The sequence below is a fragment of the Lynx canadensis genome, chromosome A1 (genome assembly GCF_007474595.2).
Source record: "Lynx canadensis isolate LIC74 chromosome A1, mLynCan4.pri.v2, whole genome shotgun sequence".
NCBI lineage: Eukaryota > Metazoa > Chordata > Mammalia > Carnivora > Felidae > Lynx > Lynx canadensis.
In genome coordinates this window covers 6,473,804-6,617,982 of record NC_044303.2, presented here as the reverse complement: position 1 = coordinate 6,617,982, position 144,179 = coordinate 6,473,804, and the positions used below count along the sequence as shown (strand labels likewise).

Sequence of the window (144,179 nt, the reverse complement as noted above, 5' to 3'; positions counted from 1 at the left end):
TGCCTTGGAATGCCCGATGGTCTTGGTTCCAAACAAGTTGGGTGAGAAAGTACCAAAGGTTTTGACGCTGTGCTCTACGTAGGGAGAACCCAAGTTGACCACCACTCCAAGGGCATTAGGGAAGCCTGATGGGCCTCAGAGCACAAGGGAGCGGATTAGAAAGAAACGGAGGTACTTCTGTGAGCGTGGTGGTTCCTTGGGGGGTGGGGCGGGGTACTGGGCTCAGAAGCACAATATTGGCCGTAGATCCCTTCACGGTGGCCACACGGTTGGCCAGGACGTTCCAGGAGGCAGTTTCTAGGGGACAATGGCCTGGGCTAACACTGTCCTCCTCTTGTCTGAAAAGTGTAGAGCAGCACATCCTGCAAAGGCAGGAATTATTCCTCTGCAGGAAACTGGTGAGCTGAGCAGCACAGGACGTGGGCAGTGTGGTTTCCTTTTGTCGTGTGGCCGCCAGAGGCCCCCCCAGACCTGCCTCGCTTGGCCCCAGGCCCCAGGAGTGAGCAGAGTCTGTGGATGGGCTGAGCGTGCCCCACCTCGGCCCCGTGGCCCCTGCTTTTTATGGTCAAGTCCGTGGAGGAGGCTGGGCCCGGGCTTGGGGCTGGGGTGGGGGTGTCGAACAAGGCAAAGGAGGCAACTTTTATTATCTGGGGAATTGTTTCCGAAACACTATCAACTCAGATTATTGGCCACAAATTTTCACCTGAAATCAGAGAGTAATAGGCTTTTACGGTGCAGTAAAAAGCGTATTAACTAGTTCTGGGGTGTCTCACCTCCCATTTATGCTAGTGTTTTATCAATATGGCCATAACTTGACACTTCTGGATAGAGGACAATTGTAAAGTGTCCATAGATCCCGTAAACCGCACTGAAGAGAGATTAGTATTACCACTAAGTTTAAACCCCAGTAAAAGATAATTAAATTGATGGATGTGGCTGTAAATCTCCCTTTTATCAAGTGCTCGCTCTCGTGCGGGCGGTCTCAAGCCTTATTATTTTACAGCATCATTAATGCCCTGGCAGAATCAGCGCCCCAAGTGGATGCTGCTATCTGCTGAGTGAGGAGACGGTACGACATCTCAAATGTACCCCCTGAATCTCTGCGGGCCGTCCCCTCCCTTCCCTTCTCGACTGCCAGTGCGCAGCTGTGACGCAAGTCCCAACCCAGGAGCAGGTGCGAGGGAACAGGGCCTTCCCTCCAGCCCATTGCCCGATCTGGCCCGCCAGCTCTTTAGTGGGGAGCCCTGGGTGTTTTGAAACCGTTTCTGGTGCTCTTGAATGCCACGCTGTCCAAGAAGCTCCTACGGGGCCTCTGCTTTCTGCCGAGACTGTCTTGCGGGACCAAAGAAGGTTGCTCCTAAGGACAATAAAACCAACAAACTGTGAATCGGTGGAGGCAGCTGAAAGACGCATACACTCCTCATAGGTGCCTCGCTGAAAGGGAGGGTCCCTGGACGTAGCCTGTATGTGAGAGGCTCAGTCCCAGCAAAGAGTTTCCCTTCACAGAACGAGGCAGGAGAAGTCTTTTCTGCCTTTGACAAGGGTGGGGGCGGCATGAGGGCTGAGCTCAGCGGGTTGGTGTTGGGGCAGCACGGCCACGGGGCCGACCCTCTCTGAGGATGCGCCTCTGGGGCTGTCGGGCTAAGGAATAAGTAGAGGAACAGGGCCCTTCCCACACGTCCGCCGGCTAATGAGTCTCAGTCAACGACAAATCCTATGAGAGCCAAGGCCTGGGCCGAGCCTGCGGGCCTGGGATCCACTCTGGGCCGGGCCGGAGCTCCCCAACGTAGAGTCCGTGAGTCTGCCAGAAGCCGGCTCGGCCTCCATCGGGTCCCTTCCCTCTGGGGCCACTGGGATGAAGTGACATCTGCTTCTTGTCACCAGCCCATCTCCCTTCCAAGGCATTGCTGGCACCCGGATGTGTGACCATGGCCAAGAGGAACAGCTAGCGGCAGGGGGGGGCTCTGTGACTCTGGCCTTGCCCTGGCCTGCCTCGGCTCTGGCTGCTACCCTCAGGGGTCCAGGTGCCACCCAGAGTCAGGTGGTGGCCCCTTTAGGCATTAGTCCTTCCGGACCTCCCGGAGGCCCAAGGTGCCTAAAGAAGGGACAAACTCAGATGTTTCCAATGCCTTTTGAACCAGTACCCCATTATGTAGGGAACAGAGACCCGGGGGGCCAATACTCCTCTGCGTACCCGCCCCTGACCTTGGCAGTGACCCTGAATCGAGGCTGCGGGTAACTGGGCCCAGGGCCCTCTGACCGCCTTGCCTGACAAGGCCAAGTTCTCGGGCCCCTGGGCGAGCCTCGATCTTTGGCTGGCCTTGACTGCAGAAACGGGAACACGAACAAGGAAATAGTCCCACAGAAGAGTCATCTGGGAGAGACTGGATTTGCCCGCAGCAGATAAACACGATTTTTTTTTCCTTTTTATGGCCTAAAGCTAAGCGATATGTACCTTGGTTGGAATTAGCAGGCTGAAAGTTCAAGAGATAAGCAGCTTCTCTTGGCGTGAGTGTTCAGCAGGCCCAGCAGCGGGGTCTTGTTTTGGGAGGCCTCACCTTTTGAACTCGGGGCCTGACTCCCCTTTGCTGTTTCATAATCTCCAGTGGCTGCGAGACAGGCCAGACCCCGTCAGCATGTCACAACACTGGCGTGATTTTGTCCCCGAGTTCAAGGGCAGGCCGGGCCACTCCAGAGGGTGGCACTGAGTATTGAGGGTCCTGTTGTGTGCCGGGCCCCAAGCCTCTAGAGGCTTCCTCGGGTCCAAGGCCTTCCTGCTGGGAGCTCTGAGCCCGAAGCGGAACTTAACAGCAAGCTCGTAAATCCTGCCTGTGTTTATGGTGCTTCCGGAGAAAAGTGGTCTCAGTATGGACGAAGTCATTTTGAACACTTGGAATTCCTTGGTGTGCTTGTTAAAATGCTGTTTCCTGGGGCCGCTCCCCAAGGGCCGCCTTGCAGAGACCTGTGTCCACTCAGCTTGGGGAACTTGACCCTGGAGTGTGAAAAGCAGGAACCATATGCGCAGAAGTGAAGGCTGATGTGGGCAAGATAGCTTTATGTCTGTCAACAAACAGGTGGTTGTACTTGACAAAGGAAGGGTGGGTCAGGGGCTAATGAATGAACCCAGAGCTGTGCTCCCCTGCTTCGGATAGTCGAGTGTTTTGCTCTGACAAGCTGTGTCATATGTGTGTGCTATGAGTGTGTAGAAATAGACACACAGCGTGAAGTACGTACTGATCAAAGCACAGAGGTCCTGGGCCAGGAGGAAGCACGGAGATCACCAGTCTGGGAACCCAGGTGAGGCCTGGAGAAAAAAGGCTCTGGTGCCATGAGCACAAAAAAGGCTGTTCTCGAACGGTTCTAACAAAAATTATTTCTCTGGTTCAGAGTCTACTCATTTACCACTGCATTCTGTAGGTGCTTATTCAGTGCTTCTGCGCCAAGGATATAACTGAGCAAGACCCTGCCCTTGGCCTTTCTAGCGCTCCCAGGAGAGTGAGGAGACGGCCAGGAGACAGCTGAGTAGAGGGACACACAGTAGGCCATCCTCTATTCTCCAGTCCTGCTGTGCGTGTGTGTGTGTGTGTGTGTGTGTGTGTGTGTATGTATGCGGCACGGACACACGGACCCATCAGACTTGCTCCCAAACCTGAACTCCCTGCCTCTTGCCCTTGACAAAGTATGACTTTTAAGAATTGAGCTTTTGACAAACATTTTTTTTTTTTTTTTTGCCTCTCACAGGATATTTTCCAGTTAAATGAATATGTGCGCCCTTTGGGGAGGGTGTGGAGGGAGGGGAGAAAGAAAGAACCGAGAGAACAACAACAAAAAAGGAGAACAATGACGGCCAGGAACAGACGGGCCCCTCGGGTGCTGTGACCCAAGCCAAGCTCTCCCAGGTGGGGGCTGGAGTTGACTCGGAGAATGCTCTCCACGCTTAAGCTAATAAACTGACTATCTTGAAGAGTAAACACCATCCTGTTTTGCCAACTATTAGATTTTTACCACTCACCAATAAAGTGAGCGCATTATTCATTTCAAATAATACGCCACTCATTGTTTCCTAAAGATTAGCAACTAAAAGGGATGTCAACAATTTTCACTCTTTAAATGAAGCATTATAGGCTTTTATAGCACAGTATAAAGATATCGGAGGGAAAGGCTGCAATTGCAAGGCTGATTTTCCCTTTATCTATCGATACAGCCCCAATTTGACACTTGGGAGCCCGGGAAGCTTGTAAAGATCCCGCAGACCCCATAAAGCTGGTGACACTTGGATTAATCTTACAGCTCGCTTTGGGCACAGTAAAGTGATAATTTAATTAACTAATGGGGCTGTAAGCACGAGGGTTTATCTAATGAGCTCCCTTCTCCTTTGCCTCCTGGTAATTCCAGCGCTGGGTGTTTACATATTAGCAATAGCCTGGGCCCAGACGTACCCGGAGCGTCTTGTACAGACGTCCCCGGCCCGCCCCCCACCCAGCCCCGACGGCTTCCGTTCGCGGTGTTTCTGCGGAGCCGTGACACCGTTGCTGCTCCCGGATAAAAACTCAAGCTTATCAGAGCTAATTTTGAATAGCTTCATAGTTTCTCCAAGGTGCATATTCATGCATGATACAAATGCATATGTTAAGAATATAGATTCCCGCTCGTGTAGCGTGTCTGTGCGGATACACGCCTGCGCGGGTGCGAGTGGATAGGGGTGTGCGTTTATGCGCGTGTGTGCGTGCCGGTGGATCTGGGAGGGAACTTTGAACTCTGCCCATCAGCCTCAACTCCGACCTGGTTCATGTGGCAGGGAGACTTGCCAGGAGGCGAGAGTCCCAGCAGAGACCCCTGGGAGGCTCCCGGGGTAGCCCCTGTCACTCTTGAATTATTAGGCACTTCTTTCTGGTCTGTCCCCTCCTCCCACCGTTCTGCACGCCCCATCGGCTGCTCTGCGGCGAAGCTCACCTCCTGCGGAAGGATTCCTCGCACAGCGCTGCATTCCTTGGGGCCTCGCTCTACTCTGGGGTAATTGCAATCCCAGCCGAGAAACGTCACCCTGACCCCAGGGCTAACCTCTCTTCTTCAGGGCCCCAGGAGGCCACTAGGCTTGGCGGCGTCAGTTTATGGCTCCGGGACCTAGAGACCAAGAGGGTGAGCTCCATGGGAGGCCTGTGTCCCCCTGGGGCATAGGACGGCTCGCACCATCCCGCAGGGACGTGGAAACTCCCAGGTCCAGGCTGCCGAGCCACCCTTTAGACGGCACCTGCTGGTTTTCATCCACAGTAGGCCTTGCAGAGGGGAAGACGAGGCCTGGCGAACGGGCTCATTTCCAGATTTCAGTCCTAAGGGAAGCTTGCACCACCTGTGGTCTCAAGGCCACTATCCAAATTTTGGTGACTCCTTGTGTTTGCCCTGAGCGCCTGTCAGCCTCGGACTCCTAGCTGCCTAGCAATGGGGAGGCCAGGGGAGTCCGAACCCGAGTCGCCAGCGGAGGACGGAGAGGAGTCGTTTGGAGAAGAGTCTAGCCACTCCGAGAGGCTGTCCCTGGCTGTCCCTTCTCTGCTTCACTCTGGCAAGGACCATCCGATCTGAGGACTTTCCAAAGCATCAGAATCCCTAGGGGAGCTTTTACCCTGATGCCTGAGTTCCACCCCAGAAGTGTGGATTTCTCTTGTTTTTGGTAATTTCTTTTTTTTTTTTAAAACATGTTTCTTGAAAATGTGTAAGCGTTAGCTTTTAAAACCTTGTGGTGAAACACAGACAACGTAAAATTTACATTTTAACCGTTTTTACGCGTACACTTCTATGGCATTACGTACATTCACACGGTTGGGGATCATCCCCACCGTCCATCCATCTCCTGAATTCTTCTGACCTTGCAAAGCTGGATCTCCGTCTCCGTTGAGTTCCAATTCCTCGTTCTCCTGTTTCCCGGGCCTCGGGAAACCACCCTTCTACCTTCTGTCTCTGTGAACTTGACCACTCCAGGTACCTTGTAAGAGTGGAATCACACAGGGGCGCCTGGGTGGCTCCGTCGGTTAAGCGTCCGACTTTGGCTCAGGGCATGATCTCACGGTTCACGAGTTCGAGCCCCGCGCCGGGCTCTGTGCCGACAGCTCGGAGCCTGGAACCTGCTTCGGATGCTGTGTCTCCCTTTCTCTCTGCCCCTCCCCGCTCCTGCTCTGTCTCTGTCTCTCAAAAGTAAATAAACATGAAAAAGTTAAAAAAAAGTGGAATCACCCAGTATTTGTGCTTTTCTGCCTGGCTTATTTCACCTAGCGTCACGTCTTCAAGGTTCATCTGCGTAGCACGTGTCAAAATATGCTTCCATTTTAAGGCTGAATCATACTGCCGTATGCTTATATCCCGTTTGTTGATCCGTTTATCTGTTGATAGACATTTGGGTGTTTCCATCTTTTGGCTGCTATGGATAAGGTTGCAACGATGCATACTCGTAAACATTTCCCAGGAGGTTTAGTGAACATCCAGAGTGGAGAACTACCGAGTAAATGTCCGTTATTTGTTGACCACATGTTATCTGTTAGACACCACTGTTCCGAGTCCCCACTTATCCCCCACGACAACTCAGTGAGGCGGGAGACCCTCTCTTTCCTACAGACGAGAAAATTAAGCATCTGGAGGCGAAGACCACTCAGGTAGGAGGTGGTGGGGCTGCAATTCAAGTCCTGATCTTCTGGTCCCCAGAGCTCCTGCCTTTCACCACGTTGCTGTTTAGCTCTTGGCTAAATGAGCTCATTGAGGGGTCCTTCTTCTTCAGGAAGACAAAGTGCCAAGGGACAGGCGGGTCGTTCCAGGTTGCGTGGGGTCAATACCATCTAAAAACAACTATCAGAATGAAATCTGGGTTTTATTCTTGAGGGGAACTTGATTTCACAAGTCCCTCCCCCCCCCTTTTTTTAAATAAGGTGGTTTAATAAAGAAAAGCATTTAATTTTAAGTAATCATAGTTCTTTCCCTCTTAACTGATAGTTTAATAGTTAAACTCATTTAGTTTCAAGGGGTGATTGGGTGACTCAGTCGGTTAAGCGGCCAACTTCAGCTCAGGTTGTGTTCTCGAGGTTCTTGGGTTCGAGCCCCGCGTCGGGCTCCGTGCTGACAGCTCAGAGCCTGGAGCCTGCTTCGGATTCTGTGTGTCCCTCTCTGTCTGTCCCTGTCCCGTTCCCGCTCTGCCTCTCTCTCAAAAGTAAATAGACATTAAAAAAGACCCTCCTTTATTCTAATAATACTCAGGCTTATGTGTTTTCAGAGGGGCCAAAAACTAGACTCCATTCCGCGTGTATCTCCCGTACTTAGGGAAGAGCCTAGAGCAGGGCCGTGCGTTAGAATCAGAGTATAACAATGCTGCCATCTTGTGGGCAATTACAATGTGGCTGTTCACACCTACAGCAACTTCACTCTCAAGTGAGTGAGAGTAAAGAATTTCTGTGCCCAGGATTGTCTAGATCCATTTCTAGTCAAGGGGGTGGCGGTGGTGTGTGGAAAAAGTCATGCTCTGTCAAAAGTAATTCATGCTGTTGAGGACCGAAGTCAGAATCATACCCTCCAGTGACAGGGGCAATGGCACGATGGCAGATTCCAGTCCTTGTTCCCTTTGCCACTCGCAGACTCTACTGCCCAGGAGGGAGGAAGGCTAACTCCCCAGGAACCAGGCTTCCACCCCACCACGCAGACGAGGAGGACAAATCTGCGGGTGGAATGCCCACCCCAATTGTCTTTAGTTTGAGAAGGTCTAGAATGGGCAAGAACTACCCGGCCCCCCTCCCTCCCCTCCTCCTTTTCTTCGTAACTACTTTATTGACATACAATTCATATACCACACAATCCACATACTTCAAGCGTACAAACCAGTGGCTTCTCGCATATTCGCAGAGTTGGGCAGCCCACCGCCATGGTTTCATCATCCCAAACAGAAACACCATACGTACCCTTTAGCCATTACTCCCCCCCCACCCCCCCAACCCCTATCCGTCTCTCTGAGGCCCTGCCAACCACTAACTGGCTTTCTTTTTCTTTTTTGTACTAAAAAACCACGGTTGCCTACAAATTACATTTATCTTTTTTTTAAAATGAGATCTCAATGGACATACAACATTTTCTTAGTTGTAAGTGACGGGTGTGGAGACCCTTGCTTTTTTCCTGATCTTACAGGAAAAGCTTTCAACCTTTCACTGCTGAGTGTGGTGTGAACTGTGGGCTTGTTATATATGGGCTTTATGGTGCTTGCTGAGGCCTTTATTATGAAAGGATGTTGTATTTTGTCAAATGCTTTTTCTGCACCTATGGAGACGATCACGTGATTTTCAACTTCATTCTATTATGTGGTCTATCATATTTATTTCTTTCCATCTCAGGGATAAATCCCACCTGATCACGATGAGTGATTCTTCTAACGCGTTGTTGAATTTGGCGTGCGAATGTATTGTCGGGAATGTTTGCATTTTCATTCATCAGGGATGTTGGTCTGTATGTTTCTTTTCTTGTAGTGTTCTTATGTGGCTCTGATATCAGAGTAATGCTGGCCTTAGAAAATGAGTTTGGGAGTACTCCCTCTTCTTCAATGTTGTCAAAGAATGTGAGAAGGATTGATGTTAATTCTTCTTTAAATATTTGGTAGAATTCACCAGTGAAACCTTCTGGTCCTGAACTTTTCTAGGCTAGGAGATTTTGATCACTCATTCAACCTGCTTACTTGTTATTAGTGTCTTCAGATTTTCTATTTCTTCATGATTCAGTCTTCGTAGGTTGTATGTTTCCAGGAATTTATCCATTTCTTCTAGGCTATTCAATTTATTGGCATATAATTGCTCACAGTAGTCTCTTATGATCCTATGTATTTCTGTGCCATCAGTTGTAATGTTTCTCCTTTTGTAATTTCTGATTCATTTACTTGAGTCTTCCTTTTTTTCCTGTCAGTCTAACCGAAAGTGTGTCAATTTTGTGTATCCTTTCAAAAAACAAGCTATTAGTTTCATTGATGGTCTATTGTTTTTTCCATTCTCTATTTCTTGTATTTCTCCTTTGAATTTTGTTATTTCTTTCCTTTTGGTAACTTTGGGCTTAGCTTGTTCTTTTTCTAGTTCTTTGAGGTATAAAGTTAGGTTCTTCATTTGAGACCTTACTTTGTTCTTAATTTATGCATTCATTACTGTAACTTCCTTTTTTTAAAATTTTTTTTAACGTTTATTTATTTTTGAGACAGAGAGAGACAGAGCATGAACGGGGGAGGGTCAGAGAGAGAGGGAGACACAGAATCGGAAGCAGGCTCCAGGCTCCGAGCCGTCAGCCCAGAGCCCGACGCGGGGCTCGCACTCACGGACCGCGAGATCGTGACCTGAGCCGAAGTTGACTGCTTAACAGACTGAGCCACCCAGGCGCCCCTAACTTCTTTTTTTTAATTAAAAAAAATTTTTTTTAACTTTTGAGAGAGAGACAGAGAAAGACACAGTGCTAGCGAGGGAGATGCAGAATCGGAAGCAGGCTCGAGGGTCTGAGCTGTCAGCACAGAGCCTGACACAGGGCTTGAACTCGTGAACCATGAGATCACGACTTGAGCCGAAGTCAGATGCTCAACCGACTGAGCCACCCAGGAGCCCCACTTGCTATAAACTTCTAAGAACTGCTTTTGCAGCAACCCATATATTTTGGTGTGTTATGTTTTTATTTTTATTTGTTTTGTGATTTAAAAATTTTTTGAATGTTTATTTATTCTTGAGGGAGAGAGAGACAGAGTGTGAGTGAGGGAGTGGCAGACACACACACACACACACACACACACACACACACACAGAATCTGAACCAAGCTTCAGGCTCTGACCTGCCAGCACAGAGCCCGATGCGGGGCTCGAACTCACAAACCGCGAGGTCATGACCTGAACCAAAGTTGGATGCTTAACCGACCGAGCCACCCAGGCGCCCCTGTTTTGTGATTTTTCAATTTCTCTTTTGATTTCTTCAACTTACTGTTCAGGACTGCGTTGTTTAGTTTCTACCAGTTTCTAAATTTTCCGGTTTTGCTCTCGCTGTTGATTTCTGGTTTCATTCTATTACGTTCAGGAAAGATATTTGTATGATTTCGGTTTTCTTCAATTTGCTAAGACTTGTTTTGTGGCTGGAGGATGTTCCGTGTGTACTTGAGAAGAATGTGTATCCTCCCGCTGTTGGATGAAATGATATATACATGTGTGTTAGGTCCCTTTGGTCTAAAGTATGGCTCCAGCCCAATGTTTCCTTGTTTATTTTCTGTCTGGATGAGGTATCCATTGCTGAAAGCGGGGTATTGCAGTCCTCTGCCACTTTGTTGCTTCTGTTCCTCCCTTCAGATCTGTTAGCATTTGCTCAACACATTTAGGCACCCTGACTTTGGCTTGCATATATTTACAACTGTTATATCTTCTTGATGAGTTGACCCCTTTATCATTATGCGATGATCTGCGTTTTCCCTCGTTACCATTTTGGCTTACACTCTATTTAGTCCGACATAACTATGGCTATCCCTGCATTCTTGTGGTTTCTACTTGCATGGAATATCTTTTTCTATCCCTTCGTGTTGAGAGTGTGTTTGTCCCTAAAGCTGAAGTGAGTCTTCTAGGCAGCGAATAGGTGGGTCTTTTTTTTTTTTTTTTTTTTTAATCCATCCAGACACTTTGTGCCTTTTGATCAGAGAATTCGATCCATTTACATTTAGAGTAATTATTGACAAGTAAGGACTTATTAACGTCGTTTTTTTAAATGGCTTTCTGGCTCTTTTGTAGTTCCATTGTTCCTTTTTCCCCCCTTGCTGCCCACCTCTGGGAATTGGTAATTTTCCTTATGCTCCAATTCCCTTCTCTTTATCCTCTGAAACGTTGCTATAGCTGTTTGCTTTGTGGTTACCACGAGCCTCACCCAAAACATCTTATAGATAGAACAGTCCGTTTTAAGCTGATAGCAGCTCAATTTCAACCACATACAAAAACTCTACCCCTTTACTCCCTCTACTTTCTGTTTTTGATGTCGCAATTTACTTCTTTTTATATCTGTATGTACTGTACCTTTACTTTTAAAGTAAAAGTGTTGTATATTTTCATATGTTTTTATGCGACTAATTAGTGTCTTTTCGTTTGATTTCGAAAAGCTCCTTTCACCATTTCTTGTCAGCCTAGTCTAGTGGTGCTGAACTCCCTCAGCTTTTGTCTGGGAAAGTGTTTATTTCTCCTTCATTTCCGAAGGATAATTTTGCCAGATGGAGTATTCTTGGCTGACATATTTTTTTCTTTTGGCACGTTGAATATATCATTCCGATTTCTTCTGGCCTGGAAGGTTTCTACTGAGAAATCTAATTGCCTAATGAGGCAATTTTTTTGGAGGTTAAAATCCTTTTTCTCCCCCCCCCCCCCCCGCTTTCATTCTTTTTTTTCTTGTTCTCTCACCGGGTTATTTCAAAGTTCCTATCCCCTGCCTCGCTGATCGTATCTTCTATTTGGCCCGTTCTGATATTAATGCTCTCTGTGGCATTTTTCATTTCATCCATTCAGTTTTTCAGCTCCACAATTTCTGGTTGGCTCTTTTTTTATGATTTCTATCTCTTTGCTAAAACTTCTCCTTTTCTTCGTGTACGGTGTCCCCGATGTTGTTGAATTGTCTTTCTCTGTCTCCTTGTAGTTCATCGAGCTTCCTCAGAACAACTATCTTGAATTTCTTACCGGGTGAAGCACACGTCTCCATGTCTTTGGGTCTGGCCTCTGCAGGATGATCTTTTGGTGATGCCCTGTTTCCTGGATTCCCAGGTTCTTTGGGGTTTGGCATCGTTATTTTTGCATTTCAAGTAGCAGTCCCCTCCTCCAATCTTTACTAAGGGCCTTCAGGTGGGAGATACTTTTCATTGCTCCTTTTGATGTCTGGAGCCTTTTCTGACCTCGTCTGGGTACACCTGTTCCATGCCACTCGTTCCCTCTTGTGGCTGAATTCTCCAGCTCGTGTGTCTTCTCTGCGTCTTACAACACCCCGGGCTGGCTACTGACAAACCTCTTTTTTCTTTGTTTTCCAGAAGGTGGCGCTACAGCTCAAGATCGTAGTTTTCTTCTTTGCTCGTAGGTTCTGGCTTGTTTCCTGGGTGCCCTCCTGGTCTGCTCCAGCTCACTCTCCCTGCCGCCCTCCCGAGGGCCCACGAACAGCTGGCTACAGAGTGGGAGGGGTGGGTGTGGGGATGCCCACGGGCCAGTTGGGGGGATCCTCGGGCCAGTGAGGTGTTTTTCAGCCGCTCACGGGTGGGCTTTCCGCTGGAATCCAAAATGCAGTGGGCAGGAACTGTGTTCCTCTAGAGCCCTCCGATCTTTGTATCTGGCTCTTTCCCAGTCTCTTCCCTACCTCTTACCCACCCCCCACCCCCCACCCCCGTCTCGGAGCTTCCACGTTAATACTTTGGGAAAGACACGGGTTTCTCCTGCACAGCCGGGAAACTGGATTCTCACTCACACTCTCCCCTTTTCCCCACCGGAGAGATCCCTGCTGTCCTGTAGCTCTAGCAAATTTCCTCTTACCTATTCCAGTGGGTCCAGATGTGTTTTCCTCTTTCTTTGCACAGTGGAGTGCTGGAAGGCATCTTCTGTGAACCCTGGACTTCTACAGAGGATCTCTTGTCCATGGGTGCCTGCCCCAGGCAGCGTTCTCCAATCCCTCCCAGCCTGCGGCCGAGAGGGGCTGAAGCAGTTTACAGGCAACTGCCAGTTCCACAGCCTGTACTCTTCGTCTGCCTGTGACCTGACTCACATGTGGGGGAGACCCTTCCTGGGACCCTTGGTATGTGGTGCTAGGTCCCCCAAAGTCCCCCAGAGGCACTTTTGTTCGTGGACGGATGCTGAATTTTAGGTGTTGAAGTGGGGACAAAAGGGAGGGACGTCCTATGCCACCGTGACGCTGACTTCTCCAATTTTGCCCCTTATATTTGGCGTCTTGACCCCTTCGGGGTTATTTTTGGTGTGTTCGGTGTGCGGTAAAGGTCCGACTTCATTCTTTTGCACGTGGATGTCTAGTTGTCCCAGCCCCGTTTGTCGAAAAGACGCTTCTTTCCCACATTGAATCGTTTTGTACCCTTGATGAAAATCAACTGACTATAATTGTGAGGATTTATTTCTGGACTATCAATCCTTTTCCACTGATGTATATATCTTTCCAATGCCAATACCACACCAACTTAATTACTGCAGGTTTGTAGTAAGTTTGTTTATTTATTTATTTATTTATTTATTTAACTTGTAATGTTTTTATTTATTTTTGAGACAGACAGAGCATGTGAGCAGGGGAGGGGCAGAGAGAGAGGGAGACACAGAATCTGAAGCAGGATCCGGGCTCTGAGCTGTCAGCACAGAGCCCGACGCGGGGCTCGAACTTACGGATCGCGAGATCGTGACCTGAGCCGAAGTCGGACGCTTAGCTGACTGAGCCACCCAGGCGCCCCTTGTAGTAAGTTTTGAAATAGGAAAGTGTGAGTTCTACTACCTTGTTCTTCTTTTTCAAGTGTTTTTTTTTTTTTTTTCTCTTCTGGGTTTCTTGAATTTCCATATACATTTTAGGATCAGCGTATCAGTTTCTCCAAAGAAGCCAGCTGAGATTTTGATGGTGATTTTATTGAATCTGTAGATCACTTTAGGGAGTTAATGCCCTTTTAACAATATTAGGTCTTCTAATCCATGAATGTGGAATGTTTTCCCAGGTATATATATCTTAATTGTTTTCCAATAATGTTTCATAGTTTTTACAATGTAAGTCTTGCACTATTTTGGTTAAATTTATTGCTTATTCGCCTTGCTGGCCTTGCTGAATTCATTTATTAGTTTTAGTAGATTTTAGCTGACACTGTGTGGTTTTCTATACAAAAGACATGTCATTTGTGCCCAGAGAGTTTTAGTTCTTCCTCTCCAATCTACATTGCCTTCGTTGTCTTGCCCAAATGCCTGGCTAGAACCTTCAGCACCCTGTTGAGTAGAAATGGGATAATAATCTTTCTTGAGGCCTACCTGTGGTCCCATGCTGTTGAGTAGAAATGGGACAATAATCTTTCTTGAGGCCTACCTGTGGCCCCATCCAACTCTATGTTGCCTGCTGATATGTGGCATCTTTGGGAATTGAGTGGATCGGAACAGGATCAAGGACTGGCCAACGGTCAAATGGCCAAAGCTTTTCCTTATGTGGTGTATATCAATCTTTTAAAAAAATGTTTATTTATTTTTGAGAGACAGAGAGAAAGACAGAGCACGAGCTGGGGAGAGGCAGAGAGAGAGAGGAAGACACAGAATCCGAAGCAGGCTCCAGGCTCTGAGAGGTCAGCACAGAGCCCGACGCGGGGTTCGAAGTCACAAACCACGAGCTCGTGACCTGAGCTGAAGTTGGATGCTTAACTGACTAAGCCGCCCAGGGGCCCCTAATGAAACTTTTAATCAACAGTCTGAGTATGACAGAAACAGTTATTAATACACCTACCTGTATCACTATCCTGAATTCCTTCATTTTGACCAAAAATATTCTCCGTGAAATGTCGTCAAATATCTTCCTGAAAACCACAAACATTATGTCTGCATTTATTCACATCGACCAGCCCAGTGACTTGATAGGCTCTCAGGAAATTCTCTCTCACACACACACACACACACACACACACACACACCCCACATACTCTTCCCTTCTGCCTTCTCCAGTCCCCCAAAGCTGGGTCAGTTTCAGCAGAAGGTCTGTTCATTCTAGTTTCCAAATTAATCAGAATATAGAACGCACCGTATTTGGTGCGAATGTTGAGGTTCTTCAAGATCATTAACATGTCAGGCCGCTGAAAGATGGGAACTCATCAGTCTTGTTCATTTCTGTACTCCAGACCCCAAAGAGGGTTTGCCACACCGATGGTACTCATTATATATAGTCAACCTTTGGACAACACAGAAGTTAAGGATGCGGACCCCTGGGGTGCCTGGCTGGCTCAGTCGGTGAAGTGCCTGATTCGGTTTCGGCTCAGGTCATGATTTCACAGTTTTGTGAGTTCGAGCCCCACGTCCGGTTCCATGCTAACAGTACGGAGCCTGCTTGGGATTCTCTCTCTCTCCCCCTCTCTCTCTGCCCCTCCTCTGCTCAATCTCTCTCTCTCTCTCAAAATAATAAATTAATTAAAAAAAAAGGGATGCTGACCCCCATTCAGTCAAAAATCTGTGTATAAGTTTTGACTCCCCCCCAACATAACTACTAGGAGCCTACTGTTGACTGGAAGCCTTACCAACAGCATAAACCGTCGATTAATACGTATTTTGTATGTTATGTGTATTATATTCTTACAATAAAGCAAGCTAGAGAAAAGAAAATGCTATGAAGAAAATCATTAAGACGGGAAAATACATTGACAGTACGATACTGTATTTATCAAAAAAAAAAAAAAAATCCACACAGAAGTCGATCCATGCAGTTCAAACCCGTGTCGTTCAAGGGTCATCTGTTGCTGAGGGAGTGAGCGAAAGGGGCTTTTTGGACACAGGGAGGGATGGTTAGTGGGAGGATCATGGGCTGGAGCAGTGGCAGGTAGAAATGGAACCAGATGGACTCCGGAGTGGAGCTTGGCGGGAGAAGGAAGAGGGGCAGGGACCACGTCAACCCGCTTCAGCATTACGGTTTCCCCGCTTGGTGGTACCCATAGTAGGTAATAATAAATACCATTTTCATAAGATAGTGAACGTAAGAAACAGAGCCGAGAGCAGAGAGGCTAAAAGAATAACAAAGCAGGGGTGTGCTCAAAAGATGAAAGAGACAAGAACACCTGCAACCACAAGGGGTTCCCATCACAACTCAAAAACCGAAACAAAAAACCAAAATGGTCTCTAGGACCCACCTACGTAGCTTAGATTTTGCAGGGAGAGTGCCCTGCGATGATCCGGCTACGGGCGCGACTCACATTTGCTCCTCCTGGTCATGCGATTTTCCCTTTATCGCTGCTTCTTTCCTACCCTAGTCAGCTGGGCTGAACAGCATCTCTTTTCTCTTTTTTCTTAAAGACCATGGCTCCCAGGGTCCCTGATTCTTGGTGCCACTGCTCTGGGCCTCCCTCCAGCATGGTGCAGATTCTTCCGAGCCTTCCACGCAGATGATGCACCAAGACTGAAGGTCATACAGACAGTGCTGAGAATGAGGGACACCAGAGTTCAACACCCTCAAAAGACCGACGGTCCAACAGCAAGGCTGCCCCTCCCCCCGCCGCTGTCTTGCCAAGGGGTCAAGAAGGATGGAGACCGAAGTCGGGGCGGGGGGGGGGGGTTGCAAATCTGGGACCTTTGCTCATGAAAGCCGTTCCCACTCTCGTGGAGCTTGGGGTGGAGTAAAGGTGGGGGTAGGTTCGGAGTGAATAGGAAACGAGGAAAGAGGGGAAACGCTTGCACACAAGGCCATTTGATGAGAATGAGGAGTGCGGCCGATGGTTCAGGAACGGCGCTCACAGGGTGGATTCTCGATCGGCGGGGCGGCTGTGGGGGTCTAGGGAGACCAGTGTCTGGATGGGCTGGTGCCACGGTGAAGTGCGGGGCTGAGGTGTCTCCACGGGATTCTGGGCTGCTGGGTCTGACCACACCATTGGCGGCTCCTGCCTTCTAGTCTCTTGGCATCTCGTGTGCAGGCGGTCAGTGTCCAGAGGGCGTTGCAGGCTCCACGAAGGAGAGGGAGCTACTTCCCTGCCTCTGGCGACGTGGCCTTCCTCCGCAACTCAAAGGGTCTGCTCGGTGACCCCCCCCCCCCCAAATCTGCTATGGCTCAAACGTCGCAGAAGTTTATTTCCGCCTCCAGACTGGTTTATTCCAGCGGGAGGACGCGCCCTCCTGCAAGCTGTGATTCAGGGTCGCAGGAGCCTCCTGTCAGGTGGCTTCTCATTTTTCTGCACCAGGGATTTGTACTCCTGTGTGTCAGCCGGCCGGTCCACACGAAGGTTTGACGGGCCCGGCCGAGTGGGTGCCTCAGTCCCGCCCCCACGACCACATCTAACCGGGAAGGAGCCCGGGAGATCACGTCGTCACGCGGCGACGAGACGACATGGTTCTGATGGTCACCTGGTGGCAGTTCGTGCCGTGGGACGACAGGGAACGACGGAGCGAACGAAACCCCAGCCGGGACCGTTGTCACAGAGCGTGTTAGCGCTTCTTACAGCCCGTGCCTTGTCGCCTTAGGACGGGAAACCTGCCTGGAAACAGGACGGCGTTTGTCAGATGGCCGTCAGCTCTCAGCGCCGGCCCGTTACTGGCAGAAGCAGCCGCAGAGGAAGAAGGCAGAAGCTGTCGTCTAACTCCTGAGCCACTGCCCTCAGGCAGCTCAGGGTCCAGGGGCACCCTGCTCAAAAGAGCAGGACGCGGCAGGGTGAGCAGGCTTAGCCACAGCAGGAGGGGGCCCAGGGACAGCTGTTTCAGATGAGACTTACGTGGTGTCAACCCGGGGCCTGCTGAAGGCTCACCTGGTGGCCCTATGTGTCATACTGAAGGTTGTGGCCATTCTCTTTGGGGAGCTGCCTGGGGGGGGGCGGTTCTTCTAAAGGGGGTCTGGTGGGGCCTGGTGTGGCAGGTGCACAGGCCCGGACAAAGAACCCAGAGGGAGCCTGCTTGGTTGCTAAGTGACCCCTCCTAAAACCAGAGGCAGAAGTGGCTGTGACCGGAACCCCACCACCCCGCACACCCCGGTGCCCCCCTGCACCGCTGACCCCCAGCCCCACATTCCTGCACGTCCACAGCCTCTCTGACTGGCTTTCTCCCAGTCCCTCTCGGCCTTTCTCTGAGCAGTGGGGAGGCCAGGGTCACGGTCCTTGTGCTCAGACAGACCGGCACTGCCGTGGGGAGTGAGCACCCCCAGCAACTGGGCCCGGCCACCCTGCTCCAGGCTGGTGCTCGGGAACGGCCTCATCCTTCCGGAACTTCACCTCCAATCCGCAGTGCCCCCGGCCCGGAACCCAGAAGCTTCTCTCTACCGATAAACTTATTATACCTCTGCCCCTGTGCCCCTGACCTGATCGTCACCTTTGGGCTTCAGGGTCCATCCTGGCCCGTTGTGTAATACGAGGCACCAGGGTGGAGACATAGGCGCCCGGCACCAACAGCCAGCAGACCGCTCACTGCCCCTGGCTGCGTTCCTGCCCTGTCGCAACATCTTAGGCCGCCGTTCTCATCGGCAGGCGACCGGCAGTTGCCTGGGCTTTGTTTTCCGCGACGTCCCAACTTTATCACGTCCCAGCTTTATCAGGTTTCAGGCCAAAGAAGGGGATATTTTACAATTTTTAAGGGATGATGGCAGGAGCAAATAATGACAACAATGGCTACCATATGTCGAGTGTTCCCTTTGTTTTAGATGTTTATTTTTTGGTCTCTGAAATGACCCTTTATTTTTTTATTTTTATTTTTTCAACGTTTATTTATTTATTTATTTTTTTTGGGACAGAGAGAGACAGGGGCAGAGAGAGAGGGAGACACAGAATCGGAAGCAGGCTCCAGGCTCCGAGCCATCAGCCCAGAGCCCGACGCGGGGCTCGAACTCACGGACCGCGAGATCGTGACCCGGCTGAAGTCGGACGCTTAACCGACTGCGCCACCCAGGCGCCCCTGAAATGACCCTTTAAAGTGGCTCTTCGGCTTTTTCTCATTTTCTGGAATCAGCACCTGCAGCTCGAAGGCCGGCCCGCAGGGAAACAAGGCCTCGAGGCTGGTCCGAGCGCCCGCCTTCCCAGCCACACAGTTCGGCTCCCCTTTGCTGGCGGATGCGCTCCGCCGACTCCTCCCTGCCCGACAGCCACGGCTGGGGTTTCCCTCTCGAGGCGCCCCGGAGACCTGGGGTCTGGGGCTGGGGGCTCTCGGGAGGGCTGGGGATTTCGGGAGAGGAGGGTCCTGCGCAGCCCTCCCCCCATCCTTCCTTCTGGTTCGTGGCGCACTACCGCCCCCTGCTGGCAGTTTTCTTTCTTCTCTCTCGGGTCGCTTAAGCAAAATATCTTCCCATTTATTATAATAGCTGTCATATCGCAATGGCAACTTGCTCAGGAAGATGTGACTAACCTCCCTCATAGTTGTTGCTTTGTTTGAATCGCCCTTGCTGGCATTCATATTGTCCACGATGTGTTATAATCATCATGATCATCAGGGCCCCTGTCTCCGGCCCACCTCTTCCTCATGACCACGCCGTCCCCCACCCTTCCCTCTCCCAGTCACCTGTGCACCTCCGATGGGGAGTGCCCCTGTCCCCACCAAGTCCTGCAGTCCTCCATCAAGACTTCCCTGAAGACGGGGCAGGACCCAGGGGTGATGTTCTTTCAAGACCTAGGCCCCACAGACGCATCTGGAAGAATCCCTAAGGTGCCAACCACGAGGAACCTCGATCATTCTACGTCTTTTGGGTGTGTGTGAATTTCCAAGACATGGCCTTTTGGGCAGAACGACTGGATGAAGGACCCCCTCCCTCCAGGTGGGATACGGACTCTCGCCAAGGAGACTGGCATGGAATCTGGCATGGGTCCAATGTCAGCCCTCACATTTTCCCTCGGCTGGGTGCCGCTGTGCAGTGCACTGACCGCACAACTGTATGTGTCGACCCCGAAAGCTGCTGCTGCTCCAAGGCCCTGACGTGGAAAAATATTTGACATTTGTATCCCCCAGTGGTTACTGCCCTGGCTAGAAGGCCCTGAGGACTCGATATCATAACAGAGGCTCCTTTTGTTAAGGTTCACCGTGTGTTAAAGTCTGATTGATGCTTGCTTTAGCTCGTTTAACTCCGGGCCTCTGCAGCCGGCCCTTGCCCCCACTTGCAGGGCTCATGCTTCTTGTTGTGCCCGCTCAGACTGGGCCCCTGAGATTTCTCTGTATTTCCTCTCTGAAGCAGGTGGAATCTGTCTTGAAGGACAGGGAAGCTGTCCCCCCCGTGCCCATTGCGTCGTTTGACTCTCAACTCAGACTTGCCTTGTCTTTTTCTTTTTTTCCCCGCAGCCCTGGCCGCCAGGGCAGGACAATGAACCCTGTTTACTGACCTTTCACCGCGAACCTGATGCAGGAATTCATTCACGCTTCACACCGATCCTTTGAGGGAGCGATTGTCAGCCGCCTTTTGTACCCGCACAAATTGAAGCGGGGGGAAAGCTTCCAGCTCCCCCAGGCCCCCCAGCCAGAGCCCGGCCCCGGGAACCCTGACCCCAGGGGCTGGTTCACCCCTGCTGCACCCGGCCATGGCCTCATCATCTGCCGGCAGGGAAGTTTTCAGGACGGACCTTTCCTTTCTTTGGAGGTCCTTCGAGTAGGAAGTACGAGGGTGAGGAGAAGAAGAGTCAGCTAAAAGGGACACAGCGTGCACTCGGCCAGGGTGACCCGGACACAGGTGCCCGCTGCGCCACCCCGACCACGTGGCTTGGGGCAAGTGACTGAGCTTCTCCCTGCCTCGGCACGTTCGTCTGTAAAGTGGGATTGATGATGAATGGTACCTCGGTGATACGGCACTGGCACTGTCGTGAGGAGTGAGCAAATCCGGGTCAGGTGCTGACGCAGGGTCCAGCCCATATCGAAGGCCTGCTAAGCGGCTAATTGCCCCTCTTGTGACCATTATTACGGACGTAACCCTCCCCGCGGATGTCACCTCATGGCCTGTCAGCGCCTATGAGGGTATCTTGTGCCCTCTGGTGTCTTTGGTATGATGCCTGGCCTGCCAGTCTATGGGGACGAAGACCTTGCCCTGGGTCAATGACAAAGGTGTCCTTGCCCCCATGTGTGTAAAGAATGTAATTTCATTATGAAACCCCCGTAGGTCCCCGAATGCCCGCTGTCCACTCCGCAGTGCTGTGGCCTTTCTCCTCAACGTGGTGTTCCCCTGGATCGTTGTGCAAGACGGTGGTCCCCAAGAGGCCGGCAGGCCACCCGTGGTTCTTGAAAAAGAGCCCCCACCCCCCCGCACCCCCAAACCACACAGCTCACCGCCAACTCTGGAAGGTGATATCCTTGAGTATTCCTGCCGACTTCTGTGGCTCCAGTCACGCAGATTCTTGTGCTCATCCTCAGATTGACTTTCTAGGTGTGCAAAACGGCTTGGTGCTGATCTCGCTGCGTTTCAGGGAGGAGAGAAGCGGAGAACTTTCCCGCGGCGCCGTCATCTCGGCCCCTCCCCCTTGAGTGGTCCTTCAATACATTCGGTTTCCACTCTGGGCTCGGGCGCCGAGGAGGCAGCAGTTACCACAATCCACCACTAGAGGGTGCCCCACAGCCACCTCTTAATGTCGCCCAACCCCCTCCTTCGCCGCAGAACCCCTCTTCCACGCTGGAGACCAAGGTTTCAAGACCTTTCTCCCCGGAAAGTAAACGCACACGAGGATGGGACCTACCGTCCTGTTCTAGCTGTGCACATTTAAAAAAAAAATTTTTTTTTTCAACGTTTATTTATTTTTTTGGGGACAGAGAGAGACAGAGCATGAACGGGGGAGGGGCAGAGAGAGAGGGAGACACAGAATCGGAAACAGGCTCCGGGCTCTGAGCCATCAGCCCAGAGCCCGACGCGGGGCTCGAACTCAACGGACCGCGAGATCGCGACCTGGCTGAAGTCGGACGCTTAACCGACTGCGCCACCCAGGCGCCCCTGTGCACATTTTAAAAGCCTGCAAGTCTGTGGTCTCCTTTTCATTTCACTTCTTAATTGTTCATATCCTTGCTGTACTCTGCCCTCCAGGGAAGGCTTGGAAAAATGGGTTTGGGAAACAGTTATTAATAACCAATAATTAATAACCGCGTGCCAGGTAGTGGAATAAAGACTTTTTATTCACTACCGCAGCCCCGTGAGGGGCAGATGCCGTTAGGCTCTTTTCCTTTGTGATTCCTGAACTCAATTTTTTTTTTTTTTTTTTATGAAGGAAAACTTTATAATGAAACATTTTTTTTCTTTAGGAAAAATTGTAAATATGCAGATACTTGGACTTTTCAATGTGGCATTTTCCCAAGTAAACATCCTGAGGAGGCAGTGTGAAAAGCCATGGGATAAATGACCACTCATTACCCAATAACGAATTAGAAGTTTTATTTAGTGACCAACAGCGTTCTTTCCAGGCATATGGTGGAAACACGGGAACGGCAAGGGTGATGTTAGATTTCTTAGATTACTGTTATTCTAGCCACACTTTCCAGGGCTCTTCATTCTTCCTTGCATTTCCATGCTTCCACTGGAGATTATTATTTTTTCTGTCTAAAGAATAGTCTTTAGCCTGTGTATGCCAGAAACCAATTTTCTCAGGTTTTGATGTCTGGAACTATTTTGAGGTTACCTTAATTTTTTTTAAGGTGGTTTTTTTTCTGTTGTTGTTTTTTAATTTTAAGTAATCTCTATACCCAACGTGGGGCTCGAACTCACACGCTTCTTTTTAAGCCTTGTGGTTTACTGCTAAAACTCACCGTCTTAGCGTTTAATTCCTTGCGCATTTAATCATGATTATGTAAAGATGCGCATTTGAAGCCTCCACCATGCGCCTGGATCTCCTGTGGGTCGGTTTCTGTGGTCTGGTTGTGGAGGTCAAGGCCATGGCTGTTGTCTGTCTCAGACTGATATGTTATCCCCCCAGCCCAGAGCGCCAACAGGCCTTTCTGCCTGTGCAATCTCAAGTCTCTTAGGCCGCCACTAATTTCTTCTAATATTATACTCGGATGGTTTCCGATTGGTTTATATTTCCAAAACTTGTTGTTATTTCAATTTAAAGTATCTTTGCCAGGGGCGCCTGGGTGGCTCAGTCGGTTGGGCGTCCGACTTAAGGCCTAGGTCATGATCTCTCCGGTCCCAAGTTCGAGCCCCACGTCAGGCTCTGTGCTGACAGCTCGGAGCCTGGAGCCTGTTTCAGATTCTGCGTCTCCCTCTCTCTCTCTCTGCTCCTCCCCCACTCACACTCCACCTCTCTCTCTCTCTCAAAAATAAATAAACGTTGAAGTATCTTTGCCAAGGGCCAAATGGAAGGACAGGGCAGCTAAAGGGTTTTGCCTAATTTCACACGGCAGTCGGTGACTCAAGTGGGCATTGGTTAATTTTTCTTCAGCTCAGTATGTCAAAGCCCATCCTATGTTTGGAGAACAGGAGTCAGGGCCTGGGCTCTTCTCTCTGTACAAACACATGACCTACTCTTGGTCGGTTCCCACCAGGACTTTGCATCTAGAGTGAGTGAGGCAGAGGTGTAGGGGACCCCGCAGACTTCATCCGAGCGCTGGTGACGGAGGTGGTCGCACTGATTCTGATCCAACAGCAGGAGCCATGGCATCCCTGCCAGGTTTGTCCCTGTGCATGATTCCGGCGGTCCTGGTAGTCACCTGACCTGGCCCTTTGGTTCCCTTTCAATTCTGTGAGTTATCTGACACCCTTTCAATCCATCCCTGTTCTGCGTAGGCTAACCAGAGTGGGTTTTTATTGTTTGCAACCGTGGGTCCTGGTCGTGACTAATTCGGCGGCCAAGCAGTTGAGAACCTGAGGGGGCCAGGGGGCTGCTCCTTCCTCTGCTGCAGACTCAGCTGAGAGACGGCTGTGTTTCAGACCCAGAAACCTGGCGTGATTCGGGCTCCTGCCCAGGGAGGCTACAGCGGATGCTGAACAGGGCTTCAGGGTACTCACTGAATTGTGTGCAATTTTCCTGAAAAAGTAAAATAATAATTTAGGCCCTTTAACAGGCTTGCAAGGACTCATTAGGGAGAGAACAATGAGAAACAAATTAGGGAGAGAACAATGCATGGAATACGGTTGACACGGACGGAGGCTGGGCCTGTGCCCCGACCTGGCTTGGCCGGCCCGGTGGACTGAGCCTGGCCTGGGCAACCGGTGGACGAAGCCGTGGAGTCCCCCTCGTCCAGGCTTCCCCTCCTGGGAAGCTTCTCTGGGTCTTTTCCAACTCCTTTGTGGAGATCAGTGTTCTCGGGGCAGCCAGGTTCCGGCAGCTTCTCTAGCCGGGGACCTGGCTCAGCTCCTGATCCTGAACCTGACCCTCAGCCGCCCTGCACCTGTCTGGCTAAACTCAGTCCCCATTGCTGGGAGGATTGAGGACTGCGATATTCATCGCCGATGTCTCTGTTCTGCCTCTCCATCCGGGCTGTGAGTTCCGGGAGCTCAGGGCCAATTCTTACATCTCTTCGTACACCGTGCACACGGTGGGTTTTAATCAATGTTCTTTGGCAATGGTGTGATCGGCTTCCTCCTTCTCCTCTTTGCTGACGCTTGCTTCCAAATTGCCATGCTTGGGGCGCCTGGGTGGCGCAGTCGGTTGAGCGTCCGACTTCAGCTCAGGTCACGATCTCGCGGTCCGTGAGTTCGAGCCCCGCGTCGGGCTCTGGGCTGATGGCTCGGAGCCTGGAGCCTGCTTCCGATTCTGCGTCTCCCTCTCTCTCTGTCCCTCCCCCGTTCATGCTCTGTCTCTCTCTGTCTCAAAAATAAATAAACGTTAAAACAAACAAACAAACAAAAAACAAATTGCCATGCTACTGGGCAGGTAGATTCAACTGGAAGAGTACATGTGAGGCCAGAATGTTGCTTCCCATCGGAAGTTCTGAGGTTGGGGATGGCAGGGAGAGGAGGGCTTCGCAGGTGGATGGGTACGTCTTGTCTTTCTTCTTTCTATCTGGCCGGTTCCTGGCTTCACGCTGCTGCATGCACATCGGTTGCTATCTCCTTGATGGTCTGCACGTTGATGGTATACCTTGAAGATTCTGGCATATGCCCCACGTACTCCAGAAGCAAGCTGGGGGCGTTCTCCCGCCTGCGCCCCGGTATTCACATAAGCCTGGGCTTCTCCTCCAGCTTTTCCATGCCTGTACCTTTAAGGCCAGGGGAGAGTGCATGGAAGCCAACATTAGTCTTCCAACAGGTTCCCCACCTTCACTCTTTCCCAAGGTTGCTATTTAAAGCATAAACCGGATCAAACAGCCCCACTGTTGAAAGCTTTTCCAAGGCTTCCTGTCATCCTGGTGCTCTTTGCCACGGGTTTTTATAGAAGCCTGTAGAGGCTGGCTTCTTTCTACCTCTCTGTTGCCATTTTGCACCTTTTACCTCCTTGCTCACGACTCTCCGGCCACGCTGGCCTCCTTTCTACTTTTTGAACTCTTCAAACCTCAGGCCCTTTGCACTTGCTGTTTTCTATGCCTGGAACACCACCCACAGGTCATCTTACATCTTGTTGCTTTGTGTCGTCATTCAGCTCCCGGTTCAAATGTCGCCTCTTCCCTGACTGTTTGTCTAATTCTGCCCTCCCTTCTTCTGGTCACTGTCTATACTTTGCTCAATTTTATTTTCTTTACAACACTTACCTTTCCCTAAATGTATCTTATTCACTTATTTACACACCTAGAACCATGCCTGGTGCCTAGTTATTCACTGATAAAATTTTATTCGATAGACGAATCAGGGAAAAGACTAGTGGGAGATGTTTTTAATGTCCGTAGCCACATTTTAAAAATTTAACATGAAATCGTCAGCCCACTTGAGAACATTTATGTTCGTTTACTCTAAAACTATACTTTAAATTACCTATGGAGTGAAAATGCTTGGTGTATGGCAAATTGAGAAAATTAATTATTCAACAAATGAACAAATTCACTATTGAATGAATAAATGAATGAATGAGAAGTTGATGCTCCAGAGAAGTGCACCATTTTAATATTGTGGCATCTTGCATCTCCTGGCACGATGCTGGGTACACAGACCCAAGAAGAACACAATCTTGGGAACTCGAAGGGAACACGATGCTCGGTTAGTTTCTCTCCTCCTTATGGAGAGAGAAGAATTTTCTGAGTCACAGAATGCTTCCCAAAGCCAACGGAAGCAAGACTTTCCGATTGTTGCCTCCTTGGGATTTCACACCTCTCTAGGAGTTCAGATAACTGAGGGCTAGGTTCATGATCATTACCATCAGCAACCCAGACCTCCCAGAGAACAGAAGGAACAAAATTTCCGCCCCTGGAAGAGCATTCACGGCAACCCCTCCCTCCCTAGGTGAGCAAATCTGAAGGAGGCCTCCTTCATGGTCTGTGCCCCAGTGAGTTTTCTAGCCAAATTTCCATCTCCTGCACTGCATCGGCTGCCTTTTGGATTACTTTCAAGAAAATAACACCTTCCAGGCTGATTGACCCCTTGCACCCGCATCCTTTGGGCGGTCCTTCCTCCTAGGCGTATGTTCAAGAAACCTCTCCATGCAGATTATTGGCATAATGTTAAATAGAATCAGACAAGAGAAATGTTGGGGAAAAAAATCAGTTTGTGTCCTTAATCAACTGGAAATGCCTCTTATCTTTTTAGTTAGATGCAGTCTTTCTCAATTTGCAACTTCTCATTTATAGATTTTTATAGCTTTTCGGAGACAATTTTCTATGGGTTTTTTGCATTTAAAAAATGTTTACTTATTATTTTGGGAGAGAGAGAGAGAGCGAGCGCGCACAAGCCGGAGAGGGACGGGGGGAGGGAGGGTAGAGAATCCCAGGAAGGCTCTGCATTGTCAGTGCAGAGCCTGAAGTGGGGCTCTATCTCACGAACCTGTGAGATCATGACCTGAGCCAAAACCAAGGGTCAGATAGATGCTCAACCGAGCCACCCAGGTGTCCCAGTCTTTTGCATTTTTGTGTGTCTTATTAGCAGAGGCAATGATGGTCTTTGTTCTGGATGAGTTTTCAAGGAGGTTTATATAGCAAACAACTTTGAAAGGTAGAAAAAGTTGGGGGAGGCACAAAGCAGATTATTTTCCTGACCAGTCTCTATCCAGGGAAGAGTTTGGGCAGGTTTGTCAGGAACCTCTTGTAGGATTGAGGGTTTCCTAACTAACAGGGCTCCTGAGCTGTGACAAAGACCCACTGTGAATTCACCACCCACTGGACTGCTCCACAGTGCCCTATGAACTTGAGGGTGTGTGCAGGGGAACATGCTATTGATGTGCCATGACTAATAAAGTTCTTTGTCTCTGACCCAGGAGTCTCATGTCTTCTACCCACATCCATAGAACCGCGACAGCTAATTTAACAGGAAAGCAAGGTAAAATCTCAGACCCTTCTTGACACGCCTCTGGTCTATATGCTGTAGCTTAACTGCGAGTATATATTGCTAGTCTACATTACACATACAACCGCACTGAATTTCAAGTAAACACGTCTTGTCTCCTCAAGGGCAAGCAGGTCGCACTCTCCAAATTATCTGATAAATATGGCGTATGTGGTAAAAGTGCCCTGTATCTCCTTGCTGTCATTTCATCCTTTGGATGGTCTGAAGTTGGGTATTTGCCTCTGCTACGTCCACAAAGGCCACCACCGAATGTTGACTCTATGGTGGTGGTGGTGGTGGGTCTCCCAGTTATTGGGGGTCTCCACATTTAACCTTAGTCCATTTCCCCCGCTACCTGGTGCCATTCCCCACCACCCAGTGAGCCAGACAGCTTGCCAGGTGGATGGCAGGAGGGGACTGTGAATAAGAACAGACCCAGATGATGAATGGAATGGGAGCCTTAGGGCAAAAGTCAACGAGGGAAATACCGCCGACAGGATGGGCTGGGAGGAAACATCAAACCCCAGCTTCAGACAAAGGGCTGATGTCCAGACGTCCAGGAGGTCACTCTGCTTGGGAGACAGAAACTCATTACCCTGGGTATCAAGAATACCAAGAATAGGAGACCTGGGATCTAGGCCAACCCTGGATCCATTCCAGGCTGTCCCTCGGCAGGAGACATAGGGCTACAGTGAAACAGAAATGAACCAACATGAGAAAACACCAAACCCACCTCTGAATCGGGATTTGGCCACTTCTCATTCCTCTTTTCATTGTGTTATACTCTATGGTGCTATAGAGTATAAGAGGCAATAATCATGATTTTATACAAACAAAACAAAGCACAGTAACTGCTACCAAGTGTAACTCTTGCAAACAGAGAGAGCCAAGCTGGCAGAGGGATGGGCCTCGAGTCTAGAGCCAGAGGTTACTGAGTGTGGGTCTGGGCTCTGCCACCTGTGAACAGAGGGGACTCATTTCCTCACTTCTTAAAAGGGGCATGAGACCACGACCCTGGTCATCGTGTGTGTGAGAGCTCTCAGGCAACTGGGGTGCAGAAGTGGGCGTATTGCAGAAGGTTCAGATGAGGTGGAGGGAGGGGAAAGTTACCCTTCAAGGGGGCTACTGAGGACACTAATGAAGTCCCCTTCTAAAATTGCTTCCCCCAGAATGAGATCCCACACTTCCTGGCTCTCAGTCATAGCAATATTAATAGTAAAAGCCCTGATTTAATAGGTGCGTATGATAAGCCAGATGTTTCACACGTATGTGTTGTTACTTCCAATCTTGAATCATCATGACCTTTGTAATATTTACAACAACTCTGAACTATTCTTATACTTCAAATCAAGAAACTGTTTCTTGACAAACCTGCCATGCATGGCCAAGGTCATAAATAGAGAGCTTAGAGCTGGGAGTTACACCCCGAGAATGTCTGGCTGTGAAGACGGCTGGAGAGGGAGACGCCACCGTCCTGGGGCAGTCCTGCCGCTGTCCAGAGTGGCCCTCAGTAGAAGAACGCAGTTCTCTCCTTGGCAGCCATACACCTCAAATTGGTACCACGGTTCGCTAGAGTGAGAAGTCCTTTTCCATATGTTGTCTATTTAACCCTCACATCCATCCTGCTGGCTGGTTTTATTATTTGCACAGGAAGTAGTGTGGCTCCCAAAGGACTGTGGCAGCAGCAGAGTCTACAAGGAGATGCAGAGGGCACCCGAGAAGCTTTGCCGGGACAGGGGATGAGGGGGAGACCGTGACGTGGCCAGTCACATTGGTGGGGTTATGGATGCTGGGGGGTGGAGAAAGTACCCCAGGGAGGACTGGTCTTTGAGGACAGAACGACAGCATAGTTTTGCCAGATATGTTCTGTAGGCTAGGTCTGGTCTGGCCCTGCCCCTCTCCCCCAGCTTGGACCTGGCAGAAGTGTGAAGCATGGAAGCCCGTTGCTTGGACCCCTTGACAGAGCAGGTGGAAGGTCCAGGCTCCAAGTAGACTGGAGGATAACCTGAGGGCCCAAGACATGGTTCTAGAATAGGACCCCAGCAGAACCAACCTCTGACATAATCTTGTTCATTCTTCAGGGGGCTCTAGACCTGCCCTCAGTCCACAGAAGGGCTCAGAAGATACCCAAGGCTATCCTGGAGGCAGGGCAGCCTCATCCACGGACTCTCAGAGTCTAAGAGCTATGCATTATTATTCTCACCTTACAGACCAGGAGCCTGGGTTTACAGAGGCTATCTTGCCTCTCTCTTCCCTTGCCCACAGTGCCATCAATGCTTGGCCAGGAAGGTGAACTGATGTAAGTGGTTAAGAGAGAGGAGTACATGTTTCTGACGTGATAGGCGTCCAAGTCTGACTCTAATGGGGGATCCGTGTGGCTTGGTTGAGTCAGGGCAGAAGCCAAGGCTGAGTGAGAGAGGGAAGGCATCCCTAGGAAACAAACTGGCAGCCTGGGAGAACAGAACAGGCAGATCATAGCAAGGAGCCAAATGGTGCAACTTTACTGACGGTAGAGGGTCTGGAAGTGTGCACAGAGTCAACGCCGGTCTTTCCTGGAGTGAGAGAGCCCGGGGGATGGATGGCGTCATGGGAAAGTGCATTCCCCCAGATGTGAAGAATGCAGAGGCAGGGCCATTGGCCCAACTGTGGATGGGCTGGGAGCCTATGAGAAATGGGTTCAAAGTTCCCTCAGAGCTGTGGTTTCGGCTTTGCCCACTGGAATTGCCTGAGCAGCTTTAAACATACTGGTACTTGGATCTTACCCCACAGAGATTCAGATGCGATGGGTCTGGGTTGTGAGTCACCTAATACACTTCTTTAGTATGATGCGATTTGCATCCATCAGCCTTTGTCATGACACATCCTTAGTAAATGGGGGACAGTTGGATGCCAGGGCTTAAGATTGTGGGACCAGGCTTCAGCTTCGTAGGAACAGTTCTAAACTTACGTGCAAAGAAAGTTTGTTTGAAATGCAAAGTTCCCATCTCTGGGCCTAAAGACTTGAAGGCACTAATGTTTCTAGATGGATCCTGGAAAAGGCGTGTCTGACAAACCAACAAACTCCCCAGGTGATTAGGTGACAAATATGATCTGTGGCCCCACATTGAGAAATACTGATTTAGGGAGAGGGGATGAAGGCTGGTGTACTTGGTTTTCTTAAGAACACTCTCAGGCACCCTATCAGCATCCTGGGTGAAGAGAATTTACAGTTTAATGGAAGCTTGAGGGAGGAAAATCAATTCCAGTGCACCAATCTCAATGTTTGTCTAGAGCGAGTGCCGAGGATGTCCCAAAAGGTTTGTCCTCATATATCACAAAACCGCAGGCACCTCCATGCATAGCTTCAGCCCATCAAGAAGCATTTTACACTCCACAGGCCAAGGCAGCCCCATATCTGGAACGCTGTCAGAAATGCTGAGAGCGTGCCAGAGCCTTCCACCTGAGGTTGGGGGCATAGAGCAGCTGGAATCCTGGCTCACCTTTGCTTGGGCCCCTCGTGGTCTGAGAGGGAAGCTCCAAAGATGGAAGGTTGCCTAGGGGTTCTACCTGAGGGACGTCGTATAGGTGGGATACTCCATGAATACTCCCTCGTCACAACCAGGGTTTCCCAGCTGATTAAAATAGTAGGGATGTGTTCAGGTGCCCTCCCGGACAATAGAAGAATAGGCCCACGCTAAACAAAAGCAGAGGCAGATCTGCTTCAGGGAGGAGTCATCTTGTTTTGAGTTAAGAATTAGCATTTCGTTTCCTTGTTTCACTGGGCGATCATTAACCACCCTAACTATGGGGAGAGAGCACATTATCACACATGGTCCTGGGCAAAAGAATGCTGGGCAAAGGGGGAGGGACACAGAAGAACGATAAGGGGATCCAGGAGGGGGGCTAGGTAGCCAACCCCACTCAAAGTCTTGGATGTGGTTCCTCTTGGCACCTTACTTTCCCCTCATTAAGAGGAGTCATGCTGGCTGTCCCTGCACCATCGGAGGTTAAATAGATCATGTTGTCCACCAACCAACCATTCTGGCTGCAAAGAATGGAGATCAGAAGACCTTTGCTGATGCCACAACCCTTGTTGAAGGATCGAAAGACCATGACGAAGCAACAAAATCTCCTCATGAGCCAACCATGGCTCTCAAGAGGACTGGAGGTATGTTGCAGTGAAGCAGTGTTAAGAAGACATTCAAGAACTGAATGAAGGCTCAAGACGTTGGCCGAGGCACAGCAGGGGTCAGACAGAGGCTGGCAGCAAAAGAACAAAGAACTTCATATATCACCGGAGAAACATCAGTAGGCTTTGGGACTTACAAGGAGCAAGTACTGAGAGCAATACTTGTTCAGGTGTTCAGGTTGCTAATGGCTAGTCGAAAGGATGACCTTGGTATAATAAGGAAATTTAACGAGCATCATTCTAAGATATTACGAGCCCAGGCTGACCAGGTAACGGAAATAGCAGCCGTAATGAGGAAAGCCATTGAGATTGGTGACCATCAGGGTGGCAGGAAGTCAACATAAATAGGAAACCAAGGATTTAAGAGAAATCCTTCAAGGGGCGCCCAGGTGGCTCAGTCGGTTAAGCGGCCGACTTCGGTTCGGGTCCTGATCTCACAGTTCGTGAGTTCCAGCCCCGCATCGGGCTCTGTGCTGATAGCTCACAGCCTGGAACCTGCTTCGGGTTCTGTGTCTCCCTCTCTCTCTGTTCCTCTCCTGCTTGCGCGCGCACTCTCTCTCAAAAATAAAGACTAAAAAAAAAATTTTAAGAGAAATCCTTCAAACTCAAGATTCACGTTTTAGCCTCCTAAAAGATGATGCATAAGAAAGTAGACTCTTTGTTAAGTGTCAGTCTATGTCAATTCTTGTCTGAGCCTGAGAAGAGCTGGACGTATCTGTGATTAATGGAACGGATTGGAATGGATTAATGGAATTAATGGATTCATGGATGGAATAATAATGACTGATAAGAAATCACCCTCTGAATCACTTATTACTTTTAGATTATGTATAATACGCTGGCAAATGGCATTTTTAAAGGGTTGCATATGCATATATGTATGTATGCATATGCATAGTAAATAAACTTATTCTCATTAAAATATAATTAAAAAAATTTTTTAATGTTTATTTAGTTTTGAGAGAGGAAGAGAGACAAAGCACAAGTGGGGAGGGGGCAGAGAGAGAGGGAGACACAGAATGAGAAGCCGGCTTCAGGCTCTGCACTGACAGCAGAGAGCCCGATGCAGGGCTCGAACTCACGAATTGAGAGATCGTGACCTGAGCCGAGGTCAGACGCTTAACCGACTGAGCCACCCAGGTGCCCGAATTTAAAAACAATTCAATAGGTGCATAGGTGAGAAGTTCTCATGATGATATCACAGGGCAACTGCATGTTTACTTATTGAGGGATTGCTGTTTTCCAAAGTAGCTACACCATTTTATATTCTCATCAGCATTGTAGGAGAGTTTCAATCTCTCCACATTCTTGCTATTGTCTCTTTTTTTATTATAACCATCTTATTAAGTGTGAAGAGGTACCTCACTGAGGTTTTGATTAGCATTTCCTTAATGATTAATAATATTATGCATCTTTTCATGTATATACTGACCTTCTTCATATATCTCTTTGGAGACGTGTTTGTTCATATCCTTCGCCCATTTATTAAAAATTTTTTTTTAAATGTTTGTTTATTTTGAGAGAGAGAGAGAGAGACAGAGCATGAGCAGGGGAGGGGCAAAGAGAGAAGAAGACACAAAATCTGAAACAGGTTCCAGACTCTGAGCCATCAGTACAGAGCCTGACGTGGGGCTCAAACCCACGAGTCAGATCATGACCTGAGCCAAAGTCAGACGCTCAACCGACTGAGCCACCCAGGCACCCCTCCTCTGCCCATTTTTGAAGTGGCATATGATTTTGATGAACAAATTCATCTTCTTGTTATTGAGTTGTAAGAATTCTTTACATATTCTGGATACAAGTCCATTAACAAGTGATTTGCAAGTATTGTCTCTGAATCCATGGGCTGTCTTTTTTTTCCTCTCTCTCTCTTCTTTCTGATTGTATTTCAAATTCTCTCCAAAACAAGGCCCTAGGAACCCCCAGCTTCCAAGTATACCCCTGGGCTTGGTCCACTGCTGTCTTGAATTCATGTTTGGGTATTCATCCACCAACATTAAATCCCAGGAGAAGAGATGTGACAAAGCAGGACCCCCCTCTATGGCAGGAGTCCTTTGCTGATTTCAGAGGTGCCAGTGGCAGCCAATATGGAAAACACACTGGAACTTTCCCTTGGAGCTGGGCTGTGTTGGGAAGCCGATGGAAGAAGATACTAGGGACGTCATCATCTTTTCCCTGACCCATTCCCTGCAGCTTCTGAAGACATAGCAGAAAACAATATTCTTTGAAGGTACTGTATAAGAATTCCCCAAAGCAAAAACGCATGCTTCCAACTCACTGTTTCAGAAAATCGGGATCTAGTTCAGCCGCCGAATGAGCTGACTGGTGTGTTCACCTTGAGAGCCAGGTGAGCCCATCCCCTTGAGGAAGCCCCCTCTGTTCTCCATAGCATGATGGGCCACTGAGAGATGGACAGGGTGCAAGAGGCCTGAGGTTACCTGGAAACTATTCCCTGAAAAGGCAATCTCATGACTGAGGTTTTCTAAACAAATAACACCAAACTTCCCCAGGTGCTCCCCGGTCACTGTAATCTATCAGAGAGATGCTTTTATTCTTGACCTTGGCCCGTCTACGTTTCAAGATGAGTTCTCAGACAGACTTCAGATTTGGAAATCCCCAGGTCACATAAGGTTCCACTATCTGTAGCGTTTTTATGGTCTGGGGGATCACTTTGACAAGACATCACTGAGAATCTTCTTCAAGGGGAAGGCTTGCAATGAGCCTCCGCACCAGTAAAATCACCCCATTAACCCTCTGGATGCAACAACAAAGGCCACAGGATGCTTATCTGGCACTTCGAAGACATGAAGCTTCACTTTTAGTCGTCATCTTCGGTGTGCCTTGTCACGTTATTGCTGCCAGGAATTGTGTAGCAACAATTCCAGTCACTTAAACTTGACCTCTTTCCTTTTTCCCTTCTTCTGCTCCTTCTTTTTCAAAAGTGTCTGCTTTGCTTGAGTGGCTTTGAAGGCTTGATAAGCCTTCCTTTTTTTTTTTTTCCAGATTTTCTAGAACTAAAGGGATCTTGCTTCTTCGATCTTGCTCTGTCGTCTTTCCCTTTTTGTACTTTCTTGTTGGTATTGTTTGAATTATAAATGTTTTTAGTTTTGATGAGGTCCAATGTACCTACTTCTTTTGTTTCTTGTGCTTTTAGTGTCATATTTAGGAAAACATTGCCAAACCCAGGTCATTAAGGCTTACTCTTGTTCTTTCTTGTAAGGGTGTTATAGTTCTAGCTCATACATTTAGGTCTATGACCTCTTTTTTTTTTAATTTTTTATTTATATTTGAGAGAGAAAGAGAGAGAGAAAGAGAGACAGAGAGAGGGTACGCACAAGCAGGGGAGGAGCAGAGAGAGAGAGAAGGAATCTGAAACAATCCAAGCTGTCAGCACAGAGTCCGATGCAGGGCTTGAACTCATGAGCTGTGAGATCATGGCTTGAGCCAAAGTCAGACGCTTAACTGACTGAGCCACCCAGGTGCCCCTCTAACGATCTCTTTTTGAGTTGATTCTTTGTGTATGGTGTGAGGTAAGGGTCCAAGGTCATTCCTTTGTATATGGATACCAAGTTGCTTCAGCGTTATTGTGGAAAAGACTATTCTTTCCCCCAATGAATTATCTTGTCATCTTTGCCTAAAGCAAAGATGTTTATTGGCCATAAACATAAGGGCTTATTTCTGGACTCTCAGTTCTAGTCTATTAATGTGTTTGTCCTTATACCAGTAGAGCATTGTCTTGATCGCGACAGCTTTGTAGTAAGTTTTGAAATCAGGAAATGTCAGTCCTCCCAACCAGCTGTTCTTTTCATGATTATTTTGGCTCTTTGGGCCCATATGACTTCTAGGATCAGTTTGTCAATTTCTTCAAGAAAAGCCAGCTAGGATTTTGCATCGGAAGAGTAATTTGGGAAATATTGCCATTTTAACAATGTTAAGTCTCAACATCTTACCTTTGACAGAATCATTGAGTACACCTGTTTATCAGTAGTGACCTATTACCTCAAGGAAGGAAGGAGACAGAGCACAAATCTAGTATCTTCCTTTCATCTACATTCAGATTATGACACTGAGAAAGCTATGGAGATGCCACCTTTGAAGCAAACAGATTGTGCTTTGATTTTTAAAAGAAACTGAGAAAGATTGACGGAAAATCTTCAGCCTTTTAAGCGTCTCCGTCAGTTTTTTTTGGGGGGGGGAGCTGTTTTTGTTCTTTAACTCCCATCTGTGTCTGAACGGTGCTAGTTTTTCCAGAAAGAAAGATAATGGACAGACTCTGGTCGTCCTCAGTGGTTGGTAATAAAGAATCACTGGCACCCTGGCAGGACAGTACTGAAGATGGAACTGTGACTCTCTGTTTTATTTTTTATTTTTATTTTTTTTAATGTTTATTTATTTTTGAGACAATGCGAGAGACAGAGTGCAAGCAGGAGAGGGGCAGAGAGAGGAGGAGACACAGAATCCGAAGCAGACTCCGGGCTCCGAGCTGTCCGCACAGAGCCCGACACAGGGCTCGAACCCACGAACCGTGAGATCATGACCTGAGCCGAAGTCGGCCACTCAACCAACTGAGCCACCCAGGAGCCCCCGCTGTTTTATTTTTTAATCCAGACACTGTGGTGTGTTACTCGCCTGTCACAGGTCAACGTGTGTAGCTCCCGGGAGAAAATTGCTTTTCCCTGAAAACTCGTTGGCCCTGGATACAAATAAGCAGCCTGCTGGAGTGAGGCCGAAAACTCGAGTGGAGGTTAAGAGCGTGAGTCCACCTGAGCCCCCCACTTGGGTGAGCAGGGGGTAGGTATAGCTGGTACACCGCAGGGGGAGAGATGATCTGCTCTCCCTGCACCTTAACGACACAAGACTCTGAGACACAAGACGTGCGAATTTGGTTGAGTTTGTAGAAGCCACAGTTCCTAACCCCATCTGGAGGTGTTGATATTTTTGTCTCGGGCTTGCCAGTGTCCGTTCAATCCAGGCACAGACCTTTCCTCCTCACGTGCCCTCCTCCCCAAAGCCAACCACCTTGTAATTCTTAGAATGGGAACTTCTTACCCGGGCTCTGCACCGGGAGCCCTTTGACCTTTTCATCTCTCAGCTGGGTAGCTGATGGTGGAGATGCTTCCAGGAAGCCCCCTTTGAGACTTACTCCAGGCCCCTCAGAGGGCTTGGTGAGGAGGCAATGAGGTCGAGAACCAATGAGATGCTGGAAGCCTATCTGTAGTCTTTGGGTGCAAGTCTTTGGGTGTAGTCTTTGGGTCCCCTCGGGGACCAGAGTCAGGGCCTGTATGGTCACCATTCTTGGTTCCACTCCAAGGGTCTCAGTCTGAGCTGAGTATTTGGGATCTAGCCACACACGCTCTCTTGAGAATTTTTAAATGCCTCATCGTCCCAATAACCAGATGTGTTGTCAACAGAGTGATTTACACACCACCAGACGATTACCTTCTTTTCCTCTCTGGAAGTGGGATCTAGGAAGAAGGGCCAGACCCATCAGGGAAGGTCTGAGGGTCAGGCGGTCGGGGTCTGGCTTTCTGGAAGCCACCGCAGTGCTCCCTGGGCACCTCAACTGCACGTTCAAAGGTGGGAGCACCAGCCCATTGAGGAACACTGGTCCCCGGAAGTGTGCCGCAGTCGGGTAGACCAGGTGTCTGATCAGGGTTGGGAAGCAGGGTCCTCAGTGAGAGGGAGCAACTATGAGGTTCCACTAAAGTAGAGATTTTGGGTGTGTCTTTCCAGTTGCCGACCAGTAAGGAGCCTGAGCATTGGTTGAACGGACGTTAAAAAATTTTTTTAAATCTGTACCTGTTTTCATAAAACCAAGAGTTACTTAGGGAAGATCAGACTGGCTACTCCATACACAGTGAGCCATGAGCAGGCACTGGGTTCTGTTCCAATCACAGGGCAACGGTGGTGATAAAGAGAAACAGCCCCTGCTCTCACGGGCTGGTGGTTGTCGAAGGTAGAGAAACGGTAAAGAAAACGGGGGGGGGGGGCGCCTGGGTGGCGCAGTCGGTTAAGCGTCCGACTTCAGCTCAGGTCACGATCTCGCGGTCCGTGAGTTCGAGCCCCGCGTCGGGCTCTGGGCTGATGGCTCAGAGCCTGGAGCCTGTTTCCGATTCTGTGTCTCCCTCTCTCTCTGCCCCTCCCCCGTTCATGCTCTGTCTCTCTCTGCCCCAAAAATAAATAAACGTTGAAAAAAAAAATTAAAAAAAAAAAAAAAAGAAAACAGGGGGTTCCTGTAGAATTGTCTCACCGAATCCCCGGGAGTGGAGAAGTCCCATCCCCCAAACGCACACAGGGAAGCTGAGACTTCAAGAGGCCAGGTCAACCACCTAGACCGTGCGGAAAATTATTGGTGCCATCTAATTCAATTCCGGGTCATCTGACTCCAGATCCCGTGTTCTTTCCAGAACCTCCCTCCGGCCCCTCATTTTACAAATGGTCTCTGACCGCTCTCCGAAACCCAGACACTTCCACGGGGCTGTGTGTGGAGAAGCTGTTTTCTGTTTTTCTTCCTCGCGGGAGTGAGTAACGGTGGGCCTGCCAGTGCCCTTCTAAAAGGGAAGTCAGGCAGCAAGGCCTTGTTCCAAGGTCAGGGCCCCAAGGAGAAAGTCCTTCCACCCCAAGGGCACTCCAGCACTTCTCCGGCTGTGCCTGGCTGGCTCCCTCCTGCCGCCTCCCTGCCTGACAGACGATGGCTCTCAGGGTCCCAGCTGTCCCCATGACACCCTGAGGGTCGCTGCTATTTTTAAACCCTTTGAATCTGACAGGTGAAGAATTGCCGTCATTTTCACACTGAATAACATTCATTATTCGTTATCTGTGGTGAAAGACCCTGGTTACCCGGGTACTTCCTTCTAAACCAAGCCAAGGAGGCCCTTTTAACACTGAGAGGGAAGAGCCCCCGGTTTTACACCTGCCGAAGTGTGACAATAAAAGGAGGAGGGGCCTCTCTGTTGAGGAGGAGGGGAGGGCTCCGCTGACTCAGGGGGAGGGCCCCGAGTCCTGCCCAAGAAAGAACCGGGCTTAGAGAATATCTACGGCTGTCGTGTCAGCAGCTGGGAATGATCCTCTGTGTCTTGAACGTGCTCGCTGGATGAGGAGGGTGACTCCACAGAATAATAAGGCTTCTTCAGTTCAGTGTGGCTGGTACAGAGGAAAATCACGTGTCTAAGGGGTCTGCAAGCCCGCACGTGTTTCACGCCCCACATCTGAGAGGCTTCCTCTTGCCCACCGCTCATGTGGCACAAACCCAGCCACCTCCCAGTAAGTGTGTGTGATGTCGTCAGGAGCCCACCTGACCAGGTGGGAGAAGTCACCCATCGGGGACCTGCCGGTCCCCTGTGGCCGGCCCGGGCGGCCCGGGTGGAGGGCCCTTGCCGCAGCCGCGTGGGGCGCCGAATTCAACTCCTGGCCCTACTTTTCCGAGAGCAGGGCTTTGGCCAGGTGTCCCTAACACCCCGGCTCTCCTGTCTCCGGCCGGAGACTCAGTTCACACAAATGGTTGACATCGGCTTTCATCTACGCCGGGGGCCCCGGGGACACTTGACTGGGTGCTTTTGTAAAGCACCACACAGCTCAGAGCGTGCTCTCACTCGTCGGCTTCCCAGGCTTGGTCTGACGGCACAGAAACAGATTTGAACTTCACACACTGTGCCTTGGGGCTCGCCGGCTGCAGAAATAGTGCAGGAGGGGAACAGCCGGCAGAAGGAGACGCGATGGTCCTTCTGAAATCTGGGGCGAGTCTCAGCTCTCCTCCTGCTTTTCCCTTCTCTGCCGAGGCCCCTAACAGACGTGGCTGTTCCACTCACAGCCACGGAGAGTACCGTGGACAGAGACACCTGTTAGGGAACTCTGCCGGGCCACCTGCTCAGGCCGGCCAACGGTGCGGGGAGGGGAGAGAGGTGGCTGTCCCCTGCGGATGTCCTGGGACGCTGGACCAGATCAAGGGCTCGGGATCCTGGCACGGAGCTGGGCAGAGGGATGCAAACGCTCCAGCGGAGGGGCAGGTCCCAGGCAAAGGGCTAAACCCCACGGACCCCAGTTCAGCGAGGGGGAGGCAGACCGTCCATCCCTTTGGCTTCTGACGACCTAGAGGTGTGGGGTGTTCTGTCACGTGCATGCCGTGGTATGTCCTGGAAAGAGTCGGCTCACAGGCAGAGGCGGCAAAATGATTTGGAAACTGTCTTGGTGTTTCACGTGGGTTGCGTGTTTCCACAGAGTAAAAATGAGTTGTTTGCCCCCTCACCATAAAACGCGAATCTAATTATCTTCATTTTTAAACTTTTTTTTTTAATGTTTATTTATTTTTGAGACAGAGAAAGACAGAGCATGAACAGGGGAGGGGCGGAGAGAGAGGGAGACACAGAATCCGAAACAGGCTCCAGGCTCCAAGCCGTCGGCACAGAGCCCGACGCGGGGCTCGAACTCACGGACCGCGAGATCATGACCCGAGCCAAAGTTGTCCGCTTAACCGACTGAGCCACCCAGGCGCCCCTAATTATCTTCATTTTTAAAAAAATGTTTATTTATTTACTTATTTTGAGAGAGAGGGCGCAAGCAGGGGAAGAGAGAGAGAGAGAGAGACGGCGCAAGCAGGGGAGGGACAGAGAGAGAGAGAGGGAGAGAGAGAACCCCAACAGCGCAGCGCAGAGCCCGACGCGGGGCTTGAACTCACCAGCTGCAGGATCACAACCGGAGCCGAAATCAAGAGTCGGTCGCTGACCGATGAACCCACCCAGGTGCCCTAAGAATTATTCTCATTTCTGACTGTACCAATAAAATCCAAACGCGAACAAACATGTTCATTAAACCAGCGGTCTTGTCCAGAAACATAGCCCCCAGGGTCTTGCTTGCTGGCCGCCTGCCCTTACATACCAACCTTTGCGCCTGGCAGTTGCCTGGATGTGGTCTGGGGGAGCCATGCTTCTGTGTTTCCTCCTGTGGTCTCAAGGCTCAGCTGTGTCTCTGGTAAGCGCTATGTCAGCAGGAGGCCCCTTGGGCTGCTGTGTCCCGTGGGCATCCAGCCACCTAAGGGAAAGGACAATAGGACAGTCTGAGCCCTACCTGGCTGCTTTAGGTGACTCCTGCTACCTCAAGGCCTGCCTCCCTCGCTCCATGAATGTTCCTGTTGTTCTATGGCTCATATCCAGGAATATGTGAGCCCTGAGCACTTGCCCGTTTGACTGTGGGAATAAAAGCTAATATTTACAGAGTTCTCACTGTCTGTTAGTGTCTTTATCAATGTCTTTAATTCTCAACATTACGAAATAGCTGTGGGTATCACCCCCACATCTCAGACAAGGAAACTAAAACCTAGAGCATCCAGGTGACTTGTCCAAGGGCACACTGATAGAGAAGGGGGAGTTGGGACTTGGGCCAAGGCTGTGTGATTCCAAAGATCCCCCCCCCACACACACACACCATCCCCAGAACATCACAGCATCCTAGTTTTCTGGAGTGGGTGGAAAGGAGAGTAGATAGCTTCCTCTCTGGCGTACAGGTGAGATGCTCATGAGCCTGAAATCCCCACCTTGGCCATGACCTCCTTTGGGGAAAGTGACCACAGGTGGGTTTCTAGCCCCAATTTGTCATGGCATACACCATGTGTCAATCAAAATGAGTCCTGCTACCCTGACTGCAACTGATTGGGCCACCAACCTCTGTGAGAGTGGAACAGTGTCTCTTAATTGTTGGTGAACCTCCAGTACCTAGCACAGAGTAGATGCTGAATAAATACTTGTTGAGTGAATGAGTAAATGAATGGATGGATCCAAAATTGGTGCCTCAACCGGGCAGCCATGTCTGGGTTATAAAAATGTGAGATCTCGGGGCGCCTGGGTGGCGCAGTCGGTTAAGCGTCCGACTTCAGCCAGGTCACGATCTCGCGGTCCGTGAGTTCGAGCCCCGCGTCAGGCTCTGGGCTGATGGCTCAGAGCCTGGAGCCTGTTTCCGATTCTGTGTCTCCCTCTCTCTCTGCCCCTCCCCCATTCGTGCTCTGTCTCTCTCTGTCCCAAAAATAAATAAACGTTGAAAAAAAAATTAAAAAAAAAATGTGAGATCTCTAAGGTGGACCAAAACTTTACTAACGGATGGTCCACATTGGCTGGTGACAAACTGATGATACGAGGTCTTTGGAAAGTATGGAAGTCAGGTGCACTCTGAGGCGGGCGTGTCCTTTCCATGAAGCCCGTTGTACGTCCCAGGCTGGCGAGTGCAGGGAGCCAGAAGGACAGCGCAGGACAGGGGCCGGTGTCCTCTCTCTGCTGCTCAGGTCTCTGGTATCTTTCACTTAACCCCCAGTGTCAAAGGGGACTTGAGATGCTCACTTTCTCGGAACATTAACGAGCATCTCCAGGACTTATCCAGCCTGGTAGAGAAAATTGTGTAGTTCTAGGTGGGCCAAAGCAGTACGCAGAAGGGCGTGGGGGAGGGCAGGGTCCAGTCTGTCCATCTGCTTCTTTTCTCCAGTTGGTCAAGAGAATTCAGTGCCCCTGTATTCGTGCGCGCGCATGCCTCTGTGCGTGTGTGTGCGTGTGTGTGCGCGCGCACGCATGTGGAGAAGGGGAGGGAAACGACTGCCCATTCTTTGCTTCCCAGGGACACAGGACTGTGGCAGAACAGCGATAACATCTTGGTGAATGAAAAGATGTGGGACACTATGTCTCCAAACACCTGGCCATCCCGCTGCCCTGGGGAAACGTTTACTTGCGTAGCAAAGAGCACGTCCCTGTATTTATGTATTTATGTTACGTGGGGCCTCAGTCTTGAGCTGTGGGAACCCACAGAAGGAGGAAACATGGCTCTAAGCAGAACAAAAATGTTAGTAAGCTTGAGTTAAGCTACCACACAATTTGTGAGCTACTTCGAAGCATTATGGACTAACGATTTTCTTTTTAGCTCCCATCAGGGCTGGCAAATTCCCATCAGTACTAGTCTTGAGTAATTTGGCTTTGTATTTTAGAATAATGTGCGCTGTCTGTGATCAACACCCCAGACTTCCCACTGTTATTGATGCCCTGGGCCTGATTTGGTCGGCAAGGGGGCAGGGGTCACAAGGTCATTTTCTGGCTTGTTCCTGAGCCTGTAGGTGATTGCTTTCTGTGGTTGCTGCTGTGACAAGGCCACAGTCCGGAACAAAACAGAAAGCCTCATCCTGCAGGCATCAGTTCTTACAATTGCCAGAGTGTTCTAGCAAGGATAAACCTTAGTGATGCTTCCCATGGGTGGCTGGCCTACAAAGCCCACGGGCAGCCTCCCTCCTGGTTTTGCCCAGAGGAGGCACAGGGGCATCATGGCACAGCGGGCTAGACGTTCGGTCGTTTGCCCCTTCCCCGCGCACAGGGGCGCTGCGATCGAGAAAGTGCTCGGGATGGTGCATCCTAACGAAAGGCTAAAGAAATGATTCTGTGCGGTGACTGTAGCACCAGCTGCCAATGCAATCAGCAAGTAGCTGCACGCTCTCACCTTGTTTTTCGAACGTCAAAAAACAGTGTAAAAGTGTGCCGGTGCCCATCGCTGGGAGGGAGAGGGATTTCATCTCGGGATCGGCTCTGAGGATTAATGGTGACTGCCCGGAGGGCTTGTCAGGCTGAGTCCAGGCTCCCATGGCAAGCGCTAGGGATTGATTAACCACGTCTGCCGTCAGAGCAGGCGTGGGGACAGTGGGGTTGCTGGTAACATTTTGCCGACTGGTTTATAATGTGGATTTATGAGAGGGATTCTATCATGCCCCCTGTAATGGCAGTGCACCGACTCTCCTCATCCCTTTTACAAAAATATTGCGAAGATTTTCCTCACTAGATGAAACTGAGTCCGTCCTCACTAATTGTCCCTGGAAAACAAAGGGCGGCCGGAGGAAAGACCAAGGAATCACGGCTGTATCTGGGATTGTGTGAAATTCCTCAGTGGGGGCCTGCTGGCCATTCAAGCTTACAGGGAAGAATGCAAGCTTTGCATTTGAATCTGACCTCCCACTAGCTGAGTGACCGTGAGCAGGTTACTTTACCTCTCTGAGTCTGTTTCTCCATCCCTAGCGTGGAGCAAAGGATGCCTCCCGTCCTGAATGGGTGTGATCATTCGAACTTGCTTATGCAAAGATTAGGGAATTGGGTTGAGTCCTGTAGGGAAGACAAAGCTGTGCATGGTTGAGGGATGGGGAGTTCTGGTTCATAGAGCATTCTGGTAATTGGTCTCCACACCATAACTGAATAACCACCTTTCCTCAGATCCTTGGGTGGCATAATGGGAAAAGCCATGGGATGAAAGTCAGAAGACCTGAGCACCCATTCCAGCTTAGCTACTTCCCAACTGGGGGATCCCAGAAAACTAACCTCTCGGAGCTCCAAGGTCTCATTTCAGTGAAGCGTAGCGAAAGCTAACATTCCCACTGTTTGGACGATTTCGACCAAACAATCGTTAGGAAAGTGCCTGCTTCATAGTAGTTACTCAAAAGCTATGTATCAAAGCTTTACTTTTTCAAGCTTGCGTTTGGTAATACACTTAATGTTTTTAGAACAGTTCCAGATTTATTTAAAAAAACTGAGGAGAGAGTACAGAGAGTCTCCATATCCCCAACCCACAGTGTTGCCTATTATTAACATCGTACAATGGTGTGGTGCATCTGTTAGAATTAATGAATCAATGTAGACCCGTTATTATTATTTTGAAAAAAAATTTTTTTTTAATTTTTTTTAATGTTTATTTATTTTTGAGACAGAGAGAGACAGAGCATGAATGGGGGAGGGTCAGAGAGAGAGGGAGACACTGAATTGGAAACAGGCTCCAGGCTCTGAACAGTCAGCACAGAGCCCGACGTGGGGCTCGAACTCACGGACCGCGAGATCATGACCTGAGCCGAAGTCGGCCGCTTAACCGACTGAGCCACCCAGGCGTCCCTATTTTGAAAAAATTTTTAATGTTTATTATTTATTTTTGAGAGAGAGAGAGAGAGAGAGACAGACAGACAGAGCATGAGGGGGTAGGGGCAGAGAGAGAGGGAGACACAGAGTCCAAAGCAGCCTCCAGGCTCTGAGCTGTCAGCACAGAGCCGGACACAGGGCTTGAGCCCATGAACCGTGAGATCATGAGCTGAGCCAAAGTTGGATGCTTAACCGACGGAGCCACCCAGGCGCCTCATTCTGGTGCCCCTGGATTCATTATTATTAACCGACGTTCGTGACTCATTCAGGTTGCCTTAGCTGTCACCTAATGACCCTTTGCTGTTCCAGGATCCCAACGTTACATTCGCTTGGCATGTCTCCTCAGGCTCCTCCTGGCTGTGACAGCTTCTCAGACTTCTCCTATCTACATAAATTATTTAGCGATTTGTCTCTTCTCTCCATGTATTTATTTTGCACTCACTTATTTATATTAATATGAACTAATGGATATTAATTTCATACTTCGAGTCATAATCCAACACTACTTTATTTATTTTGTTACTCAAATGGCTCCAGCTTTGGCCATCGAGAGCTCTTTCTGTTGGCCTCTGTGTCCCCTGACATGCTATCATCAGTGTACGTTTTTTTTTTAACACATCGTTGGTTTCTGACCCTACGAGATGTCTTTTAGCTCTTAATTTTGTTTATTTATTTATTTTTTAAACGTTTATTTATTTTAGAGACAGAGAGAGACAGAGCATGAACAGGGGAGGGTCAGAGAGAGAGAGAGGGAGACACAGCATTGGAAACAGGCTCCAGGCTCTGAGCTGTCAGCACAGAGCCTGATGCGGGGCTTGAACTCACGAACTGTGAGATCATGACCTGAGCCGAAGTCGGACGCTTAACTGACTGAGCCACCCAGGTGCCCCTATTTTGAAATAATCATAGAATCAAAGGAAATTGCAAAGAAATGCACAGGAAATCCCATGCATCTATTCTCCAGTCTTCCCCAAAGTTAACATTTTCCCCAACAAGGTAAAAACCAGGAAGTTGATATTGATACAATCTGTATTTTTTATTTCTTTATTTAAAAACAATTTTTAATATTTATTTATTTTTGAGAGAGACAGAGTGCAAGTTGGGGAGGGGCAGAGAGAGAGGGAGACACAGAATCTGAAGCAGGCTCCAGGCTCTGAGCCGCCAGCACAGAGCCCGACATGGGACTCGAACTCATGAACTACAAGATCATGACCTGAGCTGAAGTTGGATGCTTAACCGACTGAGCCACCCGGGCGCCCCTGATATGGGTACAATCTATAGAGCTGATTCAGATTTCTCCAGTTATACATGCACTTGTGTGTGTGTGTGTGTGTGTGTGTGTGTGTGTGACACTATGCAATTTTGTCACATCTATAGCTAATTGTAACCACCACCACCACAATCAAGATAAGGGACTATTCAATCACCACATGACTCCCTTTATAATGATCTCCCCCATCCCGCCCCATCCATCCCTAATCTCTGGCAACTGGTAATCTGTTCGCCATCTCTGTCGTTTCGCTGTTTGAAGAACGTTATGTAAATAGAATCACCCAATGAACGATATTTGAGATTGGCTATTTTCACTCAGCCAGTTCCCTTGGGATTCATGCCGGCTATTGTGTGTATCAGTCCTTCATGCCTTTTATTGCTGTGTGGTGTCCCATGCCATGGCTGTCCCACAATTAGTTTAATCATCCCCCGTTGAAGGACATCTTGGGGTAGTTACCAGCTCGGGACTATTTTGAATAAAGCTGCTGTGACCATTTGTGTACATGTTATGTATTGCATAAGTTTTCATTTCTCTGAGATAAATGCCCAAGGGCACAATGGCTAAGTCATATGGCCATCCATTTTAAGTTTTAATTTTTATTTTATTTAAATGTTTATTCGTTTTTGAGAGGTGGGGGGAGGGGCAAAAGCAGGCGGGGAGAGGGGGGACAATCCATTCTAAGTTTTAAAAGAAAGTCTTATCCAGAATGGCTGTGCCATTTTCCATTCCTGACAGCATCGTCTGAGTGGTCCGGTTTCTCTGCATCCTTGCCAGCATTTGGTGGTGTCACTATTTTTTATTTTATCTGTTCCGGTGAAGGTGTGGGAATACCGCACTCTGGTTTTGAACTTGCGTTTCCTTACATCTCTTCATGTGCTTCTTTGTGAATCTTCAAGCTTTTCAGTGACGAAAATAAAGTAACAACTACATATTGCCAAATTACTAACCACGGGTACATTTTTCTTAAGAGTCAGAAAGGAGCTACTCTGGGCTCTTTGGGTTGTTTTTTTAGGAGCCGGGAACCCTCCAGAAGGCTGCGGAACATGCAGAGGATACACAGGCGGGAACATGCAGAGACTGAGCCCAGGTTGAAGTAGCAGTGGGTGTTAGTTGAACACTTACTTTAGACCGAGTGAGACCAGGCACTTGCACTTTCTTGAGTGCTCCCACAAATCCGCAGTGGGGTCGAAGAGAGTGAGCACTTTGCTATTTGCCCAAACAGATGGCAATTCGAAGAACCAGAATTCAAAACTAGGCCTGTGGGACTTCTCTTATACTCTCCATTACAGCATTTTCTGATGAGAGTCTGGAACAGAAATAGGGACCCAGATTCTGGCTGATTGAACTTTCCAGTTACACCGTTGGATCCTTGATGAGGGAGTGTCTCTCCTCCTTCAGTCTCCGGACCCGGTTGGGTGAAGTGAACATAAAGTGAATTAACGTGCATTGTCCGTACACTTGCGATTTCCCCTCTTATCACTCGGCTTCCTGAGGCGCCGGAAAAGATTCTGACTCCTATTATCCAACCCTTTCTCTCTAATTCAACAAAGCCTATTAATGCCAGTTTATCACCTTTCCTTGGATTTTTACATCAGAGACACATTCCGCCACCAAAGGCAGGCCCCTTCAAAGGCATTACGTAGCTTTGCACAAGGGTCCCGGGGAGGGGGGCGCCCGGGAGGAGTGGGTTTGGCGGTGAGCCCGGGGAAGGCGTGCAAGACCGGGGAAGGCGTGGCACCGGGCCCCCCTCTGCAGAGCACCTGCCACACCGGCTTCGGCTTTTCTGAGCCGCAGTGACAGACTTCTTCCTTATCTGAGCCACTGCCCTCCTGGGCGTGTGTCGCACACAGCTGAGCCTGCATCTAGCCAACGCAGGTAGTGCCCCCGTGAACGGCCCTGTACCACCCACCTCCCTTCTCTGCCCGCTGAGGACAAGACTAATCTGTCCTCGTCCCGGGGTGACCTCATGTCCTCACTGCTGCAGACCCTACCAATCATTTGGAGCTGCCCCGTGAGATGAACCCAATGCCATCCTTGTCTGGAGGTGAAGGACGCCACAACCACGTCCCGAAGACTTCTGCTCTGCAGACGAGCCCGTGTCCCTGTTGGTCTGCGGTGTAAGGCCTTGGATGTAACCTACGCTCGTGGCATTTACAGGAGAGGATATGGCAGGAGCGAGACCCTTAATGCTGCCCGCTTGGGGACACCCAGCCATGGCTCGGCAAAAGAAGTGGCATTCAGAATTTATATTCATCTGGGTCGGCTGCTGAACATTCTGCAGCAAAAGGAGGGCATCCCTTGGGGGCAAGACTATATCTCCCAAGCCCCTTATCCCCAGTTGGCCCGTAGTGGTAGTTCTTGAAATGGTTTGTTTTGAAAAGAGGAAGGGAGCAAGGCGGGCACCCACAGAGAAGGCCCACGTCCCTGTCAAAGACCCAGGGCAGCTCTATCTGGCTTGTATTGCACGCTAGAGGTAGGTTGGTTTTCCTGCCTCTGGGCTGCTCTTGGAATACGTGAACAAACACGTCCCGAGGGCCATCCAGGCCCCGAGGAGTCTGGTGCCGTGGCCAAGAGCACCAGCTCCAGAGGTGGGGCGCCGGGCCGGAGTCCCAGTTCCTCCACTCCCCCAAGGAGAATACTTCCAGAGGGCTCTACAAGTATCCTTTTTAACACAGCTCAAGAGCGGATAAAGTGACCAAGATATTTTTAGTATAAAACGGGGGAGTCCTCCTTGGAAGATTGTTCTGTACGTGCTTAATCCTGAAGCCAGAGCAGACCTGCCTCCATGGGGATGGTCCTAAGCCTGCCCAGCTGTCTCCGTGGAAAGCGAAGAAATGAGCGAGTGGTGGGGGAGGGGGCAGGCAGAGTTGATGGAACGAAATTCAAAAGTGTTAAGGAGAAACGTCGAAGGATGGATAGCTTGCTCAAGCAGCCCTGGCAGAAGGTGACACAAATCACTGGCAGTCCCTTCCCCACGAAAGAGGCTGGTGTGTGATGTGTTCAAGCACATGAGGCAGCAAATAAACGGGCTGCTTTTACTTGGACAGCCAAAGCGCTGACCCTAGGCTTTGAGCTCTGTCTTTGGTTTCAGAAGCCAGGGATGCCTGATCTTCTGGTTCCTTCTTGGAAGAATCATCAGTTTGAAGCCATACACATCTCAGATATTTGGATGTGAAGTTTCTGCGGGATTAGATCCACGGATCCAGGCAGCTGTGATATTGTGATTTATAATAAGAAATGTAGGTTGGGTCTTCCCCCAGTTCCGGCAGAGCTCCTAAAACCCTTAGAATTGCCTAAGAGAGCTCCCTTTGCAGGAGTCTTCTGTTTTGCTTTTTCCACTTTGGGAATACACCTAAGGATGGGGCTGGTTCCCAGGAAAACTGGTGGAGGGATGAGAGGGCTGGGACTTTCAGTCCCTCCCCCTGATCTCTGGGAGGGGAGGGGGGCTGGAGGTTGAATCAATTACTAAGGACCAACGACTTAATCAATCGTGCCTATGTCATGAACCCTCCATAAAACCCCAAAAGAATAGGGTTTGGAGAGCTTCGAGGTTGATAAGTGCTTCGAAATTTGGGGGCAGTGCCCTGCTCAACAAGGAATATCATGGGCAGAGCCCCCAGGTCAAGCTTCTACCCCACAAGGCATGGGCTGAACTTGTAAGTAGGCCCTCCGGCTGTGGGCCACGCAAGCGTAGTCTGATGCTGTAAATGAGCATAGAACGTGTGGACAGGGGCAGTAATGGCAGGCCAGGCTGACTAGGTGGGCACTGGGACAGAGGAGAGCACTGGGGTTTACTCTCATCCTGGTGTGAGCCCTTCTTTCAAACCTCCGGGGGCCTTGGCAAGCAGCGGCCACTGTGTCCCCCGCACATTCCCTGTCTGGGTCTTAATTCTCCCACTCCCTGGGTGCGCAGACCCCCCAACCTCTGTCCCTTCTACAATCAACTTACAGATGCCTGCCCTACCGCCCTCCAGGAGGATCCAAACAAGGAAAGGTCCGGCAGCCTCGGACACTGGAGGGCGCAGCCCATGGCTCAGGGACTATGGCCCCCAGCACCGTCTGTCTAGGCTTAGATGGTATGAACATTTTCCTACAATGAAAAGCTTGTTGGTGGGCAGGGTGGAGGCCAGCCTGTGAGCGACTCCCTCCTCTGCCAACCAGTGGCCCAGCCCTGGCTCAAGCTGATGCCTACCTTGCTCTCTCTCTCTCTCCTCTGGGCCACCCGCCTGAACTTGCATTTCTGAGTCTTGCGGTCCACAGTTCGGTGAAATCTGATGGGTTCTGCTTCCTCTTGGCCTCTGTGCATTGGAGGAATATCGACCCTTGGGTGGCAGCCGGGCTTGCAGAGCAGAGGCACTGGGGCTCCATTTACACCGCTAAACCCGTTTCCAACCTTATCGTCATCCAGGGCCCTCCCCCCAGAATTACTAGCTTTGCTGGCATCTTGTACAAATGCCCCACCCTGTCATACAGGAGGGGACAGCCTTGCTGCAGCAGCCTGCCTTTGTGGGGGGGGGACGCTGTTAAGTTAGCTGTTGTCCCCGTGGCGGGTTTCACTTACCATCAGCGTGCTGCCTACCCCCCCCCCCCCCACTGCATCTCAGGGCTCTTTCTTGACAATGACAATGGCCCCGCACACAGGAGTCCTTCCTGATCCATGGGGGACATGTTCCAAGACCCCCCAGTGGATGCCTGAAACCATGGAGAGTACCAGACCCCATATGGACTACATTGTTTTCTGTAAGCACAAATCCACAATAAAGTGTAATTCCTAAACTAGAACACTACACTAACAAGAACTAATTAGAACGATTATAATATACTATAATAAAAGTTATGTGGATGTGGTCTCTCCCTCTCTCAAAATATCTTATTGTACTGCATTCACCCTTCCTCCTTTGATACAAAGGCTACGAGTGAGGCGAATGATGTGGGCATTGTGACCTAGTGCTAGGCCGCCTTTTGACCACGAGTGAGAGGGGGGATCATCTGTTTCTGGACCGTGGTTGACCCCGGGTGACTGAAACCTCACAGAGCAAGCCCAGGATATGGTTGGGGGAGGGCCTCCTGTGCCATAGGGGGCAGCAGAGATCGACTTCAGCCTCTTGCAGAGGACAAAGGGATCCACAGGCCAATACCTAAGTGGGCTTGCCTGCCATCTTGGGTCTGGGACCTGGAAACTGGTACTTTTATTTCAACTGCTAAACAATCTGCTTTGAAGTAGTTTGTGTAATGGGAAGAGGGTGTGTGCACTCTTAAAGTATTACACTGATGTGTTGTGTATTTTCCCGTGGCTTTTCGCGTATTGAAGCAATGCGATTTAGTGGCGGTGGGGGGAGAAGGTGGATATCACCTTGAAGAAAGAAATCCTTATGCATTTTGAGTCTCCAGTTAGAGAGTCTTCAATCCAAAGAAACAGTAGTCTTGAAAGCCAGACTTCATCGATGCAGAAAAGTTCCAAATTCAAAAGCTTCCATTTATGTGAGAAGAACAACCATCGGTCATTGGCCCTGTCAACATTGAGTGTTATCGCAAGACATGGTGTATGGGGAAAGCAGGAAATGGTGTGTGAGAACAGCCTGCTACCCCAGAAGGGGAAAATCCCCCCCGGCACTTGAAAATGCTTAGAGAAGTCTGAAAGAGATGAGCCTTTTTTAAAAAAATGTTTAAATGTTTATTCATTTTTGAGAGAGAGAGAGAGAGAGAGAGACAGAGTGCAAGCAGGGGAGGGGCAGAGAGAGGGGGGAGACACAGAATCCGAAGCAGGCTCCAGGCTCCGAGCTGTCAGCACAGAGCCTGACGCGGGCCCGAACCCTAGAACTGTGAGATCATGACCTGAGCTGAAGTCGGACGCTCAACTGACTGAGCCACCCAGGTGCCCCTCCTTTTTTTAAATGTTTATTTATTTTGAGAGAGAGGGAGCTCACGAGAGCATGGGGGAGGGGCAGAGAAAGAGGGAGAGAAAGAGAATCCCAAGCAAGCTTTGCACCATCAGCACAAAGCCCTACGAGGGACTCAATCTCACGATCCATGAGATGGTGACCTGAGCTGAAATCAAGACTGGAATGCTTAACCAACTGAGCCACCCAGGCGCCCCTGAAAGGGATGATTCTTGAATTAAGATGTTTCTTGGGCCTCTGAGAAGGTCTGGGTGAAAAGGGCCTCTGAGAAGGTCTCGGTGAGAAGGTCTGGTCCTCAGTGCGCCCAGGCACCAGGCCTTCAGGACCCAGAGCTGGGACTGAGGCTCCTGGAATGGAAGAGATGGTTCTGAACAGGAAGACACGGTGTTACAGGGAGAAGTGGGTCTCTCCCGAGCCAGCCCCACTCATCAGTAGGCATATAGCCTCCAGAGCAAGATGGGCGTGCTTACTACCCTGACCTTGACAAAAGCTAGCCTTTGCTGCACGGAGAGCCGGGACCATCTGTCCAGAGCAGCACGGCTTCATCACAGAGCCTTCCCTTTCTCTGATTCTGAGGCCCGGGGGTTTCCCCTTGGAGCTCAGGCACCTTCCCCGGCCTGGCCTGCAGCAGTGGGGGAGCTGGGGGCCCAGTCTTTGTGTCCTGGAAACAGGAGGGGGGGTTGTTGAGAAAGGACCAGCAGTGGGACGCCCGTGGATGAGCCAGAGGGGGACGAGGCTCAGGACGGCAGGCCTCCCTCCGTATCCCTTACCCTCTGCCGCCCTGGCCCAGCTGCCTTCGGGCAGTTTCGGGCTCCAGCTGGCCTATCCAAAAGCAAGGGTAGGGCCACCCACCTCGCCGGGGAGCGTTTCAGACCTGACTTGATTGCTCCCTCCTTGGATCCCCAAGCCCTGGGCAGTGGCACCTGGCACTTGGTGGTCCTACCTCGTGTCCTAAGTAACCTGACATGCATAGCTTGACTCTTTTGGAGCGCTTACTGTGAGCCTGGCTGGCCTTGTTCTCAGCCCTTTACCACTGCTGTCCCTGTTTTACAGTTAGGAGACCGAGGTCAGCTAACTTGCACGTGGCTAAGCCAGGTTTGGAAAACAGGTCCTCTCTCGCTCTCCTGGCCACGCACTATCTCTTCCTTCTTGTGCACAGGCCTCTTGGGTCTTTTTTCCAACCTCGCTGGCATCGCCCTGGCTCACGCTTCATGAGGGTAGCACCACCGCGGGGCTTTCTCACTATTTATCCCAAGGCTGTGCTGTGCCGGCCAGAGTCGGACTCAATAAGTCTCTGTGGAATGAATGATGGTGGGGCGGGGGGCGGGAGGGGGGCAGGTGTTGAGGGACTTTATTCTCTCAGATGGTGTCTAACGTCTAAAAGTGTCGTCTGAACCGTAGAGGCCCTTAGAGATTCACCTCCTGTCCAGAAAACTGGTCCCCAGAGGTAAGGCAGCGTTCTTTACCCTTCCACCTCTGGTCTCAGTCTCCTCTGGTCTCTCAGTTCTCAAACCTCCTGAGCCTCAATTTCTTCCACTCTCTCCATCATGGATCCTTATAGGTAGAAGACTATGTATGTTTTTGCCTTTCCACCAAAATGATCATTGAAATGCATTTCTAAGAAGCTCTAGTTTCCAGCTCTGACCCACTTCTGCCAGCTTAACACTTCATCTCAGAGCTCCTTGGGCAGAACAGATGTGGTCTGTCTTTCTTCCTTTCTCCTTGTCTCCCCGCCTCCACTCTTTCTCCTCTCTTTCCTCCCTCCCTCCTCCCTCCTCCTTCCCTTCATTCCTCCCCCCTCCTCCCTTCCTTCCTTCCTTCCTTCCTTCCTTCCTTCCTTCCTTCCTTCCCCAAATAACCTATGGATATACTCAACATAACTAAGCCCACAGGAGGGCATAAACACAATCAAAGGTAAATACCTCTGTCCTTACAATTCCATCTCAGGACTCATTCTTGGGAAGCTGACTGCCTTCTTCTCTCTTTGCTTATTTTCTAAAGCTCTTCTGATTGTTACTTAGAACTCTCTTATCTTTCACAGCAGATTGTGCACAGATAGAGAAGAGTATCTGTAAACAACCTGCTCTGAAAGATAAGGGATTGGGTCTCATAGGACATCTCATCATCTCCTCTCTTCCCCGATTTTTGGTATGATGAGGTTATTTTGATTCTTTGTAATAGTTAATCGCCTGCTAAAAACAATTTCATAAATGAGAGTGTTACTGAATGTCTAAGAAAGGAAATAGAATTTTTTTTTTTTTTTTTTTTTTTGCCACGGGAATCTTTTCTCTCAAAGAAGAATCATCCAAGCATCAGGTTAAAATGGTTTTCCTTAATCCATAGCTACCTCAGTGTTTACTGCTTATTTCCCATATCTTTCCCGATCTTTGGTTCATTTCCTCTTTTGCTGGTGTGCATCGGTGGATAATTTTGTTTGTCATAGTTTGCAAAAATGCACAACTTTATCTGAGCCCGTGCATATGTCTTTCACTTCGATTTGTTTGATGATTTATTTTTGCCTTAACCTTTTTTTTGGGGGGGAGGGGTAGTGAGGTATCATTTGGATACAGTAAGGAAAACCCATCATAAGCGTACAGCAGGATGGGTTTTTGTAGGTGACCACCCCCCATATTAAGATACAGAATATTTATTTCCATTACCCGGGAAATGGTATTGGGTCAATGCTATTGCCTCATCAATTCAGAAAACTATTGTGGTCTCCATTGCCATAAATTTGTTTTGCCTGTTCTGAAGTCATAAAAATTGATTAGTGTCTACTCCACGTTTGCCTTCTTTCATTCAACATATTGACTCTGCGATTATCCCCTGTTGTCGTGTGTACCAGTGGGTTGTGCGTTAAAAGTTGCGTGGTTTTGGGGCACCTGGGTGGCTGAGTCAGGTGAGCGTCTGACCTCGGCTCAGGTCACGATCTCGTGGTTTGTGAGTTCGAGCCCCACGTGACTTTCAGAATATGAAGCAATGTTTTTGTTGTCATCGACAAGACGGATGTCATCTTTTCAGTCTTGTTTTTATGTAAGCCAGGTGTTTTCATCCCTCTTTGCTGAAGTCCTGGAGTTTTACCAGGATGAGGGTAGATGTGGGTGGTTTTTTTTTTCTTATTAAAATGGTTTGATTTTCAGTGAGTCCTTTCAATGTGGAAACTCCTACGCTCCCTCAGGAAATCATTCTCCTCTTAGTTATTTTTGTCCTTACTCCATTTTCTTTAACTATGGCATTAAAAAAAGGCCTATCACACTCCATTTCCTCATTGTAGATGAGAAAGCAATAACAAAGTCTCGGCCAAAGGGGTTAACTACTTAGTCAAGGTCATCCAGCAGTGAGTAGCAGAATCAGGGCTCGATCACCAAATTTTACTTTTCTATTACATCAAGTGAACGGCCCCGGAGGGAAGCCTCGCTTCAGCAGGGGCCCTTCATGGCCCCACTAAGCACACCGTCCAGTTGTGACTTCATTCCTGCAGAAACCCTGTCCCAGCAGCTGGGTCCTCTGCCATCTCCCACTTCCCTTGTCACCCTGGAGCAGGTACCTGTCCCATATGCTCTAACATCTACATAAACTAACAGGCATATAAGGTGTTGGCTTGTTCTTGGACAATTCTGGATGTCTTTCCAGGGAAGCACCTTGAAGGCAGGGACTCACATTCTTCTTCTCGTTCCTTCGTGGAGCATTGGCTCCACGAAGTGGGTGCCAGATATATTTGGGGCTCTCTGCACTCTTGCAGGCGGGAACGTATCTTACTCATCCCCAAACACCAACCAACCCAGCAGGATGCTGGGGGCATTAGCAGAGACCTCATGACAGAATTTCACATCAATCTGAACCAGAAGATCAGACATACACTGTTTTTCTTGAGACCGTCCTTTCAACTCCGGGACTCCACGTGGCATAGTCAGTTCAAAACAGGTTGGCTTTGGAGACAGGAAGATCCTTCTCTTATTACCTCTGGATCTTCAAGCAACTGACCCAACTGTCTGACTCTCGTGTGAAGCAGGTCACTTCTAGGGGACCCAGGCTAGGACAGTGGTAGGGGAGAGGCTGTTGCCGTCTGTGGTGGTTATGAGGATGAACTTAGAATGTCACTTGTAGGTCACTAAAAAAACCCCAGTTCCCTTCTCTTTCCCTTCCTCATCCACAAATCCATTACCACCCACCCATTTCCCCTCTCCCTCAGCCCCTTACACATGGCTTCCAAGGAAAGGCTTTGCTATACATTAAATGGAAATATCTTTAGTGATCAATCTGCAGAGCTTTGCCAAAGGAAGGATTGTTAAAACTTAGAACCTTTCGTTTTCTTCTTAATGAGCTACCTGGGACTGGAGGGGGTGATAAATATAGCCTTTCTCCTACATTTGAATCAGCCAGCTACAGTAGGATTTTTAAAAACTCATTCTAATTAAGCATTTGCATGGGCTGTACTCAATATTCATACAGGTCTTTCCCTTTCTAATAAGCTACAACTTTCACTGCTGCAGGGGAGAAAGCCCCAGGGACCCCACCACGCTAGTTGAAAACAGAAGCCAGTCCCTGCCCCACCCGGCACCCTATGTTCACTCACTGCCCAGTTTAGGGACTGGCACTGATGTCTCATCTGGTGAGCCCAGCCACCTAACCCTGCCCCCTCCTTGCTAGGAGATCCAGGAGCCTGAAAGGCAGGCCGGGGCTGCAAAACCACCCATTTCTATGTCTGACAAGAGCAGGACCCAGTTCATTGCAACTTCTGACGGAGGCTGCAGGGAGGTGGGAGCGGGGTTTGGCACTTTTGATTCCCTTCCATCAAAATGCAGGTGGGAGTTTCTAAAATGACACATGCAGATTCGATCACAAAAAGTTTCCCCGAGCACCAGCAGAAATCCTGCCACCTCGCTCTCCAATTCTTCAAGGTGAACCACCCAGGCTTTCTCTTCTGTTCCCACCCTCGGGTGACATCTTCACTTCCTGGTCTGTGGAGACGCTAGTTGGGAACTCTCAAAGCTTTTATTCCTAAGTCAGGGAAGCTGCCAGCGCTCCCAGCTGGTTCCCCTTCCTCCTCCTTCCATGGGGGCACAAAGGCTGACTGCCTCTCTTGGCTTTGGTTCCCAGTCTCTTGCACTTTCTGAGGGCCCTGGGGTCTTGGATTGTTCCTCCTCCCTCTTCCCTTCCTCCCCCACCCGCCATAGCTTCCTCTCTACTGCGATCCCCACTGCATTTCAGGAACACCCAGTGTTGATGTGGGATCCACTTTCACGCTGGATAGAGTCTCCCCAACCCCCCTCCACTGCCAGCCTGGCCCTCAGTCTGCCCTTCTCAGCAAACTTGTCAAAGGAAGTATCAACTGGCCCTGGGGCTCTGCAGCCCCTGTGTTTGCTGGCCCTGCGTGGGCTCCCAACTGCCCTCTGACCCGGTTCTAAAAGGGAGTCACACACATTTTGAATAACATGATCAAATTTCGTAGGTTGGCTAATTGGCTGATAGGCATTCAAAACCTAGTTAAGTGCTTTTACTACCTCAAATTACATTGTATTCATGCTATATTTCTTTCTTTTATTTTTTAAAAATGTTTATTTATTTTGTAGACAGAGAGAGACAGAGCATGAACAGGGGAGGGGTGGAGAGAGAGGGAGACACAGATTCCAAAGCAGGCTCCAGGCTCCGAGCTGTCAGCACGGAGCCCGACTCGGGGCTCGAGAACCCAAGTTCCACAAGGATGGGGATTTTGTGTATCTTTGTCCCCAGTGTCCCCACTGCCTGGGGCAGTGTCTGGCCCCTGTGTGCTTGTCCTCAATAACCCTTTGTTTTCAATTGTGTACATCATAAATGAACACAAAGCTGCCAATACTATAAAAAAAGCACGTATATTAACAACCCAGACCACCAGAACTTGTTAAAAATCGGGGAAGTTAGGTGAAGGGTATCCAGGTGTTCGTCAAACGATTTTATTCCTTTCTCCATAAGCTTGACACCGAAAAAGAAAATCAGTGGGAAGAAAAATCCTGCCTAAAACAGTGTCTTTTCATTGCAGAGCTAGTTTTCATGATTGAAATTAATATTCCAGTAGAAGGATTTAGAAAATCGCCTTCATCTTTTTATCCGTACTTGGGGACTAAACTCTGTGCAACAAAATTAGTTTTTCACATCTCCCCCCCCCCCCCCCCCGCACAAACGCATTTTCTCTTCACAAAGTCAGGGAGCAGGCTGCCATGTTCTTAGAACTACAAACCAGGCACTGTTTTTCTGTCTGGCGCCTTTGGTGGGCAGACAGAGACCACGGAAGTTGAAACTCCCAGAGGATCCTTAGATAATCTCCATGAGAAATGGCTCTTCAGAGTCTGATATACAAGGTTTCATGCCTGTCCAGATTCCTGTAGAATCACTTTCTTCTTTGGGCTCAGACACAGCGTGTTTGATCCTGATTTCTTTTAGTTAATCTGGGGGGCTTTGCCAAGCCCATGTCAGGCCCCCTTAGCGCCAGTAGGAAAGAGCAGCGAATATGGCCAGCCTGTTTATCATTGCCTATGGCGTAAGATCAGTATTCCGGAAGGCCTGGGACATGTTCTGATACAGTTTTTAGGTTTCTTGTTGCTTTTTGGGACATGGTTGTAAAAAAAAAAAAAAGTGGAATTAGAATGGGATCCATTAACCAATGGCAAAGTATATCAGACGAGCATGGCTAAAGAAAATCAAAAAACAATATGAACTCAGTCATTGCTGACCCAATAATTAGGAGAGCTCTCTCACTTCCCACAATCCAATCCAGGCCCTATGAAGCGGTGGAGGTTTACATAGGCATTCAAGAATAAATCATAGGTCCTGATCACAGACAAGTGATCAGAGTGGAGGCAAGGGCTCAAGAGCGTCGAAGAATGTAAATATCAGCTAGGACCACGGGCTTGGCAAGGTCACCCTGAGAGAATGTGTAGAGTAAGAAAAGCAAAGGGCCGAAGGAAAACTTGATGGACATTGATATTTAAGCGGTAAACAGAGGAAGAGGATAACATAAAAAGCACTTTCAACAAGTGCCCAGAGAGTTAATCAGAAAACCAGAGAGGGGAGGCATCTCTGAAGCCACAGGAAGGAATACAGTAGGTTCAAAAGAAGGAAACTATCATCAGCGCTAAATGCAAGGCGAGCGTGTTAAATGCTCAGTAAGAAAAGGAGAGAGAGTGGATAATGGCTTTAGCAAAATAAAAGATGGAAACAATCGATAAATTTAAGAGGAGCAATTTTAGAAGAGTGGTTTGCAGTATGTTGGGAAGAAACACACTCAAGAATGAATGGTAGCTGGCAGGGTGGGGGGCGGTGGGGGGTGGCGGATTGGGGACTGAGGTTGTTTGGTTTTTCTAAAAGATGGAAGAGATAAGACTATTTATGTGGCTTTAAGGAAAGAGTCTTCAGGGAGGATTACAGGTGCAGCCTCAGCAAACAGCATGGGAGTGGTTAACTGAACAAGATCTTGGAGGAAGTAACACCGATGGGAAGATGAACTCTGGCAGCAGAAGATCATGTCCACCTGACTGGGGGCGGGGAGAGGGAGAGGGAGTCAGAGGCCAGTGCCCATCGGGGACAGATCTGTAAGACTCCCTGGAAGGGGGCTGCTTGGAAAGTCCTTGTTTGGTGATCATTTTCTCAGTGAAATGGGAAGCAAAATTGTCTGCTAGGAGGGAAGAGAGGGAAAACTTGGGTTGGAGGGTTTGGGCACATAGATAACTTTAATGAGCAGGTCGGGGTGGGTGGAGAAGGGAGCTGATGCAGGAGGTGGGCAGAGCTTGTGCTGAGAACCATCTGTGGCAGCATGGGTGTGCCCGGGGCATGATTTTCTCCAGCAGGGCTCAGGGGCCAGGGCATAGGGCTGAAGGAGTCCAATGGCTGGGTTGCCTTAAGGTTGTGGTTTTTCAGGTCAGGTGCCGTGGGAGGCCAGGAGAGTGCTGGGGGTTGGGGAGAGGAAAGTCGCAGTGGTGGACACAGACTCTGGGTTGACAGGGAAGGAACAGAAGCTGGGGGGGGGGCAGCTGAAGACAGAGAACACAACTTGTCTAGGGACCCACAATATGATGAGATGGAAGAAGAAAGGCATCAGCAGTAAAAAAGCAAAAGGACTAGAAGGAGGGTGTAAGGGGGAGGACGGGATGCTGGAGTCACAGCTCACAGATGGACCGGTCCTGGTGGGTAAGGTCCCTGGTGGAGGGAGGGCCCTCCAGTGGTTGCTGAAGTTCAGCCGAACTTTTAGGGTGTGGGTGTCCCGTGGACAAAGAATCCTTCCAAGAAGATGGAGAACTTCAGGGCAGAGACTAGACCCAAGAGCCGAGGTTGAGTGTGGACACAGAACAGCACCTCAAAGCATCCCCAGCATTTCCCCGCCCTCTTTCCGTCCCTCCAGGATACTGATTGTCTATACCACCCTATTACATTGTAAGCTCTTTTGAGGGCCATGGTGCTTTTCTTATGTCACTTAGAGCTTCAGGAGCAGGACCACTGAAGGGAAAACACACCGGATGAGAGGTGGGAGTGCCAGGATAAGCCCACCAGCCTGTATGTACCCATGGCTTCCAAGTTTGTCCCTGTGACCCCTTGCAGTTGATAGGAGCAAAGCTACATTTCAATTCAGTTGGGCTAGGAGATTACAAACCAGACAGCTTTTTTCCTATTATTACCTTCTCACTTGTCAGATTATCTACCTGTGATGAACACGGACACCTCCCCGCCTTCACCCCAGACCATTTCCCCCCCGATTATCTCCAGTGGGCATTTCTGGCTTATTCAGACTTTGGGGTTTGTCTTTTTACTCCCCTCCATATCCCAGGTCCAATCTCAACCTGAGCACGGTTGCCACTTTCCCCCTGGTATCCTGTAACACCGCTGTCCTTCAGAAACAAAAGAGGTGATAAATGGTACCTTCTTTTCCCAAGACAGAGTTCCTCCACCAACCCTTGCTCTCAGGAATGTGCTTTTTACATCCACTATCCCAATTGTCCAAGAGGATGCTTCTGGGCAGGAGCTTGGGATTCCCATTTCATCTTTTGTTTGAGAAAAGGTTAGAGAGAGCCAGGGGCTCCTTTACTTTTTTTTTTCAACGTTTTTTTTTTTTTTTTTTTAATTTATTTTTTGGGACAGAGAGAAACAGAGCACGAACGGGGGAGGGGCAGAGAGAGAGGGAGACACAGAATCGGAAACAGGCTCCAGGCTCTGAGCCATCAGCCCAGAGTCTGACGCGGGGCTCGAACTCACGGACCGCGAGATCGTGACCTGGCTGAAGTCGGACGCTCAACCGACTGCGCCACCCAGGCGCCCCCAGGGGCTCCTTTAATATCAGGGACCTGGAATTCTCAGGGAACTGGGATCCCATTAAAACAATCCTTTATTAAAGGCAGTCGAATGCAACAGAGTGTGTTTGGGGGAAATGAAGGCAAGAGTGGAGGGAAAGAGAAAGAAGGATTTATGATGGTTTGGGATGGGCACATTTGGCCGGTGAGCATAGTGGTAAGGTCTCAACACATCTGAGCCTGCTTGCGGGTGTGATTTATGCGAAGCAAGAGCCTTCCTGAGCCTGAATTTTAATGTCAGAGGAGCCAGAGGAAACCATTAGTTCAAACTGCCCCATTCTTGTGGTTTTGCCTGGGTGCACCCAATATGGAGGCTTCTATTTCCACGTCTCCATGACAACAGAGGATTACAGAAATTCACTCAGTCACAATTCTGGGCTGACAAGTGCCAGGCAAACATTGCATTCCTATTTTCATAACTGGCGGTGGACGGTGAGCTGGAAAGCAATGGCAATTTCATCAGGCAAAAGTCACAGCCATCACCGTGGGGGAGCAAAGAATGGCCCTCCTGGGGAGCAGGAAGGTTGGGTAAAGATCCAGAAACTCCCATCCCTGCCGCCAGGCAAGCTGCATTTGCCAGGGACAGCTAAAAGGGGAAAGACACTCAGATACATTAAAGGTTATTGTTTGCCCCAGCTGAACTCACTTGTGTTTCAGCAAAAGACAAATTCACCTTCCAGGACCTCGGTCTACATCAGCCCGCTGACTCCTCGATGCTGCCCTGACAGGACCTCCTCACCCTTTCCCTTTCTGCTCCCCACAAAATCGGGGGCCTCTCACCGCCCATCTTTCCTCTTTGATATGCAGTGGTGAATCATAGCAAATAATGTCACATCACATAACATTTCCCCCGGGAGACTAAAGCTCTGAGCCTTGATTTTACGCAAATGAAGCCACTATGAATCACCCTTCAAGATGTCTCTAAGTCTCATTTTCTCAAGAGAAAACAATAAAAGAAAAATCTATGTTTGGGAAGAATCTCATTCTTAGGGCCACTAGATGGTCCCAGGATCTGGGATACTTGTCATTTGGTCTCCTTACCTCTGGTGACATCATGCTCGGGAGGATAATTCCTCAGATGTCCCTCCTGTACTGAAGAATGCCACTGTCCCACCTGGTGCAGCAACTGTCAGTCCTGGACTGGAATTTGCAGGCTAGAGGTTAACCTATTCCACAGGCTTAGAGTTAGGTCGTTGGGAGAACACAGAGTAATTTATGTAAATTAGCATACGCCGATATGCAGAAATATGACAATCCATTTTCCCCAAATTCCTGACAGATAATATCTTGTCAGTTTCTCAATATGTTAGTCTATCAGTTTGGCAGATATATTTAGATCATATCAACTAAAATGTATTCAATACATTTTAATCAGTCTGTGCTAGGTATTGTCCCATACTTAATTTCATTTACTTCATGAGAAGACCTGTGTTGTCCTGTAACTTTAGCAGATGATGCATCTGAGGATAAGTGGCTGATCTGAGGTCAGATGGAGGTGGGGGTGTTGGGGTCCCCATCCTCTGTTCTCGCACCTCCACATATCTCCGCACGGATGCCTCCCTGATCAGCAAAGGAACCTCCTTAGCAGAGAACTTGTTCAGGCATGAAATGGTTGCTTCATGAGATATTGTTCTAGACCCTCAGTAGAGGAAGCAGATAAAAGTGGATTCACTGGTTGAGCCGTGGGTGGGGGTGTGTGTAATTTTTCATTCTTTCCTCTGCCTCTTCCTCCCTTGTCAGTGATCCCTGGACCCTGTGTACTCTGCTTGAAAACCACGCCCTCCAGAATCCTTCTAGGTTATTTGTTTGGGTCTATTTGAAGGACTCCTCCAGAGTTTGAGTCCTGACTTTGGTCTTCAGTACCTCCATAGTGCAAAACTCTGTACTGAATCTGCCAACCTCCCACCTGGTTGGTGGTCACCCAGGTCGTTCTCAGAACAGCCTGCTCTGCCCTGCTGGAGGAAGGGGTGATGTCAGACTAATGGGCCTGGGCTTCTGGGTCACCGCTTTGACCGTTCAAGTGCATCAGACCCTCCCACTCACTTCTCTGTGGGACAAGTCCTTAAACCACACCTTTAACAACTATTGCTAACTTTTTAGGTATGATAATCTTGTTGTGATTATATTAAATAAAAGAGTCTGTATCTTTTAGAGACACATACCAAAGTACCTACAGATGTGGTAATAAAATTATTACTTCAACACTATCCAGAGAGGGGGGATGGGTGAAATAACAGATGAAGCCTTCATTTTGTTGAAGCTCGGTAATGGATATATATGGATTTGTTACATCATTCTTTCTACTTAAGATAGGTCCGGAATTTTCCAAAAATTGCAGATAGATAAACAGACAGACAGATAAAGGTAAAAAAAAAAAAAAAATCAGCATTAGGCCCTTGCCCCAGGAACACACTCTTTCCCTCTCTCAACTTATAGTTCCTTAAGGGTCCTCTCTGCTGCTCTCTGACAGGGTTTAGTCCTTTTCCTGGAGTGGGTGAGGCCTTTGGACCTGCTTCTCTGACTTCTTGGCTAGGATTTTGCCTCTACTTAAAGTTTTGCCTGAACCTCATATTCTGGCTCTGCCCACAGCATAGAGCGCAATGCCTTTCTCCACAAAATTTTGTAGCAGAAACCGTCTCGTTCACCCTGGGAGATTTAAACAATTGAAACATTCTTTACAAAGCTCAGAAGCTTTCTTGATCTCCTATTTAAAAAATGAGAAAACAGAGGCTTAAGTAGGCTACCCAAGGCCACACCACTAGAGGACTGATAGAACTAGCCTTGTGAATGCAAACTGACTCCAGAAACTGTCTTTCTGCCACTGCAACATATAGACGCAACACATGACAACTCTAACTATCAAGCCCAGCAAGAGGTGACCCCACTAAAAGAGTAGGGTGTCATTTTTATTTCAGTATTAAAGAAATATTTGGAAAACGGAGAACGTAACTCACAATCCTATCATTCTAACAAAATAGATAGTGGTTTTTTCTTTCTGCATATATTTTATATAATTATGTTCAAAATAATAAAAAGTATACATTTTTATGTTTTGATTTTTAAGTATTATATCATAGGCATTTCTTCATCTTGCTTTCCTTCATAATATCATTTCAAATATGCTCTAATTTTATTGCAAACCCTCTTATTTGGGGACTTTTTTGTTACTCCTGATTTTCTGCTGCTTGAAATAATCTAGGAACGCACATCTTGAGGCATATAGTGTGTTCTTCTTTTTTATTTTTCTTTTTGTGTAAATTCCGGAGATAGTATAGATTATTAGAATGAAGGTTAAATCAGTTATGGTGTTTGAAACTTATTGCTAATTGAATTCCAAGTCGAGAGTACCGTTTTATGTCCTACGGTATTTTCACTATATCCTTTCAAGCCTTGGGCGTCAACAAATATTTTTTTTTCTATTTTATATCCAAAGAATACGAGGTTGGTTTAATTTAAATTTGTCTTATTTCTAGTCCGTGGAATATCTGGGTGGGGAGCCATGATTCTTTCGGCATCCTAGGGTAGCCTGTCCCTGCGCATCATTTATACTCATACACATACATTGGAAGGAAAGCTACATCCTGCCTCATTAGTGCTGCTAACACACACAGCAACGCATGCTCACAGCAATGGCCTCTGAGCCCTCAGCACATATTGCTCGGGGAAAGAAAAAACTGGAAGAAATGTAAGAACATCAGGTGCTGCCATGTCTTCTTTATGAAGCCTAAGTTTTGCCACTTAGTAATGTAATGGCGGCAGTTGTGCCAACAGCTCTACCTTCTATGACTTTCTTCATAATCCTCTAAAATTGCCATCTCTCAGTCTGAGAAAAATCTCTTTCAAGTTATTAAGGCTTGATCACATCTTCTTCTCTTTACAAAACCGCAATTTTGTTCTAATTATAAGTTTAATTAAGACACGCAAATTGGAGAAAATCTGCAAAACAGGAATGTTTTTAAAAGGGAACAAAAGTAATTTGTAATCCTGTCATCTCAAAACGCCACTCTTTGATGTGTTCTATTCTTACTGTGTATATAAAACAAAATTGCTGTCACACTCTATCTATTCAGTTTGGTAGCCTGGTTTTCAACATTATGCTGTGAGGACGCAAACGGTCATTACATGGTTTCTAAAAATGATTATTTTAAATATTTTATTGTAACTAATCTCTACACCCAGCATAGGGCTTAAGATCAAGAGTCACATGCTATACCAACTGAACCAGCCAGGCATCCTTTTTTTTTTTTTTTAAATTTTTTTTTTTCAACGTTTATTTATTTTTGGGACAGAGAGAGACAGAGCGTGAACGGGGGAGGGGCAGAGAGAGAGAGGGAGACACAGAATCGGAAACGGGCTCCAGGCTCCGAGCCATCAGCCCAGAGCCCGACGCGGGGCTCGAACTCACGGACCGCGAGATCGTGACCCGGCTGAAGTCGGACGCTTAACCGACTGTGCCACCCAGGCGCCCCTAAACTTATTATTTTTTAAAGTTATTTATTTATTTATTTAGTTAGTTAGTTAGTTTATTTATTTATTTTGAGAGAAAGAGTACGATAGTGAGAGAATCCCAAACAGGCTCTGCAGTGGCAGCACAGAGCCCAACATGGGATTCAAACCATGAGATCATGACCTGAGCCGAAGTAAGACACTTAACTGACTGAGCAACCCAGGCGCCCCAAAGTACTTTTTTTTTTTTTTTAATTTTTTTTTTCAACGTTTATTTATTTTTGGGACAGAGAGAGACAGAGCATGAACGGGCGAGGGGCAGAGAGAGAGGGAGACACAGAATCGGAAACAGGCTCCAGGCTCCGAGCCATCAGCCCAGAGCCCGACGCGGGGCTCGAACTCACGGACCGCGAGATCGTGACCCGGCTGAAGTCGGACGCTTAACCGACTGCGCCACCCAGGCGCCCCCAGCCAGGCATCCTTAAAAATGATTTTTAATATCTGTATAATGTGATATAATTGCAACAAGCAAAGTACGATAATTACATAATATTTAGGTACTATTACCTAAGCATATCACCATTTATTTTATGATTTTCTTAATGCTGGGTATCTAGATTGTTTTCAAAGTTTCACTATTATAAATAATAACCCAGTGGACATGCTAGTCCATTTAAATAGCAGGCTAAGCAAATGCATTCTTAAGAACAAAGACTCTGTAGCGGGCACCATACAGGACCGGGAATTGGGAGGCCTGGGTTCTGGTCCCACTTTGTGATTGTGTGACTCCAGCAAAGCCATGCCATATCTCTGAGCCTCAGTTTCCTCATCCATAAAACAAAGGGTCTAAGTAAGTGATCTTTCCAGGTCCTTTCAAAGCTAGCATTTTATAAGTATATGCTAAAACCACAACTTTCTGTTCATGAACATTACACTTCCTCATATCGCCAAAGAATTTTATAGTTTTTATTATTTTTGCTTCTGCACATGTCAAGTGAGAATATATATGGGAACATTTAGTGACGATAATGAGAGAACGACTCTTGTAGCTCGTTACATGTGGAACGTCTAAGCTGTGCTCATTAGCAAGCACAGTAGAGTTAGATTACTGTGAGCAATTAAGAGGAGAAAACAATAATTAAGCAAGTGGAAATACATGAGATGAAATACAGTCTACACCCTCTATAGAATATCTGTACATGTAGACAGAATGTACGGTGGAACAGGGGGACATTTTTTGTGGCAAGTTTCAAATGGGAAATTAAAATTTTCCAGCTAGAAGTCTCTCTGCATTCAAGGGCGACTAAAGATAATACAGGGCAAAAGAAAATAAGAACTGGAGTAATTGAGGCTGCCAGAAATCCCCCAAGGTCTAGTGCAAAGGCTATTATTAAATCTAGTTATTGTCATGCTTTAATCCTCTCCAAAACTCTGGCACAGAACTGACCCTATTGGGTCACTGGTGGTTTATTTCACAAAGCCCAGAGAAAGGATCTAAGCCTTAGTAACATTTTCTTTTTGGTCATGAAAATATTTAAATACAAACAAAGAACAAAACAGTTCCATATGTTCCCTTTTGATAATAACGCTAACCCAGCTTCGGCTTTGCTAGACTGACGATCACCTTAAAGTTTTCCCTAGAGTCACAGGAAGCAAAGGGGTAGGAGATTTAGCATTTACAGTGTCCTAGAGCCAAAAGTAGCAAATGAGGCAGAACAGGGTGTAAGGTCATGCTGGGAAAGACCTTTCAGGTCATGGTCAGGACGCTGACCTTTTATTCCAAGCGTGGGGAAATCATCACAGCAGTTTGAGCAGAGGAGTGACCATAATACAATTTATGTTTAAAGAGGACTCCTCTGGCTGCCTTGTGGAGAATAAACTGGGGCAGGAAACAGCGTAAGCAGAACAGAAGCTGGAGACCACGCAGGGCCTAGCAATAGTCTAAGTGAGAGAAGACAGTGGTTTGGAGTAAGATGGTAATGGGTCAGAGGGGGATGAAATGTATTTGAATATGTCTTAAAAGTAAAAGAAGAACTTACAAGATTAGTTGAAGGATTGGACATATAGTTTAAGAGCAAGAAAGTTTCAAGAATGACAGCAAAGCTTTTGGCCTGAGCAGATGGATGAATGGTACACAATTTGCTGAGATAAGCTGCAGAGGGAGAAGATTTGGTGAAAGCCAAGAGCCAATTTGGGGGCATGCTAAGTTTGAGAAGTCTACTGGATGGTGTGATGGGCAGAATAATGGTGCCCTATGGATGTCCACACCCTAATCTCTAGAACCTGTGAGTGTGCATTTTGATATGTCTAGGGGAAATTAAGGTTGCAGATGCAATTAAGGTTGATAATCATCTGACCTTAAAATAAAACTATCTTGGATTATCTGGTAGGGCCCACTGTAGGAGCCAAATGTGGAAGAGGGAGGGAGAATCAGTGTCCAACTTATGTGATATGAATAAGACTGACCAGCCACTGATAGCTTTGAAGATGGAAGGGTCCATGAGCCAAAGAATGTGGGGAGCCTCTTGAAGCTAGAAAAGTCAACAAAATGGATTCTCCCCTACAGTCTCCAGAGAAGAATTCAGCCTTCTGACACACCTTGATTTTAAGCCCAGTGAGATCCACTTTGGACTTTTGACCTCCAGAACTATAAAATATAATTTTGTGTTGTTTTAAGCCACCAAGTTAGTTGCATGTTGTTATAGCAGCCATGGAAACTTAAACACAGGTGGCCAAATGATATGTTGTCCAAACTGGGACAATTTTGAATGGAAGAAGTTCTATTAATACTTAACAGAGACAATAGTTACAAGTCAAAACTGTCCTGGAAAAATAGATATGAGGCCATCCTACTCTTCTGTCATGGGATTGGAGATGTCAGGAGCTGTGTCTTCTGTTTAGGAGAGAGGAGGGGGATAGAGAATTAAATCTGGAAGGTGCTCTCATGTAGATGGTATTTAAAGCCATGGACCTGGATGAGATCACAGGGGAGTGAATATATGGAGTGAATAGAAAATAACCAAAATGGAGCCTACTCTTAGAGGTTTGGAAGAAGCAGAAGATCCAGTGGAGAAAACTGAGAAGGCACACGCAGTGAGGTAGAGGGAATCCAGGAAAAAGAACAAATAAACTCAAGTCAATAAAGGGTTTCAAGGAGGCAGAATTGACCAATTATATCAAATGATGGGTGAGAAGTCAAAGAAAAAGAGGAGTGAAAACTGATAACTGGGTTTGCAATGTGGAGATCATTGGTGAATTTTAGAATAGTGATGTTAGTAGAGTGGTAAGGCAAATCCCTGGCAGGAATGGATCAAAGAGAATGGAGACAGAAAGCATAGCCACCCTTTTCAAGTTGGCTCTAAACGAGAACAGACAAATTGGGGCAGTCTCTATAGGATAGAGGCTAGGGAGGGTTTCTAAAAGATGGGAAGTATTAGAGCACATTTGTATGCACAGGATAAGATTTAGTAGAGGGAAAATATTCAAGGCAGACAGGATGTAAGTGCTGGAGCAAAGTCCTCAAACAGATGGGAGGGAATAGCTCCTAGAGGATTTGGTCTTTAATAGTCATGTGGACAAATCTTCCGATGAGGAGGAAGAAAGGATGAAAGGACATTTATATTGGTATTTTTGTTTTTATTGGAAGAATAAGGAAGTTCTTTTCTTATTGGTTTCAACTTCTCCGTGAAACAAGAAATGAGGTCATCAGCTGAGAGTGTTAAAGGACGGAGTAGAGAAAGAGTGTTGCAAATTTGAAAAAAAAAATGAGAAAAGGGAAGAATAACATCTGAGAGATTAGGAGAACTTGATGTCAATGACATGATAAAAATGACCACCACCGCCACCACCACAAAACACCCGAAAACCCAAAAAACAAAACACCCACAGAAAATAAGCCCCCCAAATTATGAAACATAAAGAACATAAATTGTAATTTGTTTTGGGCAGTGGAAAAAAAACAGATATTTTAAGAAGGAGAAAATAAAAATAAAGACAAACTATTAGCACTTAAGAATAGCTGAGAATGTCACTTCAGTCTTTCTATTACTGCCTAGCTGGCATTGCCAGCCTGTGTGAATGTATTTGTTCAAGCTGACACTTGCACACACAATCCTTACTCCCTTAATGGGTTCACTAGCTCATCTGGGGTTATAGTTTCTTTTGGTTAATACCAATGATTTGGCTGTGATAGCAAAAAAATCTTTTTTCCTGAGGAGTGGCTGTGTCACTGCCTCTCTCTCTCTCTCTCTCTTTTGTCTTTCTCCCATTATTCATATCCTCTCTTCTCTCCCCATAACATACCCCATAACTTTGTTTCTACCTTTCCAGGTTTGGACATACAGTAGTTCGCACGCTAACCAGCTGGGCTATTTCAGCACCACGGACAGCAGCCCCCCCATCCCTGCCCCGCCTTCCCTCCACTTCATCCCAAAAGGAGCATTTTGGTCATATTCAGCTTATATTTCTCTGTGCCAGGTACTGTAATAGTTGTTTGAATAACAGTTGGTCTTTGGCTTCAAAGAGATTTGAAGGGGAGGGGGAAACAGGCTACCAACACAAGTAAAATATACAGAACTATGATAGGTAGTCATAGAACATTATGAGAGTATCTAGGAAGGAAAGCCCTAAGTGGACACAGGAAGGTATAAGGGAAAGCTTCCTGGAATAAGAGACATCTAAGTTGAAATCTGAAGGCATTAGTTGGCCAGTGGAGATACGTAAGGAAGAGTGCTTTTGGCAGAGGCAACAGCGTATGCAAAAGCCTCAGGGCAAGAGGACATGGCTCACCTAGAGAAATGCAATTAGTACTGTGCACTTAGAATGTTGGAAGAATAAGGTGCCAGGAAGGAAGGAAGAAAGGCCCTGTGCTGTGTGATAGATATACACATGTGTACGGTGCTTAAAGGAACACAGCTGATGGAGTAATTAATTATTGTGGGGTGAGAATGAGGGGACAGAAAGCTCTAGTGAGGCAGCAACATTTAAATTTGTCCTTAATAGTACGTAGGAGCTTTCTGGATCTCCCCATGGGGATAAGGGGAGAGAAGATTCGACAATAATTTGATAAGGGCTGTTCTATCCATATGGTAGCTGCTAGCCACATGTGCCTATTGAAATTTAAATTAAATTTTATTGGGGCGCCTGGGTGGCGCAGTCGGTTAAGCGTCCGACTTCAGCCAGGTCACGATCTCGCGGTCCGTGAGTTCGAGCCCGGCGTCGGGCTCTGGGCTGATGGCTCAGAGCCTGGAGCCTGTTTCCGATTCTGTGTCTCCCTCTCTCTCTGCCCCTCGCCCGTTCGTGCTCTGTCTCTCTCTGTCCCAAAAAAAATAAATAAACGTTGAAAAAAAATTAAAAAAAATAAATTAAATTTTATTAATTAAAATTAAGTAACATTAGAAATTTAGTTCCCCAGTCACTGATCACATTTCAGGTGGTCAGCATCCACATATGGCTAGTGGCTACCATGTGGGACGATGTGGATCTAGAACGTTTCCATCATGGCACAAAGTTCTCTTGGACAGTGCTGGGTCGGAGGAAACAGCACATGCAAAGGTTCAGAAGCTTGCATGCATGTGGTACGTTCAAAAAATAATGACTAGCTGTGGGGGCTGTAGCAGAAGGCAGGTGGGTGGAAGTGGCTGGAGATGACACCAGGGAGATTAGCTGGAGCCGGGTGGCAAAAGACATTTTAAGTCATTGTAAAGGAGGGTAGGCTTGACTTATCCATTTTGGCACCCGGGAGCCAAAGGGGACAGGAGGAGATCTAGACTCATGGAGTTAATTCAAGTAGCACTTACAAGGCATGAAAGGAAGAGTGAGCAAACAGAAGGCAGGGAGAATAAGCCAACGGGTTTTTGCCAAATAAATTTTGAGAAAACAGCACTTTTTATCATGTCACCTTATGTTCATCAGTTTCCATTGCTCCAAATTTAATTCAATTTTTGCTGCCTAGTTTTGAAGGTCTTTACCTAGTTTCTCCCTACTATCCAACACATCAGCTCTACCCCAATGATGACAACCGTTGCACTCTCCTGCCATGTGAAAATTAACTCCTATCTCTGTTCCTTATAGTCCTTGAGTGGACCGAAAACTCCTTGAGTGTAGAACCATGTCTAATAGTAGGTAAGCCCATGTGAGCTCATAGTTGTGGTTCTCGTGGGTCACAGATAAGAGTCTGTGTAAAGTAAATGGGTAAAATGTTAATTTGCTCATTGGTTATGAAGGGGCTGACTAGCACCACTGCGGTTGTCCCAGCGGTCTCTGACTCACTGGCCCATTAGCCAGAGACCTAGAAGGAAAGAGAACTCTACTCAAATGTATAACCAAAAAACTAATAAAAGAACTATTTAGAGAGCTGTAGGCACAATTAAAGTTGCTAAGCATCCCAGAGATTAGCAGTACTGAGAAATGATCACTACTTCTGGTCTAGTGGGAAAAGAGGAAAATACAGGATGGCTAGAGCCCAGTGAAAAACAGAGACCGAAAGGTGGGGCCCCCTGGGAAGAAGCGTAGTGTGAGAAGGAACAAACTGCTGTATCGAGGCACTGAAGCAGGGAAGCTTCATGGAAGCATGGGGGTAAGCATGGAAGAAAAATATCCTTCTTTCTCTCTCAACTCTTGCCCTCCATTCTCTTGCTAGTGTCTCCCATTGGCTAGCTGTAGTCAAAAGCCAGAGGGCAAGGGAGACAAGAGATGCAGTCCGATAGGATCTGGGTAGGAACAGACATAAAACAATCATCACAGAATCGTGATTGGCTGCACAGACAGGCAGCCAAGATAACAATGGCTTACACAATTGAAAAGTTTGTCTCATGTAAATTTAGAAGTTTGTCCGGGGTTAATATGTCGGCTCCCAGTGAGTGGGGACCCAGGCTTCTTCTATCTAGCGACTCCCCTTCCTTAGCGTATTGCCTCAAGGTGCAAGGTGGCTGCTCGAGCCCCAGATATCATGTTGGCATTCCAACCAGCAAGAAGATGAAAGAAAAAGAAAGAAGCAAGGGCACACTTTCTTACTTGCAGTCACACATGACACTTCCATTTATATCTAATTGTCCGGAGCTTAGTCACATGAGCACACCTACCGCCAAAGGAGGTAGACATGTGTGGCCTACGCCAAGAAGTTTTGTGTGCAGCTAAATATCAAGGGTCTTCTTAAGTAAAAGGCGGGGATTGGATACTGGAGGACAACCAGCTCTTTGTTACAATTTCGGGGCGGGGGGAAGCCCATGATCTACTAGAGATACTTCAAGACGGAGCCCGATGGGGCACCTGGGTGGGTCGAGACTAAGCCTGAGCCTTGTCCATTTTGTAATAGCCAAAGGAGTGAACACATTAATGACAATGGCTATCATGACACATCGCATGTGCCCTCACTGCGTGGCAGTTACCTTCATACCAACTTCTTTTTTTTTTTTTTAAAGAGTATTAACTCTTACATTTTATTTCTTTTTTTTTTAAATTTTTTTTCAACGTTTTTTAATTTATTTTTGGGACAGAGAGAGACAGAGCATGAACGGGGGAGGGGCAGAGAGAGAGGGAGACACAGAATCGGAAACAGGCTCCAGGCTCTGAGCCATCAGCCCAGAGCCCGACGCGGGGCTCGAACTCACGGACCGCGAGATCGTGACCTGGCTGAAGTCGGACGCTCAACCGACTGAGCCACCCAGGCGCCCCAACCTTCATACCAACTTCTAAGGGCATATCAATTTTGCTATGCAGAGATGATGCACATCTGATGGGGAAATGCCAGTTAGAGATATTTTCCAAAGGAGATTTAAAGACTCATTCGTGGAAAATATGTTGTCCGTAGACATTACGAAGCCAGATGGTTTGACACAGAAGCAACAGATCGTGTTTTCAGAGTTGAAGGATAAATCTGCATTTAACAAGATACTCTCTACAATATAATTCACTAATTCTTATGGAAAAGAGCCCCGGTGGCTGCTACGGTTACAGCATGCGTGCCAACTGGCAGGGCTCCAGGGCCCTTCCGTGGGGGCACTCACCACTCTCTCAGGCACCCACGCAGGTGCCCAGCCTGTGCGGCCTGCTTCAGCACTCACAGGGGGCCGTCCCAGATGCCCGTGAGCTGGCTCCCACCCTCCTCAGCCCAGGACAGTCCCAGGCACCCTACCACCCTGTGTTGCCCCCAAGGCATGCCGGCAGAGGATGTCTTTCTATTTCTTCCTTCTAGCAGCCCTGGGAGGCCTTGGTCAGTCTAGAGAAGGAGGAGAAGTCTTGGCCTTTCAATCATTCATTCAACCAACTTTTTGGAAGCAGAAGGCTGCACCCCTAGAGGCATGTGGGAGGCACAGAGAAGCAGCAGGAGGACTGACAATCTAGTCAGTGTGGGCCGGAGTTCCACACATGGAAGTGAATCACCCATGAGGCCATAAAACTGTAGCGTCTCATGAATAGCAGAGGCTGTCAGTCCCGTACGTCCACGGAGGGACAGATACTGTGAACTGAATGCTCCAGGGGGACCTACCGATAAAGTCGCCATTTGGGTACAGTGTTGGCGTTATGGGTTGGAGTTGGCTTACGGGAAATGACTGGGAGGGGTGACAGAAACACAGAGGTAGCATGGGCATGAGAGCTCAGAGACAGCTAGGGCCAGGCTAGCTGGGCAGGTGGTGCAGAGCCAAGGGCCGGGAAAGGAAGAGAGGCAGGCTTCGCGGGGAGGTCTTGCTCCGGGGCTAAGGAGTGTGGCTTTCTAAGGGGAGCCAAGGTTGCTTGCAGAGGAACCCCAGAAAGAAAAACGTGTTTGGGAAATGCTATCTGGCAATGGTGTGGAGACGGCGCGAGTTGCGTAGAGAGGGAGGCGGCCTCCATATTCGAGGACGTACGCAATTTTCTGAGTCAGCCCAAAGTAATCCACTTGAGTGTTCGGTTCATGACTTCCAAAAATAGCTCCCACAAGGCAAATGGCATCTCTTTATTCGGCAAACGCGTGCAGAGTGTTGCCTTTTGCCAGGTACTGGGGTTTCAAGTGACCTCAGTGACCAATACAGGCATGGCCCCTGCCCTTTGAAGGGAAGCCATCCTTCAGCCCGAGGCTGAGGGCTTGCTGAGGGTGGGGTGCAGGAAGGAGGCACATCCTGGGAAGGGGCTTACCATTATAAATCAAGCCCAAAATGGGGCACCGCACAACCGCAGTCAGGCCCTGGGCAGAAAGTGAGATTCTGTGCTTGAGGGAGCAAGATTGGACCGGGCTTCAGAGATCCGGGGCGGAGGTGATGGGGTGCTGGCGCAGAGCTGGATCGTGTCCAGGGAAGTCTATCCAAAGGAGGTGAGGGAGAGGGTGCCGCGGTACCAGCTTCTAGAAATGGGGTTGGCTCGAGACAAGTGGGAATTCAAGCATCTAGAGAGTCATCGAAACCCTTCTTGAGCTTGAATAGGTCTTTAGCCCATACAGATTTGCACTCTGACCCATTCCACATATGCTACCCACACGCTCCCTCACCCCCCCCCGTTCTCCCCCGTTCTCCCTTCTCGCACATGAGCGTGAACGAGCGCGCTCTGCTTCCAGAGCCCCGTGCCCGGCCTCAGCACGACTGGTCCACGGGCCCACAGCGGTTTTGGTTTGTGTCCGGAACAGGGACGCAGCCACTCTCTCAAGCAGAGGCTAGACTGATGTTTAAGCTCGTGACGGCAAACGGGGACAAGGAACAAAGAAGGGATAAATCCTTTTCAAACTGGCCAGTTCAGGGTCAAGGCCATTTCTGTAGTTAAAGGAGCCCATTGATTCGTGATGTAGTGAAGCAACCAGTCTGGTCAGTTTTCAAACTCTGGCTATTTGATCGAACTGGCAGACCAGTCAACATTTTGTTTTGACGTCTGTGAGGCCATAACCTGAACATCAGCTGGGCAGCACAGCCCCCACCAAAGGGCCGTGCCATAGGGCCAGGCAACTCACGAAAACTCCCCTCACACTCGGCGGCTCCAGTAAAGTGGGCAGGAGCGGGGAGGGGAGGCTGAGCTCACCTGCACCTTGCAGCGGCCACGGCTCCCCCCCTGGACGGAGGCTACTTCAGTCCTATTGCTTTTCCCATTTGTCCTACTTTAGGAAGTGGGGACGCCATCCGGAAGCTCCTCACATGTTGACTTTCTTCAGGGTCACGTAACCCCAATCACCTGGAAGAGGACTGGGGAATTAAGTCCCATTTATTTCCGCTCTCGAAAGCAAGATCTGTTAGCTGGTGAGAAATCCAGTTTAGAAATAGCACCGAACGGCCAAAGCAGGAGACAGAAACAGGGACAGGCCAAAACAGGGACAAGGAACGGCTCTCCCTTTGGAGAGCATTTGTGTGTTCTCGCAACATCCCTGTTCAGGGGCACTCACTGAGCCCTTAGGGATTCAGAGTGCAAGCGTGAGCCACAGTGCCTTCCCTCAGGGACCCTGGGATCCGAATGTGCCACAGGCGACGGTAACAGAGATGCCAGAAGGGAAACCTTGATAAGCTCCACGTGTGTGGAGTTTCTGTCGTGTGTGGTGCTAAGGGACCGTGCCCAGTTTTCAGCCATTTCGGCCCCAGGATATGGGTTTGCACACTAGCCATCCCCACAATGCTCGGCTCAGGGAACGGTGAGGCTGGGAGTCTGGAGCCCTCAATGGAGGCAAAGGACTGCCGAGGACCAGCCAAGTCCCTCGGCCACCCCACTGGTCAGACTGGGCCACGGGGGAGCCCCGAGGCTCCTTCCTGCCCTAGGAAGTAGGACCTTGGCCTCAGGCTAGCAAAACTCTGGTCAACACGAAGTGTCCCCTCTTCCCCGTGGATAATTGAGAGACGACTGACTGTTAGTGGAAGGTCAAACTCACTTTATATGCATGAAAAGTGGGAAGAAGCAGAGACTAGAGAAGCTGAGAACCTACAAGCATCTCCTATCAAAATTCTTAGAATTCTGCATTATAGAGCTGGAAGAGCTTTTAAAAATGTTCTGATCCAACACCTTCATTTTACGGGTTAGAAGACCAAGGGCCAGAGAAATAACGGACTTGTCAGTGGTCTCACAACTGGACCATGACAGAGTCACAATCCAAACCTAGTTCGGATGCCCAGCTTAATTGTCTTACCACTACGCTATGCTGCGTTCTCAATGGTGGGGGTGGGGGGGAACCACCTCGAAATTTGCTTTTTCATCTGAACAAAAGTCTGGTGGGCAGAATCCTCCACAAGAGTTTATGGGGTCAAAAGTCAAGCCAGTCACTAAGTATTTATTGGCAATATTCTGCGTCAGGCACCACACCCAGCTTCGCTATGTTCTCAACGCCTGGGATCTTTGTTGTCTGGTTTGTACGTTCGGATGGCTGCTGAGGGAAGCAGCTGTCAGGGTCTGGCCAGAATTCTGGAATACGTTCTCTCTAGAGCTCTCTGGTGAGTTGGGACAGGATGAGCCCTGGGAACCCTCTGCCTTCAGGTTCCTTATCTGCAAAGTGGGGCTAATCTACTTACCTTGAATGAAAAGATCAGATATGGGGCTTGTCTTGATAAAAGTATAAGACCAGATAGGCAATGAGAAGATATTATTATTATTAAGGGTTCAGACTCAATAAGGAATCGAGGCAAAAGGGCACTTAAAGATTTAAAGTCAGAAGCGATTATAAGTAAATCCCTTAATTTTGAGCAAAGTAGCCTATGTCCTTTCGCAAGATACCTACAGAACTTATGCTTTTTTTACAATTAAAAATGATTTTTTTTGTTAAATTCAAAACAAAACATTTTAAAAGTACCGTATTAGCTTGCTTAGGGTGACCATAACAAGTACCACGGATTGGGTGGCTTAAACACCAGCAATTCATTTTCTCACCATTCTGGAAGCAGGAAGTCTACAATTAGGATGTCAGCACGTTTGATTTTTCCTGATGCATCATCTCTCCTTGGCTTGTGGATGTCACTTCTTTTCCCAGTGTCCTCACACGGTCTTTCCTCTCGGTGCATCTATGTCTAAATTGCCTCCTCTTAAAAGGACACCAGTCAGATTGGATTAGGGTCCACCCAGATGAACTCATTTTTACTTAATTACCTCTTAAATAATCAATTTCTCTCCAAATACGGTCATATTCGGAAGCATATGCATGGGGCGGGGATACAAGTCAGGCCATAACACGGACTAAGGTGAATAGGTAAAGAGTAGAAAAGAAAAAGCAAAAAGCCACAGGACTCCAAGTGCTAGAATGCTTATGAAACACCTTCCCAGAGGAGCCTGGCCAGGGAGGGGCCTGTGACCCAGCTTCAGTACAAAGAGCTGAATTCTTGTTTATTTCTTTTCGTTAATTGTGAAACGGTTACAAATGATTAGGTGGAACTTATTCAAAGAAAGACAGTCTGACAGCTTACGAAACAAGGAACTCTTCTGTGCAGCCCATGCATGTGCACACACAAACACACACGTGCACACACACACACACTGAAAACCCTCCTCTGCTTCTAAACTATGATCCAGACCTGTGTGTGGAGCTGTAAGCAAGAGCCGCCCGGAAGCAGCACCATGGAGATGTTCCGCTCGAACGAGAGGAGGTTGTGCCTGGGTGCCTGAGAAAACCAGGGTGGGGAGAAGGCGCAACAGGGCCCAGCGACTTGGATCCAAGCTCTGGGGAAAGTGGCTACAGAATAACACCAAAGGAGTGGTTTCCAGGGGCCTTTCTGGAGAGGCCTGTCCCAAGCAGCAAGGACGGAGGGGAGGTCTCCTGCCCAGTGAGGCTCAGGGAATGCAGACTGCCCTCTAGAGTTGGAGAATCAGAATGCAGGAGTGAGGACCCCAGGGGAGTGTCATGGAAGAGGCCTTGGGGACAGCAGAGAGCAGCCCTGGGATGAAGGATGACGAAGAATTGGTTATGCCAAGTGAGATATCCCGAGGGATGCCCTAGAAGGAGTGGTTAAAACCTTAATAGGGGCACAGGGTGGGGCCGGAGCAGTGACGGTCTTGTCATTACTCTTGGTGTGATCTCATGGATACCGCAAGCTGGTGAGGCCCCGGGGAATTCAACTCAGGGACAGTGTAGATACTAAGGTGTAGAGGATGTCCCCCTTGGGATCCCTAAGGTCCACTTCCAGTTAATGTAGTATAGAATGAGCCGTTTGGTCTCTGGACCATGCAAATCTTGCATGGCCCAAGGTGACACTGAATATAACTGGGCACCTGGCATCCTGGTGAAGGTCCAGATGCCTCTGTGCAGAGAAGCAAACCCATAACTCCATACCATCATTACACTGATGCTCACAAGTGGAAAATTCCAGGCTCTCCATTCACGCTGCCAGGTGTCATCAAAGCACGGAAAGTTCTTCCAAATACAGCAGAGTGGGCAGGTGGCCTTTGGTGGCCACCTGACTGCTGAGGCCGCAGTTTGCCTGTCCAGAACTCCCCAGGACAGGCAGCGCACTGAGCCCCAGGTGCACACGGGGACTCACTGCTCCTCCCCAGATCTGCTGCCTCCAGAAGGCCCTCCTGGACCCGCTGCTCCTATAACAAGCTCAGATCCTCCTGGAGCCCGCGATGGGGGTGTTTCTGCAGTGACTGATGTTTGTATAAGGAACATGTGCCATTTTTGTAATTAAAAAAAAAAATGACTGAAATGGAAATGAAAACTGGGGCGCCTGGGTGGCTCAGTCGGTTAAGCGTCTGACTCTTGATTTCTGCTCAGGTCATGATCTCACGCTTTCGTGGGATGGAGACCCTTGTGGGGTTCCATGCTGACAATGTGGAGCCTGCTTGGGATTCTCTCTCTCCCTCTCTCTCTGCCCCTCCCCCGTTAGTGCTCTCTGTCTCTGTCGTTCTGTCTCTCAAAATAAGTAAATAAACTTAAAAAGATGGAAATAAAAACAAATACTCTAAGGCAGGGACTGCATTAGGGCACTCTTAATCTCCTTTACTCTGTTTTTTTTTTTTTAATGTTTTTATTTATTTTTGAAAGAGAGAGAGAGTGCAGGCAGGGGAGGGACAGAGAGAGAGGGAGACACAGAATCCGAAACAGACTCCAGGATCTGAGCTGTCAGCACAGAGCCTGATGTGGGTCTCGAACCCACCAACAGCGAGATCACAACCTGAGTCGGATGCTTAACGACTAACCCACCCAGGTGTCCCTTCCCTGTTGTTGTTGTTGTTGTTTTTAATGTTTACTTATTTATTTTTGAGAGGGAGAGACAGTGATCAGGGGAGAGGGAGAGGGAAAGGGAGACAGAATCAAGCAGGCTTTGTGCCATCAGAGCAGAGCCTGATGGGGGGCTGGAACTCACAAACCCTGAGCTCATGACCTGAGCTGAAACCAAGAGTCTGATGCTTAATGGACTGAGCCACCAGGGCACCCCTTCCTTGACTCTGTTCTAATCTTTCTTTCTTTCCAGGGCACCGGTCGCCTTCTAAAACACCCTAGGATTTACCTGCCTGTTAGTATATTGCTGATTGCAGGGTCTTCAACTCCTTGGACCACCAGCTCCGCGGGGGGCAGGAACCTCTGTCCTTCATGCTCACGGCCACCCCCTAGTGACAGCCTTAGATCCTGGCATCCAGCGGTGCTCCACGTGTGTGTAGAATGAATGACACTGGGTCTCCGCCTTCCCTGAGCCCCGCCAGTAGGAGGCCTAGATGGCACAAAGGACAGTCTGCTGGCAGGGTCTACAGCCACGAGGAACACCTGACTTGGGACGGCTGCCTGAGGTCGGGGCTGTTTACACTTGTGCTTGAGGAAGGGTGGAGGTCTGCAAGGCGAAGCGGGTAGGAGAGAGAGAGCCCTTCCAGGGGCAGCAGTGGACACAAAGCAGGCCACCATGAAGTAGGGCTCGAGAGGATGCAGTTAAGCGGCCATGCAGGGGGGCGGGGGGAAGCCCCATGCCTGGGGAGGGGCAGGGGCTGGAAGCCAGACAACACATGGGATGATGGTATCTTGGTGCAATGACCCCAGGAGCAGCTGGTGGAAGGTGACAGGGCATGTGGCACAAAGTTGGTCCCAGCACGTCTGGAAATCACCATCAAGTGCCTGGTCTGGGGGGGGGGTAGCGGGGGCTACCCATTCTATGAGGAGTAAGTGGAAGGAGGACTGTTTTGGGGTTCTGCTACTTCCTTGCATTGCAGCCCCTGGCACCTGATCCCAGGTGTTAAAAAGCGCGGAGGCGACATCTAAACCCCTGAGCTTGTGGGATGAGGGTGAGGTTGAGGGGGCCCCGTTGGGGTGGCTGATGTTGTCCCTGATGGAGACCTTGAAACTCCCTCTAGGGAGAGCAAGTCCACGGGTGGCAATCCCCCAAAGCACTGCGGTGTTTATGGACAGATTGGATGGATGGAAACCCTCTGTGGGTTGCTGGGGGCCAGACGTGCAATGGAGAAGGGGAGTTAAGAATATTGGCAAGAGATCGATGGCTGTGCCCAACCCCAGGCCGGCTGGGCAAGGACATGCGGGGAAGGAGGAGTGTGTCCAGGGGGCAAAATCAGAGAGTTGGGGCCGAGGGGCCAGCGTGGGGGCTGGGATTTCCTGAGGGACTGGGGGTGGAGGAGTCAGGGTTCACGAGTGACAGATTTGAACTCAAGGTGTCGTGGTCCATTCCAGGAAAGAACATCCAGGGCGGCCAAAGGGTCAAGCAATATGGAGGGAATGAGTAGAAGGACATGAGAAGCCAAGTGTTGGTAGGCCCTGCCCTGAAGCCACAGGAGGTTGGCAAGGCCAGGGTGATGACAACCGTGAGCCACACTCCACAGTGAACGAGGGCATCTGTGGAGGACGTATGGCCATGATGGAGAGGGCAGGCCCACCAGAGGCCCCGCCTCGGAGGGTCAGAGCAAGAAGAACGCCCTTCCTTGGGGGGTGCTGGGAGACGTTGGCTTGCGTGCTGGAGAGGATACGGAAGAACAGTGCGCGGACCCTGAAAAGCTGAGGATCCAATGGGAAAACAGTAACTTCCACCTACCAAGGGCCTCCTGTGTGCCAGGCCCTGGGCTAGGAGCTTTAGACACAGCATCTCAGAACGACTTCTTGGGGAAAGTTTTATTAGCCCAGCTCACAGTTAAGTAAACGAAGAAACAGAGGAGTTCAGTGAAGAGGTAAGGGTGATGTTTGTGAAGATGCTTTGTAAATCCATAAAGCGATGCGTAATCGCTAGGTATGCTTTTTCTTCCTGACTGGCTTTCGTGAAACAACCTCCAATACAGCACGTGCTTGCGTTGATCGCCCGGGAAACGATATGCGCTAACAATAGAAAGCTCCTCATTGTTTTATTAAAATCTATTCCAGTCCCATTCTTTGTGTATAAAGATGAGTTGATAATTCAGTGATTTGACCTAAATTAATAGTTAATGGGCTTTTCCGGGGTTCTGTCCAGAGGCTGCCACGGAGTGTGGAGGCCTGTCCTCCCCACCCCTCCCATCCAGGCTTGGAGCGAGTAGTGCCAGTCACAGCCCATCGGACATCTGGTGGCAAACAACAAGGAAACCTCTTCTAAAAAAACAAAGGATCCTCATGGATCACTTGGTCTCTAGAGGACAGCCAGGTTTTTCGTGGGAGTAGGAGAGCCCTGCTTTCGTGGGCGTAGGAGTATCCCAAAGAATCTCCACTCTTTTTTCCTACGTACAGTATGATTTAGATGCAGCAGTCCTGAGGGGGGGACAATTTGAGGGCAAAGGGAGCCTGGTCCTCCAGTTGGGACTACATACCCAAAGGGCAGAATTAAGCAAGGAAAACACATTTACTGAGTAAGTAACATGACACACGCTACTCAGAAACTTTACGAAGAAGGAGCACAGAACGGTCCAAATCCCCGGAATATGGTTTCTCAAGAGGGAAAGCACCTTGAGGTGCTAACCCTTGGCCCACCCACCTTCATTTTAGCCAAGGAGGCGAGAGAAGCCTTCCGAGTGTGTCTGCCTCTCACCGGGCCAGTTGTTCAGGAGCAACTATGACAACCCTCTCCAACTATGAAAGTCCCGGAAGGGTCACAGTGCAGAGGGCCGGACTGGCTTCCAGGATCCCGAGCGCAGTGATCAGTCCCTCCCACTGTCAGGAGGGCTTTACCTGGTTCAAGACTGGACTCTGGCTTAGACACAGGTAGGGGAATATTCTGGGAGGCATCTCTAAAGTCCCCTTTTGCTCCATGATTTGGGAACGATGTTAATGAAGGGTCATCGGCAACTACCAAAAGTTTACACCCGCGTAGAAATATCGTGAAGACTTCATGGTTTAAATGAAGAATTTTAAATGTGCTTTTTTTTTTTTTGGCAAGTTGGCTTTTCAGTACCCTCTGAGAGTGGGCTGTACCTTGGAGAAGACCCAGTGACAAATTAGGCTTTTACCAGCTTGCAGATTGTATCAGCAAATGAATCTGCCGCCTTCCTTCAGTGGTCAGCAAATTCTCACCAAGCGCTTGTTCCCTTCCAGGCATTATACACAGCGAAAAAGTCGGCAAAAAATACATAAATGCATGAATGTAACCAAATGGCCAAATCGGAATAGCTTAAACAAACCACACAGGGATTTATTTTTCCATCACAATAAAAAGTCCAGAGGTCGGCAGGTGCTGGCATTGGTTTAAGGATGTCAGGGCCAAGTCCCCCGCAATTCTCTTGACCTTTCCCTCTGGATCACTGGAGGTTGCTTCAGCGCCAGTGATCAAGTTCTTTTTCTGGGAAGAAAGAAAGAAGCTGCCCCCCAAACAGTCCTCCTGCCCAAGTCCACCTTTCTTATGATAATCTGTTGCAGAAGCCCCGCCTAACGATTCTGCTGACATCTCACTGGCCAGTGTTTGTCACGTGGCCATCCTTCCCTGCACGGAAGACTGGGAAATGTAGTTCTTTAGCTGCATCCCTTCCATTGGTGGTGCAGTCAGAGTACATTGGATATTGTATAAACAACAAACAGCATCTGCTTCTCAGATACACGGAAGTATCCATTGTAGGACATATTGCTGTTCATTCTCCTTTTGGATCTTTGGCTGCAAAGCAGTGATTAAAGCGTCTGATCAATATTGACTAATTTCCTCCTGTCCTTCAAAAAAAAAAAATTGCTTCAAACCATTTATACCTGAAAAGCTTTTTCCTGGATAATCAGTGAGCTCTTTAAGTCAATGAGAAACACCATTGCTCAAAAGAAACGTGGAGCTCAGTGGGTAAAGTTACCGTTCCTTGTCTCGCTTAACCAATTTTGAAAACGGGGAAGGAAATATTTCCCTTTTATGGCTAAATACAGGCTGCCAGGAGAAGCTTAATTACGGAATGATAAAATTAGACTGTTAGAATTAGATAGTCAAATGGGTTATAATTAGTCTGAGGCAATGGCTATAGCACGTCAAGCCGAACGCCTGAGAATAGCATTTGGCCTGGAATAATGGGACCTCTAAAATCTTGAGATTGGATTTCAGTCTCTGTAGTTTCAATAGCCATCAATCCTTTTCAGCGTGCCGTGTAATCATAACCTCCATCACAGTGTAACAAAATGGCATTTTATCCTGCAAAGAATTACAGGGGGAATGAGGACTTGGCCGTAACCACCCACTCTACCTCTACGAAGGGACAGTATAGACTGAAAATTCCTCCACACATTGTCTACGGTGAGTAGAGGTGAGGGATGATACCAGGGAATAGAAAATGCTTCCCTTCAAGCGAAGCGTGACTCTTGGAATCCACTGCATCTAAACACATACCCCTCCAGATGTCACAGAGCTCACGTGTCTGTCCCCTACCTGTTGTCTGTCACAGCCCCTCTCTAGGATAAATCACTTGGTTTCAGTCCCATGATCACATTGAAGATATGGGAGATGAGATCATAACCAGGGGTCCCAAAGAATCTATATAAGCCTGAGACACTGCTGTGTGTGCCCCAGGCCAGGCAGTTCTAAGGGACAATCAAGAATCCCCTTGGGGGACAAACTGCACAGTTTTGTGTGTGTGTTGGGGAGGAAGGCAGGAATATTTGTTGTCTTTTGTGCTCTTTCAGAGCTAGAGATCGGGCCGGAATTGTGACAAATAGTCGTGAGGGCCGTCTAACCCCAGGAGCAATGGGAATTTAAAGCTGGAGGAGGCTTAACCAACGAGTCCAGCCCCTTTGTTATACACACAAGACAACAAATAACCCACGTGTTCCCCCAGTGGTTGGTGTCATTGCAAGGAAGAAACCAAGCCTGGGAGCATGTGGAAGTGTCCCCTCATGGTGTTGGGGAAAGTCTGCTGCTTATATGGATCTCCTGGTTCCCCGCAGCTGGACCAAAGGGACTGTTGAGGGACAAGCAATCAAGAGGACAGGTCCCAGCTGGTAAAACAAACAACCTTCAGTAACAGCAATAAAATTCTGCTGGCCTGTTTTCAAAAATCAATTACATCTGACTCCGGATGCTTCAGGAAATACTTACAGGCGAGGTGGCATTTGAATGGAACCTCGAAGAATTAGGATTCCCTCAGTAAATAAAGGGAGGGCAGGGTTCTAAGCTAAAATCTCGGAGCACAGAATGCCCCGGAGCATTTGGAGAACTGCTCTCGAGTCTGGTGAGGTTGGAACGGGGCGGGTGGAAGGAGAAACACACAGGGCTTAAGAGACTGCTTGGGGCCAGATCAATCCAGGCTTGTTGACTGCCTTGCAAACTTGCATTATTGGGATTCGGAGAAGATGTTTGGAAGGGATTCATCCTTTAATTTCCTCCATTTTGGTTTTTTATTTATGACTTAATGAGTTCTCTTATTCAACAAATCTTTATTGAGGGCACAGGTAGACAGAAAGATGAATAGTGCACATTTCTAGAGAGCTCGCTGTAAGCCACGCATTGTCCTCAGTGTTTTCTATGCCCCGTCTGTTTACTTCGCATTAAGCTCTATGAGGCAGGTACCACCAGAACCACCGTCATACAGAGGAGGAAACTCAGCCCCAAACAGATATTTTTTGCAAGTCACACAGACAGGAAGTGGCAGAACCAGATACTAACCCAGACAATAGGACTCTCAGGTTCTCCTCCCCACGCCGCCTGGGGCCAGAGGTCGCTGTATTCTTTCTGACTCCTCTCCCTCTGCCTCCCACCTCTTACTTCTTTTAGGAAAAGAAAAATTTTAAACCACCAACACAATGCTGTCAAATCATGCTATAAAAGTATCACTCAGAAAAAGAGAAGGGAACAGAAGTGTCATGTGGAAAGCCCTGAGTTTTCAGAGGAAAATGTCCCCAAATGGAAGGAGTGGTAACCGTGTGAAAAGTCACGGCATGTTGGGGTTACGGAAGTTCCCTGCTTTCTTTATCGTGGGTCACCCCCATTTAATCCTCTCTCCCATCATGAGGGAGTCTTCTACCCGCTGCAGATGGGAGTGTTGAGGCCTGCAGACATGTTAAGTGATTTGTCCAAGTTAACACAAGTGAGGAGACTGAGTTAGCACCTGCACCCAGGCCCCAGAATGGCCCTGCCCGGGACCTCACCATAATTCTCTGCATTTATTACACCCCAGCTCAGAACCATCTGAGCTGGATAAGGACCAAGGACAGAGCCTCCTGTAGCAAAAACATAAGATTTAACTCCCTGTGGCTGGTGTTTAGTCTTGGAACCCAGAAAAAAAAAAAAAAAATCCCAACTAACTCACTTTGCCAAACAGACTGTTTTGCACATTAAGCCTTGAAGCAAAACTGAATTCTTTATTTCACTCTTGAGTTCTGAGAAATGGTGAGGTATGAATTTTCTATATTTCTTAGCAATTAAAAAAAATTCAGGAACTTGTTCCGTGATTTCCTAGTACCACAACTGCATCAAAATGTTCAGCGTTTTATAAGAATTTTTTTCAGTGCCTCCCCATAGATTCGAGCCGCCATCGTCAGCTGCTGGTGTCCTGTGAGTGAAACAGAGATTTTAATCTTGCTTTTAGAGTCTGGAAATCCTTTCCCGCTTCTCTTTCAGGCGGGGTTTGTCAACCGGCCTTTCTTTGCATTAAGCAAAGAGAACAGCGCACAGAGAATTTGCCCCGGATCCCGTTGGTGCAACACGCCATAGTCAAGGCAAGAACACTGAATCTATTCTGGGACCACATATTAGGAGGAACCGAATGAGCAAATGAATTATGGAGGCTGTTCACAGACTTGAGGGCAGCCTGCTGAAAATGGAAGACAGAGAAGACATCTTTAACAGATTGCATCACTTGGATATAGTTCTTTGCATGTCACCTCCCTTTACTCCTCTGTCTTTAAAGGTGAACACGAACAATCTTGTCTACGTGCGCGACTGCCAGATGCAGACGCGGCTGCAGGAACCTGATGACAAGTGCAGGAACTCTCCTCTGTGACTTTTCTCTAAGCGATTAAAATAAACAACAAAAGGGCAGCGGGGACTGTTTATTTCGCAGGCCTTTGCTGCTCTGTGGATGGGGCTGTCGTAATTAGATGGGCAGAGCTCGGCTCCGGCCCTTCTCTGGAAGCCGTGATCCGGCCCTGACAGAGGGCTGGGTCATAAAGCCCAAGATGTTTAAGGCGGGGCGGGGGGGGGGGGGGAGTGGCTGGCAATTAAAAGCAGGGCCACCCAAGACACGGTAATAAATTATCCATCGGGAGGGAATTGAGAGCCACTTGCTTAAAGGAGAAAGCAGACTAGCTGAGAAACTGGACGCGGTTCAAAGCCAGATGACATCCTGTTGCTGGAAAAGCACAGGACCATTCAAAACCGGAAAACAGCGTGCATCGTCCGGAAGCCTCTCAAAACCCGGGGTAGTGGCTTACTGATGCCAAGTCCTCACGTCGGTCCTACCACGCCGAGAAAGGTGTGCTTGGACCGTCCGTTAACCATCGATCACCAGAAGGAAAACCAGTGGCCTCGTTAGCTGGGCGAGGTTGTCCAGAGGATCGTGCAAAACACCTCTCTCTGCTTTTACTGTCGAATGACCCGCGAGGACAGTCAGAGAAAGTCCCAGACGGGCTCCTGGGGGCCCCGGGCTCCTCCTTGCCCTTTCCTCCACATATCCCCTTAGCTGCTTATCCTGGGCCCATGTTCGGGGCCTGAAGTAGATCACCTCAGTTCCAGCAGGAGCCTATGCTCAGTCTTTCTACATTCTTCAGCACAGAGCCCAGGACGAGCAAACCTTTCTCCTAGGTTTGTGCATCTCACACTGGGGCCCGCGTGCCCCAGAAACACGATACTTTGCCCAGGTCACCCAAACCCACGAGATGAACACCACATGAAAAGCATCATGTGTTTTGAGGGGACTGGGTGGCTCAGTCGGTTAAGCCTCCGATGTTGGCTCAGGTCACGGTCTCACGGTTCGCGAGTTCGGGCCCCGCATCCGGCTCTGTGCTGTCAGCTCGGAGCCTGCTTTGCATCTTCTGCCCCTCCCCGGCTCGTGCGTGCCATGTCTCTCTCCCTCTCTCTCTCAAAAATTAATAAACATTAAAAAAAGCATCAGATGTTTTAAGATTGGACTGGGTAGGCTGGCAGGTTTTTTATGTAGGTTTATTATGTAGATGAATGCGAAGTTTGTGTACATTTTAAAAACGAAAGCGAAAAAACTATAAATATACTACAGTCTTCACCTCAGATCCCCGGGAGATCCGTTCACATCAGGTGATGCCATGATGCCAGAAAACAGGTCCATCTGGAGCAAGGAGGTGCCCACGGAAGAGGGGACCTGCACCGCCTTCCCCCAAAGGCAGGCAGCCTCGGGGCCTGTGGGCGGCCAGTAGCTCACAGAGCCCCCAGCACTGCAGGCCAAGTGGTTAGAGCCCAGAGGGGACACGAGACACTGACGCACTCTCCTGTCGGAGGTACAACCGGTCAGCCAGGGGACAGGTGCCTGACGAGCCAGAAGGGCTTGGCGATGAGACGCCCCTGAAGGGAGAGAGTAAGAAACAGGGCTCCTTCGGCCTGGCTGCAGACAAGTCTTCCCAGGGGAGTTTGCCAAAGCCCCAGATTCCCAGACCCATCACAGGCGTGTCAGGACAGAGTGATCCTGAGGTGGCATGGCTCCAGTCCCCAGGCACCGACCTGAGGCGATAATAGGGAGGAAATCTGCCTTAGTCCCCTCGTGGAAGGCGGTGTCTCTTTAAGCAGGAATATTGAAATACTGGGCAATCTCCAAGCTGTCGGTGCTACTTTCTGGGCCGAGGGATCTTAACTGACAAACACTGCCGTTGGAATAATGTGCCACAGCTCTGGACCCGTCCAGAGATCCCACCTTTTCGTTTTCAGAAATCTCTTAAGGGGACACAGACTGATTTCAGGACATAGCACAGGTGCAGACACAAAGCGGCTGTCTGGGCCGCGATGCCTGGGGTGGAGAGGCGCAAGGTCACTGCTAGCTCGGCAGGGGATGCTCTTGAGGGAACCAGGCGGCAGAGGGGACCGGGGGTGTTGGGAGGCTCTTTGGAACCTGCAGCTTCAGCCAGAGAACGCGGGGGGCCTTCTCCCAACCTCCCCTCCGCCCAGACCTCTCTCAACCCTTCGTGCCCGCCCACCATCCCCTTTCACAGCTTATGGCCAGCAAATCATTACCTTTAAATGAGACCAAGCCACTCTCCCCAGGGTGAGCAGCTCAAAGGAATTTTTTTTTTTTTTAAGAAAACAAAAAAGGAGAAAGAGCTCGTCTAATATATCTGCAACACAATCACTCTTCGGTGGGGGCCACCGGAGGGACTCCACCCTCGTGCCCGCGGTGCACGCTGTTATTAGCTCGGTGACAAATTCCCGAGAAAGACCAGGTTCTGCCGCGCCCGGTGCTCCAGCCGCGGCTTGCTCCCTCGGCAATTACTTGATGAATTGCTTTTTCTGGGACGCAAGCCAACTCTGTAGAAGAATCTCAACCCAGGAAAAGCACCAACAAAAAAGTCAACAATTTTAGATGGCCGTGGACAGACGACAGAGGCAATCTCCCATCAGTATGAATTTGCTAAGCGTTTATGACAGCTAGAACATTCTCTACACGTACAGATGAAAACATCACTCTCTCCCTAAAAGAAAAGATACCATGGTTTCAGGGGCGAATTCTTAGGCAAGCTTTCCAGCACGGGCTCCATAAAGCACTAGCCTTACGAAGCACTCCACTGAAGCAAACACTTTGTGCTCGATTAAATTAAGCAAACACTGCACACTTTATACCTCCTCTGGAACACCCACGGTGCGCTCTAACCTCTGAATTATCTACAAGCGTGTTGTTGCCTTTCCAGATACTAGTTTTCCTAGATATCACCTTGTTACTGATTTTCGAGGAAATCTGGCTCTGCTCAGAGCATACGCTCTGTGTTCTTTCAATGCTCTTTGACGTATTGGAGCTTGCGTTATGGTGAACATACTACGCGCCTTTGGAAAGAAAGGTGATTTGGCAGCCGTTAGATATGGTAGCTCAGAAATGTCAGTAAGATCAAGGTGGTGAGTTGTGTTGTTCTGATACTCTGCGTCACTACTGATTCTGTTTTGGTCCAGTCGTTTTATCAGTTGTTGAGATCGTTTTGGAATTGATCGCTTCTTTCATTGTGTCCATGTTTGTTTCATGAACCTTGGGGCTGTGTTATTAGCTGCACGCTCATTTGTAATTGTTACATCTTTCTAAAGAACTTTCCCTTTTATGTCTATGGCGTGTCCATCCTTATCCCTGGTAATACTCTTTGTTTTGAAGTCTATTCCACTTGATATTAAAATAGCACCTCTCGCCTTTTAATGCCGACTGTTTGCATGGTACCTCCTTTATTTTCAACCTGTTTGCGCCTTTCTATTTAAAGTGTGTGTCATGTAGGCAGAATATAGGATGGTCGTGCTTTTTAATCCTCTCTGTTAATTATCTTTTTTCATTGGAGAGTTTAGATCATTAGTATTTAGCGTAATTATTAATATGATTGGGGTTCAGTCTACTATTTTATCGCTTGTTTTCTCTTAGTCGCTTCGGTTGTTGATTCCTCTCTTCATCTTTTCCTGCCTTTGTGGGATTACTTAAGAAAATGTTTCGTCTTCCATTGTAATTTATTTGTTTGATTTTTTTGGAGCTACATTTTGTTCCTAAGTGGTTTCTCTAGGTATTGAAATATACAAACCCACCTTTCAAAGTCTATTTAGAGTTAATATTGAAACTTAAATTAGAAACTTGGTAAGCTTTAATCTTCCCACACTGATCTTTGTGTTACGGTGTCTTCTGTATTACATTTGAATACATTGTAAACTACAAAGATAATCTGGTAATTTTTGCTTTGAACAGTCACACATATTTTATTTTTTTATTATCTTATTTTTTAAATTATTTTTTTTAACATTTATTTATTTTTGAGAGAGAGAGAGAGAGAGAGAGAGCGCAAGCAAGGGAGGGGCAGAGAGAGAGAGGGAGACACAGAATCCCAAGCAGGCTCCAGGCTCTAAGCTGTCAGCACAGAGCCCAATACGGGGCTCGAACTCACGGACCACGAGATCATGACCCGAGCTGAAGTCGGACGCTTAACCGACAGAGCCACCCGGGTACCCCAGAGAATGGCCTTTTATTCTATTCACATATCCGCCATTTTGAGGCTCTCCCTTCAATCCCAAGCTTCTCTCTGGTATCATTTCCAGAAGAGCTGGAAGAATTTCCTCTGGCATTTCTTTTATAGCAGGTCTGCTGCTGCTGAATTTCCATAGTTTTTCTTCATCTGAAAATGTCTTTTTTTTTTTTTTTTTTGCTTTAATTATTTGAGGATATTTCTGCTGGATTCAGAATTCTGAGCTGACAATTCTTTTCTTTCAAGCACCTGGAGGATGCTATTTCTTTGGTCTTCTTGGTGGTTGAAGACAGATCCACAAGTTTAAATGATTGTTCTTCTGTACACACTGTGTCATTTTTCTCTAGCTGCTTTCAAGAGTTTTTTTGTCTTTATCTTTGATTTTTAACTATCTGATTCCGATGTGTGCAGGTATTTTTGAAAGGGTTTGTCTTGTTCGGGGCTCACAGAGCTTCTCAAATCTGTAAATTTGTGTCTCGCAACAGGTTAGGGAAATTGACAGCCATAATTTTTTCAAGTAATGTTCTGGTCTAATCTTTCTCTTCTCTCGTTCTTGGACTTTGTGAAACGCATGTTGCCACCTTTGGTGTTGTCCCACAGAACACTGAGCGTTCACTTATTTTCACTCTTTTCTGTCTTCGTCTGGGATAAGATTTCACTGACTTTCCAACATCGTCTCTATTCTGCTATTCGGCCCCCCCACTGAATTTTTTTCATATCGATGTTGCATTTAAAATTTCATATATTGTATTTAAAATTTCTCCACTTGTTTCTTTTTTATGGTTTCTATTTCTCTGATGAGAACCCCTGTATTTTCATTCCTTTCCGGTGTGTTTTGATTCACTTCATGGAGCATAGTTTTAATGCTGCTTGATAGTCTTGGCCTGATAATCCCAATATCTGGGATTGACATCTGCTCTTCTCTTTCCCCTTGAGAACTGGTCACATCGTCCTGGTTCTTTGCATATTGGGTAATTTTGGATTGTGCGCAGGACATTGCGAATATTATGTTGTGGACACTCCGTCCTGTCATGACGCTAAGGAGGTTGCTGGAGTTTGTTTTAGCAGGAAACCAACTCAGTTCGATTCAGACCACACGTTCTGTCTCACGTTCTGTGGGCCGCAGTTCACGACCCAGTTTAGTTCTCAGAAACTTCACGGTGCTTGTGTGTGTCTGTCTTGTGCGTGCGTATTGCTTGTGGGGAGTAGCGTTAGGACTTGGGAAGGTTTATATACGGACCTAGGAGAGCCCCTCTTTCTGGCTTTCTCCACTCTGCCCTCTTCCTTCCACACTCCAGCCCTCAGGAGATGTCTCTGGGTCCTCCGACCAGAAAGATACAATTTCTCTGCGAGTTTCAGCTGCCTACAGGACCACGTCTGCCACATTGCTCAGTGGCTAGAGGCCATCCTCAGAGCAAAGCTATGAGAGGGAGGGAGGAATGGAGACTCGCCTTGGTGGACCCTCCTTGAAGTTTTGACTCCTCTCCACAAACCTCTTGCTTTGATTTACTTTTTGAAGTCAGGGTCCTTAGGTATTACTATTCTTATTTTCCCCATTCAGGATTTTCGGGTGTGATTTGTTGGGAAAGGGGGTCATGGATAGGCCCTTGACTCCCACTTGGCTGCATCAGAACATGCCCATGCTGTGAGATAGTCAGGCTCCCACGGCCTGTGCTGGGCTTGTCCTTGTGAGCGGGAACCTTTCCCTGTGGCGGACTCAGTGTGTGCTCTTTTGCCCTGCTGAAACACCTGTGTCAGTGGCCCCCAGGCGCAGCCCCAGCTTTCTGTATTTCAGACCCCCCAGGGAAGGAGTCGGGGGCCTTCCGCGGCAGACAAAGTGGGGTTCGTGCAATCACGCTGCCTGTGCCGGCTGTGTGACCGATCCATCCACCAGTCACGGGGGACCGATGCGTCACACGGGGCTGGATGTCAGGCACTGTCTCCTCTTGCTGGAAGTAAACATTGCCCCACGTGGGCTTGGTGTAAGCACGGTCTGTGCTCAGCGACTTTAGATCACGCACCGGTTTCCTCCCTGGATGCACTTATCTGCCTTTTAACCTTGGCCACACTCATGCTACTTTCTATTCTGGGGCACAGCCTGACCACCCAGCGAATAATCAGACATAATCAGACGGCTGTAATGGGTTTGTGTTGCTTTAGGGGAACTGGAACCCCATGGAGCACTTTAGAACATTCAAGGCTCTGAGAAGTCTTGTGACAGTTACCTTGGCATAACGCCGTCTTTTGCAAGTTTGAAGGAGGCTTTGCCACACCGTTGTATGCACAGCGAATAAGCAATACAGTGAACTCTGCCAAGGTGCACCTACATATGGTAAATGTGCAAGACGGGTGTATTAAATTGAATTTTATGAATTCATTGTTTGGGGGACCCTATCTTGAAATAAATAAAAAGAGGAATATCTTAAAGAGCCAGTAGAAAGAAAGCTATTCTCTTTCCCCTTCGTATTCCTGCCCTGGTCCATAACCTGGGGATGTCCTCAGTGCTCCTTGTCTCAGTGAAGAAGAATTAGTTATTTTTGTTTGGTTGGTTGTTTCCTTCTCATTCCCACCCCCCCTTCCCCGTGAGAAAATAGTGAGAATCTGACATTCGTTTATCTCTGTTTCCCAAATGATTGGTGGTAATATGTTGAATGTAACTGCTCATTCTTGGCCCCTTGGCTCGGCTCTCAGAGTCTTAGTTATTCAGACACCATGAGAAAGGGGTCAGGCTGCAGTTCTCCTCGGCTGCGTGAATGTAGGCCAACCCCGCTCCCTCGACGTGCACGTCTCAAGGTCTAGACTGCAGGGACAGAACAAATGGAAAGGGGACCCACCCCGGCAGCAGGTGCAGACTGCATTCTGCAATATAACCGTAACAGCAATTAAATGAATATTGGATGTGACTCTCCTTTGGGATCTGTGTCTAGTTACCAACTGGCTTGAAATCTGGAGGCCAACAGGAGGAGTGGTTCGGCCACACAGAACCCCCGACGGCCGTCACCGTTAGTGTGAAATCTTAAAGGTTGTCCAAAGGGCAACGGAACAGAGAGGAGTGCATACTGCAATCACCATGAAGACAGCGGGATTTGTTGCCATTTGCTTACCCCCTTCCACACCAGAGGCTGCATCTAGACCCCAGGACAATGAGCAAGGCACCATCACCTCCCCCTTTCCATGGAGGAAACAGGGGCCCTGGGTGATCACATGGCCAAGGAAGGTTCCAAGCTGTGATTTGAACTCGGGTCCCAGCAGTCCAAGTGTCAGGTTCTGCCTACCGAGCTCCCCTCGGAACACCTCTATTGGCAACTTCGTCTGCTCAAAGCAGCGTATCAGAAATGATAGGTATACATATTAGAAAAGCAGAAGAAAAATATTTGTGGACAATTTATTCCTCTGATAGAAAACCCAACCCAATTAAGTGAAAAACGGTGCGAACTGCTACTTAAATCCTTCCTCGCCCTTCATTAAGAAGGAGCAAATGGGAAGAAGTGACAAGGGTTACAAGGGCTTTCCCAATGTGCCCAAGTCTTCTTTAGGGGGTAAAACACACGCTCGTCTCGAGCCTTACAAGTTTAGCTTAAATCCTCAGAGACTCACGCAAATCCCATCTCTTTAAGGGAAGCGCGCAGTCACATGTAGAGATAAGCATAATTAAATATGTTGATTTACTCTCTTTTTCTTTATGGGGAAGAAAGAGCGTAACCGTTCATCCCTGATTTTGACACTCATGGTCTGGCTTCGCAGTATAATACTCAGGGAATCTTCAGAAAATGAGGGTTGAGAGGATTAGATTGCCGGAATCATGTTGCGCTTAGCAAATTTCTGTAGGGGAAGAAAAGGAGCATTTCCAGGACCCTTCAGTTCACGGTTCAGAAACTAGCAGCCTGCGTGCCGATCCCGGCTCATGACGGCTCCACAGAATAAAGAGACGATGCTGCTTTTTATTTGCAAGTGTTGTATTTTCGCTTCGGTTTTTATCACCTCCTTCTGGTTTGCCTCCAGAAAGCAGGCCCGGGATGTCTGGGTCGGAAGACGATCGTAGGATCGATGGTAGGAAAGAGGTGGGAGGGATTCTTGCTGGGAAGAGAGTGGTAGTGGGAGCAGGTCCGTCTAGCAAACTTTTTGTTGTCGCTGTTTTTTGCTTAAATCCCAGTTAGCATGCAGCGTTATATTAGTTTCAGGCGTACAAGAGGGTGATGCCCATCGTGGGACGTGCACGTCTTAACCCCCATCGCCTGTTTCACCCATCCCCCCGGTAACCGTCCGTGTGTTCTCCGTAGTTAAGAGGATGCTCTGGGTTTGTCTGTCTCGAGGTGACTCTTTCTTTGGTCTCACCGCAGAACGCTTCCTGTTACGGAATGAGACCAGTGAGCTTTTCTGATTCGTGGACTTGCCACTTGAGAGGAGAACTGTAACCATCATCGTAACAAATCACTTCACTCCCTTTGTTCCTTTTTTTTTTTTGCCCTTGAAAACATAAAATTCCAGCCTGACGCTAGGTCTGAAATCAGGGACGGGGCACGGAGGGGGTGGCGATCTGGGTTTTTGTTTTATAACTCAAGGTTCCTTAGTTAGTTGAATTGAGGAGCAGGCTAACTTTCTGTAATGCTTTTCATTCCATCATTTGCTCATGCATTCCAGAAACGTCTATTGATGATTGGCTGTGTGATAGGCCCTCTGCCCAGCTCTAGGGACACAAAGGTGACAAGCACACTGTTTGGGGCCCGTGGCCCAGTGGGAGAGAAAGAGTCGAATGAAGAGATCAGGAAGTTGCAACGTGCTATGTGCTAAAAGAAGTGACTGGAAAGGGCCGCGGGCACGTGGCTGAGGGGCCCCTCCTCTCCTGGGGGAGTCACGCCGGTCTTCACGTAAGGCCTTCAGCAGGAAGGTTCCAGGCCTAGGGCAAAGCATTAACAGGTGCTGCTGTTTTATTTATTTATTTTTCAAAGTTTGTTTATTTTCGAGAGAGAGAGAGAGAGAGAGCAAGCAGGGGAGGGGCAGACAGAGAGGGGGACAGAGGATCCAAACCAGGCTCTGTGCTGACAGCAGGGAGCCCGATGCCGGGCTCGAACTCACAAACTGTGAGGTCACGACCTGGGCCAGAGTCGGATGCTCAACCGACTGAGCCCCCCAGGCGCCCCAACAGTTGCTATTTTGGAGGATGGTCCAGGTGCTAGACCTTTGTTGACACGATCTCCCATCCCGTCACTAGTCCCGTACCTCCCACAAGCACTGGCCATAGGAGGCTCCTCCGTGAATTCACCCCCTTGCCTCTGTCCCCTGGCTGGTCACCTCCTCTGTCCTACTCACTTCCATGGCTCCATTGATACTTAACTGGTTATCTGTTTATGCATCTATCTCGCCCCCTACACGGTAACGGCCCGAGGCATTTGGACCCCCAATGTCTGGTATGGTGGTGATGTATATAAAAGACATTTAATAAATGTTTGCAGAGCTACTTACTGAAATGATAATAATATATTAATAATAGTATTAGGCACTATACCAACTTATTATTTCACTTTATATTCAATCCACGTATTATCTAGTTAGTACGGTAATAATATATTAGTATAATAGATTAGTATACTGCTGTGTTATGATTATTGTTATTCAGGGATCTAACTTTGCAGAACACTTAAATCTTCAGGTTGGGGCGCCTGGGTGGCTCAGTCGATTAGGCGTCCGACTTCAGCTCAGGTCACGATCTCACGGTTTGTGGGTTCGAGCCCCGCATCGGGCTCTGGCTGACAGCCCAGAGCCTGGAGCCTGCTTCGGATTCTGTGTCTCCCTCTCTCTCTGCCCCTCCCCTGCTTGCTCTCTGTCTCTCTCTCTCTCTCTCTCTCAAAAATGAATAAACGTTTAAAGAAACCCAAATCTTCAGGCATTCACCCTATTTCTTGGCTCTCTGAGTAGAAGCGGATTCTTTTTTATATCTTCTCTTTTTTGATGGGATGGAGTCAGCCAGGGGTTGCCACTAAATTTCTCAGGCAATCGCCACCAACAAGGGGACTTCTGGGAGGGGGTTGGTGGTGCCGTCCCACCGGAAAAACCTGCTTTCTCTTCCTGGAAGGTCCTGGAAGTGATCCTTTCTGTGTTCAGGGAGCTCCTGGTACCCCTGGGGTCCCTGGGTCTGAGGAGGAACACGTTTCATAAGGATGGTCCTTCTCAGGATGGGGTGCCCACTTGTTCCCCTTTTTCACCCCAAGGGGGTGTCGCCGCTGGCCCCTCCCCACCCCGTTTCCCTTTGCCCATATGGGAAACATCCAGTATCTGCCATTTGCATAACATGTGTGCTTTTGCAGCTTAACCTTCTCTATTTCTGCAAATAAATGCTTTTACAATAAAACTGAAATGCCAGAAAAAGGGAGACAACCTACTTTAAGGTCACTGCTGCCTCCCAGCAAGGGTGTTTAAAAATAACCCCCAATCTGCCGTGTGCTCACAACTCGCATTGCGCCCGCTCAATGGCAGGCCATGTGCCAGCCAGGATGGCACTGTGGAGGTTCCCAGGCTGTGTGTGTGTGTGTGTGTGTGTGTGTGTACTGTGGATTCTCTGAGAGACTGCTTCCAGCACCTGCTTCCAGCTGTGATGAAATGGCTTCAGGTCCACTCGGAAGTGCTCCGTAGGGAAGGAAAACTCTAAGGGGCTGAGGTTTGGCCAACATTGGGTATGGATGCCAGGATGTGGCCTCGGGTAGTGGGTAGACACTGGGTATATTCTTCCGTGAGCGTTGGGGCCATTACTTCTGGGATCTGCTTCAGCGAGGTGGATAGAGGGGAGCCTAGATTTTTGCAGCTGAATCTCAGAGATGGATTTTTCCAGTAGTTTTCAAGCTGTGCTCACAGCTCCCTGGAGGTTGTGGGGGCAGATCTTTAGTCCTTTATTTACGCAAATGGAACATGTCTGTCACTTCCAATATGACCTTTCCCAAGGATCATTGCATTGAACCAGAGGCCACATTCTTAAGCAGAGGAATGGTAGTCAGCGGCGGGCTTCCTGTAAGCCAACAGGCAAGGGTGGGGGGGAGTCCAAGGGCCACAGGGCCCAGTACCCGTGGGGCGTCACCTTGGACAGATGCCTCACACGCTTCTGTCCAAAACTCACCCTGGGCATCACTGTCTGCACTGCTCTTCTGGGCACAGCTGGTGAACAACGGTAGGGATCAATCGGATCCCTAATTCGTGACAGTTTCCTGAAAGACACCAGGGAATTAGGGCTGGAATCTCACCGAGCAGGCACAGCTAATACCTCCCTTCCATCTCTCTCTGAGGGGCCAATCTACGGGCGAATGATGGGACCAGTGTCTTTCCAATCAAGACTTTAACAAGGACCCCTTTCCCCTTGCCTTTTGCTGATGATAGTTTAAACAGAAGGTGGGTCCCACCTCACCGGGACCACACCAAGTTGTTCATGTCGATATGCAAACGAAGAGGAAGAATCTGGGGACCTCTAGAGTCATGGGGGCAATTAAATCCCCAGAAGGTTGAGAATCTGACATTTTCACCCACTTGTTGAGCATCTACTACGTGCCAAGGGCTATGCTCACGAATTCAGGCACATTATCTCACTTATTCCTACCCCTGAGAGGCCGTTAACGCTATCCACGCTGTAGAGATGAGAAAACTAAGTTGCAGTCGGGTTAGGATCTTTCCCCAGATCGAGGCTTTAACCCAGGGCTTTCTGACTTCAAAGTCTGTCCTCTTAACCTCTGAGGATAAAGACCACGGCGATGGGCAAAGAGGCAGCACAGGTCACATTTGTCCCCAGTGGCCTCCCCACAGTCCTGTTTTGCATGACGTCCTTTTTCCCCTGGTGGTGACCCCTGTTCTTTATCTCCTTCAAGACACACGTGTACACATGCACGAACCCTCAGTTATCTCAATGCCCCAGTCAACAGCCAGCTAACCAACCATTGCGTGAATGAAGTCACCCTAGGTTAACTCATCTGCCCCATCCAGCTTCCCGCTAACTGAAGAGCCTTGAAGGAACCAGCCGAGGTTGACAGAGCTTAGCCTAGATGAGCAGAACGTTCCAGCTGATTCGTAAACTCCGAATGATAATAAGTATTATTCTTTTTTTTTAATTTTTTTTAACATTTATTTATTTTTGAGACAGAGAGAGACAGAGCATGAACGGGGGAGGATCAGAGAGAGAGGGAGACACAGAATCTGAAACAGGCTCCAGGCTCCGAGCTGTCAGCCCAGAGCCCGACGCGGGGCTCGAACTCACGGACCACGAGATCGTGACCTGAGCCGAAGTCGGAAGCTTACCGACTGAGCCACCCAGGCTCCCCAGTATTATTCTTTTTTAAGCCACTGAGTTGGGGGTGGTATATTATGCAGCAACAGCTAATTGGTACAGCTCCACACACAGCAAGTGTACCCTTACCCTCAGACGTGGTACAAAGCTTATTTCCTCTCATATCAGCCCTATTGCAAAAAAAAAAATGTATTATCTCAGCCATATCAAGTCAGACCAGGCATAAACTGGATTTGAAACGTATCTTCTCACTGTGTAGTAGAATACTTTTTGGACTGTATTTCAGTCCAGGGCTGTCTTTCATATAATTGAGGTCTATTTAACTTGCATTTTATTTATAAAAAGGAAGAAACTAAAACCAGGGGCCAGTCTAATGTGGTTGGCGATACAAATACTCAATAACAATTGATTTCACTGTCGAAGGAGTTATTTTCAAATGTCAGGGTCAAATTTTACAAAGTGTTTTTTTTTTTTAAAGTCTTGGTTGCTTTCTGGGTAAGACTTTACCCACAGTTATTTGGAGAAGGCAATGTTCTGCATCTCAACGGACTTGGACGAGTCAGGGCTCAGGAGTCGCCTTCCGATAGAAGTCTCCTCATTCCCCCAAGAGGAGCCACACAGGTGGTGCCGTAAAATGCGACGTCTGGTTCTTGATCATAGCTCCCAGTCCCGGCTCTACTGCTGGCCCCAGGGCGTTATGTGCTGAACTGCATTGCTCAAAACGTAATGGTCTTTCACAAACGATCCAGGGTTGCCCAGGAAGGAGTTTCAACCAGCAGTGCCAAGGTCAGAATTTTTGCATCCCTCCCCCAGATTCCTGTGTTGAAATCTTCATGTCCGGTGGGATGGTATTTGGAGATGTGGCGTGACCTCACGAAGGTGGCGTCCTCCTGAATGTGATCACCGCTCTAATGAAAGAGGCTCCAGAGAGACCCCCTTCTCCCATGTGGGTGAGAAGGCGCCAGCTATAAACCAGGAAGAGGGATCTCACCGGAGCACAAGCGTGTTGCCACCTTGATGGTGGACTTCCTAGCTTCTAGAACGTGAGCAATACATTTCTGTCGTTCATAAGCCACCCCGTCTCTGGTGTTGTGTTAGAGCAGCCGGAACAGACTCAGACCGGTGGTTTGGTCGGGATCCAGGCTGTTTCTAAGAGTTTCTAAGGGAAAAGTCATTGTTGAAAGAAAAACATGCTATTGGCCAGAAGCGAGCATTCCCCACCCGCCCAAACATTTTGCCGTATTTCCTTAGAATTCTTTAATTAATAAAGCACTGCAGACAGAGGCAAAGTTCCCCATGTGCCTGTCGCTCATCTGTTTCCCCCTCCCTCCCCAGTTGTAATCATTAACCAGAATTCCTGTCACAAGCATAACAATGTTACTAAAGATTTTTGTCAAAGTCTCTGCTAAAATTCTGATATACTATGGCTAGAGTGATAATTGCCTCAAAAAATTTTTTAAATTAGTATAACATTGTGAGTGAACCACAATTTGCTCCTAATTGTTCATCGTACTGCATTATAAATTATATGTGCTATTTTATGAGTTATATTATAGTACATCATATTGAATATTTACCCTGTGCAAAGGACTTTTCACATTTTAACTTAATTCTCACAGTGACCTCTTTGAGATAAATGTTTCTATCTCCGGTCTACAGACAAAAAACTGAGCTTCAAGAAGTTGCTCATGAGCGTGGAACCAAAAAAAATGTACAAGCACGTGGGACCATCTGACTTTGAAAACCGCATTCAATCCCAATCAGCTCTTTAACATTTTTCTAGATTTTTATTTTTTATTTCTTTTTAATTTTTTTTAACGTTTATTTATTTTTGAGAGAGGGAGGCAGAGCACAAGCAGGGGACAGGCAGAGAGACAGAGGGAGACACAGAATCCGAAGCAGGCTCCAGGCTCTGAGCTGTCAGCCCAGAGCCCGACGCGGGGCTCGAACTCACGGACCACGAGATCGTGACCTGGCTGAAGTCGGACGCTTAACCGACTGCGCCACCCAGGCGCCCCAAGAGTTCTGTGTTTAAGCCTGCTTGGGATCCTCTCTGTCCCTCTCCCCGCCCCTCCCCTACTCGTGAGCTTCTCTCTTTCTTTCTCAAAATAAATAAATAAACTTAAAAAAAAAATCTCCGGAGTTTTGGGAAATAGGGTTCTGGTCTTGACCCCACAAATTTACCCCCAGTTTCCTCATCTGTAAAGGAATGAGATTAGAACTTTTGAAAGATTCCTTCTACTTCGAATGCTCTGTGATTCCCAGGGATAGCACACTATTTTGTTTTAGAGGCTAATGTGGTTCTGGAACAATTCGGAGAGGGTAGGGCTGCCGTTAGAACCCTGCGTGATGGCACGTGCTGGGGAGACTGGAGGCCCGAGGCGTGACAGGAACAGGTGTCCTTGCACTGGGAAGACCCCATCCTAGGTCTGCTGTCCTGGTCGGCTGTGAACAGTACCCGCATCTGACACTCAGGGTGCCCGGGTTTGGGCACTAAGCTATATGTAGTCTAACCACCAGGGCACAGGGCGCATTAGCCCTCCATGCCCAAGTGTGTTCAGAGAGGCCTAAACAACTCTAGGTCGTAGCATATCCTGTGGGCTGGGCACCGAAGCTTCTAAAACCCTTATCAGACGCTCTTAGGGAGGGGAGTTTTGTGCCTGCGCATATGAAGGGTGTCCGGGCAGAAGGGCACGTCTAGGCCAGTGAGGCATGCGGGGATGAACGGGGAGCCCTGTCCTCGAGGAGCTGCAGCCGCACACAGTGGAACGGTAACAATTCCAAACGCATAAAAGTAACCGAAAGCCAAATTAAAAAGTGCCACGCGGGACATGCAGCGAACAAGCTAGAGCTCCTCCAGGAATGATGAGGTCAGGGAATACGCACAGGTGTCTGGGCACTCCGGGCAGACTGCCTGGAGGCGACGGCATCATGCAAGCTGTCCGGCCAAGTGTGGTACTGACTTGTGCTGCGTGTGGGACCGCAGCGCAGTCCCCCTGCAGGGACCCAGACTCGGGTCCCTCATTGTGTCTGGGGGCTACCTGTGTTCCTCGCCCCCCCTCGCAAGCAGAATGTGGGGACCCCAGGGGGCCCTTGGTTAGGGGAGACCTAACCAAGGAGCCGTGGGTGCAGGTGCCGCTCCCAGCCCTCCAGAAACAGGCACAGGAAGCACAGTGCAGCTGAAACGGGGTGAAGACAGTTCCTTTCTCGTGGGGGTAAAAACGCTCATCGACCCCGTGTATGGGGCACTCACCCTGTAAGTTTCATGGATGTAACTAGTTATCGGCGGCAGCCATACGCACAAAATTCAGTTTTCCCTCCACCCCAGCCTTGGCGCGGAACTCAGGGTCTCCTGATCCCCCCACCAAAGTCCATCCACATACAGCAAAGCGAGTAGTAGGGACAATTTGCTGAGGATTTCTTAGGGACGACTGAAGAAGGAGGACTTCGCTCCAACATCCCAGAACACTCCATACAAAATTTCCCCATAAGCCATGTCCTTTGGGAGGGGTGGTGGGAGTGGCGGAGGTCCCGGGCTCTCTCCCAGCCAGATTTTTTCCCCTGCCCCCCAAACATGTCTTAGGTGTTGGCGTACCTAGGTGCTCTCCCAGCTTCATAAACAGCTCGGCTGCCAGTAACCAGACCCCTTCGCTTTCGGAGGCAATTTCCTGGAACAGAGTTTCTTGAAGTCTCGCACCTGACAACACACCTCTTCCACGCAAATTCAGGGTGTTCTCCTGGAAAAGACTGTTGGTGACTATGATTTTCTCTGCCTTGTTATGTGGGTCCGCTTGGGCCCAGGGAGATTAAATGCTTTCCCCGCCATTTTGCCAGTCGAAATCAAAATTGGATTTGTGTTCCTCGGCCCCCGTTCTCTAAGCGCTCACGGTCAGGCGTTGGAAGAACGTTCTAGCATTAAGAGACACATTCAGATAGAAAGCGAGGATGTGGGAAGTCTCCTGCCCTCTAGCCTAAGCTCTGACTCAGCCTTGGGAAAGAAAAGCCCAGGTCAGAAACTTCCACGGGAGAAGTGCTATTGGCCACGTGCTTCCTGCGGTCTATTCTACATCTTTCCTCTGGGGCCTGTTGGGACCCCTGGGGTGCGTCTGCCCTCTCTCTCTCTCTCTCTCTCTCTCTCGGAGTCAGATGTTGGGCCAGACGTCCAGGTTTCATGCACCTGGGAGGCCATCTCGGACCCCAAGATGTCCTCGAGCCCATCCACAGCATTCCTTTCTGATTATCAACGGCAATAATATTATTATTGACCCGACCGCCACACCATCGCGACTTACGTGAATGACGGCCTTCATGATTTCCCAGACCACGGGCTGATGCAAAGTCCATCCCGCCTCCGACCTCTTATCTTTGCTTGCCTGTTCACCATCCGCAAAGCCTTGGCTCTCAACCTGTAAGTCTTGTTTTTGGGGATCTTCACGACTCCGTGCAAGAATTCCATCACCGTAATAAACACAGGATGAAATAACGTAAACTGAAAGGGGAAAGAAAAAGAAAAGAATGGTCTTCCCTTGGGGTTGTTTGTGAGCCGCCTGCCTGGCCCCCCGACATGGGCTCCTGGGCCTTATTCCCTCATTCACCGAATCACTTAGGCAATCCAGGGCTGGATCCCACTCCCTGGGGCTGTTGGAAGGAACTTAGGACGAGGCCCAGCCTCTGCTCAGCTGTGAGGCTTGTTATTTGCTTACCCGTCGGCTGACTTTTATTAAGTACCTGGCCAACGACCAACTCGGTGTTTCTTGACATGGGCTTGAGTGTGACCCTACAGCTGGGCCCCGTCTTCCGCCCCATTTGGACATCTGACAGAGGCGGGCATGGCCTGTCATCTCCCCTGCCCCAGGCCCTCTGTGCCCTGGTGCACCTGTCCTGAGTGCCGGGGGTACCCTCGCCACACTGGCAATCCTTGAGGGCAGTGGTTACGGATTATTCACCCCGAAGCCCTGGGCATAACAGGCCCTCCCCCACTTCCTCTCTAGAGCTAGACACACACCCCATCACCCCGCTAGGGGAGAAACACACACACCCCTCGGCTCCCTCTAGGGAAGAAACAAAACATTCTGAAGTCCGCTACTCCCTGGTATTTTCATCAACAATCTGCTTGGACCCCGCAGAAGGCAGATGCCATTTACCTCGAAGCTTGAGCCAAGGCTCGGCCAGGGAAGCCCCGCGTTGGTTCCCCGGAGCCCCTCCTGGCCCTGCGGGGTCCCTAGGACTGTCTGAGGACACCCCCCCCCACCATGCAGAAGGCACCCACTCCCACCCCCAGGGCCAGGGTCCTGAGGAACCCCCCTGGGACGCATGGCATGGCGAGGCCCCTCTGGAGGGACTGTGACTGGGTGGTGGGTGACAGGGGCCAAGGCAGGATGTATCCTCGGGACCGCGTCTCACTCAGTCAATGCCTGAGCTTAACTGAAGTTGTCATGGGGGCTCCAACAGGGCGCAAAGCCTCGCCCTCGGCACCCCGGAGGGAAACCCTGGGCTCTGCCTTCTTCCCTTGCCCCAACTTCATTCTTTTGCATTGGATTTGGAGTTGGGCATCTCTATGTGGGCATTTAGAGTGGGCATTAGGTTTTGTTTTTGTTTCTTTTCTTTTTAAGTTTGGCTTTATAAACGCAGAGAAAGAAGCCTCTGAAGGTTGTGAGGGGCAGAGGCCCTGTGACAGGACGGTAGGGGTTTTCCAAGGCTGGGGGAGGGGGGGGGGGTGAAGCGGGGTCTGCGTTCTGCTGCAGGGGCGCCCCCCTGGGGGTGGTCGGACCCTCGGGGCAGTGGCTGCTGGCCCCCGAGGGGACCAGAGCCTCAGCACTGATCCTGAGCAAGCCTTCCTTCCTGGCCAGTACCCAAGGCCACGGGCAAGAGTCACAGAGGAAGGGCAGGGACTTCTTCAAAGGACAGCAGAGCCTCTTGTTCCCCTGGTGACCAGGGTCTGCTCTGTCACGGCCCCCGTGGTGGGGGCTGGGCCAGGTGTGGGATGACCAGGAACGAAGGACTCAAACATTTCTTGTAGTTCACACTTCTTGGAACAAATTTATACCCACGACATTACTTTAACCGACTGAGCCACCCAGGCATCCCACCCCACGACATTACTTTATAAACACAAGGGATCATGATTACGGGAAGGCCATTGGCCTTCTGGCCTGAGCCCCTCCCCGTCAACTGTACTGAAATATTTATCTCCCTAGCTCTTGATGATCCAGACCTGGGCCTGGCTGTAGGAGTTGGTCTTGGGGTGGGGGGTGGGGAGATAAATAAAATATAATGAAATAAAAAGGCTCGAGGGCATCTGGACTTCTCTGGGAATGTAACAAGATGCCTGGAGGGAGGAAACTCAGAATTTTGCCTGGACAGGCACAGACATCAGGGAGACTCAGAGGTCAGGAGGCCAGGCTCAGAGGCGCCAGGTCCGAGGGTCCCTAGACCCCCCACAAGCTACAGCGGCCTTTGTCCCTGAGGCCCAGTGCTGGGACTGAGTCTTTGGGGGAAACTGGAAACGGGATGGATTTCTCAAAACAGAAATTGAATCGAGCAGTGGGGAATATAGATAGTAAATCAACGCCACCTCCCTGATTATTTTTATAGCAAGCTAATTTTAAATGCTCTATTTCTATAAGAATCAGTGAGACTTCCACCCATCTGCAGCTCCAACCCCCGAGTTTTTCTGTCTTCTCACAGCTTGGTTTTTTTTACAGCACCGACTAAACTCGCAGGAAAGCGCATTTACACCCCTGATTCCCCAGGCAGCCACTTCTCATACCCTGAGACACAAGCCAATTTCTCTGAGGACAGGGACATTCATCGTGATTATTATTATTGTTTTTTAACCTAAGCTTCTGTGATACGATCTCCCCCCTCTGAATTTCCATTTATTTGAGTACTGACACTTCTTAATAAGAATTTCACGTTTGCTCCACAGAAAACCACGGGGGTGACTTACAGAGGGAAGGAGAGGGGAGAAGGCAGACCAGCCTTGAGAGCGACAATCAGAAAGGAGGAGAGAGGGATAAAGAAGGTCAGGTTCTTGGGGACAGCCGGAGGTTGCCATCACCACCTGCTCCCTCCTCCAGGTGGCTCTCGCTATGGGTCTCTCTGGGATGAACAGTCGCACATTTTCTCTTCGGTCGCCTTGCCTGATTCTTTGAATCACATCTGCCTTCTCCACTAACCACACCCCATGAAGTCGAGGGCCTCGTCTTCACCTCCGGTCCCTTTCAGCGCCTGCCACAATGGCGTTCCATGTACATTTATGTAAAGAGTGGGGTGGGTGGTCCCGCCTGCCCATGGAGTGCAAGTGGGCAAATCGCCCGCCTGGTGGTGATTTCCAGGAAAGTTTAAAAAGCATTATTAAGGCCTGTTTCATGCAAGCCACTGTGCCAGAAAACGTTGAGACTATATATTACATTCTTGTTCCTTACCGGAGTGTTCTATTGGCCAACGAGTCTCTGTAAGGCTTGAACTGAAACTGTCCGAGGGAGGATTTGGTCCAATGGGTGGTGGCCTGGTGGCCTGGTGACCTGGTTAAGTCCCAGGGTCAGAACATGGGTTGCTATGCCCATGGACCCCCCCCCAGCAGGGACAGACTTGCTGATAAGAATCTAAGCAGCTGGGGGGGGGGGCGCCTGGGTGGCTCAGCTCGTTGAGTGTCCAGCTCTTGACTTTGGCTCAGGTCATCGAGCTCGAGTCGGACCTCGCAGAGCCTGCTTAAAATTCTCTCTCTCCCTCTCTCTCGCTGCCCCTCCCCCATGCTCTCTCTCAAATAAAGTAATTAATTAAAAAAAAAATAAGAGGGGCGCCTGGGTGGCGCAGTCGGTTAAGCGTCCAACTTCAGCCAGGTCACGATCTCGCGGTCCGGGAGTTCGAGCCCGCGTCAGGCTCTGGGCTGATGGCTCAGAGCCTGGAGCCTGTTTCCGATTCTGTGTCTCCCTCTCTCTCTGCCCCTCCCCCGTTCATGCTCTGTCTCTCTCTGTCCCAAAAATAAAAAAAATAAAAAAAAAATAAAAATAAGAGAATCTAAGCATCCAGGGCCACCATGAACATTTATTGGCCCTACCAAGAGTGGAAATGAAAGCCTATTTACAGTCTTGTTGCTTTTGATTAGTAATTACATCTTTATTAAATAAAGAATTGGTTATAGACTGTTTGTAGATTGATGTGAGGCAGGCTCACCAGAGGTCTGCTAAATTTCATTGGTTCCAGTTTTTAAAAATTTTAGCGGATTGTAGATTTTCTATTTTTATCTTTTTTTTTGAGCTCTATTTTTGTATTTCTTCTTTTTTTTTATAATGTTTATTTAATTTTGAGAGGGAGAGAGGCAGAGAGAGAGGGAGACAGAGGACCCAAAGTAGGCTCTGAGCTGTTAGCGCAGAGCTCGATATGGGGCTCGAACCCGTGAAGCGTGAGATCACGACCTGAGCCCAAGTTAGACGCTTAACCAACTGAGCCACCCAGGTGCCCCGATTTTTGTATTTCTTTACCTACTTTACTTACTTCAATCTCAACTGCACTCATGTGCAATGATTCACTCCAAGGACTGAAAAAATATATAGAATTGTATTTAAAGTGTCTGGAATTTAAGGGGCGCTGGTGGTTCAGTCGGTTGAGTGTCCGACTTCAGCTCAGGTCACGATCTCGTGATCCATGAGTTCAAGCCCCGCGTCGGGCTCTGTGCTGACAGCTTGGAGCCTGGAAACCTGCTTGGATTCTGTGTCTCCCTCTCTTTGCATCTCCCTCGCTCGCACTCTGCCTCTCTCTCTCTCTCAAAAAATAAACATTAAAAAAAATTTTTAAAGTGTCTGGAATCTGAATGTCAGTTCATAAGAAAATGTAAATTCAAATTAGTTTGTGTCTTCAAACACTCATTTTCCCCCCTCAAGTATGCAAAGTCATCTAGGAATTTTAAAAGCAATAGGTTACAACTCATGAATATCAAAAGCGTAAGTCAAAATGACTTAAATAAAACTGCAAACTCTCATTTATATTTTCGAAACAGTGATTAAACCCTATTCTATATTAAAAATAAAGCCATTTACAATCCAGCATTCAAGGTCCATCTCATTGCCAAGGTTGAGACTCAGTGCCATTAGATGGCGCATGTTGACTTTGCGCCTATGCGTTATACACCTTTGAGAGCCCTAGGAGAGTTCCAGAGTGCAAAATGTTCCTGCTGGGAACCTGCACAGCCTCTACGGTGAACGCCGTGCTAGACCAGCATGTGGCCTGGAGCCAGCAATCAGAATGTGAGGAGAAGCCAGGACATGGGCATCAGCACCCCTGGGAGATGAGATTTTGCTGTGCAGGAATCGATTGTATTTATGCGAAGAGGAAGGATTGGCCAAGTTCATTAATTAACCTTCTCTTCTCTAGAAGCTTCCCCAACTCTGAGGAAACTGTCCTTCTCTGGCGTCAGCATGCGAATCTGCTCAGTATTTGTGCCCTGGGACACGAGAGCAAAGTGTCTTGCTGGGGCCTGAATGGGGGTTGGGTTTGGGGGAGCACTGGGTCTTGAGTGGACAGAGGTGTCATGTTCTTTAGGAGTTGATTGTCCCTAGGTTTGTGACACGCAGGGCCCTCTGAAGCAGGCCACATGGCAGGGGCCCCTCTCGCCCAGGTCTGAGAGCGGCACCACCTTGGCCTGCCCCACGGAAACATGGAGAGGCATGGTTCTCACTCTCAAGAGCCAGATAGGGGGGAGCTTTCAAGCGTGGGAAACCATCACCGCCCATACTTACAGGACTAGAAACCTGGGTGGGCTTAAAGGCACCACAGAAGGCATCTCAGAAACCCCACTGCCCTAGAATCGGAGCTTCCCTAAGACCCAGGATAAGACCAAGCAGCGTGCTGCATTGACAGGGACAGACCCGTGCGATCTGAGATGCGTTTTCTGGAGGCATGTAGAGATGATGTGTAAACACTTTTGACCTTAGGGGAGGGTGGTGGTTAAAGAAAATTACATTTACTCTGTTTGACTGGAGTGTCTGGTGGCCAGGCAGCTCAGATAATTAAAACCATTTTTAATTGGGTGCATTGCTTATTGATTTGCTTGGCTATTATAGCCTTTCTTGTCCTATCTCTCCAGACTCTGCCCGACTCTGGGGACAGGGAAGGAGCGGGGCGTTTCCCTGTGCCCCCAGGACCCTCCCCATGCCTGTGGAGCTCCCCCAGGGAAGCCTGGGGCTTAGTCATGCTTGAGGTCACAGCCCCCCAGACACGGCAATGCTTTATAATAATGTCACCGGAACATACGACTGGAAGCCTTTATACTTTTTTTTTTTTTTTTTTTTTTTTTTTTTTGCATGAGCAAACACTTGTGGATTCTGGAAAATCTACCCTCCTCAGCTCACGGACTCCTGCACTGATAATGGCAACTGCTACCATTTACTGAGAACCTACTGTGAGGTCACCTTTGGCCCTTGCCGAAGGTTTTGAGGAAGGCTGTCTTACAGACGAAGAAATGGGAAGTTCAGGAAAGATCGGTAACTGCTGTCGTCATAGCTGTTCCGTGTAGAACTGGGATGGAGTCCAGTTTCAAGGACCCAACGCCACGTCGCCCCCACCCTTTCCAGTTCTGTCTCATGCTGGGTTAGTTTCAGATGGGAGGGGCTTCAAAAGGAGCCCCAGCCCAGCAGAGACACTGCTGTGAGCTCCCCAGGTTCTGCCGGTGCCCGCTCTCCCCATGCACCTCTGTAGGTCCCGACACCAAACACCACTGCCCCTCAGTTTCCTGGACTTGCCCCGTCGGTTGGGAGACCAAGCTCACTGCACCCTCTTGTTCTGCGTCTGTAACAATCCACCTTGCTCTAGACCTCTATGCATGTGGCCTTGGCCTCTCTTTGCAACCGATGCACAATGGGACCTTTCGCCCCTGGCAACGTGGGCGCCCCGACACAACCCCCTTCTCTCCCTCCCCCTCCCTTCCCCAGCTTTGCTCCCTACATTTCTTTATGCAGAGTTTTTCTTCCACAGGCCCCATTTGGAATGAAAAGCCAACAGGGGACTAGATGATCCAACATGAACGCATGTTTGGGCCCGCTCTCCTGGACACGCACAGCTTCTGTAGGGTCGTAGGGTAGCAAAGCAGATGCAAACGAATTCACTCGAGGAGTCTTAGAAAAAAAAATTGAACCTAATGTCCATCATATATGTACCCCACATACCCACTGTTCTAGTCAGTTCAAGCTGCTTTAACAAGATACCACACACTGGCTGGCTCAAACAACACACATTTATTTCTCACAGTGTTTGCATGCGGATGGCCGCCATCTTGCCATGTCCCCCCATCGGGAAGGGAGAGATCATCTCTCTCGGGTCTTTTCTTCTAAAGGCACCGATCCCCTCGTGAGGACTCCAGTCTCATGACCTCCTTATCTCACAAAAAAAACCCACTTATTAACACCATCACACTGGGGATCAGGGCTTCGACCTGTGACTTTGGGGAGACGCAAACTTGCAGTCCAGAGCACGCACACACGAGGCACGCATCTCCCAGCGAGGGCAGCTGTGACCCGCCCCACCAGAGGTGTCTGCGGTCTACGAAAGCAGCCCCGAAACAGAGCAGGCGCTACTCACCCAAACGTGTTGCTATTTCAAAGCTCGAGTCCCCAAGGAGAGAACCGTGAGCTTGCTGAGGAGTCCAGGAGGTGGCAAATGCCAAAGTCTTTCGCTGTGGTTCTTCTGGTTCTGCTGGGATATTAGGTTTCCATTAGATGCGATAATGCCTGGGTAGCCTCTGGCCCCTGCAACCTTAACTGTTAGCTCTTCTGAGCTAACAACCAAGGCACCCAAACACAGACAAAGCAGACGGCGCTGTGAGAACTTAGTACGCACAGTGAGCCTTTGCATGCTGTCTGACTTTTGGAATTATCCCAGCACGCCAGGGTCAGCAGACAGGGAAACTATTATGGATTCGCAAGTGAAGAAAGCAGGCGTCTGTTCAAGCAGGAAGAGTCCTGACCTCCAGACCGACATCTTCCAGTGACATTAATCGTCAGACTGCAAGCTCTCTCTGGGTCTGACATCTAATTGCCATGACCGATGGCAAGACGGGCGGGAAATTGCACACCTTGTCCTGTTGAGATGTGCCACGCCCCACGAAGAGATGCCTCTCGGTGCAGGCAAAAGGCCCTTTTGCTCAGATTCTGAGCCCATCTGGCGGGGGCAAAAATTCACCTTGCACGTGGAAGCTGCGTTGCATCTCAGGGATGGGACAAACCTCAAAGCAGGTTTTTTAAACTGAAAATAAATTGAAGTCAACTTTTGTTTAAATTACAAATAAGACACTGAGTCCAAGATAGAACTCAGTTTAAAAACACCTTAGTCTTTTGGAGCGCTTGGGCGGCTCAGTCGGTTTAAGCGTCCGACTTCGGCTCAGGTCACGATCTCGCGGTCCATGAGTTTGAGCCCGCATTGGGCTCGGGCTGATGGCTCAGAGCCTGGAGCCGTTTCGGATTCTGGTCTCCTTCTCTCTCTGCCCCTCCCCTGTTCATGCTCTGTCTCTCTCTGTCTCAGAAATAAATAAAATGTTAAAAAAAATCATTTCTCCTGAATCTGTGCTCAACTGGCTGGTTGACATCATTCCGTTCCAAAGGATAGACACGTTAACAACAGCAGGTGGAATCCTTTACCTATAAAAGCTTAGGACAGCTATTAGGTAAGTTATTAGAACAACTGGAGATTTCTTTTCTCCCGACAATCACCCACGATCTTTCTCTGCTCTGCGTGGAGCCCACAGGTCTACGACCACATTGACAGGGTCCTTGTCCTTGGCTACCCGTTGGACTTGGCCAATGGAGGCACGACTGAGAGGAGGAGGTAGAGGGAGACCCCTGGCGGGCAGTGCTACATTCCTTTGCCAAGAGGCCCCAGCTCAATACGCTGCAAGCCTCTCCCCGACTCACAGCTCTGAGTTTCCGTAACTTCCTTCTCCTCCTTTGTCCGCTCAGGCCCGAGGAGGTAGTGACTTCCCGCTGTCCTTAGTCCCAGGGCAGGTGTTTGCCTCCCTTGTTGGATTCCTTGACCTGTCTATACCTTTATAAAAAAAAATCCCTTGGTCACACTCGTCTAGATCACCCTGTCTTTTTGGAGCCATCGGTTTCCTGCCGGAATCCTGTGGGAAAAACCTCGGTGAGAGCTTCTAGTAAATTATTTCAGCGTTATCTGCCAGTGAGCCTTCAGCTCCTCTGCCACGAACCACTTATTCAGCCAACGTTTGTCGAATGCCGCCGCGTGCCCTCTACTGTGTGAAGTGTCTTCACGCAACTTGGAGACGCGAGTGGTTAGCGGCTCGGTCTGGGCCCGGGCAGGTAGGCCAGGAGGACTTCCCAGAGGAAGAAGCATGTATGATCAGGAGTCGAAAAGGCAAATAGGAGGCACCAGGAAACAGGCTGAGGGGTAGGAGTGTTCTAAACGTGGGAACCAGGACGTGCAAAGGCCCGGAGAGCACCGGGTACAAAGTAAGGTGGGGGCGCTGAGCGTCTTCGAGACGGTTGTCAGCAAGGAGGCCAGCTGGCGGGATGTGAGGGATCAGATCCAGCAAGCACTGAAAGCCACGGGAGGAAGCGTGGCTTGATGTTGAGGGCAGTGAGCGGTCGTGAGGGCTGTGGGCCCAGGAGGACCGAGCCCAGATGGACCGAGGCGGGGGAGGTGGGGAAATGAGTTAGCGGGCCTTTGGGGGATCCCGGGTGCCCAGACCTCAGACGGTGGCAGCGGGGTGGCTAGAAACAGACGGACTCAAAAGGGGTTTTGGAAACAGACGCACCTGCCTGTCACAGCCTCCCTGCCTTCACGGCCTCGCTCTGACCGTGGTTCCGATGCTGCTGCTGGGCTGCTCACGTGGAGGTTCCCTGTGGCTCCGCTTCTGCGCGTCCGCACCCCTCGTTGGCCAGTCTCCTGCCCTGGGCCCCCATTTCCCAGCTCCGGCCCATCACCCTTGGGAAACCCCAACAGAGACGGATGCATCTGTGAGTACAAACCCAGGGAACATTTTGGTAAGTGGCTGCCACGTGCTGGGACTGGGCGAGGGTCTTTAATGTACGATCTTCTCGAGTCATCGTAATTCCAGGAAGTCCTTATGTGGTCCCCATTCTGTCACCAAGAAGCAGCAGGCTCGGCCTCCCCAGCCAGGTGGTGCCGTGGCGGGGTGATGGCAGGCCGGAGGCGGAGGTGTCTGCCTCCCAAATCCACGCTTTTCCCAACAAGACGCACTGTATTCGACTCAACTGCATTTTGGAGACTGTATTGTGTAAATTCCTCCAAGCTGACGATTGTACCTTCGAGCAGCTTGGAGCAGAGGCCCCTGCCTTGAACCTCAGGCGACACATAAACTTGCATCTGCAGGGCCTAGGCACAGAGGCATTTCTTTAAATGTAAGATGGTCTGTGGAGAGGGACCCCAAGAGCCGCTTCCCATGTCTAGGCGGCCCCTGCCCGCTCGCTCTTTCCCCTATTAGCCCCCTGCTCTTTGTTCTGAAACCCACAGAAGGCTCACACATTTTGTTCTGCGATGTTAGCACCCAGCTGATGGTTTCACTGCTTTTTAGCTTTTTGTCTAGCTCGAGACGTACGTGTGGTTAGAAAAATAATGCAACTGTTTTTGAACTCGATAAGAGTGTTGCCTCTTTGAACCACAAAACTGTGAGCTTTTCGGGGGCAGAAACAGCGGACCGAGCTCCCGGCACGTAGCATGCGTGTTAAATGACGTCGACCTGAAGGAACACTTCAAGGCCAGCCCGCGCACCCCGGGCCTTCAGGAGGACTGTATTTGACCCTTCTCTGCCTCTTTAAAATCTTGCTATGTCCCGAAGAAGCCAGTGCCGCGGAGAAAGAGTCCTGGGGGGCTTCTGGAAAGTTCACCTGATTCCTGAACCATCTCCCTGGCCCATGTCATCCCCTGACCCCTAGTTTGCTTTCACCACTGGACTCAAAAAGTGTCCTCTCTAGACGTGGACTTTGTTATGGGTAGAATTGTGCCCCTCCAAACTTACTATGTTGAATTCCTAGCCCCCGGCACCTCAGAATGGGACCTTCTTTGGAGATAAACCCATTATAGATGTATAAGATGAGATCACACGGGAGTGGGGTGGCCCCGAATGCTGTGTAACCGGTATCTGGGTTTTTTTTTTTTTAATGTTTATTCACTTATTTTGAGGTAGGGAGGGGCAGAGAGAAACAGAGAGACAGAGAGACAGAGAATCCAAGCAGGCTCTGTGCCACCAGCTCAGAGCCCAATGCGGGGCTTGATCTCGTGAACCGTGAGATCATGGCCTGAACTGAAATCAAGAGTTAGGCACTTAGCCTCCTGAGCCACCCAGGGCTCCCCCCCGGTGTCCATAATAAAAGGGAAATTTGGACACAGAGCTAGGCACACAGGCCACCACACATGAAGGTTGCAGAAGCAGAAGCCAGGAGAGAGGCCCGGAGCCTTCAGAGGGAGCAGGGCCCTGCTAACACCTTGACCTTGACATCCAGCCTCCAGAGCTGTGAGACAGTAAATTTCCATTGTTTAAGGCCTCCAGTCTCATGGTCCTTTGTCTCAGCAGCCTAGGAGATTCACAGCGCTTTGTAACTGACCCTGGGCCCTTCTTCTGTCCGGGCTACGGTGGCCCCTTGAGCAGAAGCCAGACAGAGACAGAGACCTGCGGTCCGGCAGCTGCATGAATGTTTAGACACTCTTGTTGGGCTCGGAGTTTCCCCTCAGAGGTAACCTAGGGCGGGCTGAGGAGAGCAGGTTCATGGTGATCTCCAGAAAGAGAACACAAAACCTCAGGAAGGGACGAAAGCAACTTTTGAAACAAGAGAAGATCAAAACATAAATGAGATTAAAATTCACCTTGGGAGCACGTACATGTACTGAAGTCAGTCTCTGGGTACAAAAGCATACGCAGGTGGCTGAGCACTCTGGCCATCAAGCACCCGGCATGCGCCCCGAGTCCTTGGACGCCAGGGGTCCCTGCCTTCAGGAAGCTTCTCATGTGGCTGAGAGGAAAGGAGTGCACAGAGAAGCTAGAGGGCCGTAGACGCCAAGGGGAGGCATGAGTCCCGGATCTTCCGTTTGCATTGACATTGGGAGGGGGCAATGGGGCCGGGAGAAGGAGACTCCACGGGAACCCAGCCTCTAGGCCCACGAACCCTAGGAGCAGGGACAAACAGCCAAGAGAACAGCAGACTTGAATGACCCTGGGCGGATTGCTTCCCCTCACTAAGCCTCAAATTTCTTTGCCGTAAAAATCAGGATAACAGCTCCCTTGCAGGGCTCTTGGGTAATACTTTTAAGGCAGCATTATATATGAAGCGGGCCTAGAATCTACAAGGCCCTCAATCTAGAATAGCTATTCATGAGAGAACAAACTGTTTATTTGCCAAAGGAAATACGAGCGCGGTCTAGGTCTGAACGCCCTCCCGCTGACCTCCACCACTACCCTCCCGGGCTTTCTAGAAGTATGGCTTCAAGCATTCCCAGGACGATTAGTTCACAGATCACACAGCGAGGGGTTCTAGGGGGACCGATGACCCGGATCACAGACTACAGAATAAAAGTTACCGCAGAGGGTGTGAGGGATAAATGATCGAATCTCCAGCCTGGTTATTGTGTAAAGTGAAATTTGGAGAGGAAAGAGACCGTGATCAGATAAACCAGAGAAAGTGACAAAGAAAATTGATTGTGTCCTGAAATGTTCAACCCAGCTGACCCAGAGCTGGTTCCCTGCAGAGTTTCATTAATCACTGGGGAGGTGGCCCAGGCTGAGCCACAGGGAACAACCTGGATTTACCCAACCAGGCTGCCGAGCTTGCTTCTGCGCATGAGGTCTGCTTTCACGGGAGGAGACGAAAGGATCTGTTCTTTGTCCTTAACAGAACCACGATAGAAAGGCCCAAATACCGCGCCTATCTTATACGAAATGGGAAACACACAACCTTTAAGTAAATGCTTGGTTCTACTTTCTAATATCCATTCACTTATGAGTAGAGTATCAGAGGCAAAAATTCCACAGTCTCTTTGAAAGCTAGAGTTAATGACCCGTTACTTCTCCTGACCTGATATTGATGACGACGCTTTTGTTAAAAAGTGACACTTCCTAAGATGCCTGTGCGAGAGCATCGCAGATGGTAAACAGGGTTTTCTCCGTGTCCCAGCACAGGATTGTTCTCAAAGGAGCCGAGCAGTTTAATACTGTATTTAGAGCCACTATTGAAAATTTACCAAGTTCGGTCTCTGCCCTGATTAGTATTTTCTTTTCCCCTCTCAAAAATATACTTCTCTTTATGGGTGTTTTTTTTTAAACCTTTTTTTTTTAATTTTTTTTTAATGTTTATTTACTTTTGAGACAGAGAGAGACAGAGCATGAACGGGGGAGGGCAAGAGAGAGGGAGACACAGAATTGGAAGCAGGCTCCAGGCTCTGAGCCATCAGCCCAGAGCCTGACTCGGGGCTCGAACTCACGGACCGCGAGATCGTGACCTGAGCTGAAGTCGGCCGCTTAACCGACTGAGCCACCCAGGCGCCCCGGGGTGTTTTCTTTTTTATGCTGGCATTTGTCAAGCTTGCAAATATAGACACAAAAATAGATAGGCAGCGTTCTTAGATCAAGAAATACGATGCTGTTGAAACCCAGTTGGAGCTGACAGTTTCTAGAGACACTGGGTTACAGGGTTACAGCTGAGGCCACAGCAACGGGCCCCCCTTGACTCGGAGAAGCACCGACTTTGAGACGATGGAGTCGTCACTAACCGCTCTCAGCTTCAGTGGTCTCACCTGTGAACGGGGTTAACAGAAATAATTGTCCATGATAGCGTGTTTTCTACCACATACTATTTGTGGTTAGAAAAAACAAGATGTTGGGGCACCTGGGTGGCGCAGTTGGTTAAGCGTCCAACTTCAGCCAGGTCACGATCTCGCGGTCCGTGAGTTCGAGCCCCGCGTCGGGCTCTGTGCTGACAGCTCGGAGCCTGGATCCTGCTTTGGATTCTGTGTCTCCCTCTCTCTGACCCTCCCCTGCTCATGCTCTGTCTCTCTCTGTCTCAAAATAATAAACGTTATAAAAAAAAATTTTTTTTTTTTAAAGAAGAAACAAGATGTCATTTAAGGAGATAGCTCGGCAGAGCCCCATTTGGGCCCCTACAGGAAGGTTTCAAAAACTGAACTTTGTTGAGTCCCTTAGGGACCATGCCCACCAGTCAGCCTCAGGGAAAAACTGTAAGATCCTAGGAGCGGTGGGCTTCTTGAAGCCCAGGGACCCTGACAGCTATATGGGTTATATTTTACTGCTCGTGGGTGTCCGTCCGCCCGACAGGATGCAGCTGTAGAAAACAGGAACCACTCTGGCCAATTTCAGCATATGAGAGGTAATATATTTAATCTACTTAACAATGTTTAATATATTTAATAATGTTTAATAATTGGATGTGCATTCTTCAAAACTCTTTGGAAGGTCTAAGAGGCATGTCAGGACATCACCACGGGCTCCCATTTTCTGCCTTTAGATGATAAATTAAAAGCGCTCGGAACAATTTTCTCCCTTAACTTCTTTTTTGTAACTCTTTGCCGCCCAAGGTGTTCAGCATTTCGCTTCAGGTTCTGAAGCACAGAGGTAATTTTTGTCTTTGGTTTCAGAAATGTACCCCAGTGTTCTGCTTATCTACCTCTTGAAACGGCTTTTATGATTATTATTCAATTTTTATTTTTAAGTGTCTGGTTTTACCAGTGTTTTAACTTGTTTTTAATTTTTTTTAATGTTCATTTATTTTTGAGAGAGAGAGAGAGAGAGAGAGAGAGCGTGAGCAGGGGAGGGGCAGAGAGAGAGGGACACAGAATCTGAAGCGGGCTCCAGGCTCTGAGCTGTCAGCACAGAGCCCGACGCGGGGCTCGAACTCACGAACCGTGAGATCATGACCTGAGCTGAAGTTGGACACTCAACCAACTGAGCCACCCAGACGCCCCCGATGCTTTAACTTTTAAAATGGTCTCAAAGTTATTTTGTGGGAGAGGAATATCACCAGGTGTAAATAATAATATTTCAATATTTCTTTGTTGTTTTTTACATAGGTACTCTGCCGCGCAGGGTTATTTGGCAAATAATGATTTCTACGGGTGCTAGTAGACTGTATTTTAATGAATTAATGTATTCAGATCCACCTACAAAAATGTATATAAAGCGTCTACTTTGTGCCAGCACCATACTAGGTGTGAGAGATAGAAAGATAAATATAAACATTGGTGGTGTCTTGTAAACACTTTATACTGTCTTGATTGAGGTAGTCACCTGCAAACTTGTTACAAACGCACATTCTTGGGTGGCTCAGTCGGTTGAACGTTCAACTTGTGATTTTAGCTCGGGTCATGATCCCAGGGTCGTGGGATGGAGCCCCGCGTCAGGCTCCGTGCTGAGCTTAGAGTCTGGTTAAGATTCTCTCTCCCCCTCCCGCTGCCTCTACCCCACCCTTAGATTAAAAAATGCACATTCTTGGGCCCCATCCCAGACTTAATCTGAAACTCTGGAGAAAGGGGTGGCAGTCAACCTTGCAGGTAATTCTAGTGCATGATAAAGTTTGAGACCTACTCGTCAGGGGGAAATAAATAGGAAAACACAGTTCTGTGTGATAAATGCTAAGCTGGAGTCGTGCTTCAGGCACTACGGGAACCCAGTGGCAATCGCCTGCAGAGAGCAGGCAGTGTATCACAGGAGAGGCGATTCATTAACTGAACCTTACGGGATGATCGGGACTTTGCCAGGAAGACAATATAGAAAGGTGTTGCAGGCAGAGGAAAGACAAGAACATGTGAAAATATGACTTGGGAAAGTACAAGACCGTCATAGTATAGAGGTTTTAAAAAGAATTCTCTGCCTTCAAAACAAAGAGGATATATCTTTGGGAACAAAAAAAAAAAGAATTCTCAAAATGGAATTGGGTTGATCTAGATTGAGTCCTCAACAGGGAGCCTGGGAGGCTCGGTAGGTTAAGTGTCCAACTTGGGCTCAGGTCACGATCTCATGGTTCTTGAGTTCAAGCCTCGCGTCAGGCTCTGTGCTGATGGCTCAGAGCCTGGAGCCTGCTTCAGATTCTGTCTCTCTCTCTCTCTCTCTCTCTCTCTCTTTCTCTCTGCCCTCCCCTGCTCATGCTCTGCCTCTTTCTCTCTCTCAAAAGTAAATAAACATTAAAAAAAATTAGATTGAGTCCTCAGCTGAAGGGCAAAACGTGAAGTCAATATCTTACACCTGTCTCACTGATTCGGCCTGGATGCCGCCCTCTTTGTGTCTTTGGATGATGCCTTTTGTGCCAGATAATGGCACTCTCTAACGACATTTGTGTCTTTATCTAAGATTGGTGGTGCCACTGACATCGACATTATCTTTTATCTTAGAATACCTTGGACATTTGCATTTCATGACCTGGCTACAGTTACATAAGTGGACACAGGTCCCCGTGTTTTCTCTGGAGTGCTGTTTGTTCCTCCCTGATATATGGATGTTAAGTACTGATGACCTTGAACATGTCCCTATCCTATTTTATCTCTGTTACGAGTTTATTCGTTATAACTCTTTGTTTTGTCTTGTCTTAGTGGTTGCTCTGGGGTTTACAATACGCATCTCTAACTTATCAAAGTTACTTGAACGTTTCAAAGTTATTTGAAAATCTACTTGCAAATAATGTTATGCCACTTTGTGTATGGTTTAAGACCCGTAAGATGGTATGCGTGCACTTCCCCTCTGGGCCTGTGTGCTCCATTATTGCCCTGCTTCTAAGCTGACATATATTATAAACTCCATAATACATTGTTATCACGTCTGCTTGAAGCAGTCCATTATCATTGAAAGAGATGTGAAAGATGAGGGGGAAATGTATATTTCCGTTTACACTACATGTTGACCATTTCCACTCTTCATTCTTCTGCATAATGTCAAATTTCCATCTGGGATCGCTTTCCTTCTGCCTAAAAAAGTCCTTTAAACATTTCTTATGATGCTAGTCTGCTGAGGATAAATTCTCTCAACGTTGGCGTGTCTGAAAAAGTCTTAGTTTACTTTCATTTTGTGGAAGACCTTTTGTTTAGAATTTGTATAGAAATTTTATGTTTGCAGTTTTTCTTCCAGCGTTTGAACGACGTTCACTCTGTGGTCTTCTGCTTTGCGTGATCTCTAATAAGAAATCTGCAGTCTTCAGGGCCTTTATGTAATAGGCCTTCTCTGGCCTGCTTTTAAGACTTTTTCCTCATCATTGTTTTCCAGCAGTTTGATTATGATATACCTTGGTGGCATTTTATTCAGGTTCCTCTTGCTTGGGGTTTGTTGAGATAACTGTCTGTGGGTTTATATTTTCATCAAATGTAGACACTTTTTGGTCATTATTTAGTCAAGTATTTTTTTCTTTCTCACTCTGGTTCCCTGCTTCCCCCCCATACAGCTCCAATTATACATGTGTTCAAGCCTTGATATGATCTCACAGCGTCACTGATGCTTTTGTCAGTTTTTTTTATAATCTTTTTACTTGCTTTCATTTTAAATATTTCTACTACTATGGATCTCACCAACCTGAGATATATCTGAGCCAAGGTCAAGAGTCAACGCTTAAACCGACGGAGCCACCCGGCGCCCCAAGAGTGTATTTATAATAGTCGGATAAATATCCTTGTGGGCTAATTCTAATATCTGTGTCTTTTTATTATCATTTTTTAAAATTTAAATTCAAGTTAGTTAACATACAGTGTAATAGTGATTTCAGGACTAGAATTTAGTGATTTATCACTTACATATAACACCCGGTGCTCATCCCAACGAGTGCCCTCCTTAATACCCATCACCCATTTGGTCCATCCCAACACCCACCAGTAACCCTCAGTTTGTTTTTCGTATTTGTCTTTATGCTTTGTCTCCCTCTCTGTTTTTATCTCATTTTTGCTTCCCTTCCCCTATGTTTATCTGTTTGTGTCATAAATTCCATCATATCTGTGTCTGTTAAAAAAAACTATTTATATTATTATTTTTTTCTTGTAGTTATAGGTCACATGTTCCTGCTTCTTTGCATTCCTGATAATTTTTATTGTATACTAAAGCATACAAATTTTATGGGTTATGTTGTTTACCTCTCTATATTGGTTGGAAGTTTGTTCTGGGGAGCGATTTAATTCTTTCAAGGCTGGCTTTCATCTTTTGTGAGGGCAGATCTAGGGCTAATTTGGTCCCACCACGAAGGCAATATCTTTTGAAGGCTCTACTCAATACCCACTGTATGAGGTCTTTCCATCCTGGCTGATGGAAACACAAATTATTCCTGGCCTTGTGGGATCTCCATTGATTTTTTTTGCCCACATTTGTCCTTCTTCTTCTTCTTCTTCTTCTTCTTCTTCTTCATCGTCTTGTTCTTCTTAGTTTATTTATTTTGAGAGAGAGTGGGGGAGGGGGACGGGGAAGAGGGAGAGAATCCCAAGCAGGCTCCATGCTATCAGCACAGAGCCTGACCCAGGGCTCAATCCCACAGACCGTGGTGAGATCGTGACCTGAGTTGAAGTCAGACACTTAACCTACTGAGCCACCCAGGCGCCCCACCCCCATTCTTTTATGATGGTTCTTTTTCCTGGCCTCAGGTAGTGTCCTTGCATACATACACAGATAAGCCCTCATCCACGTACTCCACAAGCCCCTCTTCGGATTTTGGAGCTCTCTGTGAAACTCCCTCCTCTCTGGTCTTTTGCCCTGAAAATTCTAGAATTTGGCCTCTCTAAACTTTGAACTCTGTCTACTCACTCAGACAAAATGTCAAGCTCTGTTCGGACTCGGCATCTCTGAACATCAGCCTGGAAACTCTACAGGCAATAAACTGAGGCCACGGTAAGACCATTTATTTTCTTTCCCTTCTCTCAGAGGTTACTGCTCCGTGCTACCTGTTGCCCAATGATTACAAACTCTCATGTTATATATTTTGCTGAGGTTTGCACTTGTTAAGCCTGGGGAGGTTCTGTGACTCCAGCAAGGGCAGCCTGGAAGACAGGGAAGTGTTCTCTGTCCTAACTCAGACGGGCTTTTACAGGTTGTGTATCACAGCGTAACAAGAGGCTGAGGAGAGAAAAACTAGGCAGCTACGTGAGCCTGTAGAGTACAAACACTGACGTTTAAATTTTATTTAATGTTTATTTTGAGAGAGAGGAGGAGCAGGGAGGGGCATAGAGAGAGAGAGGAAGACACAGAATCCAGAGCAGGCTCCTGCTCTGAACTGTCAGCACAGAGCCTGACACGGGGCTGGAACCCACGAACCGTGAGATCGTGACCTGAGCCAAGTGGGACATTTCACCGACTGAGCCACCCAGGGGGCCCCGAACGCTGAAGTGTATGTCCTCATTCTCTTGTCAGAGATCCTCACTGTTTGTTACTGGGCGTGGGCTGCTATGGTGATAAGAGGGAGCTGAGCCGTGAGGAGACTGCGGATGGTGTGAACGGGGCACTGGGTCTGATGCCTGTTGAATTGGTAAGTATTTAGTACTATGAGCTGGGCCAGAACTACCACATCATTGTTTTCCCAGATGGATCAGGAAATTCAATGTTCAGGATCCTGCTGGATAATTGGGTTTCTGTCTCTCAGAGGTTTTTATTGCCATCCTGGAATGTTCATCACTTTCAGTGTGGGTACACGGCAAAGTACATGGGAGGGAATCATGGGGAGGACGGTGGAAAAAGAGGTGAGGTTTTGGTCACGAAAGGCCTGACTATCAAGACAGAGAATTCAGACCTCTGTCACACAGGTATCGGGGAGCCCCCAAAGGAGGACAATCATCGAGAGACATGTGTTCACTTTAGAAACTTGTTTTCGGAATCGATTGGTGCAGTAGGTACAGCAAAAACAGTTATCAAATCATATCTCCTACAAAATCAATGTCAAATCAATATCTCCTACAAAATCAAATAGTCAATGGCTTATGAAGCTGAACTTCGAGGGAACTCTTTTATACAGAGGTGATCGACGGGGCGACGGTGGAACCACTGAAGGAAGAAGAGGAGAAACAGGCTAACGGATGACTTTAAAAACGTGTGTCCTCAACCAAACCTGAGGGTGAGGCCCGCGGATTCACAAATCAGTAAGTAGAATTCAAGCGAGCGGAAAATTAGCCAGAAAGCACCTTCTGGCTGATCGGGAGCAATACCCCCCAGAGCTAGATTAAAGGGAGCCCCGCCAGGGCAGCCAGGCTCATGAGGCTGCACTGAGTGTGATGAGACAGAGAAAATTTGACTTTCCCAGACCCGCTCTTAACTGAAGCACGCACTCGGTATGAACTGAAGGAGTGTTTTCCTACATCACGTTGGGGGGGGGGGGGCGGCGAGAACCTCCAAAAGCTATGACCTCTTCAGATGTTTAAGAGGCTGTCCATGTAGAGGGGGAGACCTGTCCACCTGGCAGAGTTTTCTGGTTCTGCTCAGCAGTGTTTGCCGCTGGTCCTTGACAGGGTGATACCGCCCCCCTAGGGGCCTTTGGGAACGTGGAGAATTGTCCCACCCGCACGAGGGGCGCTGACGCCTGCCAGCGATGACACCTGCTTACTCATGCCTCACGCGATGCTCTCTCTCCCAAGGGAATGCTGAACAGGTACATGAAGAATGCTGGCTGGAGGGGAACGATAAGTTATCCTGCCCCCGGCGTGCTAAATTATAGCCCTTGCTGACGGCATGCACGTGTCTTAGTCTTACCCCCGTTACCCCCAGAAAGGGATCCCTGAACCTGCTGATACCCTAGGAGGTGTGAGCGTCCCTCTAGCTTGGTCTTGTGGGGTTTCCACTCTCACTTGGAGCCAGGGGAGAAAAGAACGCTCCCTCCACCTGTGGATTTGGACTACTACAGCGTGTGGGTATCCCCAAGCCCGGAGTCAAAATCAAGGTCACGGAAAATTGTACACAGAGCATGGCTTCTCCCCTCACCCCACGCCATTTTCTCCTGTCATAGGGGAGTGCCTACAGTGGCTGCCGCTGGGGCCTCAGATGCTACGCCCGTGCCAAAAGGCCAGCAGAAGCCCCTGCAAGGTCACCTGGTAAAGCACCTCCCATCACAGTCACAGCTCCTGCGGATGTCCCGTCCCTTGGGTCGGCACCGGGCTGCCATCGGCGCCTTCGCTGCGAACACAAAGCCTCTGGATCGCCAGTGCCGTTGCGTAGAATGTTCCGGAGTCTCCAGTGCATCAGATCAGACTGGGATCTTCGCCAGTTCGGGGAGCCCTGTTCTTCCTGTGTTGGTACCTCCGATTCACCGTGACTTGGGGGAAGGCTTTTCTTCCTGGTCTTGCCCACACCTGCTTCCCAGGCTCAGCGCGGAACAAGTTCATGGGGCCAGGCCAGAGGACAGAGGGGGGTTAGCGGCCCGGCCGTGCCCCCAACAGCCCAGCAGTTATCCTCATCCTTGCATATGGAATCCCTTCCCTTGGGTTTGCTCTGTCCCAGGAGACCCCTTGTTCTGTCACAGAAATAGGCCCCTGGCAGCCTGAGCTATAAATGGCCACACGAGCCCAGACTTGCCTGAAACTCGTGATAAACACCGGCTGCTGTCAGACCAGACGCCTTCGCGCCAGCCTTGGAGGGATGGCATCTAATGGCCTTCTCCCCAGACCTTGATTGCTCTCTACATTGTTCTGAGCTAGAAAAAGAGACTTTATGGCGCGAGGCGATTCCCTCCAGGCCCCAGAGGACTTTTCCGTGTGCATTGCGGTGGGAATCCGTTCACGCATCCTGGCCGGAAGTTGTCAACATCACCGACCCACAGCTTTCAGGCGCCCGTGGGAAGGTCACGTGCAGGACAGGGAGCGAGGGACTCAGGATCCAGTCGAATGGAAACTGCTTCAGGCTGTGGAAGTTCATAAGCTTCTCTTCAGCGGGGAGAGGAAGCAAACCCCGTTGGTACCAAATTCTGGTGAAATACCATTAATAATTTGGACATTATGTGGTGCATCAGAAAGGAAAAGCTACTACAGAAACCCAGCAGACCAGAGCTCAAATGCTCAAATACTTGATTCAAATACTGCTGCTGGGTCTCTCCATCCACGACCATTCTGTAGCTGTGCCTAGAAGGCCCCCCCGCCTCGTCTCTCACTTCCCTAATCGAGAGAGTGAGGGGACTCATTGAAACTGTCTGCGTCATTGTCTTCCGAGAGTTTCTGTCATATCCAGACTGACTCCAGATTTAGGGCAGGTTGGGTAACCTGTGTCTGCCTCAGTTAAGAAGAAAAGAGTACCCACCTCTTATGTGGGTGGGCATTAAGGGAGATTTGACAGGTGACATGCTTACAGAGCATTGTAAATACTGTTTCCCGTTCCACCTCTGGTACCCAGTCCTCTCTAAGGCTGCAGAAATAGTTGTAACCCAGTCTGGACCCTTGATTTTGTATCTCTAGGTGCTCTCATGCCAAGATACCTGCTCCTGGAGTCTGTGCCCTAATTACTAAACCTGCATAATTGCTTGTATGCTCGCTTACCGTAAAATTTGGAAGTACTGAGTCTTTCCTAATTGAGTCTTTCCTAATTGAGTTGTTTTTTTAATGTTTTTAATGTTCCTTTATATCTGAAGGAGAGGGAGACAGAGCATGAGTGGGGAGGGGCGGAGAGAGAGAGACGGAGACACAGAATCGGAAGCAGGCTCCAGGCACCGAGCTGTCAGCACAGAGCCCGACGCGGGGCTCCAACTCACAAACCACGAGATCATGACCTGAGCCGAAGTCAGATGCCTAACCGACTGAGCCATCCAGGCGCCCCTTTCCTAATTGAGTTTTAAGGAAGGCTTTGTTTTGCCTGGATGCGAGCTTCCAAAGGCTAGAGATGCCCTAGGTTGTGTGTCCCAGTCTCACGCAAGCACCCTGGGTCTGCCCATGGGTCCCTTTGGCCACGACCGGCAGTTTCTACTCTGCAGGGGATAAAACTCATCCTTTCTCTGCTTGGAGCTGGAACCAAAGACAAGGTTCCCACTCTCCAGAGTCTATATATGATGAACCTTTCTGTGCAAGAGCCCTGGACATCTGTCTCCTAGGTCTTAGTGTCTAATCATGTCAAGCCCAAGGCCCTGTAGGTTACACTTCCATTTTTCACAGATGCATGGAAAAGGGAGGAGGGACCCTAGGGATGAATGCTGTGTGGGCGCCTCAATGACACAGCAGGTCATACAAGTCTTATAGGAGAAACCTTGCACAGCGTCACTAGAGAGGACCTGACCCTTTTAGAGAGTACTTAGTATTATTTCTGTGGCCATCCCTGTGGGGAGATCAGGCAGAATCTTTACCCAGAGATGAGGCCACTGAGGAAGGGTGGTTGTATATGGCATATTCTCACTTCCTCTTCTGTGTTGTCTTCTGTCTTAGAGTGCAGGCGCCAAGCCCACAGACGCCGTATCTGCTCACTCTGCCTAGAACAGTTTGCGCGAGTGTCTTACTGTGGCGAGGAGACTGACCTAGAGAGTCGCCTTATCACAATGACGGGAACGGGAAGCCCTCAGCAGAGTGGCGAGCAACATAAGTCCCTGACAAGGGTTTTCTTCTTTGGAATCCATTGGTCCCGGGGCAACTGTCTCTCAGGTGCAACATCATCTTCCTTGAGGACCAACCCCCCCCCCCCCCCCCCCCAACCACACACACTCCCATTCCAAGGAGCAAAGGGAGATGGGGTCGTTTGGGGCAACATCCTCCTCTCAGCCCTGGAAGAAGGGCCATCCTGGCCTCCCTCCCGGAGGAGGTGTTCCCCCCCGCCCCCCGCCCCGTCTCTCCATCAAGGCTTTGAACCTCCCTCTCGTCCATCTCCCTTGGCCAAACTCTACGGCTTCAAGAAGGAAGGAAGAGATCCTTCTGTGATAGGAACCATTTTCATTAGCCACACCTCTGCTCTGATAGTAAGAATGTTTTTCGATGTATTTTATTTTGAATAATTGACCTTAACTGTTTTCTTCACAAGAAGTGAATAATGACACTTAAAAACCTTCAGACCGTATCATTACCAGAGCTGTCAACAGCCCCAGGATGTCCTCCAGACCCCAAATATCATTAGTAGAGATAAATCAGCAAGTACTTGTTCCTGACAGAGAAGAAAAAAGAGAGAGACAATTGCCTTTGTCACTAGTGTTTTGCTTGAAATCTTATTTTAATTCTTCTACTAGGATTCGGGAGGTCTGGCCACCCTGCACCTCTCTATAAATGTCCTCTAATCCTTCTTATAGCAAGGGGAGGGCTGGGGTCACAGGTGGGCTTGCAGGGGCTGTCCAGACCTCAGATACAGGCTGGCCAGGTCCGAGGACCCAAAGGGGTTCCGCAGGACGAGCCAAGAGGGTCCTTGGCTCGGTGCAGAATGGAAACCAAACGCAAGCCAGGAGGAAGTGAGAGCAGAGTTTACTGAAGAGGGAGAGAGAGCGCAGATACAGCAGAGTGTATGGGAGACTCAGAAGGGAGCCGGAAAGAGAGCCTGGTCTCTGCCTGGAGTCTGGGGTTTTCACGGAGGATTGTGGTCTGATGCACATGTCTTCTCAGACATCCAGCACCAGAGAGAAGTGTTTAGGTGTCCTCCATAAGCCCCTGACTTCTGACTTCATCAGCTGTGCCTCTGGAATGAAGCCTCCATAAAATCCCAAAAGGACAGGGTTTGGAGAGCTTTGGGGTTAGTTAACACATGGAGATTTGGGAATTGCTGGCCCAGGGAGGGCGTGGAAACTCTAAGCCCCTTCCCACGTTCCTTGCCCTACGGATCTCTTCAGCAGGCTGTTGACGCTTATCTTTTCACACCCTTTGCAATACACCAGTAATCTAGTGAGTAAATTTGTTTCCTGAGTCTTGTGAGCCTAGGAGAAGGTGGTGGGGGTCTCTGATGTATGGCCATCAGAAGCACAGAACTGTGCAACTGGCATTTCAGGTGGATGACAGGCTTGGGGCCTCTGGGTGTCTCAGCTGGTTAAGCGTCCGACTTCAGCTCAGATCATGATCTCACGGTTTATGAGTTCGAGCCCCACGTCGGGCCCTGTGCTGACGGCTCGGAGCCCAGAGCCTGCTTCGGATTCTGGGTCTCCCTCTCTCTCTGCCCCTCCCCCGCTTGTGTTCTGTCTGTCTCTCGCTCAAAAATAAAATAAAACATTAAAAAAAAAGAGCCCACTATGAGTAAAACACCAAACCAGAATATTAAAAAAAAATAATAATGAATAAAAATAAATAAAATGGATGACAGGTTTGCGGGACTGAGCCCTTACCCTGTGGGATCTGACGTTGTCTCCAGGTAGATGGTGTCAGAATTGAGTTGGCTTCTAGGATACCTGGCTGGTGCCAGAGAATTGCTTGTTGGGTGGGGGTGGGGTGGTGAGTCGGGGGGAGGGACCCAAACACACTGGAAGTGGGTATAGAATCTTTAGCAGAGGTATTTAGTTGCCCTCTGACCTGGAAGCGGTTGGGGCTCTGATCCTTTCAGAGGACCAGGGGGAAAGTTCTCTAAAGTCAAAGAGCAAAACCATCTGATTAGGTGGCCTGAGAGACTACTCTTATGGATGGAAGAGCCAGTATCCAACAATCAAGATGGTTGAATTCTCAACTGTTCCCTCGTTCGGGTTGTTTCCTTCTTCTCGGTTCATTAGTTTGATTGTTTAACTCGTTTGTTCATTATAATTCTCCATTATCTCCAAACTTGGAAAAAAAGTTTGCCACACCAACTGACCACCCGTTAACGGGCCTTCGTTACAATGCAGGAGGTCCAAGCACCTTTCACACGTTAGGGCAAAATGACAGAGACATGGGGCAAACCAACTCGGCCGGGACATCAGAGGTACGATGACACCCAATGTGAATGCCTCTTGCCCAGGAAAGCTGCAGAACAAGGGGGCGGGCATTGAGCTCTGTGCAGTTGAAGGGCGAGGGCGGCGAGTTATGTTGTTTGGCTATGAAAGGGAAAGGCAAACCCAGAACATCCACTGTCCAAAGACATAATCACAGTGACGTGAGAACATAGGTAACCTTTGTCAGAAAGCAAAGAAATCAGAGGCACGTGGGTGGCTCAGTCTGTTGAGCGACCGACTTTGGCTCAGGTCCTGATCTCACAGCTCGTGAGTTCAAGCCCCGCGTCAGGCTCTGTGCTGACAGCTCGGAGCCTGGAGCCGGCTTCAGATTCTGCGTCTCCCTCTCTCTCTGCCCATTCACACTCAGTCTCTCTCTCTCAAAAATAAATAAAACATCAAGAAAAGAGTTTTAAAAGAAAGCTAGAAATCAGTGCCTGAAAATTTTGTTCCAATTTATTTATGTGTTTATTTATTTTTGAGAGAGAGAGAAAGTGTGAGCGGGGGAAGGGGCAAAGAGAACGGGAGAGAATCTGAAGCGGGCTGTCAGCAGAGATCCTGACGCGAGGCTTGAACCCACAAACCGCGAGAGCGTGACCGGAGCCGAAGTCGGATGCTCAACCGACTGAGCCACCCAGGCGCCCCAATTTTGCTCCAATTTAAAAATTAAGCTTTTCAGAATTTGAAAATAAATTATATGAATTTATATATTTATAAATATAAAATAAAAGCAAATATTTTCTTGGGAAAATACAAGCAAACCAAAATACAGAAGGCATGAAAGGCACGGCATAAGACTCAAGACCAGCCCTGAGCACACACTTTCTCCCTTAAGCAGAGCCGTTGGAAAGAGCTGATTTCGGGAACTGACGTGGCCTTGTCTGCCTTAGAAAGACCGGGGTTTACAGTGACTCCTGTCATGAGCTTCCAGTTAGACTAGTTTCTAAGTGGGTACTCATTGTTTAAGGAAAAAAGTTATCTAAAGCAAGGGAGAAATGTCTGGGATGCCCACAAACTTGTGAGGATTATGCAATGCCTGCCCCACGCAAAGGCCTGTTTCAATCCCTCTGAATGAGGTTCAAACGCGGCAGGTGCCGGCTGTTGAAGGGTGTGCATCTGGGACCATCCGGCCGTTTAATTGTTCTTCCACAGTGTGGCCTTATGGTTTGGTAAGGCTTTGCTGAGGAACAATTATCACGAATAGTAAAACTGAGCTGGGACAGTATTGGCATTCTCGCTCTGTCCCACTCCGTCCTGCATGCAAATGCACACACGTGCACACACACACACACACGCACGCACACGCACACGGAGAGATTATCCTCCAGCATTAGAACCTTCGGGAGCAGAGTAGAGTGACAGAGATTCCCCACGTCACCAGACCTCAGCTTCACTGGCATTAAGGCCTTTCCTGCTCGAGTCTCCACTTTCCTGCCCAGCCTCGTTCCCCGCCACTCACCTGCCACAAGCATCCTGGTTCTCCAACCGATCCTCCAGCTGGTTTTATTTATTCAAAAAGAGCGACTGAGTGCCGGGTGCCCCCCATCTGTGTGCCCGCCTCACCGTGTGCTCATGGCGCTTACCATGCATACTTACGTGATCTGTCCCGGTCTCCACTTGCTGTCCCTGGACCGCATGCCCCTAACACGTGCTGGGTATATCATAGACACTCAATGAATCTAAAGCGAGTGAATAAACGAAGCAGAGAACGAACGCTCCCCTTCTCGTGCCCAAAGTTCACAATTCGCCCGAGAGGACGTTCTGCACTTTTATTTACACTCTAGTCACTAATCCTGAATAACGCTCTGTTCTCAAATCTGTAGGGCTAGGCTTAAGGCTCAGAAAGATCCATATTATGAATCTTTGTGTGGGTCTTCATTAGGGCCTGCTGTAGATTTATATTATACGTCTATGGTATTTAAAGCCTCTCTTTCGACGTTGTTACACTAAAACATGCTGAAGTTAAGTGCCAACAGACACAGTGGGACAGGCATGGGAACAGCCTTCTGGTCTTAATTTTGCGACAAACTAGCCGTGACCGTGGTCAAGGTCATGCTTGACCTTCAAGGACCCATCCTTGCACTTCATGCTCTCGTTCGATCCAAAAGGACTTTGGATGATGTCATTCATCCAAGGATAGTAACCGAACCCCGACTCTGTGGTGGGTCTTGGGTGACCAGGCCGGAGCTCACGGGACGAGGGGGCCGGAGCCACATACACGGAAGACTGTGGTTGTGCTTCATTGTGCTAAGCGGGGTGACACAGACAGATGGGGCTGCTTGAAGGCCTGTCTCAAGGGACGAGGCAGTGTTAGCCGGGGTAGGGGAGGGTGGTGAACTCCTTGGGGAATGCCAAACAATGGTAGAGGGAATGGACAGGTGCAAAACACATTCCAGGAAGGTTGATCCCAGTAGCAGTCACACTGCTCGGGCTTCCGTCAACCTGGCACAACTCTGGGATAGGTGGATACCGGGAGGGACCAGTAAGGGGACCTAGGTTAGGTCCAGGCCTGTCATCGAGAAAGGATGCCTAAGGAAATGGCATTTTTGCTAACATCTGAGGGTAGGCAGGAGCGTGGCATCCAAAGGGCAGGGGGAGGGGAGGGCCTGGGGAGGGCCCATCCAGGGGAGGGCCTGGGGCAGGGATGGCACCAAGACGCTGAGAACCCGTGAGACACCCCCTCACCCTGGCTTCCTGCGATGGGAGCTTCCTTCCCTTATCTGAGCTTCACATTTTCCCATCCCTCCGTGGTTCTCTGCAGTGTGTATGAGCATGTCCCGCCCTAGAAAGCAGAGAGGGGCTTCCAGGGCTTGACAGCCTCGTGTCTGGCCCTGTCCTTGCACACAGAGGCCTGCGCTCAGTACCTGTCCCCCAGGGAGTGACGAGGCTCCTTACCTGAGGCCCCCACACAGCAATGCACCTCAAGTTCTGAAGAATTTCAGAAAAGGCAAAGGCTCTTTTTTTTTTCCAGAGACAGAGAGAGCACAGAGCGCTGGGGAGAGGGGCAGAGAGAGAGAGAAAGAGAGAGAGAGAGAGAGAGAGAGAGAGAGAATCTCAAGCAGGCTCCACTAGAGCCTGATGTGGGGCTCCACCCCAGGATCCTGAGCTGAAATCGAGTCAGATGCTCAATCAGCTGAGCCCCCCAGGAGCCCTCAAAGGCTCATCTCTGGTAGTGCAAACCCCATGCTCTTATTTGGATTTTCACAGGTCAATTTTTCTTAAGGGCAGGGAAGCCACAACAACGTTTTCGAGATTGGAAGAGTGAGTTTTGAATCTGTTTCTCTGGCAGATCTACCTGCTACGGTGAAAACCTCTCCATCCTCCTCAGGGATAAGATGGATAGCATTGCTGGAAGGAATCCTAGGGCTGAGAGTCCTCTGGGGCCCGGCAGGCAGTGTGTTCGCTCACCAGGGGGCCTACCTCTTGCTCATGCGCCTGTGAACCACGCACGTCTTGATTTTCAAAAGTTTTTACAAATGACACGAAATGTGTTTTTACGTGAAAAAAACAAATGCATCCTGTCATCATCCCTTGACATTAAAAGGGTGAGGACACTGTTAGAAACACGACGTGGGGCGCCTGGGTGGCTCAGTCGGTTAAGCATCAACTTGGGCTCAGGTCACGATCTCGCGGTCCATGAGTTCGAGCCCCGCGTCGGGCTCTGTGCTGACGGCTCGGAGCCTGGAGCCTGCTTCGGATTCTGTGTCTCCTTCTCTCTCTGCCCCCTCCCCCACTCACGCTCTGTCTCAAAAATAAACATTTTTTTTTTAATTTTTTTTTTCAACGTTTATTTATTTTTGGGACAGAGAGAGACAGAGCATGAACGGGGGAGGGGCAGAGAGAGAGGGAGACACAGAATCGGAAACAGGCTCCAGGCTCTGAGCCGTCAGCCCAGAGCCCGACGCGGGGCTCGAACTCACGGACCGCGAGATCGTGACCTGGCTGAAGTTGGACGCTTAACCGACTGCGCCACCCAGGCGCCCCAAAAATAAACATTTAAAAAATTTAAAAAAGGGAAGAAAGAAACACTGTGTATTCTGTGTCCTGAAGAGCAGAAGGAGGCAGAAAAATCTGGTTACAACTAGTAAGAAATGCTATGGGAATATACGGTTACGGTAATCAAATTTGCTATGACATTTTACAGTTAACTGGTTTCTGTGTCTTCGTCGTTGACTTCCTCTGTTATGTTTATTATGATTGTAGGAATAAGCATTTAGATAGTCATCAAGGTATATACGACAAAATAAAAAAAAATTGTTATAAAGGAGGTTTCTAATGAAATAAACAAAAAGGCCACTTTCTGCTGGGCCAGGCAGATACACATGTGGGGAGAACTCCAAGGCCAGCCCTTGACTCCAGGCTAGTCCCGAAATTCTGGCCCCAAAGACAAAGCCAGGTTCCGGGGGGCTGGCACCCAAGGTCAGTGAGCCTGTTCATCTGGGAGTCAACAAATAGCCTCTTTAAGTCCCTACCGTGTGCCAGGCATTCTTCCAGGTCCGGAAACTTGGCAGTGGCTAAGATACAGCCATCACTCAACTAGAGGTGGAAGGGGGTACAGAAGTAAGTAACACAGTAATGCGGAAAACTGTTCTGGGGGAACCCACAGGCGCTGGGAGCTCAGAGGAGCCACGCCTCACACAGGCTTAGAGGGTCCAAGAAGGCTTCCGGAAGGAAGTACAGTCCAAGCTGAGGACCCAGGGAGGAGCTGAGCACATCCAGGCAGGAACGGTTGCCGCAATCCGTGACGTAACGGCAGGACAGGAGCTGAGCTGAGGGAAAAGCCGAGGGAGCAGGAAGGAGCTGAGCAGACAGGCAGTGCAGGGGAATCGAGAGTCAACTTTCCAGGGATGTGCAAACCCACCCACACTGCCCACCACAACTGCAGACCATCAAATCGAGGGCACGGAACCTTCCTAACCTTGTTATCACAAACCCTTTCAAGCCATTGTGTTCAATTACATGAAAAAGGCCGGGAGGTTAATACAAGCCCACGGATTGCTGAACAGTTAATGAAATCACAATAAAAGAATTCAATGACCGCGATCAATTATGAACGTAAAATCTGACTCAATAATGGCGAATAATGTCACTGTGTTCATTTCCAAGGGATGAATTGCTCTTTTCCGTTCAACGTTTATTGAGTACCTACTATTTGCCGCCTGTGACATGCTGAGCACCAGGGGTATAAAGATAAATGAGACATACTCTTAGACCTCAGTGGTAAGACAGAAATCACTACAAACAGCTTGGGGAGAAAAGAGCACCTTTTAGCCATGTTTTCTGTTCTCTTCCCTGCTGAGAGCCTATTTCTTTTGTTTTCCTTTCATCGGTCATTGGGCTAGAAATCCTCATTGTCATAGAATTTTATGACCTGACAGGTCCTCAGAGATCGAATGGCCTTTTTTGTTTTCAGACCGTAGGATCCAAAGGTTTCTTGTCAGTGCCTCATGGGCCATCTGTTGATAAATGCCCGGTGGTTCTATGCTCATTCATTCCTCTGACAAGGTATAGAAGACCTACTTATTCTAGCCACAGCACAAGGCATTGAAGATCCGGCAGTGAGCAAAAAATAGAGCTCTGAATGCTCACCGAGGTCCCTGCCTATGTGGCATTCAGAGTCTGTGGGGGGAAGGACATTAATGAAACCGTATCCCCGATGCACACTCATGGCTGTGACGCACGCGTAAAGCAGAGGTACATCTCGCACGAGTGATGGATAAAAACAGGGTCTGACCCTGTCCAAAAGGTTCAGAAAGGCTGCCCAGGGAGGTGGGGCTAGACCAGAGGGCTGAAGGAGGAATGGGCATTAGACGGGTGGGGAAGGCATTCGTGGAGAGGGATGGTGCGTGCAAATGGCTCAAGATGGGAGAAGTTCTGGTGTTTTCTAGAGAAAGGAAGAGAATGATGGATGGAGCTCTGAGAACCAAGTAGGTTGTGGAGCAAAATGAGGCAGGTTTGCGGGGCCCTGTAAGCCCCGTTATGCATTTGGGTCCTCATGCCCAGATCCATGGGAAGCCATGGAAAAGGATGATAGATTGGAGCACTATTGGGCTCCCAATAGATTGGGTCTAGTGAGATGACCGCATGCGAACTTGAAAAGTTCCCTCTGGCCACAGTGTGGAGAATGGGCACCGTGTGGATGTCTGGCTTGGCAAGGGAGCTCTTGGAAGCGGTTCAGGCAAACCACGATGCTGTGTGGACCCAGGAGCCAGTGGTGGAGAGGCAGGTGTGGCAGATACAAACTGCCCCATGACCCCCTAGGGGCAGGAAATACTCCATTTCTTTTTTAAAGACCCAACCATAGTTGCCTTCAAGTGACCACTCGCTTGAAGCGGGGAGTGAGTGACAACGTGGGGCCAGGTTTTATCTGACCGCCATGGTTCCCCATGCTATGTCATGGCACCCCTCCCCCTCCCTGGGGTCTAGTGCTCAGGCAGGAAAAACGGGGCAGGGGTGTCAGAATTTGCTCGCAGCTTGCAGTCTTTTCCCACCTAGAAAAGACTTAGCTGCGTCAATCGCTTGACTCTAACATGAATTTGGACCTACATGACCCCAAATGCCAGCCATCTGTCCTTGTCTAAAAGTCAAAACCGTAAGAAGAGGCACTGACCTTTGGAAACATTTATGTGAACATCTGACCACACACACACACACACACACACAAATAGATTGCTTGCAGCTTAGAGCTCTTCTAGGTTCTAGCTTTTCTGTTGCTATAAACGTTTACAGTTGCTGCCGGAGGAAGGCATTCTCTGTGTGTTTAAAATAAACCCAAACAACCTACCTGCAACTCGGCATGCAGTCTCCTTTCGGCAGCACAGCCACCGGCCCAGTGCGCTGTGGTCTGTGTTTTCCGTCTTGCCCTTCACACACCATTTGGAAGTGGAAAGTTCTGCTGGTGGGATCGCCTCCCCCCACCCCCGCTTGGCCATGCAGAAGAACCTTCACCGTGGCTCCCAAGACGAAGGTGCCGTAGCCTCCAGCATCCGGGTCCTGGTCCCCAGGCATTGCTAGAAGCACAGGGCAAGCCTCTGTCTCCCTTGGACCTTACAAAACCTGTCTCCTTTCCTAAACACCCTCACCTTTCTCCCCTTGACTGTGTAACCCTTATTTCAAACAAAGAGCTGTGCCATTTGAGGCGAGGGTGATTGGGGGGGGCCACCTACCCCACCGTGCCTGAAACAGAAAAGCTGTGACGTCCCCTAGGGCAGGGGAGCCCACAACTCTGAAAACAAAAGCCCAGGGGAAGAGGAAAGAATACAAGAATACCTCTTTTCATTACTGGTGAATGGAAAATGCGTTCCCACTGCAGCAAAAAAAAACAAACAAAAAAACCCCAAAAAACCAAAAACCAAAAACAAAAACCCAAAACAGGGTGCTAATTAATTTATTGGTGAGTCACACTATATCCAGTACTCCCTGGGTCCATAGGGTGCTCATTCCCCCTTCCTTTGAGGAGGATACCTTGAAGGTCAGACAGTTCCCATGGTCACAGAGTCCACAGCCCAGTTGGGAGGACGGGTCCCTGCTGTGCCCACAGCTCTCTTACCCAGAGGGCAGGTATCACCACCTGACCACCCCTCAGGAGAGTCAGGCTGATGGGACCCAAGACGCCCACCGCGAGTGACTGTGCGGGCGTGCCTCAATCCCCAGAGGGCAATGGGCACTGGGATCCAGGCCACGCTCAGCTGCAAAAAGCCATGCACGGGCTAGAGGTGCGAGAGCCTGGGGACCGAGCCTCCTTTTTGAATTCATCCGCTCAGAGACAGTCCGCTTTGTAATCGTCTTCCCCGCAGGGGCACCTTTTTCCATTTCACAGAGAGGCACAGTGGGCGGTAGCAGGGGGCCCTGGGCACTCGACCCAGAAAGCTCTGCTCGAGACTGACCCTGTATACACGGTGAGGGCTAAGCAGGGCAGAGGGTCCCGGAGAGTTAGAATGTTGTAACACAGGATCTTAAAAGACGCAGAGACACTGATGCGAGGACAGAGCACAGAGACGTGGCAGTGAGTCAGAGCCGTAAGGTGGAGGGGAGCTGCTCAGTGGTGACATCAACATGGCCGAGTTACGCTGGAGATGGGGCCTGGGTTGGGAGCAGTGGGTGCCTGTTCCCTGGGGCCGAGGACTGGGGTGCCCGTACGCCCAGAGCTGACAGTGGCCGCCAGCCCCCTGCCAAGTGCTGAGTGGCTCCTGGCAACTCCAGGCCACTACAGGGCTGTTGACATTTCCTTTAACGTCTCTCGAAACCTAGCACTCAGACAACCTAAGGGTTTTCTTGGTCCTAGTGGCCCAAAGGAGCACAGAAGCCAGCGCAGTGTGTGGGAGCGAATGGACCAAAGAGAAGCCCAGAGAAACGCAGCAACTCCCACCATAAGACACAACCGAGAGGCCAGGCCACACCGGCCTCCGTGTCGAGTTGACTTCGCTGTCCGGTCTTAGGTCCCGAACTCCGATGAAGGCTTCTCAACTCTGCTTTCCGTCTCTCCTCCACTCACCGGCCCGCCCTACCACCAGGGTCACGGCTCCGGGAGACGGAGCGGGTATAAGGCACCTGACATACGGAAGAGGTAGGGCTTATGGAATCGTCAAGCTTCTGTTCCTTTTGGTTTTTAATGTTTACTGACTTATTTTGAGAGGGAGGCTAAGAGCTCGAGCTGGGGAGGGGCAGAGAGAGAGAGAGGAAGACAGAGGATCCCACGCAGGCTCCCCACTGTTAGCGAAGGGCTTGATCCTAGGAGCCGTGAGATCGTGACCTGAGCCGAAATCAAAGTCGGACACTCAACCGACGGAGCCACCCAGGAGCAACCTCAAGCTTCTGTTCTAACAGAATTTTCCTTCTAAGAAAAAAAAAATTCCTTCATAGCACTTGTACACAATTGCAATGATTGTTTGTTTATTTGCTTTATGCTCAGCCCCTTCACCAAATAATGAGCTTTAAGAGGACAGGGGGCCCCTTCATTGCATCCCTCAGCTCCACGGTGCTTAACATCTACTTAGGCACAATACGTGTCTAAAGGAACCTTGTTTTCTGCAAAATAACTACCTTGGTCGGCAGTTTCCCCCTAAGCATTTGGGAACAAGGCTTTTAGAATTGTCTTCGGAAAATTAGTTTAGAGGCTTCATAAGAAAAAAAAAAGGCCTCAATGTTTTATGCAAGCAACAGTAAATGGAAACTAGACATACTAATATATACAAAATCAGCTAAAACCCAGCTGTTTAGAGAGATGCTTTTGAGTGGCTGACTCTTGCATTTTTAATTCCCAGGATTTCTACTCTCCTGGCCTCTGCTCATCTGAGTTTGTTAAAGCCAGAGAGCTGACCCCCTGTTGTCGGAGCTGTGTCGGGGTTCACGTGCCTCTGTCATAATGCAAGGAAACTATATTTCCAAATATGCTCATGCATTTTCTCTCTTTCTGATTGCCCACCGGCCATACTTAAAGTCCATACCATGCTTTTGGTCTCGCTCTTGTTGCCAGTTTTCAGACCTCGATTCCAGAGCCGAGGTGTCCACACTTGGTGTGGACCTGCTTGGGCGACAAAGAGAATCCATCAGCCCTGGAGTCTCCAGGCCCTGTCGCCTCCCCTGGGTCACGTGTGCAAGTCTCTGACAGTGCCGTCTGCCCAGGATACTGTGAGGCCAACACGGCAGGGCTCGCCCGAGCAGGGCAGGACCCAGAGAGGCGGCGGGCGTGCACGCGGCTTCCTACAGCTCGGCCCCGGCAGGAGCAGACCCTGCCCAGCTCTGCACCTTGGCGGTCACAGGGCCGACCCCACCGTGAGATACACCAGCGGTGCAGAGAATACTGGCCCGAAAATCAGAGGCTCCGGGGTCTCTTCCCTGGATGCCGACCTTCGCAGTCTGGGCTGTGGACTTCCGCTGCCTCGACATTTGACGTTCCTGGTTCTTCGAGCTTACTTGACCCCCGGAGCATACCCAGTGCCCTCCCCACCACAGGAGCCTCCCTGGCGTCTGCTCTGTTTCCTGGCTCCTGACCCAGCCTTACTGGCGCCCATGCCCCGGCGACGCTGAGCTGGGGGACCTGGCCAGGTGGTGGGAAAACAGCACAGCACACATGACGGAGACCGCAGGCTGTGCAGCCAGGGACAACGCCCCCAACGCCTCCTTGGTGACCTTCACGCCCAACCCGGTCTTCAGACTCATGCCCTGCCTCCCTACAGCCCTGCTTCCTGCTCTGTGACACTAGACTCTGCATAGTTGTTTTGCTTGGTTTTGTTTTAAGTGTATTTTAAGAGACAGAGCAGATGAGGGGCAGAGAGACAGGGTGGGAGAGAATCCCAGGCGGGATCCGTGCTGTCAGCATGGAGCCTGATGTGGGGCTCAGACTCGCAGACCGTGAGATCACGACGTGAGCCAAAACCAAGAGTCGGACGCTTAACCCACTGAGCCACCCACGTGCCCCCGTTTTTTGTTTTGAGAGAGAGAGAGAGGGAGAATCATAAGCAGGCCCCATGCTTAGTACGGAGCCCGACACGGGGCTCGATCCCACGACCCTGGGACCATGACCTGAGCGAAAGTCAAGAGTTGGATGCTCAACCAGCCAGGCATCGAGCCAGCTGCTTTACTCGGGCTGTTTTATTATTTATTCTACAAAACGGGTACGGACATTCCCACTTACCGATGAGGAATCTCTGGCTTCCAAAAGTTAAGTCACTTGCCCCCAAATCACGGGAAGTAGCAGCAAGAAACAATAGCAAACAACATGATTTTGTTGCTAGGATTTTGTGCTAAGATGTATACGTACGTGTAAAACACTTCTCTGTGACTGTAAATAGTGACTAAAAAGGTCAATTGGGCCAACAGCCTAGGAGGGCGAAGAAGTCTCCTCTTGGGAGACAACAGAAGCCTGGAAAAGACACGACAGACATACTCTTGTCTCACAGAAGATCAGAGAGATCTCTGAAGCTCTCCGTGTAGACTGAGCAAAGACAAAGCAAATACTCACCGCAGGAGAGCTTCCATACGCCCCAGTGTGGGCCCATAGTATCGACGCAGATTAAGATCAAGCGATGGGCTCACGGCCCAAGATAACCAGACACAAGAGAGCAAGGCACTGGGAGTCAGACAGTCAACAGGAACAAGAGGCAGCCGATTTAGCTGGCCAAGGACCGTAGACATTGGAGTTGTCAGAGAATACAGACGAGACGAGCTACGTACGAGTGATAAGGGGAATAAATTCAACCACAAAGCTCAATCAGCAAGGGATGATCAGGAATAATAAGAGGGGATGTTAAGAATCAGAATTCGAGATGGGGGCCTGGGTGGCTCAGTCGGTTGAGCGTCCGACTTCGGCTCAGGTCATGATCTTGCGGTTCGTGAGTTTGAGCCCCGCGTCGGGCTCTGTGCTGACAGCTCAGAGCTTGGAGCCTGTTTCAGGTTCTGTCTCCCTCTCTCTGCCCCTCCCCTACTCATGCTCTGTCTCTCTCTCTCTCTGCAAAAATAAATAAACATTTAAAAAGTTAAAAAAAAATCAGAATTCTCGAATGAAAAAAGTGCCATCACAACTGAAATAAAAACTCAGCAAAAGTGTCAAATAGCAGATCAGACAGAGCTGGAGAAAGAGTCAGACGCTAAGGTTTTTACCCAAAGAAATCACCCGGAAGTTAAGGATGTGGAAACTATGAAAGAGATAACAGATACGGAGGAGACATCTAGTTAGAATTCCAGGAGGAAAGAACAGAGAGAAGAAAGAGATAATTTTCTTCTCCCAGGATGGATGGAAAACGTGAATCCACAGATCCAGGGAGCACTCCGTACCCCAACCGGGAAAGACCATTAGAGGGACAGCCTTCAGCAGGGGCAACCAGCGACCTCGGTCTCCCTCTCCTTCGGGCCCCACCCACAGCCTGGCCAGGGGGTGGGGTGGGGTGGGAATTAAGGAAAGGAGGGGGAGCTTGGTCTGATCTTTAACTTCAGCCCCTCCCCACACCCTCTGCCTCCTCCAGGTTTGGGATGGGATGGGAGAGGGGCACAAGACAAGAGGCAAAAGGCCTTTAAGCTTGGAGGTGCCATTCGTGCTCCCACTTGTCTGGCAAAGGGCTTCGGTTTTGAAAGACTTTCGAATCCTTGCTTTTCCCTTGTGTGAGCTGTACTGCTCAGCTAGTCTGTTGTGACCTTTCCTTTAGCTTCTGGACCTACGATGCACCTACAGCCTTGGTTAAAACGTCTCTTGGGTGGGATCCTTCAGGGTGACGTGGGCCTGATTTCCCTCCGCAGGGACATTCCTTCCCCCCCCCCCCCCCCGCTGGTGCCTTCTCTCCCCTCTCCTACCTGGTTCCAGTCTCCCTCTTCAGGAGTACCCCAAACTCCCGGGGACACAGGTCACACACTCTCAAGAGCTGTCTGCCCTGGAAGCGGCATGGGCTGGGCATAGGGGTTGTTTCCCCAGCTCAGTGACTGTTTGGCAGTCTATGACGCCTTGTCTGGGGGCTCCCCTGCCTGGCTTGAGGAGGTGGGGGGCAGGGGCTCAGGGGGAGGCACTGTCTCCGCTCTGCTCTGCCATGGAGAGGGGCCACCGCTCTACTCTGTGCCCGTGAATTCCTTTCAAAGACCTCTCCTCAAGAAAACTCCAGCCCCCTCATTAAGCCTGGGGTCGTGGTTATCGGACCGACCTAGCCGTATTTTAACCACATGGATGAGTCTAGACCTTTCTTTCTTTCTTTTTTTTTTTTAAGTTAATTTATTTATTTAGAGAAAGCAAGAGAGAGGGCAAGCGGGGAAGGGATAGAGGCAGGGGGAGACAGAATCCCAAGCAGGGCTCCGTGCTCTGTCAGTTCAGAGCCCGACACGGGGCTCGAACCCACGAACCGTGACATCATGGCCTGAGTCGAGATCAAGAGTCCGATGCTTAACCGACTGCGCCACCCTTGCACCCCTAGAACTTTCCTTCAGAATACAGAGCTCTCGTCGTTCGTGGTCCTCAGCTTTGAAACTTTCGCCTGGGTTCTGAGACAGGCAGCGCCCTGGTTTGTCGTCGGAAACCGATGCAGACGGTGAAAGAACGGGGCTGAAACACAATTAGTCTGTGTGTGGGGGGCGCGTATTGGGCATTCCTCGCGTCTGGCTTCAGACGCTGACCGTGTCTGCAAGCGGAGGATACACGGCGACCGACAGATGCACACACACTCAGCACTTCCCTTTTTCTGCGTCGGCCTGCCACGTTTTTATGTCTCACCAGAACAGACATGAGTCGCGGGTCCTCCCCTCTCTCTCCCACCTCCACGTCCACAGCGCCTGCTCTCTTCCCCATCCCCAAAGGAAAGGACTCGCCAGCCCCCGCTGCACACAGGCCTGCACGCTCACACACAGGAGGGCGCGCACACGCGGGCGTGGGCACAGGTGCCACGGGGCTGGAAGGACCACGGTGGGTCCCTGCGGGGTCAGCTCCGTTTCCTTGCTCTTTCCCTTCCTTCAACGCTTCTGCTCAGGGCTCGGTGCCACAGGAAAACAACTCCCACCTGACGCCTTTTCCTCCGGAAAATAAGCAAGGCAGCGTATCTAATTATCACTAGGTTGTTTCCTTTCCCAAAGAGAGAACCAGGCAGATAACAGCCTGCCGAGAGCAATCCAAGCGCCTCCTTTGCTAAGTCATTTTCGGTAGCTATTTTTTTCTCTGCCCCTTGGGTGTGCTGAACAGACCCACGGTCTCTTACACACACACTTTAAGGCCAAATGTGTTTCAGGCATCAGAAGTCTGCAGATTTGGGGAAGGTAATATAGTGCAAATATCATATGTAGTGCACCAGCTCCTGGGGTGTAGGACTGTACCCCATAATGAAACTCATTAACGTTTCTGTGGCCAAGACTGTGAACAGCCACCCGAAGCGTCATGAAGAGGGATCCTAATTTGCCTCACCCCATTTCGGGTCAGGTGCCAGCAAATGAGAGAAAGAAGAAATAATAATAACAAGTCCTCAGTCTGGGGACACTGGAATTGTAGATAAGGCCTCCGGAGTTGGTATTCCCAATGTTTTCGACTTGCTCCATAAAAATCGATCATTGCATCTTTGTTCCCCTTTTTGCTCATGTCTTCCTTTGTGCATGCGCTTGGTCTGACGTTGGAATTTTTCCCTTCTCCTTCCCCAATCTTACCATTCTTAAGTGCCTCAGGTATAACCGCCAAACTGATTTTTACTTTGGAGTCTTATAGCTGCAACGCCCTTTGTGCACAGAGAACATTCTGGCACGGAGGGAGGTGGCCTAGACTTGGACCGGAGGCTTCTCACAACAGGTTTCTGTCTCGCACAGCTTTGCAGACACAACCTGAGCGACCTGCAAAAAAATACATAGGGCCTCCGCTGTTTGATGAGCTAACACTAAAAAGGATAGTTAGGTGCTCCAACTCCCTCGCCCCTCATTTATTGGTTAAATCAGTGAAGATTGTCAAACGGTTCCTAAGCAACCGATCTCACAAGACTCCACGCGAACTGCGTTCTGGTTGCAGGTGACTTTCCGAAGTAGCCCGGAGTTACAGCCGACTGTTTAGGCCAGGATCCGAAGTCTTCAAATCACAATCCCGCAGAACGTGATCGGCTGCTTCCAACAGCAAATGCTGATTTGACGCCTCTCGGGTGGCCTCGGCCGTGGATCGTGGCTCCGGGTCTCATGCCATCCACTTAAGAGTTACTAACCTTTTTGTGCAACCAAATAAGCAGCCTCACTCGCAACCGCCGAAAGGTGGAAACCGCCCGGTGTCTGCTGATGTGCTCAGGGGTGCGTGCATACGAGGGAACGTTATTCAGCCTAGAAAAAGGAAGTTCTGGGGCGCCAGGGTGGCTCAGTTGGTTGAGCGTCCAACTTCGGCTCAGGTCATGACCTCGCGGTCCGTGAGTTCGAGCCCCGCGTCAGGCTCTGTGCTGACAGCTCGGAGCCTGGAGCTGTTTCGGAGTCTGTGTCCCCCTCTCTCTCTGCCCCTCCCCCATTCATCCTCTGTCTCTCTCTGTCTCAGAAACAAGTAAACATTAAAAAGAAATTTTTTTTTAAAAAAAGAGGAAATTCTGACACATTCTACAACATGAATGAACCTTCAGGACACGATGCTAAGTGAAACAAACCAGTCACAAAATGACGAATACCGTAGGATGCCTCTTACTTGAGGTCTCTAAAGCACTCAAATCCCCAGAGACAGGAAGTCCGAAGGCAGGTGGCTGCCAGGGGCTGGGGGGAGGGGCGGGAGGCGAGGTGGTTTCACTCGGACAGAGTTGCAGCTTTTCAAGGTGAGAAAGTTCTGGAGATGTGAGAATTTGCACACCAATGAGAATTTGCTTAATGCTAGTGAGCTACACACTTAGAAAGGGTGAAGGTGGTAAAACTTACGTTACTTGTGTGTTACCACAACTAAAAATAAAAACTAAAAAAGAGCTACTGACACAAAAAAAGGAAGAACTTGAGGACATTGCGCTAAATAAACCGGACACAGAAGGACAAATACTGCACGATTGCACTCATCTGAGGGATTTCTGTTTGGGAAGATGAAGGGGTTCTGGAGGTGGATGGTGTATGGCTGCCCAATAAAGCGAATGTATAGGACGCACACTTAAAAATAGATAAAATGGTACAGTTTAGATCCTGTATGTCTACCATGATAAAAAAAAAAAATCATTTCTTCTTTTCTAAGTTGATTTCCCTATTTTGAGAGAGCCAGAGGGCAGGGGAGGGAGGAAGGGGGAGAGAGGGAGAGAGAGAATCCCAAGCAGGCTCCCATAAATCAGCGCAGAGCCCGACGT

General features: G+C 49.1%; 1 pseudogene; it reads right to left on the bottom strand.

Moving 5' to 3' along the window:
• Positions 1–33,462: 33,462 nt before the first annotated feature.
• Positions 33,463–121,026, bottom strand: LOC115498604 (annotated as a pseudogene).
• Positions 121,027–144,179: the final 23,153 nt, after the last annotated feature.